This window comes from Ostrea edulis, chromosome 3 (assembly GCF_947568905.1).
Source record: "Ostrea edulis chromosome 3, xbOstEdul1.1, whole genome shotgun sequence".
In the NCBI taxonomy this organism is placed as follows: Eukaryota; Metazoa; Mollusca; class Bivalvia; order Ostreida; family Ostreidae; genus Ostrea; species Ostrea edulis.
Window position 1 is genome coordinate 17,630,506 of NC_079166.1, and position 144,179 is coordinate 17,774,684.

Sequence of the window (144,179 nt, forward strand, 5' to 3'; positions counted from 1 at the left end):
TCCAGCCTACAATAGCAACAGGAAATTGTGCTTAAATTGTCCAATCTTCAAAACCTTAAATTGTGTACATGTATGTGGTGGCGGTGGTGGTTTTCATCCACTCAAACTGTCCCAATCCCCCTCCCAAATTCAATTTCTTTAAGTGTGCAGTGGATAGATCGCCACATGGACCCATCCAAGTCTACTGTAAGGATGTTTTAAAATATCGGTTTCAAATGCAATTAGTTCACACACAAATATATATAGACAACATTATTTGACGATTTGCATTTTAGTTGCTTCTATTCATACACGCTATACAACAGTACTGAATCTATAACTGAGAGAGAGAGAGAGAGAGAGAGAGAGAGAGAGAGAGAGAGTACCAGTAATTGTATACAGGTACGGGAAGTTTAATCAAATCTTAAATGTACAATATTATTCTTATTAATTAACCATTCCACTTCATTCTGATATATTTAATTTCTCTTTTTTCCATGTTAAATTATTCGGCTGGCGCGAGTTAGGACTGCCCCCCCCCCCCCCCCTCCTCCCTTTTTTAAACCGATGTTACGTGCCTAGCTATCTAACGCCCTCTCAGTCAAAAATGAAATAAATATAAAATCTATATTACTACAACTTCATTGGATTTACTAGACTTTTTTTACCACCGTAATACATGTTTATGCAAGCGGACAATTTAGGCATTTTGAAGAAAATTTCAATCTTCGATAGCAAAATGTGTTCAGCCCACGAAGAGCAGAATCGACCCAAAACCCATGGCAAGCGAAGATGATTTTTGCCCCCGTTTTCGGGTGTTATAACTGATATAAAAAAAAAAATAGCATGTTCTATAACTTTCATTCAAAAGACGGGTAAGTTCGTGAGTCACTGAATAAACAAAAAATTGTCCGCATTCTTATTTCAATCGCGTTGTCAACTGTACACTTTTTGATATTTCTACACTACCTGTAAACATGTAGACAGCGGATCTAAATCATCTAATATTCTTAATTACAATGAAAATTATACATTAAAATACATGTGGTGCACTAATATAAATGTCAATCTTTTAAAATAATCGCACAAATAAACCAATGCTTTTACTTGTCATTTTATGGCCCACATTTCTTTGAGCTGATATAATTCATGCTATTTAACAAATTGAAATCAATGCCAATTTATACCATGTGATATTCGTTTGTTCATTTTCAAAGTCAAATGATCCTTCTCTTGGTGAACTCGTGCTGCTCGTGCTGTGAAACAATGTGCGACTAACACGTACAGGTGTTTGTGTACGGGATGTCGAGAATTTGGGCGTTTCATAAAGGTGTGAACGTCTGCAGGGAAGTCTGCATACGGATATATATCAATATCTTGATATATCTATATACAAGAAATAATCCCGATTTACAAACATGTTGAGGTTTCTACTTAGAGATAATTAAAATCCATTTAGTGACACTGTCCACTCTATATCTGCTTCAAACATATAAACGTGGAAAGTTAACACAGAACGGACGTCATAAGTTAAGGGTAATTAAGATGAATTGTTTCGAATAGCAAACTCCAACATGTAAGCAATTTAAGTAAGTTATCAAATCAGTATGGTAATTCTTTAAAGATAGACAGTGAAGGTACATTTTTAAAAATTAAATTACTATTTTAAATTTACAATAATATATATCATTAAATGATATGAATATATACAAGTCGCCGTTTTATACGTTTTAATTTTCACCCACTAATATTTCGCTTAGTATTTTTTTTTATCACACGAAGGTGCACGGTGGCACAAAGGAGGCACAGATGTCAGATCTCCGTGGACTTAAATGTCTACCTCGCTCAGAAAATTAAGACTTCAGAGGTGCCGACAATTTTCAAGGTCCACCGTGTTTTATTTTTAAAAAAATAGTTTTAAAACTCCATTTTTGTAATTAGTTACTATAATAACTCAAGTTTAATCAAAATTATACAGTTGTCTCTCTTTTTTTTTTTATCCTCAATTATATCAATTTTAATGGAAGTTGATACAAATAGATATATGCAACTTGAAAATATAAACTCGTCTTTGAGATAGACGGTAAAACAATACTGTTTGTTGTGGTCCTTTCACTGCAAGGAATTTTAATTTTTGATCACGATTTTTCAATTATGTCCAATACAGCGGGGAAAAAATTGTAGTGTTATGTAGTGGGAAGGGGGGGGGGGGATATATCACAAATTTGAACATCGTGATAGAAAATATACAAGTTCCTAGTATTTTAACAGTTGTGATTTACAATCAGAATAAGCCCAAAAAATATATATTAACCTATGCGTCCATTATTTGTGTATTACACTGTGATTCTCATAACGTCAACATCATGACGTTATATAGTTTTTCTGTTGAAAAACAACACAAAGTTTAAACGACTGTAAATCGAAAACTAGAAAAGATATTGTTATAAAATAAATTGTTCTATGACCTATAAATCCTAGAGCATCAACTGTGAAAGTCTCATTTATTTTGGTGAAAGGGCCAATTTTAGTACTTTGTGGCTCTGGTCCTTTGATTATATTCTAATATGATATCGGGGTTTGAGATTGGAAGATGTTGGTCGTTTTTAATTATCATTATTATTATCATAATCATTATGCACACCACGCTTCTTGATGGCTGGACATGTGCTTCTTGATGACATATTTGTTTAATCTTATAACATAAAGTTTTCATTCTTTTTATCAATTACCCAAAGAAATAATACTATTTGATTTTTTTGATCGGATTTGGATCTGAACACATGGAAGGGGCTTGATGAAATATATTGTTTAGATAAAGTCACACCTTTTGAAAAACGAATATTATGTGAAGCATGGCCAATTGCAATCTGAGTAAAGTACAGACCTATATTATATCAAAAATATATAGGTATATGATTCTGACTAAAGTACAAACCTACATGTATATTGTATATATATATATATATATATATATATATATATATATATATATATGTGTGTGTGTGTGTGTGTGTGTGTGTGTGTGTGTGTGTGTGTGTGTGTAATATAATATAACTCTGTACTTTAATCAGATTGTGTCAATTGTGCTTTCATGGTTCTTTCGTATTTCCATAAAACATTATAAACCAAACCGTGAAGTGCTCTAAAGGTTTTTAATCATATTTGTCTTTCCACAACCGCTTGGCCAGTTATAATAAAATTACGGTCTTTTTGGTCAGGTCAAAACGCCTTTATGTGGTCTTTGTCCATATGTATAATTTAACGATATTCTCGTACCTTTTTTCGTGAAGCTAATTGTTGATGGTATTTGCATGAAAGACCTCGTTTTGGGATAAATAGTTGACTGCGAGAATACATTTTCATCTATTCAATTCACAGAAAAAATCCAGTTTGTATTTTAAGATGTGATAAGTGAATGACTTTATAACAAAACAAAACTTCAGTAAATGATACATACAGCTATAAAACTTTTTCATATCATTCAACATGATGAACAGAATATCAAGAAATTCATTTGTTTTATTCCCTCTTTTTATTGAGCGATTCTAACTTTTAAAAAATAATGGGTTCAACTTTGTGTATAAATAATGAAGATTACGTGAATCGACAGAAAAGTGCATATAGAATGTGAGTGTGATTGATTCTGTACAATTAGTAATGTAAAAGTCTAATTGAATATTAATTAATCAAATATTATCGAGCGGTATTTCACCATTATGATTCTAAAAGGCAATACAATCATTTAAGAACTTAACCGCGGCCCACGGGAAAATATGTACAAGTATTTTTTAAATGGAAAGTTTTTCCACTATGATTATGAATCTAAATGGCAATATATAATTTGATCTCTCTATTTAACAAAGGAAAACTAAACTGACATTTTATTCATTACATGTACCTATTTTCTAATTTCTATTGTTACACACGATGTCTGTCAAACAGCTGAAGCTTGCTGCTTAAGAACTTGGTCGCGACCCATGGCAAAATAAGTATGAAATGGGTATTCAAAGTAATTCCCCCTCCTGTGATGTCATCAGATTTTGCAAAATCGATGATTCATTTAGATTTATGCATGATAGGAACATAAATTGTGTTGGAATCTTTTCCTATAATTATTGTAAAAAATCTTGTAAAAAATAAAATATTTCAAAAGTCTAAGTTATAAATGAATAATCAATGATACGTTTCAAAATATTGAATCCAAGGGCAAGAACTCTGTTTCTATTGATTTCTTTATCAAGTCTATTATGCGATGATTTCCTTTATTTTTTACGGACATTTTGTATATTTTTGTGAAGATACAGTTTCATGAAATTGTTATGAATGCTACTATATCGTCATAACCAGTGTGTATCGAATTTTGATAACGCTGTTTAAGGAAAATTGCAATTTTCTGACGGTGATATATTATTCTGGTTATGTATGTCTCACATGTAAAAAAAGTGTGATGACCTATGTATTTTATTTGATAATTTGTTAGTTTTAACTCTAAGGAATGGAAATCAATACACATTTTAAATTTGTATCAGGTAAAACTGCGAGTATTGAGTTACCTTAAAAACTCTGAAATTTTAAAGACCGTGAGCACCGAGTATAGACGTACATTTTGCAGCCCTTCATCGGCAATGGTGACGTCTCCATATGAGCGAAAAATTCTCGAGCGGGACGTTAAACAATATACAACCAACCAACCTACTTACTAGCAGTTCTCAGTGTATTGAAATCCTGCTCCAGTGTCAGTTTTCTGTGGGGGGAAATCCTACCACAGAATGAGTCTTTCTTGAGAAAATCCTACTTCAGAGTCAATTTTCTGTGGGGGAAATCCTACCCTAGTATCAGTTTTCCGGTGGGAAATCCTACTTCAAAGTCAGTTTTCCATGGGGGGAAATGCTACGAAAGTCAATTGCCTGTGGAAAAATCATATCATATCATTTTCGTGGGAGAAAACGGGAATATATTTCTAGAGAGAATGCTTGTCTAAAAACGAGATACATGTTAATTATTTGTTTTAACTGTATCCAAAACGTGTCGTTTTACTTAATCTAATATCTGTCCTGAAAGTATACTGAACGAGGCTATGAATTGTCATACGATGATTATGATGATGACGATGAAGACGACGATGTATACAAGACAATAGCTCTTGAATACAATATGCGTAGGAAAAGTCTGTTACAAATCTAGAAAGAATGTTACCTAGGTAATACCGTTCACTTAATTTTCTAAGGAAATTTTTATGGCATTTTAGAAGGACCGTATATATTTCCATGAAATAGCCTTTTTGCATTATTCACAAATCTTTACTTGAAACTTCAATGGCAAAATAATGCAAAAATTAAATTCATTAGAAATATTTTCTTAATAGTGTATTTCTTTTGATTATTCTATTTCATGTAGAAATGACCGATTTACATTGTTGTTTAATCAAATAATAAAAATTTCACGTAAAAACATGAAAATCCTTTGCTTTGTTTAATGAATTCTCAATGTTGGGTATTAAATACGACCTTACATTAAAGTGCCTTGGCTTTCCAGACAAACAACTAAAGCGCGTCAGGATCCTACACATAATCACTGTACGTCTGAAAACAGCCAACATGAAGCTGTAGTTTTTCAACCAGGAGATCGGACGAGGTATCCTCAAACTTTTTTTTTTGAAATTACTATGTGTAGTAACTTGTAAATCTACCCATTTTTGCTTTCTCACATACGTTTTTATCCAGTGATTGTGCCTCATGTCTTGCTTAATAAAAACAAATGAAGGAAATTTTCAAGTGCTGCAGATGTATGTATAAACATGTCAGCCATACAGTAAAACACGGCTACAGCGAATTCAACCATACAGTAAAACACGGCTACAGCGAATTCTTGGGATCCCGCGTGTTTATGTACTTCCATATATTCATTTAACCATCGAGCACATATCTCTGCTGATGGACAGTCTGTCCCCAATGATACTTTTCGCTCGATATATGTTCTTTCAAAAATATAACCTTTCCCCTTTCATGTATCAAAATGTCTTTTCTACAGTAAGACACGGCTAAAACGAATTCTTGGGGTCTCGCGTGTTTATGTTCATCGCGAATTCCATACATTTTCTATATTTGTATTTGTCAAATCCAAGTTTTTGAATAAACAAATATGACGATTGTTGCTGAGAATTAACTACTTCGTTGTATCCATTATTTCCCTGTATTCATGATCTCACTAGACCAGATCTGTTGTATATAAAACAAATCTATGGCGTTATCATTACCACAAATTACAGGTACATTGTTTATTTTCTAGTGTTTTTAAATGAAGTGGATTTCAAAAAATTCAAATAGTTTCAACCAAGGTATAAACATTCATGTAAATGAAGACTAGATAATAATTCTGTTTATTTTTTAACAACGAAAACCTTTCATATCGAATGTTCAGATGACTTTAACAGGCAAATTATTTAAGGAATGAAGCTAATTTTGATCTATGTTATACGATACAATGTAACTTGGTGCAGTTTACGCTCTATAATCCGCGAAACATCGAAAAAAAAATGAAACAAAGGTTGTTGTTTTTTTTTTTTTTTTATTCTGCACGGTTTGCTCTGTTAATTTTCTATTTCATAGAAGGCCTACAACTTAACGGTGCTACAATGTAAATGTTTAAATAAAAGTAGCACCCTTTTGTGTCGTGAAGGGGACGCGTCCCCATACCAAGTTACACAATGCACATCAACTATATTTTTCAGTGTGTTCAGCCAATCCAGTTGCGCTACAAGTAAACTTCAAGTACATGGATTTATTCAGACAATTGTGCATAACAAAACAAATCATAAATCTTTGGTTTTGATCAGATAATTTTGCAGATAAAAAAGTTTTGTTTGGATAATGAAACAAATTCACAATTGAGGTAGCTTCTGGGGAAAATAAACGTTTGTTTTGAGTTCTCAGACAATTTTACAGATACAATCTTTTGATTTATTCAAACAATTTCATAGAGTGTTTGATTTTGTTTATACGATTTCACAGAATGTTTGATTTTCTTCATACGATTTCACAGATAAATCCGTAGAGGTTGCCACAGCATTCATCTCCCCAATTCCCACTTTTTCTGGTGGTGCCGCAATCAGCTTCTGATGCACATGTGTTGTCATAATTATTCGGCTGACCGTCGCCCCAGTTGGTGAAGTTAAGAGAATGTCCGTTCATCCCAATGAATACTCCTTCATTCTCTCGATCATTTATTCCAATCCAGAATTTGAATATGCTATGTCCTAGTGAAGCTGAAAGAAATTCGGAGTTAATTTTCAGGTTTTAAATTCTACCTTGAATACATTAATTTATCCTACTATTTTCTTTTAGGAGCTCTCCATTTCATTAACACAGAAAAATTTCCTTTTTTGGAAAGCCCCTGAATTCTGAAACGAATTTAAGCGATAACAAAATTCTATTTCCACTTTGAATCGATTGACTAAACAAAGATAATGTGGATTAGTATTTGTCTGAAATATTTATGAAAATGTTTGAATTTTTTCTGAGCCATTTTGACCAGTGCCACTAACTACCCAAATTAACTTCATTATTATAAGTCGTCAAACATATGTGTACATATGGTTTTGATAAAAATAGATATAATAAGAGCTGCTTATCTTTATAAATACTTGTTATTAGCATAATTTATGTACTATAATGATTTATTACCGATCAAAATATATTTTTGAGTCTCTAAATCGCTATGGTTCTATCCTTCATTTTGGATAACTATGGTTCCTTCCATCATTTTTGGGTAAGTAGTGGCACTAATCAAAATGTCTGTCATAAGTGAAAGTGCAGACGGTCTTACAATGTTCAGTCACTTGGAGCTCTTACGAGCCTCATGTTATGAATTTTGGGTAATAAATTCAACTGAAAATCATATTTCATATTCCACATTCTATTAAACTGCTTGTTGCAATGCACAGCCATTATGTTTAGTGCTAATGAGCCATGACCCATCTTAATGTCGACCAAAATAATCTAAAGGCAATTTTTTGAATTTATTTTTGCATGTCTTGGGAAGTATACAGAATTTTGAGATGAACTTTAGTAGCCGGAATACAGGCTAGAATTTTATATCATTTTCTTTATTGGTTTTTTTTTCATCCACAACCTTGATAGTCTATCTTTAGAGTTCTATACCTTTAATCTTTGTTAGTAAATTTGAACCCAACCGATATAATGTCCTGTGTTTAGGCCAATCAAATGCATTAAGTTGTTTTTACTCATTCCGATGCCTTTAGTATATGGATGTAGGAAGAAACTTTCATTAGGTCATCTTCTGCGATGTAACATGATAATGTATAGTTTACACATCTTAAGATCCTTATTTCTAAATATTCCATGTTTTGTATTAGTAATATCCGGTCTTAATCACCATTACACACATCTATCCCTGACAACAGAATACACCTGTTCTTCAGTATTTCCCTGACAACATAACTCTTTCTGAAAAAAGTTTTTTTTATGGAGAAATACAGCAATGTTCGCTTGACATGCTTTTATTCGTGACATATGCACTATGTACAGTACTTGAGTAACACAGCATAAATGATTAGTATGAAAGGTGAAGATAACGAACAGTGAACAATCTCCTAACACCTATAAGCAATACAAAATGGAGAGTTGTGAAAACACGAACCCCTGGACACACCAGAGGTGGGATAAGGTGTCTAGGAGAAGTAAGTATCCCGTGTCGACCCGTCACACCTGCTGTGAATCCTATATCTTGATCAGGTAAACGAAGTTATCCGTATTCAAAATCAGTGTGCCAAGAACGGCCTAACGATGGATATGAAACACGTCAGACTGCATTTGAATCAGTGATAGGTTGTATTGGCAAACTAGATCGTTATAACGACCAAAGAATTTGCGAAATTCATACTTTAAACGAGACTGTTGAAACCCCTGTCCTCGGAACAAGGTCTGCTACCTCCATAGTTCCTCTTTATTGCGTTTGTGTACAGGAAATTTACAATTTGCTTTCACTTAATAAATACATTTTATTTGAAGAATAAACATGTATTTTAATTGAATTATCGAACGAAAATGCATGTATACACAAATATGAAAAGTGTTAAAACGGCAAAATGAAAAAATGTAAGAGTGCGTCGTGAAGTGGATTCGAACCATGAAAAAAAGGGTTTCCGTCGTAAATGATAAATTTTCTGTTAAAATTGTAGATTTGAAAAAATTCAACATATATCGACCAAAAAACCTCTTAAAGTTGACATAGCTTGTGACTTTTCCGAAAAACTGATATCTTCACGATTCATTTAGGATAATTTGAACATTGAAAACAATGGTTCAAATTCTTGGGAGGAGTTGTGCTCTAGAGTAGGATTTTCCATTCGAACAACTGACTCTAGAATACAATTTCCATGGGAAAATTCTACTCTAGGGCAAGTTTTTATTTAGAAAAGACTACCCTATAGTAAGTTTTGTTTGGGGAAAACCCTATTCAGGAGTCAATTTCCGAGGGAATATCCTACTCAGGGTTCAAATTTCAGTTATTGAAATTCTACTAGCAATCTTCAATGGGTTGAAATTTTACTTTAAGGTCAGTTTTCCGTGGGAGAAATCATACCTTTCCGTGAAGAAATCCTATTCTAGAGCAAGTTTTCCTTGGGAGAAATTCAGCCATAAAGTCAGTATCCTACCCTATAGTCAGTTTTCTGTAGGGGAAATCCTACCATATAGTCAGTTTTTCGTGAGGGAAATCCTACTCTAGGTTCAGTTTTCCGTGAGGAAAATTCCTACCCTCGTGTCAGTTTCCCATGGGGGAAATGTTACCACAGAGTCAGTTTTTCATGAGGGAAGTTTTACCCCTTGGGTCAGTTTCCATAAGTGCAATCCTACTCTAGAGTAAGTTTTCCGTAAGAAAAATCCTACTCTGGAGTCTATTTTCCAAGGGAGAAATTATCCTACAGAGTCAGTTTTCCGGTGGGGAGATCCTACTGAAGAGTCAGTTGTCCTTTGGGGAAATCCTACCATAGAGTCAGTTTTCCTTCGGGGAAATCCTATCCTAGAGTTCGTTTTCTGTTGGGGGTAATCCTTCCCTAGTATCAGTTTTCCGTTGGGATAATCCAACTCTATAGTTTGGTTCTCAGGGATATATTTCTAGACAGAAATGCTTCCCTAAAACACCGGAGGAAACAAGATGAAAATTGTTTAACTGTATCAAAAACGTGTTGTTTTCCTTTTTAATCTAATATATGTCGTGGAAAGACATATATATTTAATGAGTCTATCAGATGTCATACAATGATGATGATAATGACGATGACGACGGCAATGGTGATGATGACAATGAGTATCCAAGGCAATGATTAGCTCTTGAATACAACATGCGGAGGAAAAGTCTGTTACAAATCTAGAAAGAATGTTACGTAGGTAACACCATCCCATTATTTTTTTAAAGAATTCTTTTATGACATTTTAACAGTATTGCATCTCCTTATCAGGGAGGGGAAAGTATGACAGTATACGTTACCCCCAACCCCTCTCCCCCTGGAAGTTTTGCCTGACAATCACTGTAAATAAATACAATATACTTACATAATATTTGTAATTGCTGAGAAATGAAGGTATTTTTGTTTGCTGTATCCACATTTATCAGGTGCCCCCTGTCTCTTTGACAAAAGTTCTCCGCATCGGTCCAGTTTAGAAAGGTTTTGTAGACGACTCTGAAACACATTTTTGTTTCCTCCTCATATGAATACATCCCGTGTGAACACCCTGCAAAATAATTTCATGTAATTTAACCTTTTAACGTTATTTCTGATGCGCAGGTAAGGAAATCTGGGTTATAAAAGCAAACTAGATCAATTCAAGGAAAAGTCAAAGCGAGTAAAATTGTTATCAAATGAAATCATTCAGATAATCAATAAATCAATTACGTTATTTGTATATGTATGTAGCGTAATAATTCAACAATTGTTTGAAATGATATTGAATGAATTAATGAAAAATTAGCGTAAGTATCACTATTCACATGGAAATACACAGAAATGTGTAATAATAAAAACAAAAACAAAAAAACCCCAACTTTTTAACTTATACTAACTGGATTTGATACAGGTTTTCGCGTTTTTTAAATTGACGCAAGATTCTTGTAAACCACAGCTGTTTTGAGCGCAATTCTTCATCAAATTCTGAAAATGAACAAAATAAATTTTTATCTAGTATCCGTAATGGGCCATCTTCCATCCGAATGGATAGCAAATATCTTTAATTGGACATGTAATTTCTTTGGCCCGTTGAAACTTCATTTATAGATTGCTTTTCCTTGCCCAAATTTTGTGACAAAATTTCTACTTTTAAGGAGGAATAACACACCAAAGAAATCTGATATGGATGACAAAGGGAGGATTATGTATAATAATATTTCGAATCCAAGAGGAATTAAAACCCTTGCAAGATTTCAACCCACAATGTATAGATCAGCAGTTGATGCGTTAATCTACGGAGCTACATGTACCCGGATATGCAATTAAACTTGAAAGGAATTTACAAGTATTGCTGATATTTACATTTTCGTTCATGTTTCGAAAGAGAGGTCAGCCATTATGACCATATATTATTCTTCCTTAAAGTACAATACTTCATATCTAGTTTCACTTCAGAACATTCTATAAAATCAGAAAATTCACAGGCCTATAATTGCACCTTCCATTAGGAAAATTTCACGCGGATAGACCAATATTCGGTCATGTCCTTTATTTATACTCCGCGTTACCTCCATGTTTAATTTTTTTAAAATGATAAACTGGTTTAAACTGCAGACCTGTGTTCCTGTGATATTGTTGACAAAGTGGCAGCAGTCGTCGCTGACCAGAGCTTCCGGTTGGATGTCCTCTTCGTGGAGGTGACAAGTCAGCTGTATCTTGTTATAGCTCACAGATTTACACGGTCTGTTAAGGTAACACATTCGAACACACTGCTGGAGACCAATAGGACTCTCTTTCAAATACTCTAAATTACCATCAGCTTTCTTTCCGTAAAATACATTCCCCGGCAATTTACAATTGCTAAAAAAAGTAACAAATCCTAATAATATCGTTAAAATTAAATCAAATTTCTGCATCGTTTCCTTTCTCAGAAGGCCAGGACAGTAGTGAAATTCACGAACCAATATTACCATTGATATATATGATTGGTCTGTAACTGAAAAATGGTTCATTAAATTCCACAAGTCACTTAGAAGTTTTCTTTTCGGCTAATGATTTAAACAAGGGTAAATATTTTATTTGTTCTATGCTTGGAAAAGCGGATATGTCTCGGCTTTTGAACATAAAGCTTTGCAATTTGAAACTAATGGATGCTATTAAAGCTCGGGGCAAATGAAGAAGCTAAAATGAAATTTTAAAACATTAATAGCTTGTTAGTTCAAAACACTAGAATGGAAGGTTGTTACTTAAGAGCAATTCTATGTAATGATCAAAGAATTACTAAGGTATTGAGAAATGGTATGTCAAAAAATATCCTCATTCTTTCTTTACATGTTTCTTATTAAATACTTTACGGAAACGTAAATATCAATATTAAAAAAAAAAAAAACAATAAAAAATAACCCTGGTGCCATGGCAACAAAAAGTCATTTCTCACCATATTTGTCATTTGGATAGCATTAAAAACCCAATTTTTGTGAAATTTGAACATTTTATTGCTTTTAACATACAAAATATATCATTAAAGTAACTTGTTTAATTAAATTATATTTGTTTCTACATTCAAAACAATAAAAAGCAGATTGATAGTAAGTACAGAAAGTATTATGTCTAGCAGTCTAAGATAAGTGGTTTCTTCAAATTTCAAATTTTGGGGGATTTGTCAGGTCTTTCTTCCTAAAAAATGAAGCATCGGAATTTTTAAATACTATGACCAAAAGTTTGAATAGGTTTATAGCAGAAAATATTAAAAAAAACTCAAAGCGGGTATTTTTTTCAATACAAAGTAACGATTTCTCAAAGTCAGGCTATTTTTAGAATTACCCCAAAATACAAGACAATTATATTCCATGAATGACACAATGTTAAATCTGAAACAAATATTTTAACCATTCAACATCAAGAGGAATATCATTTTTATAAATCAAACATCTATAGCTGACGTGGGTACCGATTAAGACCTGGTCTTCGTCCCGGTCTTCGGTCCTGGTCCCAGACTTCTTTATTCGATAAAAAAAGATTTATCAGAATATTTGAGCCTCATTTCTTGTTAATTCATAGATGGTATCTCATGCCTGGATTCTGATAGTTGATTGATCATACTATTTTCTTCTTTCATAAAATGATATGTGAAAACTTCAGGATCGGTAGGACCGACAAATGAAAGGCGAAGATAACGAACAGTAAAGATCGCATACTAAAGGCCGGTTCGGGTTTCAGTCACGGGACCGATATCGAAGACCGGGATTTAGTCAGTACCACGTTGACGAATACATTCTCTGGGTTTTATTCTTTTCTTATATATCTCAACTGATTCCATATGCAAGAGCTTGTTCTGCGAATAGTCAGTTTTTAATACGATGTATGCTACTGACAAACAAGTTGATGGTACAGAGATTTCAACAGTCTCGATTGAAGTCAGCATTTCGCAAATTCTATAGTCGTTATAACGATCTAGTTCGTCCATACAACCTCGCATTGGGTCAAATGCTGCCTGACGTGTTTCATACAGATTGTTAAGCCGTTCTTGGCACACTGATATTGACTGCGGATAACTCCGTTTACCTAATCAAGATATAGGGCTCGCAGCGGGTGTGACCGGTCAACAGGGGATGCTTGCTCCTCTTGGGCACCTGGTCCCATCTCTGGTGTGTCAAGGGGTCCGTGTTTGCCCAACTATCTATTTTGTATTGCTTATAGGAGTTATGAGGTTGATCTCTGTTCGTTATCGTCACCTTGCATCAAGAGCATTTTCAGTTTATATCAAATATACCTAAGTAACAATGCTTGGATATCGACATAAGCAAAACGGTCGACTCAGATGAGGATCTGCACTACAAATTTTATTATTATCATTATGATTTTTGTAAATAAAGATAAATACATTACAAACATCTTTTTTTTATCATTTCTCAGATCTGAGTATATTGTAATTACATTGAGCATCGCTGCAAGGAGATGAGTTTCAACCTGCGTTTCTGTCATAGACTGGCAAAAACTGAATCGGTGTTTACGAATAGAAAATACAAATGCAAGTTCTTGGTAATGTAAGATATTTACATTTTCAACTGTTTTCTCCTCTATAACACTATTACGAGCAATACGTTTTTATCACTGTATAAATCCACTACGGGGTCAATGGAGGTCACGGCTATGCGTACGAATATTTGTTGAAAGTAGGTAACAGGTACTACTTTTACTAAGGCAATACAGATCTAGTAATCGCTCTCGCTTACTACAGAAGTCTATCAATAGATGAAATCAATATCACAAAATGTATTTTTGATTTTATCTGTATTCCAAGCAGTGGATTTCATCAATAATTGATAAAAACATTTCTGTAAAACAATGTCTCACTAATGTATGTCTAAAATTTCGTCTGCTACAATTACACCCTGGTGGTCGGTGAAGCGGAATTGTACCTACTTCTAGACGGTGACATTAGGCTTTAGCAAAAAGTCATTCGCATGAGTTAGGGTCGATAAGTCGTAAAAGTGCATTAAGACCTACACATCGCACAACCTCCGTGACACGGCCACAGCAGCCACGAGGTGATGTTGGTTTCCAAGTTTATGTCGGGACATCGAAGCGAGGCGTCGTTGAAAACCTATCACAGAAATTTATCGAGTCAACAAAAGCGTTCAGTGAGCTCATGATTGTCAACAATTGCAAATCCAAATCAAACCGTCCCTTACCTTCGTGCACTTCCACATCCTCTGCGATTTGCTGTTCTTTCCGTAGATTCACCTGAGTTGCGGCCTCTCTCCTATGTATAAATGATTTGCCTACACCTGACTACTGCCGCCCTGTTCTTCATGTTCCTCCACCTCAGTCTTCTTTTTACTCCGTAATGTCCACAGAATATCTTTCAAAGCCGGTCTTCAACAACTGCTTCTTCAACTTTCAAAAGTGAAAGCGCATCACAACTTTTAAGTGTAACCTTGCACCTCCTCCTTTTAAATCATCAGTCCCCCCCCCCCCCTGCAATTAGACATAAGGAAGAGATTTCCATTATATACTCCTGAGTTGATGTATATGTTGATATGCTTGCTTTTTAGCGTCTTAATAATTAAAACAGTTTTTCATATTTGATGGAACTTCGTTTTCTGTTTTCGTCATTTTGAACGAAGCGTTATGTAGGTCAACAATGCGAAATGTATGGAAACGTGTTGTTAACACAATTCAACAATGTTATCGATCAAAACTGTAAATATAAGTAACAAGACAAAGTAAGTAAAATATTTATCAAGTTATAAATATGGGTTGGTACGTGTTCAATCTTTTTTTTTACGTCACTTTGAATTTAATGACGTGACCAACCCGTATTTATATCCCAATAACTATTTTAAAATGATACCTTACTTCTTAAATATTTTAATGGAATTGTTATTTTAAGAGAGTATAGCATTAAAAAAAAAGATAGGAGGAATATTAAATTTTAATAGGGATTTTTCTTTTTCAAACAGACATCTCATGCAAACAATGCTTCTATTGAAAAACCACAAATATTCTCCCAAATGATAGACTTGGAGAATCACTGAGGGTTGGGGGTAGACTAAAAAAGAAATTAATGATTTAAAAAAAATCAACATATCTTTTTAGAAGTATTAGATGGCAGGAATGTTAAGATGAAGTGGTGAATTGAACACAATGGCATGTAGTTAATACCCCCCTCACGATTTAAGATTTCGAAGATTGAGAGAAAAACATGTAAGAAAATGTGTTTCGTTTGTCTCTTAACCTCTCCCTTCCGACCTATTTTGAAGATGGTGCAAATCAGGTTTAAGCTTTGGGTTTTCATTTTTTGGAGGGTGGGGGTTGCTCCCTCCCCCTTCTTGAAAATTCTGGAATTATTCGATGCTGTTTGCGATAACCATCTCCCCTTTGTTGTTCTGTAGTGTGAAAGAAAATCCCCTATCCATCTGAATAGGTCAATATTGGTGTTACGCATCACATACTGCATCCAACTGTCATTAGTCACACTAAATTACTATATTTACATGAGAACTATTTCATCTCTATATAGCATAAAAATAAAAATTTACATCGGCAATCCTAATGCTGATAAAATTCAGAGGAAAAGTGTATATGAACAGCTAGTTGAACTCGAATACAACTTCATCTCAATTTTCTTCCATAGGCTTGTTACTCGCATAATTAAGTAAGCTTGATGTAAAACTTCACTCCATTACAAAATAAAATTCTTCCGTCAGAAATTAACACGAATACAAAAAAGCACATAATTACTTTGTGTTGACACTGCCATCAAATCAAGTAAAGCTCAGCACACAATTAAAACACACTGCATATATACATCAAATAACATTAAAATATCTTCATCTTTCACAACTACCGTATCTAAAATTAATCAAAGCAACGCAAGCTATAACTGCATAACGGTAATTTAAGTAGGCCCCAATTAAAACTTATAGGTATAACTAATATAATCCCCAAACTCAGAAGAAAAATTCAGCAAAATACTCGTATACAAGGGAATTATATTGCTTGAGAGCATACGTACAATGGGCGTTTCGTATAAACCGCCGTAGCCTTGGACACAATCATCGTATATTCCGACATGGCAACTATGAATGCCGAACACAATCGTGTTGCTGAGATCTTGGTCATACAAAGAGGGAAACTGTCGTGAGTAACTACACGTTTCGTTTCTTTTAAAATATTACATTGTGTCATGGAAGACTTTAAATGCAAAGTGAAGATAATGAACAGTGATTAATCCCAAAACTCCTACAAGCAATACAAAATAGATAGTTGGACAAACACGTACCCCTGGACACACCAGAGGTGGGATCAGGTGCCTAGGAGGAGTAAGCATCCCCTGATGACCGGTCACACCCGCCGTGAGCCCCATATCCTGATCAGGTAAACGGAGTTATCCGCAGTCAAATCAGTGTGCCAAGAACGGCTTAACAATCGGTATGAAACACGTCAGACAGCATTTGACCTAATGCGAGGTTCTATTGACGAACTAGATCGTTATAACGACCATAGAATTTGCGAAATGCTGACTTCAATCAAGACTGTTGAAATCCCTGTACCATCAACTTGTTTGTCAGTAGCTTACCTCGATTTAAAAACTGACTATACCCAGAACAAGCTCTTGCATATCGAATCAGTTGAGATATATAAACACCATATGCAGGTGATAATGGAATATTGCTACATAAATGTGGGAAGTTGACGATGGAGAAGCTGAAATCATCTCGTTTGTCATACAGTTAAGTTGTCAGTTTGCCGTTAATGTCTACTTTCAATAAAATATCTAAGTATGAAGCAGAAGTGGACAACTCTGTGGTGTCCTTTATTTCGAGCTCACAGGGATATATCAAATCGACATATGAATGAAAGTTATCATTGTTAATAGACAAAACGTCATCGATATATCTAAAAGTCGAATTGAAGGTCACAGCGAGAGATTTTTTCTTCTCACGTAGAAGTTTTTGAATAAATTCTGCTTCATTTGAATATAAAAACAGGTCAGCTAACAAAGGAGCACAATTCGTGCCCATGGGAATTCCAACAGACTGTTGGAAGACCTGATCACCAAAGACCACGAAGATATTGTCATTGAGGAACTCTAGCATATTTTTTATTTCAGCTTCAGAGTACTTGTGCATGGAGTCAGAGTGGTGTTTAACAAAGTAAGTTTTTGAATGACTGATCACTAGATATAAATAGTATACGTGTAAGAAAGTAATGATTACGCAAAAGTGACACTAAAATAACATTTTGATATTGAATTTGCTATAAAATTGGCATATGAAATTGTTTACAAATTTTTCAGTGCCTCCCTTCCACATTTTTCCGAACTGGTGATCTTCGAGGTCAATGTACATCGGAGATTACGAGCAGCGATCATTGTCACCCTGACAATGATTCATAAATCGACATTTTCGTCTGATATGAGGGTTTATTGCTTCAGATCCACCCTGAATCAATGAGATCATCTATATTCAATTACAAATATGTTATTCTATTTGTTCGTTTATTTTTCAATTTATTTCCCATCAGTTACAGCTTGTATTGCTTTAAAGGGCAGCACATAAGCAATTTTTAACACACTGTATATACATCAAAGTGCATTTAAATATCTTCATCTTTCACAACTACATAATGAAAAGACAACTGCAAAACAAAATCATTAAAATTAAGAAAGTTAAGCACAAAACTAAAGCATCAAATAGCATTTAAATATCTTCATCTCTCAAAACTATCGAATGTAAAGAAAACGGCACATTATGTCAATCCTTATTACCTTATTTAAGTACTTCGTTACTAGCTTGAAAATACGGATGTATATTTAATTGCTGTTATAAAATTTAGAAATTCATTTCAAAATTAAGGATTATCTCCCTCATGCATAGCTCTTATCCTTGGACGAATCTGGCTCCACTTGTTTGGCACGCTGTTTTTGGGTATATTTAGATCTAAAACTTCATAGTTATTTCGGATTTCAAACATTTCGGTTGAGCATCACTGAAGAGACATTATTTGTCGAAATGCGCATCTGGTGCATCAAAATTGGTACCGTATAAGTTTTACGCAATGATTTCAAAGATCATTACAATAATTGAAAAAAAATATGTCCATGCGGTGTAGATTGAAATACAGTGCCATTTAATAATTTCATTTTTGACAAGAAATGTTTGAACAACAATAGTACATTGCGTAATTGCAAAACAATATTTCCAAGGTTTGGCAATGAAAGTCATTGTAATAATACAAAGAATCACAAAGTTGCTGGTGTCGAAGTGTTAATTATGCAAACAATATCTAAAAATTGTTCATTTTAAACCACTACATAATGTAAATTTCAGATCAAATTATGACAATGCAAAATGAGATTTTGAAAGTTCGAGTATTGATGTCATTAAGCAATATCAACTGATTAAATCATCCCAGTACACACTCAAAATGCAGACTATTCTTTTTAAAAAATTCATTCTAGAGATAAGGTTCTTAAAATGTGTCGGATTCACAAGAATTTAGATCACGGATTTTTTCAAGGTGGCTGGGGACGGTTTGTTTGGGTTCTGAGACTTGTGGGATGGAGTTGTACATCAATGTCAGATTATGACAAACTAATCAAAAATCACATTTCCTTTTTATGTCGATATTTGTATTTCATATCAGTGTAGTTTATGAATGATGACCCTAAATTACATGTACAGGTAATCTATACATACTGGTGCTGGTGCACAAAACAAGTGACCCTTTCTCGCTTCTCATTTGGGCTAATCCGCATCACCCCCACACCATCAAAGTACCGAATTAGGGGATTTACACACTATGCACAATCAAGAACCCTGTCTGCCATTCTTTAAAAAAATAACATTTCATAAGGAGCCATCCACCTTCCCTCTCAGTTACAAACCTTTTGCTGGACCATGCAGGTTTTCACTGGAATTTCTGCAGCAGCTGACCACGTGTCGAGATCTTAGTTTTGTATCTGCACTCATTTATATGCTAGGAATCATGGTGACACCTACATGTTGCATATCAACATTTTCATTAAGCACTCAGCTTTTGAGATGTATCCTAAAATTATTGTATACATTTTAACACATGTAATAACACTTCAAATATGAGGTATTTCCATTTTAAACCGAAGAAAGTTGACCAAGTATAAAGTGCGAAACTGTCCCCTGCTACCTAAGTAATAAAGATTTTGTTTAACAACGTTGTTCTTCGTATTTGGTAATCCAATTATGATTAAAGTCATGCCTATTCTTTCCAGTGTCAGATCCAGGACTTGTTTGACAGGAAGGGGGGGTAGACTGGGGTCTGGGGACTTTAGGATTTTGATGTTTTTAGGTAACTTTTATGGGTTATTCTTACTAAGATTTATACATATCAAATTCAATAAATAACAACAAACACTGGTGTAATCGGTTTGCTTATCTTTATGTACCTGTTTATGTGTGTACTGTCAAATCTAGACTTGTACTGTTGTTTTACCTACTTTTTGGTCACAAAAAAGGGGAAGGGGGTCATGACCTTCCTCTAAATCCGCCACTGCATTCATTACAAATTGTTGAATTGTATTTTTTAGCTTAGATATCATATACCTCCATCAAACTAGTTTTCTTTGGACAATATTGATTTTCTAATATGCTTTTTAACAAAGCAATCATCTCTCTTATTTTAAATATGTCTACCGCCATGAAAATTTACACATAATTCTTTCTTTCAATGTTATTTCCAAGAAATGCAAAATTCCAAGATGAAGATTTTTAAAATGTCCAGTTCAAAGAAAATTATACCTCAGTTCTCTAAATATGTTCTACTCTAAGATAACTCCAAGAAAAATGTTCCAGTACATGAACTTTCCATTTCATGAAGAAATATTTCATCGGTAACAAAACTGTCTTTAAAGTAGTAAATTAGAAAAGAACTTACCATCATGAATTCTTCTTTCTTCTCTATTTTCTTCTATCAACTGGTCACATCCACCGTGAACCCTATATCTTGAACAGGTAAACAGAGTAATCAGTATTCAAAATCAGTGTGTCAAGAACAGTCGGTATAAAACACGTCAGACAGCATTTCAACCAATGATAGGTTATATGTGAACTAGATCGTTATAATAACCATAGAATTTGAGAAATGCTGAATTTAAATGAGACTGTTGAAACCCCTCACCATCAACTTGTTTGGCAGTAGGCTGCATCTATTTAAAACCTGATCATACGCAGAACAAGCTCTTGACTGGGATATCAAGTGGTTTGCAAATACAATCTATCATTAAGTCGTTTTCATACCAATTGTTAGTCCGTTCTTTACACACTGATTTTGAATACGGATAACCCCGTGTACCTGTTAAAGATATAGGGTTCAAGATGTGTCCACGGGTCTGTGTTTGCCCTACTCTTTATTCTGTGTCAGTTGTGGGAATTATGAGATTGATCACTGTCCGTATTATTCAGATTTTCATGTTTGCTTATCAAGTACAAAACAAACACAATAGCTTCATGTGTTTAGTAAAGTCATCTACCGATTCCTAAAAGCTTCAGAATGTAGTAAAATATAAGTACTTCAAAAGTTTAGAATGCCTTAATATCGATTTGAATAAATATCCATGATGTAACAAAATGAAGAAATCACGAAACTTGTCATTTCGAATTGATTTAAATAAACAAAACGTTGACTATTTGGCTTCAGATGAAGATTGGTTCTGAATCTTTATTTCAAGGAACTAAATACGAGTAAAACAATCGTATACCTCTCTGCGACTGAGTTTATATGACACGACGTTTGATAGTCTAATTTTAGCCATGCAGATGTCGTCTTTTATACACCAAAAATAACTCTATGTGCACATTGTCGTAATTTGTTATTTATATGCATGGTAGTTTGAGTTACTCTTGACCTGACTTTATGTGAAAAAGAAGCAACTTCGAGAACCATTATTTCTATTTAAGATCATCACGGCACATGCTTTGGTTTCATCGGATTTGTTGAACGCTAGTTGGTGTTGTTTTCGTAGTAGTATCGAACCACAAAATCAAGCGACTAAAGATTTATAAATATTTCTCAGGAAGGAAGAAATTACATCCGTGTCAACGAAACAAATGCACAAAATTTTATACCCGTGGCAATTGATAAAGCTACGTACAGTGTAAGCCTAACATAAAATGCTACATAAAACTATGTATGAAACTCAAACGTTAGCTTATTATTTAGACCAGGTTGTGTCCTCTTTAGAATTTGATTTTTAAGGTCCAAATCAAAAGCACGGATGGCGTTTCATTCTGAGGTTACAGGTCAAAACTAAAAAACTTTCATGTCCATTAGGCCTTTATACATCATTACAGCATTAATATATAGACTTTTAATGAACTTCTTTAGTATTTGCATATTTGAAGATTTTAAAAAAAATCTGTTTTAAAACACATTTTTATTTCAACCTATAATATTAAATCTCTCTTAGAAACATATGCCTAGTGTTCACGTACTGCAGTTCTATTTTAAAGGACAGCAATTTTTTTCCTCAGTTGTGCTACTTATATTAAGGCTGTCCATTGGTGTGCCTAGAGCAGGGACGTTGCTTTCATGTTTTACAGATAGATTTTTCAGCAAAACCCGACTAAAATAGTGAAGCTGTCATAAATAAACACATCACATCATGTACTTGGAGTTGGCAAAATGAAAGGCAATCCAACTTCATCAGAAAATTATCGTCCCATTACTTTGTTAAGCTGTCTATGCAAGCTTTTCTCGTGTATTCTAAATAGCCATCTTGACGCTGACGCTGAAAAGTTGATTTCATTTAGGAAAACCAACCTGATTTTAGGAAAGATTATTCAACATTAGACAATGTTTTGACATAACACAATTTGTCACAAATTTTCATGAACATAAAAAGGGAAATATTTTGTGTATTTGAAGATTTTAAACAGGCCTTCAACACTGTGTGGAGAAAAACGGTCCTTGGAACAAGTTAGTATTGAATGGTATTAAATGGAAATGTTTTACTTATATAAAAATATATACATGCGGATAAAATCAATTATTAAGATGGTATCACTGATTTTGTCACATACAATGTTGGAGTAGGACAAGGAAATAATTTATGTCGCCCTTTGTTCTCATTTTACAGTAATGATCTTGGTATGTATTTACATGAGAAAGGAATAGCGATGTGATATTTTACTGTTTATATTCATTTGTACACAGACATTGGAATTATTCCTTATTGGGCCAAGTTATCGCCCAGCCACGAACACAAGGGCAAATTAAAAAACCCATGGTTTGAATGTATTCATAGAATTCTGAACATACTTGTATGTTTGGTATAACAAATTTAATGTGAATGAAAAATGGAAAACAAACGCTGTAAAGAAATATTAACTAAGGATAAATTTTTCAGACTTGATCAAGCGATGTTTTAGGTCTTCCGAAGGTACAGAATTTTTAAAACAAATTTTGGTCTGGAAACCTGTCTTGAAAATCTACCTTAGAAACTCAGCAGCATCTTTTTGAAATTTTGTACCACGAACCATCTCCTCCCAGTTGAGACTGAGCGATAGTTTAGTATACCACAAAACGAAAGATTGTGTTTTATGTAATGAAATAAAAATTGCAGATGAATACCATTTTGTATTAGAGTGCAGTATGCTGTCCAATATACGAGGGTGAGTCAATAGGTAACCAGAATACTCCATTTCCTATTGACCAAGGCGGTCACGATTGTCATACCTTGGTCCAACACATATTTTATACCTGGGTACAAAATTGCACGCGTATCGAGATATTGAATGTCAAACATGGCTAGTCATGTAAGGCATGATTTTCATTTAAAGTTGAGTACCGTGCTATAATTCGGTACTTGCATTTAAAAGGTAAAGCAGGCAGTGAAATACACGGCGAGTTAGCCGATGTTTATGGGTCTTCCACACCATCTTATGCTCAGGTTAAATTCTGGGTTGGGGAATTCAAGCACAGTAGAACGTCTTTAGAAGATGAAGCTAGGTCTGGACGCCGACTGGATGCCACCGCCGAAGAAATGTGTAAAAAAAGTTCGGAATCTGGTATACTCTGTTCGAATTCCCAGCCGTTAAAAAGACGTACCATATCTGATAAAGATTCATACGCGCATTATGTACAACCACAGCGTATTCATGAAGAAATATCATTACAATTTGTAGAGGTATATCAAAGGCAAAAACCTTGGAAATGTGAACATTTTTAAAATATAAAAAAAGAGATTCCCCCGTGATTGAAAATGACAATCATTTCCTATTTATTGATACATTTGTTCGCATTGTTCCAATTAAAATAAGCTTGCGTAATGATATATCAAGTGCACCATGCATTGTATTACCTATAAGGCGATCACATATTATATGGTGTACACAATAACAATATACTCTTCTAGGTAAAAATCATTGTACATTCACGATGGATAGAAATCAAATTAAAAGAGCTAATGTCTAAACACGCGACCCTTTTAAGGAAGACTGTCCAACGTCCGCTTTGGTGGGATCCCTGTTTTTACTTCCTCCGCATGACCCAGATGTTCGAAAAACAAAATTCTGAAAGAGAGTAGTAAAAGAACTAGTGTTACTACTAATATCCGAAAATCTAGCTGATCTGTCAACAGGCGTCGTACAACAATAGGCGGTGTGTATCATTAAATGGGGGAGGGCGCGGAAGAAACATTGGGAAATTGGCTTCTCAAAATCTCTTGACAAGCAAAAACCATAAAAGAAGGCTTCCCCGATATTGTTCAAAATCCTCATCCAGGGAAGGGGTGAGGTGGGGGGGGGGGGGGGGGGTCACCTACTTGGACTGCCTATGACTCAAAAACAAATTTTCTCAATAATTTCTTTTACCCAATCTTCATGTTCTTAATTTGTGGGGGTGGGTTGGACCTTCGAGTCTTTTACTGGTACATGTATATCTGATTCAGAATTTTCAAGCTGAAATACACACTACTATTAAAATAGTGGGTTGAGGCACTCACCCAATATAGAGTTGACATCATTACAAAATAACAAATAATGGTCATTGTCGAAAGAGCGCCCCCTCTGATTCTCATGCCTGCACACTTCTGTGTCAACAAAAAGGGGCATCTACGACATGGAATAATGAGAGAGAGAGAGAGAGAGAGAGAGAGAGAGAGAGAGAGAGAGAGAGAAAGAGAGAGAGAGAGTTTTCAGGTTCTAGTTCTACCATCCGCCGCAGTCAAAAAATGCATCGACAGCGTACGGTAGACAAATACTTCCGGTCAATCAGTAAACCCACTACGTACAGTTTCAGGATGGTGCTCTTGCCACCTAGCATCATCAGGACGAACTCATGGTAACTGATTGTCTCAGATCCGGTGGTGTCCACCTCTTTAATCATCTTCTGGATCTCCAGGTGAGTCTTAGCTTGTCCCAACTTCTCCATCATTCGCTTCATGGACATGATGTCTGAAACGAGTCGACAGCTCTCGTACAGTAACGCTGTTCAAGACTTACCGTGAACTGACGTACATCTGTTCCACTCTCCAAAATTTATTCTATAAGGATTACCTATTTCTAGATTCTGGTCCAAATCAAAGTCCATAAACTTTTCTGAAATAAAAATAAATTGTTGTGGTAATAAATGATAACATACAAGAGTCATCGTCCTTCACTCGGATCTGCTCGGGTACCTACCTTTATACTGTGCCAGCTTTTCTGCCAAGTTTTCAACTTCCGAGTATGTAGTGTCGGTCAGGAATTTCTGTTTAAGACAAGAGTAAAAATCAGAAACCAAAAGATTATATACACAGGTGATTGATATCACAGGGAATGAAGAAATCACGTTTGGTAAGAAGGGGTTATATTTGGGTTAATGTTAGTCAGAATCATTCATAAAACAATCAAAATATAAATTTTTATATCTGATGAATTTCGCCTCTTTCATCAATCGGAACCCTTCGCCCTTTAATCACATGATCTGACACAATCGGAACCCTTCGCCCTTTAATCATGTGATCTGACACAATCGGATCACATTCGTCCCTTTCCGGACTCGAACGTGGATCGAGCGCAAATATTGCATCAAATCAATACATTTTGTCGCTGAATGTGCGCATGTGGACGAGGTTAAAAGGTTAGAACCGAATCCCTGTATAATGTGTTATTTCTAAGATTAATATTCCCAACAGAATTGGTTGTTTGGTATCCTTCTATATAGTCTTATTCATTATAATTATCTATAATAAATAAACATATAAGGTAGATGTAAATGGTAATTGATAGTGGTAGAATACCTTAGATATGTATGATCAATAGACTGGGGGATCCAGATTTTTTTTAAAGGCGTTTTAGATATAACAGCTACACTTTATATATAATAGAATTAATAAATATATCATAATATAATTGATTTGATTATCTATATGCAATTGTTTGTATAATATCAATTTTTAAATACTTTACTGTTCTACTAATTTTTCTTAATTTTTGGCCACTAAAAGAGGGTGAGGGGTGGGGCCTGCCCCCTAGCTGGTACCTTCTAAATTCGCCACGGAAAAGACTTATTTACAATAAAAGACTGGACACTCGTACAGTATAACTATGACCGGAAGTTTCAGCGTCACAAGCAAACAGAAGTTAATGTGATTTTAACATCATACAAGGAGCTATTCTGAGCAGGAAAATAAATCGGTCATGGATACAATGTTTACCTGACGTGGAATTCTCCAACACGAAATAACAAGTGAAAAATTGTTGATTGATTTTGGTTCTTTCCTTTTTTTTTGTCTTTCTTACTTCCCCTTAATCACTCCCTATTTTTATTTTATTTTCCATTTTTCTTGGGGGGGGGGGGGGGGGTAGTTTATTATGCATATGAAGTATTCATACCCTATATAATTATCATCATTACACTTTGTATGATATATTATCTTTTTACTTTATACATATGCAAATATTATCAATGATCATAAACGTTGTAATCTCTCAGCTTATGCGGACAATACACGTACCTTGTACCTTTAAGGAGAAGGGCTATATATAGGCTCTGCCTGCTTCCTAATCCTATTATATTATACATTATGAAATACTGTTTAAATTGAAGTTAATGTGGCTTTAACACCATAAAGGAGCTATTCTGAGCATGAAAATAAATCGGTTATAAATACAACGTTTACATCCGGGGATCAATATTGCTCATACATCGTACCTCATTGATGTCAGCAAGTTTCTTGTCCAACATCTCCAAGCGTTCGCCATGCGCTTTTCCTCCTAAAGAGAGACCAAAAAAAGACAATTGAAAAGATGTGTATCATTCTGATGAATACGTAGAGGTGATGCGTAACAATTTTGTACCAATAACAAAAGCTACTAATAAAAGTCTTTACTTAGTAGGGACCAGTGGAGAATGTAAAAGGTTAGTACATATGATATATTGGACAAGGTCCCATCAAATGAACTCCCAATAAAGAAGTAATGAACTTCTCTAAACAAATACTGGATAACTATCGAACTTTCAGTTAGAGTAACCCAATCTAATCAAAATTAGATCTTCCATCCGCTACCCAGTTTTCGATACGTTGCGTGGAAGATTGGGGTAACCCGTGATGTGAATTATTTAGCTATAGTAATCCGTTATGTGAATTATTTATCTAGAGTAATCCGTTATGTGAATTATTTAGCTAGAGTAATCCGTTATGTGAATTATTTAGCTAGAGTAACCCGTTATGTGAATTATTTAGCTAGAATAATCCGTTATGTGAATTACTTAGCTAGAATAATCCGTAATGTGAATTACTTAGCTAGAATAATCCGTTATGTGAATTATTTAGCTAGAGTAATCCGTTATGTGAATTATTTATCTAGAGTAATCCGTTATGTGAATTATTTAGCTAGAGTAATCCGTTATGTGAATTATTTATCTAGAGTAATCCGTTATGTGAATTATTTAGTTAGAGTAACCCGTTATGTGAATTATTCAGCTAGAGTAACCCGTTATGTGAATTATTTAGCTAGAATAATCCGGATCCGTTATGTGAAGTTTAGGATTTAGCTAGAGTAATCCATGGTGTGGCTTGTAGGAATGAAGTTTATCTTCTTTATTTATCAGAGAAGTTTACTGAGCTGAATTTTCTATGATTTAAATGTGATATACATGTACATGTACTTCTACACGGAAATTGATGTGAAGATCGTGTGAAGATTATACATGTAAAGATCATATGACGCTTTATAATTTGCAGTTTAGTTTAAGGAATACTGGGTCTTGTTTAGGTTGATTAAGTTTGTATGATAGCACTGTAATTATCATCATATAAACCAAATAACAAAACACGAAACATCCCCAGCCATTTAAAGTCAAAATCTGTCTACTGGTCTGGAATTACCTAACAGTCACACATACCCATATAAAAATTGTTCTGGAAAAATATCTGCCTTGCAGAGTACTGTTCAATACAGATATTTCAAATTTTTTTAATAAGCATCTATTTTGATTTAAGTCTAAATCTGTTTCACGATTCTGTGTTCTGATTCTGCACCAAACAAACGCCACATGCGGACAGAATATATATCATGTATCATGTAGCTTGATTTTGAAGAATTTGTCTTACTGTCACATATCTAATGTTGAAACAAATAACTGATATTTCAGATCCACCCTGGTATTCGCTTTTTATAATATCAAATTCTAAGAACGTACTAAATGGTATTTCTTTTTAAAAAAAAAAATGCAAATGAACAGGACCGAACGACGGATAATCGGTACTTTGATTTCCTAGTCTTAGACGAAGCGAAATCACGGGACAGTGACATAATGATAATAAATATCTACAATGTATGTCCATCAGCAAATAATATGTAGTTCATTTCTGTTGACTTTCTTGTTAACTATACGTGTTATCATACATATGATGTATATCAAAATATTGGCCTGAACTAAACTTTAGTCTTTCCTTTTCAATTTGTAGGAAGAAAAAAGATGTATGATCAAATATTTGGAATCATTGCTCTCTCTTTTTTTTTTTTTATATATATACACAATACTACACTATCTTGTAAAGCAGTGGAGACTTGATGTAGATTTCTCAGTGTTAATTGCTTACCCTGATAATCCAGTTTTTTCTCTGCCATGTTTCCTTGTATCGCGGTATCTGTGAAATAAGCTGAGCGACATTCACGCGCGGATGTGAAATTAACAAGCTCCAAACTTCCTTGTTTTATTTTGGTTTCCGTTCCACAGTCTAATAACGGAAAATATAAAACAAACCATTAAAACATGTAGCCAGTATTCTTATATCACTAGATAATGGCCACTTGGATTTTGAATTACCAGCAGGAAATCGAGCTCGAGTGTTTGATACAAATGCATATATGGTCTATAATAAGAAACTGCATGTTGGTTTATGTAATACTAAATGTAAAGAGGTTTTGAACAACTCCTCAACACCATGTGACGGTCACATCTGAGCGTACGAGTTTATTGTTTCTCAATGTATTATTGATTGATATTATTATATTTACTGTACTCGCGTTTTCTGATAAATCATATGCTTTTTGTCATACAGAAATTACTTTACATACATGTAGATACATTGTAAATGGTAGATATCGAGGGTATGAATCGATTGGAGGATGCTTCTCCCCCATTTGTTTTTTGTTGTTGTTGTTGTTGTTGTTGTTTTTTGTTGGTTGGTTGGTTTTTTTTTTTTGGGGGGGGGGGGGGGGGGGGTTGCTGAAAGACGACAACACGACGTCTTACACGTGCGCTGTAATTTGCTATTCAGTATCGTGGTTTGTAATTGCATTTTAGCATAATATCATCATTGTGATGTCATCTGACACTTCTATTTGTTAATGAATTAGATTATTATGTAATTATTGACTAGAATGATTGATTTTAACATTGTTGAGTATAGAGTCACTATAGTATAGAGAACCGATAACACGAGATTTATTTCTCACCCCAGAACTACGAGATTTGTGTGTAAATTTTGTTTTTGGAAAGTTGTTTTTAAACGTAAAATCACGTGGGCTCGTCACACAAGAAATAGTACCGCTTGTGTTCAGTAATACATAGAACTCTCTCTCTCCTCTCTCTCTCTCTCTCTCTCTCTCTCTCTCTCTCTCTCTCTCTCAAAGAAACCAACCTGTATAACCGTATCCAAACGATATAATTCGTATCTAAGCGATATAATTGCCGGCGGCCTTACTGACGTTGTTTTTTCTCTCTATCCATTCTTTTAACAAATAAGTTTCGACCTTACACTACGAATGTACGAATAAGAAGGGAAAAAAATCTACACAGAAAAGAACGAAATTTTGATGCAAGGTTCTTGATCGATACGTTCCTCCACGGACTGACTGTTTCTATCACCCACGGGCAATGACCCCATAGAGCGAATATTTCATAAAACGATATAAACTTTCTAAAATGAAACCCTACCTCACTAGGTCAGGTTCCTATCACACATTCATGGCATGTTATAAAACTGTTAAAATGTTACATCAAGCTCCTAATCGTGGGGAAATGCAGACGCATTTATTATTCGTTTTGGGGTCAGATAACTTTCGTGCATGTGTGCGATAGTGAAAGAGATTTATTTGTTGTGTAATAGAATTATGTGTGCCCACAAACCAGAGAGATAAAGAAAGAGAGAAATTTATCTATCGTGTGTATAGAATTCTGTTTGCCCACAAACCAGAGAGAGAGAGAGAGAGAGAGAGAGAGAGAGAGAGAGAGAGAGAGAGAGATTTATCGTGTTAATGGAATTCTGTGTGCCCACAAACCAGAGAGAGAGAGAGAGAGAGAGAGAGAGAGAGAGAGAGTAAAACATGTAAAGTAAGGACAATGTAACATGATTCGATATTTAACCATCAGATCTGTGTTTTGAGGACAAAGGTGCAGTATGAAGACAAAAACTATGTTCTGATAAAGAATTGAACTAATTTTATTGGTCTTGTGTTCTCACAAAAGTATTGTGAGGCGTACGTCTTTAGTACCCCCCCCCCCCACACACACACCCACCCACCCACCCACCCACACACACAAGTGTACATATACATAAATACATTTATCATAAAATAAAGACCATACTTGCTGCATACAGAATGTATATAGATCGATCGATCGATCGATCTATCTATCTATCTATCCATCTATCTATCTCTCTCTCTCTCTATCTATCTATCTATCTATCTATCTATCTGAAAGGTGAAGATAACGAACAGTGATCAATCTCATAACTCCTATAAATGATACAAAATAGATAGTTGGGCAAACACAGACCCCTGGACACACCAGAGGTGGGATCAGATGCCTAGGAGGAGCAAGCATCTGTTGACCGGTCACACCCTCCGTGAGCCCTATATCTTGATCAGGTAAACGGAGTTATCCGTAGTTAAAATCAGTGTGCCAAGAACGACCTAACAATTGGTATGAAACACGTCAGACAGCATTTGACCCAATGATAGGTTGTATTGACGAACTAGATTGTTATAACGACCATAAAATTTATACATGTTCAAGACCGAGTGTAATGTCGATATCGACGACATCGACAATTAATGTCGTGTCGATATCGTTTCGATATCATCCATATGGAGTTTTTGTAATTGACTGAGATTTGTGAAATAATTAATATTGAAAATTTACCACAGACTAACTATCATGTCGATATCGACGATATCGGTAATATCAGTTCGATATCATATCGATATCGATAGTTGTATGGATTTTGTTGTTGAAGTCAATCATCATAAATGACGCTGGGTGCTTTGTTGATATCGTCGATATCGACAAAACTGTTCCGATATTGTATCGATATCGATCGTGTTTCGGGAATTTATTAAGAACTATGCCCGGGGTTCATGCAGATTTTTAGATTTAACTCCAAACAATGTATTCATCGACAATAAGGAAAACTTGGGCAATGCGATATTCTAATCATAAGCACAAGTTAGGGTTAGGGTCGTCGATATCGACAACAAGGGAATCTCAGTCAGTGTTAAATTTATAAACAGACAAACAACAATGAAGAAATATAGTTGGTAGAATGTCACAACAAAATCTTGAAACGGTAACGATTCGATATCGATACGATATCGACAGTAAGGGGAACTCATTTAGTGCAACATAGCGAAATTTATACACAAGCGTAAAGAAATGTAGCTAGGACAGTCATAACGAATTGTTTAACAATATTGATTCGATATCGATACGATATCATCGATGTCGTCGATATCAACAGCAAGGTAAAATAAGTACACAAATGATAATTTAATCGACCATATGCGCGACCCTATGCTATGTCGAAAAGAATATGAATATTTAGATAAACTGAGATGTCATCAAAGGTCATATAGGTTTGAATTACGGGAAAATGTTTGCAACGGATACGTCAGTAAATCTTATATAATCTGGCTACGTGCTATTGTATTCAATTCTATAACCATGCACCCGTCACACACAACGGAATCAGAGACTTCATGGCCAGGGCAGGGACTAATCTTGGGACGTGTAAAGGACTCAAGATCATTTATTCACTGTTTCTCTCAGTCATTGTTGATAATTTGAAAATATTCATTAAAATATAATTATCAAACTTCTAAAAATTCGCTACTCAGATATGTTATTCTTAGAATAATAAAAATTTTAAAAAAAGAATACAAAGCAGTGTGCCGTGTACTACACTGTACGTGTATGTTGAGTCCTCGTGTCTCTTCTTGAAATTCGCGAGTTTTCTAATCTATCATTGATAATGTAAAAACAAAATATATGTATATATGATTGCTTTCCGCTTGAACGGTATCAATTAAAGGATTGGCGATATTGAATAAATAATGATAAATGTCCCACAAAGCTGGAGATTAGCCCGAGACTGGGTCGATTCTACTACACCTGTACTTTGATCAGTAGCTTGTCGAGGACGGATTCCTTGAAAATATCGACAGCTAATTTAACTGCTCTTAATTTAATTACTGGGATTTTCCCCCGAGACACTATAATTTAACTTCTTGGTATTCAATCAAGGCTTATATTATGCCATGGGGTCACCCAGAGCGGAATGCACCAATTTTATTTGGGTAGATCTTCAAATGGAAGAGACGTTGCGTTGACAAACAGATGGTTTATTCTGATTTAAACCAATGTACAAAAAGTATAGAGAAAAACAAATACTACAGTATACAATACACAAAGTCAGTATCCAGAGTAGAACAAAGGGTATAGAGAAATACAAATACTACAGTATACAATACACACTGTCAGTATCCAGAGTAGAACAAAAGATATAGAGAAGTACAAATACTACAGTATACAATACACAAAGTCAGTATCCAGAGTAGAACAAAAGATATAGAGAAATACAAATACTACAGTATACAATACACAAAGTCAGTATCCAGAGTAGAACAAAAGATATAGAGAAATACAAATACTACAGTATACAATACACAAAGTCAGTATCCAGAGTATAACAAAAGATATAGAGAAATACAAATACTCCAGTATACAATACACAAAGTCAGTATCCAGAGTATAACAAAAGATATAGAGAAATACAAATACTCCAGTATACAATACACAAAGTCAGTATCCAGAGTATACACTAAGCGCACGGTACTGGTGTCACTTTACGTTACGCTTATAACGTCATAAATTGTGGCAAAATATAATCACGAAAGCAACGTCACATTTTAAACAAATTCATTATCTCCAAGCTGTGATATCATAACTAAAGCACATGCATGATTTAATGTTTAAAAATTGAAAATAAATCTGTGTACGTGTATAGTGTACATTCATAAAAATTATGAATTAGAAATACTCCAAAGTATACGTACTGTATTCATTTCACCGTGCCTACAACAGCAGGCATGTCGTATGAAATAAGGGTACCCGTTTCGGTAGGTTTCGTTTTGCTTCGGTAGATTTCGTTTCCTTTCGATTTCGTTTCGCCTTTTACAGGTAACCATCCCATGAAATAAGGCTTGCAATTCTTATGAATATGACCTCTGAGAAATTTGAACACAGTAAAAAAAAAAAATCAGTTTTGGGTTTTTCTAGGATATATATAGACTTGCTCAAGTCTCTATGTTTAATAATCATTGCTCTCTTTAATACTTTTTATTAATGCCAAACACGGAAGGGGGGAGGTTTTTTTTTTAAAAACTCCCGTACGTTTCTGTCATCGATTTACATCGATCACGCTCTAGTGGAAAAAAAAACCAACAACCAGCGCATAGAAAGTATATGTAGTTTTGCGCTTTATAAATGAATAATAATAATAACCACGGTGAGTTGAAGTGAGAGTTAAAAACTTCAAAATAATATTACATTTTAACGTTTTAATGTTCACTTTCATTTGTGAATAAACAGTAGAAAAGGTATACAGAGTGTTATTTATACTCGTATGTTTTACTTGCGAATCAGTTAGTTTCAATATATATCATATTTAGTTTTGAAGGGGTGGTCTCGTGAAAACCGTGTGACTTTAGATTTTTTTGTCAGATGTTGAACTTTTGATCTAATGATATTGTTATACATATGCGGAAATCTTGATTTGTATTCGATAATCTTGATATCTATATGCGGACGGAAATTTTGATTTATATGTGAGAAATCTTGATATTCATATGCGAATTTTTTTTATTTTACTCTACGAGAGAGAGAGAGAGAGAGAGAGAGAGAGAGGCTTCCTCTACTCCGCATGTGGGCGAAATATTCCAGGGGCAATCGCTCACACCCGCAAGAGATCACCTGGGTCCTAAATACAACAGTGAGGTTGTTCAACACGTCACTGATACTCTAACAAGATTTTGACATTCAATTCATTTAATATGTGACTTATGTATATATCTTTCATTCATTGGAAGGGGGGGGGGTACATAAGATCTAACACGCTATATATATCCACCGTTCTGGTGTCTGTGCTCACATCCACCTCCTAGGGAATGCTACAGGCTGGTGCATGTTGGAAACTGTAGGAGGGTCCACAGTTTGCTCTGTACTTGCTCTTTAAACCAGGTAGCACGCAGGAGACAGGTGAGATGCGCAGAAATCTCTTCCCCCTTAGAACGTGACCACCCGTTCAGGTCCAGGCACCTATGTCCATATAGGGCCCCCTGTGTTGCCCCTACGTTGGTAGTCAAACTGGCCGCCTCCCCAGTTCCCCACAAAAAATTGCACGCGACCCTTTCCGCCATATATGTAAATTTGCACCCTGTTTCTGATTACGATTGATAAATATTCAAATTTGTATCACTCTTGTTAATCCAGCTAGCTAAGCAGCCTATGGGGGATTACAGGGCAGCCACCCAAGCTTCGACATAGCTACTGGGTTTATTCAGCATATTAGGGCAAGGTCAACTATTCAATTCAGGCCAAATGTCTCACGGCTGGTAGTGCTGTATATTTATTAAAGTTTAATTTTAGCAGAGTAGCTCTTCTAGTTAAATTTAAGACATCCGAAGTCAGGTCATGGTCAATGAAGCTAATTCTTTTATCAATTTTTGAAATTATGCATTTCACCTACAATCAATAATGACTAAATCCATGCGTACATCTAGCAATTGTACATCAACATTATCAAATACGAATCAAATATTATGGAATATAAATCGAGATTTATATAATTATCGAATATAAATAACAAGGTTACCAAATGTAAATAAATAACAAGATTATCGAATATAAATAAAAATTTTCGCATATAAATATTAAGATTATCGAATATAATTAAAATTTTCTCGTATATGAATAACAAGATTATCGAATATGATTAAAGAGTTTCGTATATAAATCAAGATTTGTATAATATTGCAACGTTTTACACACCGTAAGTGTATCTGTTCAATGCTGAATTTTTATATGCATACATACAGTACATCGTCGCAAACCACGGGTTATTGTTTCATTCTATTTCACAAACGTTTGTGAAATAGAATGAAACGATAACCCGTGATTTGCGACGATGACATACAGTAGTACATGCAACAAAATGTAGTCTGTACAATTGTCATTTGATAAAGTCAATTAAAGTATATGTACCAGATCTAGAGCAAAACATATCTATGAGATACACATGCTATATAGCTTAAATACCTTGTATACTATTTTTAAAAATCATTTTTAATTTAGATCATTCAAAAATAATAAAAGCAACATTTTACGTTTTAGCTAGACGTAGGTTGTGTACATTGACGTCGCGTCATTGCGCGACAAAATCACATGGGACATTTAAATTATTTGGACATTAAGTATCTTTTCGTTTTCCTAAATGGACGCGGGATAAAATGAAATGTTGTATATTCTATATAGTAAATTTTATGTACTTTCTGTAAGTTATATTCATTAAAATATTCGCGTTGGAATAATGCTTAGAAATAAGACATAAAATGGTAGAATTGTTTAAAAAGCGCGGTATTTGTACAATAAGGACATTTCACTGGACACCGATAAAATCAATCTACTTCATGGATATACTCAGAATTTTATAATACTGGTATACATTGTGCTCTACGATACATGTCATTATAAATGTAACAAGGATAGTCAACTTCCCCCTGTATTAGGCGTGCTACTGGTCATGATGATTTGCATTTGCAGTCTATCTACAAACACGGGACACCACTGACAGGCACTGTCTTTGCCATTTTTAAGGTCGCTATATAAATTTTATGAACTAAATGTTTAAAGTAATTGGTTTATGGTTTTTAGATAAGGACATCACAATCATACACCAATTCTTACGTTATTTGAGACAAAATCAATCATTTTATTAATCTGTGGATAAAGCGTATGCGTATTTCATGTAACGCGGGACAACGAAAAATGACGACATCTGCGTGTATTTATTGCTAATGAAATGCGTGTAAATTATATTTTATATAAGCTATTATCATTATTTATATATTTTCCTTGCCATTGATGTATAAGACTTTAATAATCCACAAAATATACAACTGTGTAAACATAGCGGAAACATTTTCTAATGCACGTATGAAAGTAACACCAGTACCGTGCACGACGTCATAGCAAAAGAGAAAATGAAGAAAGAAAAAACAAAACATATACATACACACATATTTACGTACACTTATGCATATACCGTACGTAAAGATCATGTACATGATGCAATGTACATATTCTGGAGGACTAGCGTATGAGAGTTATAGTAAACAAAGTGTTAGTATAAGTAATTTTACATATTTTTCTCTCAAAGTGATAATATTTTTAGATTGGAACGGCTTTTTGTATTTAATAATATTAACATTTGTTCTCTTTTCCAAATTAATAAAACGATTTCTGTACAAACGTAAGTGTGAACAAAGTAAAATATAATGAAATTCATCTCCTAAGTGATTTTTGTCACAAAAATACATTTCCTTTCAACATTTTGCCATCTACCAATTACTATCACTAAATGACAGATGGGCCTGGGCTTAAATGACTCCATTCCGGTAAAAACAAAACACTATATATTTAAAAAAAAAACAACCAAAAAAAAAAAAAAAAAAACCAAAAAAAAACATAAAAACAAAAGTACTTTGTTCCCACCACAATTCTTTAAAGAGGAGTTCATTAGAAAATCGCATACAAATTGGAAAGTTTCGGAGTCAAAAATTTCAGGAGCAGGTGGAAATTATGAAAGGGACATCCCATGATTCAGTTACCCCCCGGTTATCTGTGGCGATTCAGTAAATCTTATTCCTGGAGTATACTATATCTATCCGCCGTTGGCTGACTGGTTTACCTCCCCCCCCCTCCCCCCCCCCCCCCCCCCACGGTTATCTGTGATGATTCAGTCAATCTTATTCCTGGAGTATACTATATCTATCCGCCGTTGGCTGACTGGTTTACCCCCCCCCCCCCCCCTGGACATCTGTAGTAAATACAACGTCTGGAAAACCCTAACATCTGTAGAATTTTAGACGAATTTAAATTTCACGAGAGTGGACGAAAATAACTCGGGTCGAAAATATCCCCTTTTAGATTCTAATACAAAATATAAATGATAGTAGAAGACGGATGGCAAATAAACGAATTTTTCCATGGGTGGGACATCAACATGGTAAGACCGACAGTTCAATGTCTGACAAAAAACTAAATTCATAGAGATTTTATTTAAAAACCACCCACCCCATAGATATGACGAATGCTGAGCCAACTAGAATAGTAGATTATCAAGTACAAGTATTGTCTACAAAATGACGCTCTATGTCTTTTTCTTGATATTTATTCACAAATGAAAAGATATATATGTACATGCAATTTTAAGGACGAGAGAAACTTATAGCAGTATTTTGAAAATCCCAATCCCCCAACTACATGAATTTGGATTCTATCCGACATTGATCTTTTGAATTTAATTTCACTCCTAATGATGCCGTTCTAAGCAGACGCTTGATAGTTTGAAAATAAATGTAGATTGGGCTACACATAATTTTCATGTGTGTTCCTTTTTGTTTGAAAATCATGCAAATATCAAGTGAAAATCACACATGTAAATATCATGTACATTCATTTGCGTAATATGTTTGCGGGAGTTATTTCTGTAAATAAGTTATATCGACGATATATGAAGTCTGTTAGCTGCAGAACTGTAGCTCTCTGGAAAAAAATATTCAAAATATTTTTTTTCAGAGAGCTACAGTTCTTCAGCTAGAAGTATGTAGCCTATATCGACAATACTACTAAAATAATAATATGCATACAGCATAAAGTTTACATTAAAATTCATCAAAATTCACAATTCACGAGAATGACTGCAGCCACTTTTCTTGTGTATTATATCTCTGATTAGATTACGCCAACCTGGAATAAAAAGAATATTTTGCCAAAGAAACTTTTTGTTTGAAACTTTTTTTTATTTCACTAAGAGGCTCCACATGGAGCTTATTGGCTCTAGTGAAAAATATATATTCAGTATATAATAAACAATGTCCAAACACATTGAATGAACACATCAGGAAGGTAATATCGTTTGAATATTGACAGATACTATCTTCAAAAGAGAAGGCATTTACCAATCTCTGCCCAGAGATTGGGCATTTACATGACACTGTTAAAGAGTTGCTTCCCTTTCAGTTTACTCTTCAGTTTTGGGAGATACAGAAAGTGTTGTTTATATTTCGAAAGGAGAGGAAAAGACTTGTCACTTGACATATTTCACAAATATGTCGCTAACTGCCCTGCCAGCGAAGTTGAAATCCATCGGACATTATATAAAGACGGCGACGGAACACGACAAGCGAGACCCGGTGGTGGCGTATTACTGTACGTAGATAATGTAGGCCTGTACACACAGTATACGTGCACTCTAAACTTGGAAAACAATCATCATTACAATGCATGGCAATGATGTCATAATCACGTTTAGCGGATATCATATATTTCTTGATCAAGAGATCTAAATTGTATGCGTGTGCCAAGGTATCTGGATAGGAATTTCTGTATTAGATTTGTCACATTTGGGGAAGGGGGAGGGGGTTCCTATGGGTGATGTATGAGTTGAACAGTGACAATGATTTTCAATGTTACCCCCAACAACATGCACTATTTCATTTATTGTACTGAGTATCATTTATTTATCAGATGGGTAACAAAATAGAAAATCTCAGCTGCATTTATTTGTAGCTAGATTTTGTTGTAAACAAGTAATGAGAAAATTCAACATGGTGAAATTCATTCAAAATTAATGAGTTCAGAATGTTACTTTTCTGCGATAGTTACACGGTGCATGTAGTTACACGTTAGACAGCATGTTATACCTGCCAAGCTGCCGATTATTGTTTATTTCTGTTAATCAATCAATTTTAAAATGTCGCTTTAACACTTACACACAGGTCCAGTCCAAAGACTATTTCTACCTACGTAGCTACTTATAGCTACCTAGGTATTTAAACCTACTCCAGGTAGCTATTTTTACCTACTTTTTCCTTTACTTGCATTTCTTGGCCAAACGCAGGAACGGCGCAATATGGTGTGTACCAAATTTCTTGATTCACTTACACTGACAATGAATACCACAAAAATATTGGATAAAAAACGATTACTTTCTAACCTTTCAAATTTGCATCAATAACTGCACCCAGTTCCATTTTCTAGGAGCTTAGGATCAAAGCTACATGATAAGAAGTCTAGAATGTCTTACAAATCTGTATTATTTTTAAAGTTTAATTTCATGCATTTTTACGTTAAAGGTTTTTGGATTGATTTTTCATGCATTTCCTCTACATTCTCCACCCTCGTAAAGTATTCAAATTCATATAACTATACACTCCAAATTTTGGCGTGCACATGCACAACATGATACATAAAATGACTGACCTGTTTAAAAGATGCGCCTTAATCATTATTTATTGATATTTTTTAAAAACAGGCAAAAGTAGGTAGAAGTAGTGTTGAATAATCGGAAAAATTTCATAATCGACAATGGGTCAATATCGGAAGAAATAGATCGATCAATGATCGATATAATAGGTATTTACACATAGTTAATAAATGATTATTATTTTTGGGTTATTTCCTTTTAGTTTTATGGATATGTGCAATATACACTGTCACACTTGTTAGCTTATTTACGAGGAATGAAATTTCTTTTTCTAGCCATGACATCCAGATTGGCTTTAGTTTAGTTTTAAGAAACCTTAAAGTTTTCAGAAGTCCGACTTTGGTTTCCATGGGTAAGAATATATATCAAGTTATCAACTAATCTGAGATTCCTCCGACTCTTACCCCCGCTTTTATATCGTGACATGTGCGGGAGAGAGTCAGAGCGGACTCTATAATGAAAAGTGGGAATTCAGCGACACCGGTTAGTGTGGCTGCATTGCCTACCTTTTACAACTATATTTCGCGGATTTACCATCCAAGACGCAAGAATTCGGTTATCGGATGATTATTCCACAAGTTAACCATGACTAAATTGATGCTAGTGCCGTGTAAAGAGCTCTAACACTGACAAAAGAAGCATCACTTTGACTCTGGTCGCCTCCTCGCCATTCAAGTTCTTTGCGCATGACGTCAGCACACAAATACACAAAATTTCAATCGGCGTCAAAGTAGCTATGATTAACCTGAGGAATATTCATCCAATAACTGAATCCTATCTAGATCAGCGAAAGAAAGATGTAAACGGTAGGCACAGCAGCGACACTAGCTGGTGTCGCTGAATTCCCACAAGTCTTTTCATTATGGAGTCCACCCGACTCTCCCTCGCACACGTCGTAATATATAAGCGGGGATAAGAGTCAGAGGAATCTCGGATTAGTTATCAACTTCATTATTATTGAGTTGATTTCAATATCAATGATGATGATGATGATGATATATTTAAAGCCTTCTTCCTTTTCAAATGTGTTGATTGATATATACATAGTTTATTTGTTTATATTGTATTTGGGCGACAATTGATTATGAAAAATGGAATCGATAATCGGAATCGACAAGCCAAAAACGATCGACAATCGATTGTCGGCGACAATCATTTCATCACTAGGTAGAAGTAGCTACTTTAAGTAGGTTTAAATACCTAGGTAGCTATTAATAGCTACGTTGGTAGAAATAGTCGTTGGACTGGACCTGACACACTGCAGACTGCATTTATTTCAAATGTGCAAACAACATTTTTCTAAAATCTATAGCAAACCATATGTGTATCAATTTTTGATAATTTTTATGATATCACAGGTTGTCAATTAATACTTCCCGTTGCTAGGTAACTCACTTGGAGGTGTGGCTTTTACTCCTATAAGGAAGCTTGTTTTTTCAACTGTTTTTCAGCCAGATTCAAGAAGTTTACATGAAAGTATAATAATAATTTCTACCATGGATAATGCACACAATCGCTGTTACTCACTTTTCTCGATATCTTAATGTTTTCTACCTGTAAACCTCACTAAAAACTTGCTATTCAATATTGGTTTATTTTGTTGGGTGCAAAAACTAATCATGGTAACGGGAAGAGAAGCCTTGATTGGATTGGGGGTCAGAGACTTTACCTTATGAACTCCCCTGGGACATACAGGTGCTCTTCAAACTGACGTATTGGGCTAATGTTCCCAGTTCTTCTATCAGATCATTAGTTCATGAAGCCTTACATGTTTTATTATAATATGTAGATGTATGCTATGCTCTTTTGTGGGCCTGGCTGAATAAAGTTTTCTATTCTGTATTTGTGTGTTGTAGGCAGATTTTATGCAGTTAAGAAAGGGATAGAAATCGACAGTTCATCAGCAGAATGCAAAAGCTATTTACTTGGACTGATGGATTTTTTGGAGAAGGTAATTTATTTTTATGTATTGTAAATTTATGAAACATTATGATTAAGCTAAGTAATTATGATAAAATGAAAATAAATTCTCATGCAACATATATCAATATTTTATAATTTGTTGGTCTCATAAAGCTTTAAGATATACAATGCCATTTACAATCAGTGACAATATCATATGCATGTCATAGTGTTTACAGGATTTTTATTTTAAAACTAGAGATGATGTGTTCTTTCAATGTGATGGGTGCACATGTCAGTTAAATGTAGCTCGATTTGTACACCTAGAGCACCTGACTTAGAGCACCTGACCTAGAGCACCTTAGAACACCTGGCCTAGAACACCTGACCTAGAGCACCTGACCTAGGACACCTGACTTGGAGAATCTGACCTAGAGTACCTTTCTTAAAGCTCCTGACCTAGAACACCTGACCTAGAACACCTGACTTAGAGCACCTGACCTAGAGTACCTTTCTTAGAGCACCTGACATAGAACACCTGACTAGTGACATAGAGTGCCTGTATTTAAATCACAGTCTGTTCTCATCATTTGTCATTTTTAACTAATGTTTACTGGTACTTCCTTTTGAATTAAATTTTGGGGATCTCTCTTGTTTGAGAATTGGAAAAGGAGCCCCGGTCTTTAGTTTAAGGTGTGAATACAATTTAAGGAGGGATGGGGGGGGGGGTTAAGGTCATCACAGTTGAATTGCCTGTGGCTGTATAGGTAAGGTTAGAACACTACTCTAGCCAGTTAGAGGTTCAGCGTCAACACTCTTATTCTATGCTATCGTGGACATATACTTTTGTTTTTATTTTTGTCATGTTTTATTTTCATCCTATATCATTTTATTTCAAAATTTTTTTTATTACCGCATAACTTGAGACACATTCATTGAGGTTCTTAATTGAAGAAGTATCTAGGTCACCTGCCTAGACAGTTAGGGGGCACAGTTCATATCTTGGTCTGGATTGTCATACATAAAGTATTTTTGTTTTCCTTTTACTCTTTTTATTTGTTGCAAATAAACTAATTTCTGATGTGTCTTTGTAGCAAAAACAAGCTTGTCCAGAGGATTCACCAATCAGAAATGAGGTCATAGGTCAAGCCCACGTGGAGAACTATGCCCTGAAAGTGTTCCTGTATGCAGACAATGAAGATAGAGCTGGCAGATTTAACAAGTATAATAAAGATCTAGTTTTTGTTCACATATGCAATTTAAAAAAATGTCAGGGTTTTTCATAATGGCTGATACAGAAGTCTACAGTCTTAAGGAATAAGCAGATGTAATATAGATGTTATTGTACTGATAAAGTCAAAACTAGGGCTGTGGACTTTCACAGATACAATTTATTTATCATGTTCATTATATATTTTATTTTATATTTGATTTTTCTTGCAATTCATTTGTTTCTGAAAATGAAATAGTTAAATAGACCAAAGGAATGTTTGTGATAAGCAGTTCACATGGATTTATCATTCTACCCCCCCCCCCCCCCCCCACTCTGTCTCTACTCTTTCCCATCTTAGACTATTATGAATATTGACTCTTTAAAATTGTAGTTCGTGGAAGTCATGTTAAGAAAATGAATTATTTAAAAAAAAAAGTTGAGTAGATTTGTTTTGATAATTATTTGAGAGATTCACTTATATGTGACCCATTCATAGTCTACCATGGAAGAGTTCATGATGTATTAGATTTATATTGTAAAATGATATAGAATATTTTAGACCTGTAAGATGATATAGAATATTTTAGACCTGTAAGATGATACAGTATATATTAGACCTGTAAGATGATACAGTATATATTAGACCTGTAAGATGATACAGTATATATTAGACCTGTAAGATGATACAGTATATATCAGACCTGTAAGATGATACAGTATGTTAGACCTGTAAGATGATACAGTATATATCAGACCTGTAAGATGATACAGTATATATCAGACCTGTAAGATGATACAGTATATGTTAGACCTGTAAGATGATACAGTATATATCAGACCTGTAAGATGATACAGTATATATCAGACCTGTAAGATGACACAGTATATATTAGACCTGTAAGATGATACAGTATATTTTAGACCTGTAAGATGATACAGTATATATCAGACCTGTAAGATGATACAGTATATAATAGACCTGTAAGATGACACAGTATATGTTAGACCTGTAAGATGATACAGTATATGTTAGACCTGTAAGATGATACAGTATATAATAGACCTGTAAGATGATACAGTATATATCAGACCTGTAAGATGATACAGTATATATTAGACCTGTAAGATGATACAGTATATATCAGACCTGTACTAAGATGATACAGTATACACAGGTGACTCTCGATGGCTTGAACTTTGATCTCTCGAAGTTCTCGGTCTCTCGAAGTGAAATCATGGTTCCGATTTTTTTCTCTATATAACAAAGCAAATTTACTATCGATCTCTTGAATGTTCGATCTCTCGAAGTTCTCGATCTCTCGAAGTGAAGTTGGGTCCCATAAAACACATTTCATTGTTTTTCACTCTCGATGTTTCGAAGTGGTGATAGCGTATACCGTTACCCAAGCGTTTAATAATTTCCACTTAGACCTTACCTGAATTTTGTTGAATGCTGGAGGGGTAATTAGGTGTTTACATAGTTGAAACATCGCCTGTGCTTCTTTGTGGAGGTGACACACTTGAGTATATAATTGGCTATTTGGTCTGTTTACACCATGCACTGGGGTTTTGTGTCGTGATGATTAAAATTATATATAATCCGTCTATGAATAAAATCTATAATTTGTTTTGACATGACAACGGGAGAGTAAGTTTTATACATAATTTAGAGATTTACAGACTGTTAAGTTCCCCGAGTTTGTTCTTTGTGTAAAGTTACTCTAAAACATCATTTTACTCAGTCGTTAGAGTTTTTGCTTTGGGTAAAGCGACATAACATAGTGCTCTATTTAGTTTGGGATATAGTAAAGCTTCATCGGAACTTGGTTGTGTATGCCTATCTAAGCATGATTAAAGAACAAATAAATACATAAACTTTGAAATGTTTTATTAATGCAAAATAAGTTTTTTTATTTTGATATCAAATTAACTACCTGACGAATATGAAGGAAAACATGTCAAAATGATATCATATGATCTTGTCGGTAAACATTTCCGGTTACTGTAAAATCTGAACCATACCGGTGGACCTTTAATTTCCGAATTTTGATCTCTCAAACTCTCAATTTCTCGAAGTTTTATCAAGGTTCCTTGAACTTCGAGTTATCGAGAGTCACCTGTATTAGACCTGTAAGATAATACAGTGTATATTAGACCTGTAAGATGAATTTAGATGATACAGTATATATTAGACGTGTAAGATGATATAGTATATATTAGACCTGTAAGATGATAGAGTATATATTAGACCTGTAAGGTGATACAGTATATATTAGACCTGTAAGATGAATTTAGATGATACAGTATATATTAGACCTGTAAGATGATACAGTATATATTAGACCTGTAAGATGATGCAGTTTATATTAGACATGTAAGATGATACAGTATATGTTAGACCTGTAAGATGATACAGTATGTTAGACCTGTAAGATGATAGAGTATATATTAGACCTGTAAGGTGATACAGTATATATTAGACCTGTAAGATGAATTTAGATGATACAGTATATATTAGACCTGTAAGATGATACAGTATATATTAGACCTGTAAGATGATACAGTTTCTATTAGACCTGTAAGATGATGCAGTTTATATTAGACCTGTAAGATGATACAGTATATATTAGACCTGTAAGATGATACAGTTTATATTAGACCTGTAAGATGAATTTAGATGATACAGTATATATTAGACCTGTAAGATGATACAGTATATATTAGACCTGTAAGATGATACAGTATATATTAGACCTGTAAGATGACACAGTATATATTAGACCTGTAAGATGATACAGTATATATTAGACCTGTAAGATGATACAGTATATATTAGACCTGTAAGATGACACAGTATATATTAGACCTGTAAGATGATACAGTATATATTAGACCTGTAAGATGATACAGTTTATATTAGACCTGTAAGATAATACAGTATGTTAGACCTGTAAGATGATACAGTGTATATTAGACCTGTAAGATGATACAGTATATTTTAGACATGTAAGATGATACAGTTTTTTGATGAGATCCTCGTGGCGTCTGAGATTGCATTAATATGCATTCCATTGTTTTCTTCAGGAATGTGGTGAAATCTTTTTACACCGCTGGGATGCTGTTTGATGTTTTGTCTGTCTTTGATCTTGTCAGTGAAGATGTAAGTACCTATATATACTCTGCTTAAAGCAATATTAGCTGTCATTTTGCTGTCAGAAATTTTTGTTGTAAAATTCTGATTCTCTATTTCAATGACAGAAGAAAATAAAATTTATAAACTTTTGTTATTAATATTTGTGTTTAAAAACCTATTCAAAGGCTCTGAGTGAAGCAATATTATATTATTGTCTTCCCATACAAGAATTGATTTCTATATAATGCTATGTATTGTGACTGGTCGACAGGGGGTACTTACTCCCCATAGGCACCTCATCCCACCTCTGGTGTGTCCCGGGGTCCGTGTTTGCCCAACTATCTATTTTGTATTGCTTGTGGGAAATTGATCACTGTTTGTTATCTTTGTCTTTCATTCAATAGAGCCAAAATCTTATTTTGATAAAATCTTAAACTTAATTATTAAACTGGCAACTCTCGGTACACCACCACCGAGAATAATGGGGCGGGACTTAATTAAATGTCACTGATAAGACTGAGCAATGCATTATTTTTAGAGAGTGCAGTGTTCCATTTTCACACACACAGAAATCCCCTAACACAGCTACAGTGTATAGGGCTATAACAGATAATGTGCAGATGTGTAACAATCCCAACACAAAAATGGTACAATCACATTATAAACAAACCGGACAAAGGAGTATTTTGATGTAAGATATGATTAGTCTTCAATAGTCACTCATAAGTTTCTTATGTATGTTACTGGTTGTTGTAAATTTGTGAAATCCACGAGGAAAATATTTTTGTTTTGAAGTCGTGTGTTTTGGGTTTTCTGACAGGAATTCCAGTTTGACGTCTAGGGTTAGCAGCATCTTCTAGATATTTTATTGAAGTTGAAGGTCGATCCACATTTTCATTCCAGTCTAAGAGTGACAAATTTATTCTGAGCTGATAGGTATTTTTTCCAAAGACAATTCTTTTGTCATGGTATTGCAAAAGAAAATTGTTAAAAGATTCAACATAGTGAGTGTCCGAACAAAATCGAAATTCCTTTGCTTTCTTGTAAACAGTTAGGCTCTTCAAAAATTTGATCAAAATTTGTTCAGCTTCCTTTTCAGTAATCAAATATTTGGAAGGCTCATATGGACTTAAATCTTCTCGAACTTGTCTGCATCTTGCATTTTCAAAACAAGAGGTGTGGTCTCCTTGATAGTGCTTGACTAAATTCAAAATGCTTTTTCTTAGTTTGGTGGTATTTCCTTGGCAATTCTTCATACACCAAAAAACATGGGTTTTTATTGACCCTGCTTTGTCAGACAGCTCTGGATGCCAAGTTTTTCCCATTTCTAATTTTTTGCCTTTTGTAATTTTTTTGGCTTGTTTTGTTAAACTTTTTGTCATATGCCATGTATCCAAAGCATTTTCTGTAGGTTTCCGTTCTTCATTAACAAATTTTGATACGGAATTATTCCTGTCATGTGCGTGGTATTTGATAGGGCAGTCTTGGTCATCAAAGTACTCGTAAACCTTTTTAACACCAATTAGCTCATGTCGCTGTGATGAGGGGTCATCCATTTTACTAATAGTTTGAATACTTAGTACTTTATGTGTTCTGTCTCCCAGGCATACAACATCAGAAAAACGAGCATTTTTCCTCCAACAGTGCCTAGCATCAGTCACAATACCAATGCCATCATGTATTTCTTCCTCTGTTTCTACTGTGGCTGCAGTGGCTGCTATTTCTTCCAGAAGTGCTTCCTCAATAGATTTTTTGGCCTCCACATCTACAATATTGCTGTATTCCTCCTGGAGAGTTTTAAGATATTTTTCCCCAAGTTCACCAAAATTAGCTGCATCACAAAACTTTTGGTACTGGTTCGGAAGTATTCCACATGAAAAATAACCATGACTGAGTCGAATATTTGCTAGAAATTTTCCATTGTTGAGATGTGGCGATGACACCCACGTTAATTCATGTGGAGTATTCTCACATGCGCATTTCAAAGTTCCTTGACAAAAATGCTGCAACATATTATCAAATGCAAAGGTAATTGGTTCTCTGCATTTGTCATGATGAGATTGAACTAAGTCAATCAGGTTTTGGATGGAAGATTCTGCACATACACACAATTTTTCCTGTTGTGCACTGTCTTGGTTGATGTACTGATATGAAGATGGCTTAGGTCTGCCTTCATTCTGTTTATCTCCATTATTTTCACCTGGCATACATGATGAAATGAAATAATCCATGACTCTGTGAAGTAATTCAAATGATGACACTTTGTTATAATTTCCCTCCCCCATATATGATTTGATTGAGTCCATTTTGTTCTAAAAGGATATTTTGTCATCTTCATCTTTGTAATAATATTCTATTCTCCCTCGTTTGAGTTCAGTCCGTTGTTTCTTTTTTTGATTTCTTTCTCTCTGCTTTTCTGGATCGTCAGATGGATATTTTCTCCTCTGAGGTTGTATAGGTTGTCTTATTCTCTCCATGATTTTCACTAAAGTAATGTGTATTTGTGGGTTTATGTGTTACTAGCAAAACAATGAAAATGGTACATAAATTTGGGCTCATTTCCTCTACAAGTTATCTAAGTGCTGATTGATTAATAGTATCGCTGACATTTTAATTAGGACATTGAAATGAAACAGGACTGTGGAATGCTGTGTCAGCAACAGTGTCTGAGCGCTGCTTAAAATTGATAGGTCACACTTTTCAGGACTTTCCCCCGCATTCTTCAAAAAGGAGGGAAAATGGCGACAGCAGAAATTAAACAGCAAGTTACTTTAGAGCTAACAGAGGAGCAACGGTCAGCTATTGAAGCACTGTTTGCTTTTAATAATTGGGAATTGATTGTTGTTTCTGAAAAAACAATTCCTGTCCCCATCACAAAATTGAGGACGTCGGAAACAGCAAGTACAAGCAGTTCCAGAATGGAATGTGGTACCTGTATTGGACAGACAGGGAGACAAGAGGACAGTGACAGTAGTGATGGACATAATGATGGTGGTGATGGAGATGGACATAATGATGGTGGTGATGGAGATGGACATAATGATGGTGGTGATGGAGACGGAGATAGTGAGCAGGAACTTGGAGAAGAACAGTGCAAATTTTGCCTGTGTAGCCCATGTATTACACAAAACAGACAGGCCTGGCTTGGACATGGCCAGAATGCCAGACCTGGAAATAATTTAATTAGAAAGGAGAAATACAAAAAAATTTGGAAACTACTGGACACTAGAGGCACATGGCAGCATCCAATATACATCCGACGTAAACGCCATGCCTTATCAAGGCACAATGAACATGATGTGTGGACACTTCGTGAAATCATGCCATCCTGTGTCCTTGACCTTGTTCGGTCCCTTTATCCAAATCCAGAGGGAGTACCTTATATGGGACACAAATGGAATTAATCAATATGATTAAAATATTTTTTTTAAAAATGATCATAAGTGCTCAATAATGCATTGCACTGTGATGCACTCTGAGAAACTTCAGACTTGTGTGTAATGCATGATGTGTTATCATGACCAGCTGGACATCAAATCTTAATTAACAATTTTCAATTTGTCTGGAAGTGATTTATTTTTAATTCATTAAATGGAAAAGGGTTTAAACTCGGTTCAAATTATAAAGTAAGTTTTGACATTATCATTTTGCAATTCTGTTGTTGTAAATATACAATCATATATTTTAGAGTATTTTCTAAAAATATCAATGACATTAAAACATTAATTAAATGAAAGAAAACTAAGTTATCTTTGGGTTTTCAATTATATGAAATGCTATGCTAATACAAATGTGTATATTTGAATCAAGGGGATTTCCAACTTCTGTTTACCTTGATCAGATGAACTTTGACATGTCAATCAAATCTGAATTTGAATTCGCCTCAGATTTTTCACAGCAATAAATGCTGTTAATTGGGCATTTTATTGGCCAAAGGATGCATCAATTTATTCACAGTTGTTGTCTCCAACAGCTGGACAAAATTAGTCAGGATACATTAGCAATAAACTATGCAATTCACAGAAATGTGTCCCTCGGGATTCTATGACCGAATTCAAAATTCCCACTTCCATTGTGGGAGATCTCGCAGGTTCTCGCTATTTATATGAGAGTTGCCAGTTTAATGATTATATTTAAAATTACACCCAAAACTATCATAAAGGCACATTTTACAACAAAATGAGATTTTCAGATCCAGTGCTAGTATTGCTTTGAACTCGATGTATATCAGTTCTGGGATACACTGTACTGATATCAGATAAATCTAGAAATGGCAGAAGAGTGATCATTGAGTTAGTATATCAGGTCATTTTTAGACCATTTCGAAATATCAGATTGATAAATTAAGAAGTGATGATGATAGTGTTTATTCGATCTCCCAGCAACCTGTCAAAGTTCTGGAACCAGTCAGTAATAAACTTAATAAGTAATATATAAAGCTTTCAAACAAAATGAAGAGGACTGCAGTGCAAGTAAACACAAGTTGAACCGTAATTAAGCATCTGTAATTTTGAACCAGAGGTTTTTTAGTTTGCAGGTTTGATCGCAAAATACATCTATTCATTTTAAATTATATTAGATAAGATATGATGTTAACAATTATGAAATTCATCATTTATCATGGATGTGGAGATTCAGTGTATTATATGTCCAGGTTTATTCTATGCTGATGTATATTATGTGTATTCCATACAGATAGAAAAGAACAAAAAATACGCCAAATGGAAGGCAGCCTACATTCACAAGTGTCTGCAGACTGGTGAGACCCCCGTAGCTGGGCCTCTACCAGAAGAGGGTGACGAAGGTAAATATTAAGCAAGCAGTGCCCTTTTAAAATGATGATTGTGTAATACAATGTTTGACTGGTTTACATATTTGGCTGTATGTGGTATTTGGCTGTATGTGGTATGGAGTGTTTCTCTACATTTACTGTATGTTTGCAGATGCACCACAGCCCTCCACCTTTAGTGGTGCCACAGCAGGGCCATCATCTTACAGCAACCAGCCACCAAGTCAGCCTTCACCCCCCTATCCACCCCCAGGGAATCAGTTACCAGGTGGCGCTCAGAGCTGGCCTCAGGAACAACCGCAGGCCTCCTACCAACCACCACCACCACAACCCCAGTACTCCGCACCGCAGGAGACGTGGAAACCGCCCTCCAATCCCAGTGAGTCTATTCTAAGTACTGCTGTTCACTTGAGAAGGGGGGGGGGGGTTGAAGAACGATTTTATTTCAAATATTTCATTCCACATTGGAAGTCCTGATGATTACATGTAGGTGTAGTGAAGGATTCTGGAAGGCACAGCTTTTAATAAATTTCTGCTCATCAACCTCTCAGCAGCTTTAAATGATAGATTACAGATCAAGATTTGTACACATTAATTTATAGATGACGAGGTGAGCCTTTATTGATCTGCAGTCTATCTTGTTATCATGAAACTTTTATAAATGTAATCTCACCAAACTCGCAACTGACAAAACACAGGGGGAAAAACATGGGGTTGAAAATTTTACTTCTAAATATGATCATACATCACTTGTTACATATGGTCATATTTAGATGTAAAATTTTCAACCACATTTTTTTGTGTGTGTTTTATTGTCAATTGCAAGTTTCTTATATTATGGATAATCTTAATTTTTAACAAAAATGACTGCCTATAGTGATAAATTTTTCATGTTGCTAATTTTCTACCATTTTGGCAACAGGTCCAAAGTCCAGTATTTTGTGTAGATTTTTACAGGTAGTGTTAAATGAAAGTCCAAGATTTTGTGTGGATTTTTACAGGTGGTGTCAAATTAAATTCTGAGGACTACCAGCGAGCCATGAAGCTTTGTAAATTTGCCAGTAGTGCACTACAGTATGAAGATCCTACCACAGCCATAGACAATCTAACTAAAGCTCTCACACTTTTAACTACGGGCAAGGAGAAATAGTTCGTGGGGCATATGTGAGCCGAGGACAATCTGTTATCATACAACAGATAGATATCTGAGAGAAAATTCTCTAATGTAGATTTAATATTAAAGACAAGTTCTTTTTCTTCTATGTACTACAGTTTGAGAGTGGATATACGTAGGCTTTGAATTTTTCTTTATAAAATTTAAAAGACCAGACAAACATTATTAAGTGATACAGTATCTAGCTATTAGATATATCATGCAATATTTATTGAAATAAATCTTTTTTTTTATGATTATGATATATATAGTTTAAATTTACAATGTAATACCAGTAAAACAGGTATAATGTTACACTGTTTTGTTGATTTCAATATGTAACCTGTGCATTTTACAGCAATTAATGATTAATATGAAAACTGCTTATGGTTATGAAAAAATAGGATCATATCAAACACGAAAGTTATGAAAGGTGAATATCATGAGTTACAAAGGGTGCCTGCAGGTCTTGGAAATTTTAGGCCATTAATTTGTAGATGATTCATGATATCAATTGTGATTATATAAATTCTTTTATTTATTGTATTAATTGTTTATCAGAAATGGTTTTTCAGTGCTTGATTTGGAGAAAAACCAATTAATTTGAATTTGACAGGAAGTCTACTTCATCTGCAGATCACCCATGCTCGTCCTAGATGGGTTTTTTTTGTTTTTGTTTTTCGTCCTAGATGTTACAAAATGTATAATTTTGTGTTTTATGATGTCGTGTGACCTGACTCTTATAATGGCATGTGACCTGACTCTTACAAATACACTGTAATTGTGTCGGTGATATGCAGCTTGTAAAATGTGACGAATTGCAGTGTAATACCATACTCTTCTCTATAACGTTGCACAGTATGAATGCCATAGCTTATGGTTCTTTCCTCCAGACATTTTGGTTAGAATTTATTAAGCGAGCACATTTATATATGACCATCACATGCCTTACTATGTATTATTATTCAGAAACATGTGCTGTTAGGTAATACATGTACCTATTTATATTTGTGATTTTTCATGGTTAGTTTTTCATTGTTTGTTGAATATTTTCGTGCATACTTCATGTACAGTGGACTTGATGTACAGGCAAGTGAAACACCTTTCAGTCCAAGTAAGATAAGATACTTTGATCCGCTCACTTAGATCATTCAATATTGTGAAGCATAATTAGATTGGTTGCTTTTATATATTTTATTTATTTCATGTACACAAATAATAGGTTTTGATTTCAAATGACTTAACACTCTCTTAACCGATGATTCACATAGTGTAAAAATGTCTTGATAAAAGGGTTCTAGATTTTATCTTTCACATTTTGTATACAGTGTGTACCTTTTTCACCATTGGTTGGATCTTTGTCATATTTCTTACCAAAATACATTAACAATGTTAGAAAGAAATAGGAATAATTACATACAAAGTGAAATCAAAATATTTTTCTGTTGGAAGATTTTCTTTATGAGACCATTAGGAAATATACATAGTGCATTAATAGATGAATTACAACCGCATGCGATGAAGTTTGATTTCTCATATTTAAACAAAGTTACTGTACAATAAAAGTGAAGATAACGAACAGTGATCATTCTCATAACTCTTATAAAGAATACAAAATAAAGAGTCGGGCAAACACGGACCCCTGGATACACCAGAGGTGAGATAAGATGCACAGGAGGAGTAAGCATCCCCAGTTGACCGGTCACCCGCCGTAAGTCCTATATCCTGATCAGGTAAACGTTATAATTCGTCGTTAAAATTAGTATGTAAACAAAAGCCTTAACAATTGGTATGAAACGCGTCAGACATGGGATTGATCTTGGTTTCCCGTATTTTAAGAAAGAGTGCGGTCGTGATCATCGTTGCCGTTGTTCTCGTGCTCCGTTCTTAATGAGTCGCGGACAACAAGAACGTGAGCACGAATGTGTTCTTTGTTATTCGACCACACTACCTACAGAGGTGGTTGAGTTCTTGAAACCGTTCTAAGGTTGCGTACTCGGTGTTCGGGATTGACAGAATATTTATACTCGTGCGAAGGACGGTTATCTCGAACACACCCAAAGTTACTGTACAGTGTTGTATAAAACAAGCTTAAATCAAATTGACACGATGATTGGAAAGTTTGTGCTGTGCTCCACCCTGTCATTTAAAGCCTTGGATGCCACAAATTTGCTATTTTCTCAAAGAAAATGGATGACAGAACTTTAAAAACATCCAATAACACATAACATTTCATTTGGAATGGAATCCAGGCCAGCGAGTTATGGCTTTTAAGAGCAGGTTCCATTCCTTTCATAATTTCAAGGAACACATTGCCCTGCCAGTTGAAGGCCTGTAATCTACTAGACCTCCCCCTGGTCATTTGTGAAATCTCGGCAGTGTGAGAGCAAAATCTGTTGAGCCACAAATTCACAATTTTTATATTTTGTCTTAAACCAGCATGGTCGTCCTCTGTTGCCATGCTCCGTATTTGGTTGAAAACTTTCAGGAGAAAAATCATCTCGTACTTGACAAGGTACTGATAACAAGGACTAACCGTCCAGATGTTCAATGAGGAGTTGAAGTAGCCTGGAAGTTTTTGGCTATATGCGCTATTTCTCAACACCTCCAAAACTTTTAGCAGTCCATCATCCAGTGAAATGACGCTGTCGGGCCCGGAATTTGAGCTACAGTACAATACTGCTGTTTTAACCTTGTAAGTGTCAACCTCTAGAACGCCCGTATAATGGAACATCCATTTCAGAACCTTGTAGACGACCTTCCATCTAACATTGATTTTCTTCATGCATTCCTGCTCCGTCTTGGTGTAAGAAATCAATCGGCATTGTCTATCATTCTCCTTGCATCCCCCAGACTCACATGACTTCAGGACGATGTGGCAGCCATTTTTCTCCAGGAATTGGTTTTCTAACGACTTTTCTGGGAGAATGTTGCCAAATGCAGACAATGGTAAATAGCAGCAGGACATGAGGTCCACGCAGATCTCCAGACCTTCTTGTGAATTTTCGCGTTGATACAGTACTTCCATATTTGTGGATGGCGTTTTCCTTGAATGTCCGGGTTTTCCAGGAGTGAAAGAATTCCATATCAGTGTCAGAGTTTGAACGTGGGAGAAAGCTTTGTATGGTTTCCCACGAACTGTAATATCTTTCATGCTGAGCTGTCCAAACCTGCCCGTCAGAGGTTCTGTTAAAGCTAGTTTCAAAGTCTCCCGTACGTACATGTTGAACTGCAGCAAAGCGAGCTCAAACCTTCGCTCCGGACCATCGTCTGCTGTAGCCCTATCCCACAATTCCGGATTGATCACTCCGACCCGCGCGTATCCCTCCCTACATCCCTTCATTACAGTGATAGCTTCCTCACTTGACAGCTGTTCCACAACTAACATGAAGTCGAACTCGTTCGGTAGTTCTATTTTTGTTTGTTCGAAGTAGCTTCCGGCATCTATCACTTCCGCCACAGAGTAACGACACCCGGGATAATGTCTGAGCAGTTCCGGAAGCAGAACTCTCACTAGATTAACCACCATGTCTTCTATGTCTTTGACTACGTTATCAGAAAGCCGGAATTTGCAATGCTCCTTATGAATCCAACTAACTAGTCTATCTAGGGACGCCATTTTAACCTGCCAAGTACAATTATTTCAAAATCATACATATATGATATAAAATCCAGGAATAAGTATAGAAAAATCTGCATAAGTAGTAGTATAATACAAATATAACAAAGCCGACGATTCACTATATACTCAACTACATTTCTTTCGTCGAAGATAGCCAATCGGCTAGGATGTAAGTAATTGAGAGTAATTAATCACACTGGTTAAAATCAATGAAATTGCTATTACATATAATGGACAGAATCATTAACGTAATTAAAAGGATTTCAGTACATTTTTAATGTAATTAACCCCATCCCTATTGCGTTCAGACGCGGCATTTATCTCAAAGCAGTTACATTTATAGACACACTCAACTATTGAAGACTCCATGCATTTGATAGACTACTCATGCCTGAATCACGTGCATTAGGAACTTACAACAATTGAGAGTTACAGAGACCGATTTAAGGATTTTATGAAAACACGTTTTATCGTCCTTAAATTCTATATAATATCTATCCAGTAAACAAAAGCATTAAATGTAACAAGGATAATCAGGTGATTCATTGTGCCCCACCCCCAAATGGATGAAAAAAAAAATTCTGAAAAATTGCTACTATGCGTTTCTTTTTGATCACATTTTTCTTTCCTTTATGATAGAATTCCCTGCCGTTGTTCTAACGTACTATATTTATCAAGATTCATACGCGTATTGTTCACAACTACATCGCATTCATGAGGAAATGGCTATCAAAGATATCGAAGGCAAAAACATTAAAAATGTTAATACATGTACTCAGAGCAAGAGCTGACGTAGCCTTATTTAATTAAATCAAGAATGCGTTGCCATAGATTAATTTTCTATCGCGAGAATATCGTTACTTTCAGTTTGAAACAGAACAAAATAAATAGGTACATTCCATGTAAATGATTTCTTTTCACTTAAAACTGAGCAAGAGTTAATATAGTCTTCTTTAAATCAAGAATAAGTTGCCATAGATTAATATTCTATCGCGAGAATATCGTTACTTTCAGTTTGAAACAGAACAAAATAAATAGGTACATTCCATGTAAACGATTTCTTTTCACTTAAAACTGAGCAAGAGTTAATATAGTCTTCTTTAAATCTAGAATAAGTTGCCATAGATTAATATTCTATCGCGAGAATATCGTTACTTTCAGTTTGAAACCAGAACAAAATAATTAGATACATTCCATGTAAACGATTTGTTTTTACTAAAAATTATTCAGAAATATTGTTTAGTGATGTTTCACGCAAGATTGTTTCAATACAGTACCTGCAATGATGGAAGATTTTATGACGGATTAAACGTTTCCTCGATGTGTTTTGTTACTAAGGTGGACAGTTAAGGATAAAATGATGAAAATGTTCTGGCTTTCCTCACAGTGCGCATGTCGATTCATTGACAACAAGGTTTTCATGTCAGAAGGGCAAGGTCATTTGGAATTTGTCGTGTGCTATATGAAAGTAAATAAAATATCGACTTATCTAGAAATCATGAGCCACACGCATCCACTAAAATTATGCATCAATGAGGTTTAAAAATTAACATGGGGTAATTTTGCTATTTCAGACAATTTATTGAATTTGAATGGCAAGATGCCCAGAGGATTTGCGAGGCAACCAAGATCTATTGAATATCTAGACAGGTGGAAAGCTACAGAACTGCATCAATTTCTATTGTATACTGAAAACTGTTGTCTCGGGAATTTTTTTAATAAACATTTCCTGTCCTTTATGATCACATGTCAATTCCGTTTGAAAACTATACATGCGATAGTTAAAGAAGAGAGTCCTATTGCTCAAATTCCAACAAAAGGATAACAGAAATGGAGAAAACAAAATGTCAAAGAAGATCAAGAGAAACCCATCTACAGGTAGCCACTAGGAAGAAGAATAGCTGTTGTATGTTGAAAAACGATAGGATTGTCATTGTAAGAGAAAAAAGATATGACCAAATAAGTAGAGGAAGCCTGTCCAACTTTGATTTGCAAATGTTCCGGGTAGTCAACACATTGGAAAATACATTTCTTCTATATGCATGCAAGTCTAATTATTTGTAAACTAGGATTGTTTAATTTAGTACTTCAATATATGATTTTAAAAATGTGCATTGATATTGTTTTTAATGCAGATTTGTCAAGTAATTTAATGTGCGTGAGCCTTGTTCATTAGTAACAAAGTGTCTGTGAATTGTTCTTCCAGAATGGCAAAGATTTGGAGTAGAGCAGTTTGGAAAGAGGATAATCATGAAGAGGAGCGTATTATCCCAACAGTTTGGGTGAAAGATGAATACGTCATGTGGCCTAAGGGAATAAATGCCCTGAAAGTCATAAGGGAAGATGTCCCGAAGACAACTGGCTGAAGTTTGACCTTGTCAAGCTGAAGTTCCCCTCAGGTATGAAATATCAATACAATATATCTATTTTGATTTCAAATCTCAGTGGTGGCCACATGACATATAGAATCAGAGAACATTCAGCGGAAAAAATAACATTGCTAAATATCTACATTTTATGATTCACATTCTTTTGATTGTAAAATTACTTTCGGTTGTATTTTCTTAAACTTATTCAGCTGTTTGTGTGTCTGTCCACAAGGCAGTGTTCTGATTTTGTCCCGGTAATAAAGCTTCCAATTTGGGAATCTAGTCTCTGGGATTGACCGTCACATTTACCTGTGTACTATTTTAATTTTTATGTATAGTTATCCTTTCCAGGGCCTCTTCTTTCAGTTGATATCTTTAACCTGTATGGTACCCCGTTTACCTGTGTCTGATATAACTTCAGTTCTGGGTTTAGCCATTCATTCTACCGTGTAACGTCCCTCATGCTGCATGGCATTCTTGTGATTGGTTTGAGAACATTTGAGTTATAAATTTTGTAAACTTATCCAATTATACAGACACTACAAGGCTTTCTGAGGAGAGTAACTTTTCTATAAATATTACTGTAATGTTATGTTTTTTTATTTCTGTAATGATATGTTTTCTATTTCTTACGTTTTGTTAATTTTATGGTCCTGGAATAACTTTGCTCAAATTTGTGTTTTCTATCGTGTTCAAATTCTAAAGTTTATTTTTTGTTTTATGTGTTATTTTATGTGTTTATTTAACCGATGTGTGTTTCCTTGATGTGCAATCGCGTGTCCGTATATCATAATTATGTTCAGTACTTGTAACGTATGAAGGAATGTATTATAAAGTGTGTTTCATTTAGTTAAATAACATTAAATTCAAGTGTAAACGTAGCGCTACAAGTGGAAATATGTGATTATTGGCTTGTTAACTTAATGTGTGTATTTTCTGGTTTCCGTGTAGGTCCCAAAATATTCCAGTGACATAAGTCGAAGTATGTAAGGGACTGAGTGTCCTTGAACTGTATGTCCCGGACCTGGGGCCCGTTTTACAAAACAACTTACGACGAAGTCGAAAGTCTTAAATTGTATTACACTGTTTATTACTTTGAGTGAGTGAAGTAAAACTTTTCTGAGGCTTAGTTTTCAATATTAAAAAACAAATATTTTGCATTTGGAATGAATGATCTTACAATAAACTAGAAAATTCCAGTATGTAAACTTGGTCGTAAGTCCTAAGTTCTTTTGTAAAACGCGCCCCTGGGCTACTTGTATATACTGTTATCATTGTATCTGCAACGCGTTGCGTATACGTCTTGGGGTAATAAAATTCCCGAGTATATATTACGATACCAAAATATACATCGGCTTCGTATTCTCTATAAGAGATTAAACTGACGAGAAAAATTTCTATGAATATCAAAGAAATTGCATAAGAAATAGAAATATTTATGAAGAATATCGTATGCTTCAAGCGGCTTATTCCGTTATACCATTTCTCTTTTAATTCATTTGTTCCTCTTTCATATGTATATGTCTATATCAACATTTTAACAAAACATGTGCCCTAATTATCATAAATATTATTTACGAAATCAAAATATTACCATCATGCTATTATAGCATCTAACATCAAGACGTTGCAGGCAACGCTCCACAATAAAATGACAAATTTTCTCGTAGAGCGTTGCAAATAACAGGGGTATATATATATAGGGTGACGGTTCTTATTTCCTTCGTTAGGAATCAATATAAAACGTACATAAAGGGGAAGCTTCCCCGGGAAGAGGGTTTTCTGGGGGGGGGGGGGGGGGGGGGGTACCATATCAGAGAAAACGGGGTTTGGTTTCTTTTGGTGGGATCAAGCTAAATAAGTTTATTAGACGGAAAAAAGCCCTTCTCTATAACTCACGCGTTGCATGCGTTGATTTTCATAAATCGGGGATTTTACTGTGGAGCGTTGGATTTGGTTATGCCTATCTCTTACTCCTTTTACTGTTGTAAACTCTTTCCCCTGAATTTTCCAACTTTCTGTACAAGTTTATTTCATTGGTTGATTTATACCCAAGAAGGCGGATCTGCTAAAGTTGAGACATGTGTGAGTTTGGATGAGTTTTCTACCTAAAATCTTTGTAAAATTAAATTTGTTAACTTTACTGTTTGAGAACCTTTCTATTTTGATCTTTGTAAATTCAAATATAATAAAACACGTCCTTGTGAAATTCATGTTTATCAATTTTAATATGTTGTTAGTCGGACTTGAATACATTTTGGAACTTTAAATAATAGCTTTGTTTCTACATAAAGTTACGCACGTGCACATTATTACAATAGATCAATAAATTTAAATTAAGCAAATTTTTAAATCGTTACATTGGATACAGAAGAATCACCAAACATCAATGAACTACGGATTAATGCTGGGTATATTGATAAACAAACATGATCACAACACAATCATGTTTCTATCAGTAATTTACTATTAACTTATGTGTTACTTTAAATCTATAGACTTCATGCTGTTTAATGCTTCTCTACTTATTCTTTATCAACTCGGTATTACTGCTATCTAGTTCAATTCCGTCCAGCTTCCTCCTGCTATGTATACTTATAAATTGTGTAAACAATCGCACAAAATACGGGCATGGACTAAACACTAATGACGAAAACGGATTTATCAAATTACTCTATATAATAGATTAAATGAAATCGATGATAAATCAGAATAACTAGAAATGATGGAAATAATTGCAAATATTGTATAATTGAAGATTCGTAACAAAGCAAGACTTTAAAGGTAACATGTATGTGAAAGGAAAAAGTCAAAATCGGCAAAAAGAGAGATAAGCTCTACAATCGTTAATGTTTTGAGCAGTATGGGCGCCGCCATTTATTTTGTTCATTAGTTGCTTCAACAGTTATTGCCACAATTTGTTAAAAGTGAAGGGTGTAATTAATATTTTAACAGTTTTTAGCAAACCATTAAAAATAGTAATACCACCAATAGATTAACGAGTTCGTGAGCTTTTTTTTTAAAATTATGATATACGATATTTTAGACGCTTAGTGTTTTACAAATATAAATTTGTTGATTAATTATCGTTAGTATTAAATAACAAACGGGATATATTGTTGTTTGATTTGACAGAAAACACAACGAAGCTAAGTCTGACTCCACAATACACTGTTTACGTCGACTGCATTCTCTCACCAGAGGGCGCATTACACAAGTTTCACTTACACTTCTGACAACGATTGGAATCAGTTGACAAATGAAATGTTAAAAACAGATATTCCTGTTTCCTTTCCCTTTAAAACTTCTGGTAACAGGTAATACATCAGGATCTTTTAATAACCCCTTGGCACTTTGATAAGTACAATTTGACCATTTAGCTGTTTGTCTCTTATTGTACAAGTTTTATCGCATCTTTTTAGCCTTTCTTACTTTTGATTCCATGTTTACATTAAATCGCCATCGCGTAAATGGTCTACATTCTATAACACAATTGACATAACCATATGGATGTACGTATACATATACATGCATATATATATTTTCTCATTGTTTTTATGATTGCTATCATTGTCCCTAAAATCATGACATATGTGAACAAGGCATAATGATCCTTATACGTCCTTGAGAATCTGTTTGGTTCTCACAGACTTTGTAAAGTAATTAACTCCTAAACTCAAAGCTAATAGAGCGTAATGGTTTAAAAAAAAATATTTGTGTGTGATCTTTTTTCACAAGCTAATGTAGGTTGAGATTTATGTACAGCATTATGAAGCCTGATCAATTTGGCATACTTTCATACTAATTGTTAGTTCGTTTTTTACACACTGATTTTGACAACATATTACGCCGTTTATCCGTTCCAGATAAAGCGCTCACGACGGGTGTCCAGGGATCAGTGCTTTCCCTGAATTTTGTATTCTTGAAAGGAGTTATGAGGTCGATCACTGGTCGTTATCTTAACCTATTTCATTGGTGTGGATGAATGACCCACATGAAAGGTGAAAATAACGAACAGTGATCAATTATATATATTTCGTAATGTAAAACTTATACGGTACCAATTTTGATGCACCAGATGCGTATTTCCACAAATAATGTGTAATCGAAGACAATACAAGCACATATGGTAAATATATTCTACATGTTTTGTTTTTTCAAATTATGTTGAATTGCTCTACGCATAAATCATCTGAATAAAACCTCACTCAAAAGATCTTTATTGCAGGCCGCAATTTATCTTCAAACGTAATCTTTTCTTTTTTATACTATTGCTGCATGTTTTAATCTTTAAACCTAACATTTATTGTTATTATAAAAATGAGACGAAGTTTGATCTATCAAAGACTAACAAAGTCATTATTTGTCAGCATATATTGCAGCTGGGAATATATTTTAATGAAAGGAGCGTATCTACTGGTTGCGAATACAGGCATGGCATTACAGTTGCGAATCGTACAGGCAATTATTCTATATTTCCTAATAAGGAGGTCTATTGTTAGAATGCATAAAACCCATACCGAATTTGCACTCACATTTCTGTTGCTGTAAGACTTTGTCAATTCATTACAATTCACGGCTTTTGACAGAATGGTTTTAATATCAACCATGTATGTTTTAGACTAAACGTTTAGTCATATCATGAAATTTCGTCATCAGATGATATAAAGTAGTGAAATACTAAGGGTTAGTTGTTAGTGTAAATTGTACCCCTGGAATATACTGTAGTCATAAGCACATTTCCCCTGGAAAAGTTTCACAACTCGCCCATATAGGATGTTGCTGTGTTTTCCCTATCGATAGCTTTTATTACTTCGACATATTGTGGCATAAAATAACGTATACATTATCCAATTAAACGTTTTTATACCCGCACTTTCTAAAGAAAGTTCGGGTATATTGTTGTTACCCTGGTCCGTCCGTCCGTCCGTCCGTCTGTCACACTTTCCTCTTCCTCAAACTGCTCTTTTATTTCAAGTGGTAACCAATTGATCTTTTGGAATATGATAGATGGTGTACTGTAGATATATGATAAGGTTTTAGAATATTCAATTTTACCCTGGGGGCAAAACGGGGGTAAAAAAATAACGTTTTTTCAACAAAAACCTGGTTCCCAGAACTCCTCCTACATTTCATGCAATAGCCCAATCATCTTTTGGAAGATGATTGGTTGGGTCCTGTAGATGTGCAATAAGGTTTCGGAATTTTCATTTTCACCCTGGGGGCCAAATGGGGGTCGAAAATGATGCTTTTTAACACAACCCTGGTTCCCGGAACTCCTCTTACAATTTACACAGTAGCCTAATAATCTTTTGGAAAATGATTGCTGGTGTCCTGTAGATGTGCAATAAGGTTTTGGAATGTTCATTTTCACCCTAGGGATCAAATAAGGGTCGAAAAATGACGATTTTGTACAAAGAAACCCTGGTTCCCAGAACTCCTCTTACATTTTACACAGTAGCCTAATAATCTTTTGGAAGATGGTTGCTGGTGTCCTGTAGATGTGCAATAAGGTTTTGGAATTTTCATGTTGGCCCCAGGGGGCAAATAGGGGCCGAAAAATGACGTTTTCTATCATAAAGCTCCATCTACATCTTTAGGAGTAGTCACATGATATTCTAGGATTGTTGACCATGAATGACCTTGAAAGTGGGTCAAGGTCAAAAGTCAAGGTCACTTTACAAGATGTGGGTCTCCACAAGCGACGCAACGTTGAGTATGTACGTCATTCCAAAGGAAGTTTATATCCCCTTCCTTCACGGGATTCAGAATGATAGCTGTCTGTACCAAGTATCATTCAAACTCCATTATTTCTTCTCTTTGAAACATCTAGTATTTTAAACCCTGGTCACATTACCTTCGTAAATATTTCGCTCACTAAAACGTCATGCCGGGTCAAATGATGACGATAGCTGATCATCAACTTTTATCACATTTGTTTGAACATGTAATTCAATAAAAATTAAACTTGTCGTAAAAATACACACTGAAGTAACTACGAGGAATTACAGGAAACCTGGATACCAATTAGGGTATCATTCTATCTCTGTAATTTGAGCTTGTGAAGTAGATCTTACAGAAGTGGATGCAGTAATTTTTTAAGTGGGGGGGGGGGGGGGGGGTCTGCACTTGATCTTTAAGATACTTTTCACACATCCGTTATCTGTTTCTGATATCGCAAAGAAATGAGAGAAGGGGGGGGGGAGGGGGGGTTACCCCAGAAGCTGTAAGGTGAATGGTGCAACTCCTGCATTCTGTCCTGCATTCTGAACATTTCCTGGCACTTCCTTTTCACTTTCAAATTGTCTGCTTCTTAAACAATTTTTTTTTATGTTACATATACTTTTTAAGAATTCTTTTTAAAAGTGATATTTGCATCTGACGAAAATATCGTAAATATATTATCAGTGTGTCGTCTTATTTATCCTAGAATTAAATGCTAATTATACTGGTGTTAAAGAACCCTCATCTAGCTCAATAGTTGTAAGCGCCTAAATTTGAATGAAGCAATTAGTAGTACAAATACATGCAAGTTTCTACTACCTTTCATATCATTTGGACTCAATATAAAAATAAATATATGAGTGTGTATCATCCAGTGCTAGTTAATCTTTTATTTAACTTGTACATTAAAAATAATTGCCTACAAATATTAGCAGTATCATATTAAAAAAAAAAACTACAAAGATGTCCCACAGAAAGGGGGGTTGTCAATCCCAGAATTCACCTCTGGATCCGCCATTTGGACGGAGAGTATATTTAAAGGCAAACACTTACGTGCGGGTATTACTGTCTCATGACATCATCTAGTTTTACATTGTGAAAACTCTCTTCAGGTTCAGTCTTTAGGGCAGGGCTCTGATGGGTATAAAGTAAATTGAATTGGGTTATATGATCTCTGAAAATCGTCTTTTTACCCTGTACATTTCATGCAACATCTTTAGTAGGTAATTGTCAAACTAAGCCTCATCTTTTTCTTCTGTGTTTTGATTTTATGAATGGGTGATATTGGTGTCTATGTAGCTATAAAGATGTTCACGTTTTAATCTAATTTAATACTTTATTTATTTATCCATTGAGGATTGCAAACAGCCTTAGGGCTAGACATATCTTCTCCTTAATTCAATTTCTCTTATTTTAAAGAGATTTACAATGTTTACTAAAGATGTATGTCACAATGTGCAAACAGTGAATGATGGTAACTGACTGGGCATGTCTAAAAAGAAATTAATAAAGGTATTGATTTCTGCCCCCCTTTCGTCATAAAAATCTGAATACAAAATGCTATGAAGATGAACTTACTACTGTATATGATTGAAAAACTGTTTTGGCTATGTTGAATAAAACGGAAAATATTTTGTACCTATTAGAATAAAATAAGTAAACGGAGATCCCTACATAGGTTAACCCGTTTAGAATTGTATTATGTGAATTGGTTTTAATTTGCCACACCGCATTATGAAAGTAATTTGTAGTGGTCTAAATGAATCTTTCACTAGAATTGTATTGAACAGTAATGAAATGAATGCTGGGAGATTATACGATTGCAAAATGAAGGTTATGCGAATATACCGTAGGCAAACAATAACAGGAAAATATCTAGACGGTCATTTCTGTGTAAGAAGAGAAGAACAAACTGCTTAATGAAAGAAATCATACATCAATATACCACAACTGAACAATTAATGGAAATGACAAGAATATACTCTGAAATATCCACTAAATGGTCACTAAAACTAATTGAAATGTTAAACTTGTATGGCTTAATAGTCACTGAAATATGACAAATGGCTCATTGAATATTCATTGAATTGTCACTGAAAAATAAATGGGTCACAGAAACCTGACAGAATGATCACTGAAGATTAACTAAATTATCACCGAAGATTGACTGAATGGCCACTGATATATGACTGAATGGCCACTGATCTATGACTGAATGGTAACTGAAACTTTGACTGAATAATCACTGATACTTGACAGAATGGTCACCAAAATTTGACTGAATGGTCACCGAAAGGTTCAGTAGGTAGTAGTAACTGTATGATAACGAAATGGTAAGAGAAAGATGGGTGAAAAATACTTCATCAATGATTATAAAATCATCATTCAATTACCATTTAGTCAACTTTCAGTTCACTGAAAGGTATTTGTAGAATTCATTGTTTGCAGAATGTCTTTTTTACTGTTAAATTTATTGTAAAAATAAAAATAAAAATGCGTGGTTAATGCTGCTGCTCTGTGGTATTTCATGGATCACTTCTTTTGTGAACGTAATTGTTCTTCCTATTTAGAAGAATCCAATCAAATTCATACACGCGGATTTATCTTCATGACGTAGATCAGCTATAATGGTATAAAATGGGAAGGATGAATGTACTTGCCATTTTCCAGCTTATCAGCTACCCTATCCAATAAGACTGCAACCAAAATGGTAAGGTTATATTCCATAGATTAGTATTTATTGCTGCAAATGTTGCGATGCATCAAAACAATTTTACTTTTATTAAAAAAAAATACATTCACATATGAATGACGAGAATACAGATTCGGAATGGAGGATTCTGAATGAGTGTTCTTAAGTGCTTTTGTTCATGTGAAAAGCACTGTTAATCATGTGTTTATAAATCACATTAGTTGGTGATTGCTTTTGTGTGATTTGGATATCGTATTTCTTTGACGAAGACATTTTTCAGCGTTAATAGTATACCGCATACATAGAAAACAACCTAGACCATAAATTGTACACTCTTATGAGTTCTACGAAAAGGCAACGAAAGCGATCAGTGATCATTCTCATAACTCCTATAAGGAACTATTGACACCCATGTCAGAAAATAAAACCATAAAGACACTGTAATAAGAAAGTGCGGAAGCAAATTATAGACCTCCACAACGAAAGATTAAGGTTTGAATCATTTCATTATTTAGTCCCACATCTACATGAATGTCATTTTGTTTCCAGAACATGTTCCGTGTGATCGTCTGCGCCTATCTTGTTGCTAACATAATGGTATCCTCCTGCGTGAACGCCCAGTCAGATTTGTCCAAACTCACCTCAGATTATGCAAGTGGTAGTGATGATGGTGGAAAACAAAAATTACCCAGTGATAACGTCGCCCCCGGGCGGGACAGCAAATCTACCAGGGAAAGCAGATCAACTGATCAAGGTTTTGTTAGGCACAATTACGCCCCAATGATGCCATGGTAGAAAATAATGCAGGGGCCAGTGGAAATGTGGCGGGTTGAACTTTGCAGGGATCTTGAATAAGATCTGATTTGAATAAAGTCAATATCTGTACAGAAGTATCTTTGTAGTTTATTTATGTAATAAGGAAACAAGGATACAATGGACATCCCCTGTGCTTGCTTTTTTACGTGTTTAAGAAACAAAACAAGCATAATCTTATAAAAACAAACTGCTTATGTCATTTGTCATCATAGGAGTTTAAGATGTGAGATTAATCACTGTTCGTTATCTTCACCTTTTCATATAAGCTGTGCACTTCAAACGCGAATCTCTACTAAACCTAATTAATTTCTTTTTATTAAAAATCACTGTTCAGAGCATGTAGTTTATCAGTTTACCAGGAAAGACAGAGAGTTTTCGAAGATTGAACGTATCGAACCCAAAAGTAAATGTAACATAGAAAGTTATATTAAAAATCATGTAGTTCTATGATTTTGTAGTACTGTATAAAAACATAAAAGGAATATGAAAATACTTTATTAAACACATACACACATAAGTGCTTATCATTTATCCTTCTGAGTTTTGTAAACCAAACGCGATGAAAGAATTCGGTAGGTTACATGTGGAATGTGTGTTGGTTCCGGCTGACAAAGCTTGTAACAACATTGGCGTTGTTTGTAAGGCGCATTATTATAACTGAATTGTAAAGGAAGTTGGTTATAATTTATACATTTGGTAATTCAGTTCAAACTCCAAATTCCCTTTCTAGAGAAGAAATTCTTCAGAATGATGTTTCAAAGTTTAATTAGGAGAAATACATTACAGGGCATTAACTGAAGTGTAGAAACTTCAATGGCCACTTCTTTTTTTATTTCTGCATTAGATTTATTTTTTTGAAGAATTTTTCTCTTTGAAAATACTTAAAATTTATGTGGAGCTCTTATGGGCCGAAGGCAAGGCTTAAAATGCAATATATATGTATGTGAAAGGTTAAATTCAAAATCGGCAAAGGGAAGATGTATTATCTGCATACGTTCACTGGATATTTCGTTAGCCGTATGGGTGCCTTAATTTTATAGTTCAATAGTTGCTTCAACAGTGGTTCGAGTTTAAATTTCACTACCATAAACACAAGATAGATTCTGGTGTGGAATTTGTCATTTAAACACCCAATTTCTTTAAATTGAATGGTATAGTTATTTTATTATTAGTTGTTAGCAAATTGGCAAATGAAAAACAACAACCCAGTAATAACACTCAGTAGATGATAAACATATGCAATATTATATACGCTTACATCTTACTAATTCAAATTTGCTGGTGAATTTTGTATATTCATATCTGTTTTTACTTGCAAAGGAGAGGTAAAGTTGTTTAATAATGGTTTGGTTTGAAAAAATACCAACGAAGCTAAATGTGGCATCACAATGAACTGTCACGTCCACTACATTCTCTCACCAGAGGTCACGTTACGCAAACTTCACCTTTATCTCCGAAACCTCTTGGAATCACGTGGCCATATGATGAAATGCTATAAACAGTCATTCTCGTTTCCTTTCCATTTAAAAGTTTTGACAACGTGTAACACATAAAAGGGGAGGATAACAAATGGTGTTCAATCTCATAACTCCTATAAGCAATACAAAATGGAGAGTTTGGCAAAAAAAGACCCCTGGATGCAAGGTGAAGATAACGAACAGTGATCAATCTCATAACTCCTACAAGCAATACGAAATGGATATATCAGAGGTGGGATCAGGTGCCTAAGAGGAGTACGCATCTCCTGTCGATCAGTCACATCCGCCATGAGCCCTATTTTATAAGCACCAGGCTCTTTTAGTAGCCCAATGTCACTTTGATAAGTACAATTTTACCATTTAACTATTTGTCTCTTATTCAATAGGTTTTATAATATTTTTGCAACCTTTTTTAAATTTGATTCCATATTTACATTAAATCTCCACCACATGAATGTCCTACATTCATACGCATATCAAGTAATTCGAAATTCATGATCAGAAAACAGCGATTTTTAAACAATTCACAGTAAGCATTAATTTAAGTGCACCAAAAGCATTTCATAATGTGACTAAATACAAAGTGTAAAGAATAAATGGTAGATTTAAAATAAAAACTTGTACAAGATTTCTGTAAAAAGCTGTAGAGAGCGGTGTAGTGCTCATATCGTACGGAATTCTGGGTAGAAAGTGACGTCGGATGACTTTCAAACTCTACCCATAATAACCGTTCTTTACACCTACTTTAGTAATGTCATTCAGCATGTACCCTCCTCAGAAATCCATTTTGTTATGGCTAGTAAATATAAAACTACGAAGTAGCTATATAGTTGATGAAATATTGATTTATTTCCGTATATATTGACAACTAAAGTTGAAACCATATTTCCTTATTTTAGCAATTTTACCGTTTAACAACAATCTTGAAAAGACGCTGATAGAGGTATATATATATATATATATTCTTGTGTAATATATCAAAACTAGAGAGGAAAATAGTTTAAGGCATGCTGACAACAAATAAAATTATACATTCAACATCCAGGCAGAGAACTTAGCATCTGCGTAAAGGCATGTAGACATTTATCCCGATGGTCTCTTCAGCCCAGTAGCTAAGTACTTCGTTACTTGCTTGAAAATACGGATGTATATTTAATTGTTGTGATAAAAGTTAAAAATTCATTCAAAATTAAGGATTTTCTCCTTCATGCATAGCTCTTATCCTTAGACGAATTTGACTCCACTTTTGGCACTATGTTTCCCCTAAAATAGCTCTAGCAAGTTTATTGTTATTTCGGATTTCAAACATTTCGGTTGAGCATCACTGAAGTCATTATTTGTCGAAATACACATTTGGTGCATCAAAATTGGTACCGTATAAGTTTTACATCACTATAGTTTTTGCAATGAATACACTATGATTATTTTATTTCTACTGCAAACATATATCAGCGGTTTTGATTTTCTTGTTGGTCAATTTTTAGAAATTCTGTGATAATTTCCTACATTAATTTCCTACTCAAAATTGTAACTCCTTAACTCTCAAGATAAAGGGCTGACTACGGGTATAGCCGGTGGACAGGAGATCCTTATTTCTCCTGGACACCTGATCCTATATCATAAGATTTGGTTACATATAACTGAGTGAATCTTCTTGGTATACACATATTATAAGATAATTGTTTCAATCTTCAACAGCCATGCATTGGACACTGCTTCCATCAGTGTCCATAGACTTGGTTTGTCTATTGTAAAGACCAGGTTGCCAGGCATGACTCTCGGTGTATCTACTTTTTAACCCCAATTAACAGAGTATGTTTCAAAATCTGTCCTGGAATGGATTGTGCTAGCAATGCGTTTAATCCATTATCAATTTTCACAATCCAATGAACCAGGAAATGGTCAATTATCTTTCGATATAAACTGAAATAAAAAAAATACTGTAAATAAGAAAGGAGCATTGTGTATAAGGAAATAATCAAAGCATTATTTAAATGCAAATGCAGAATTCAGATGAATATATGTAAATGAGGAATTATATATTTTTCTGTATCAACATAAGACATAAATCAATACAACAGAAAGTGTATTTGGTACATTGGTATTTAAATATCATAAATAAATAAAAGTTAATCACAGTGCTTCATGTGTATATGATTATAGTACTTTACAAAATAATTTGGATAACCATTTATCAAATTCAGTTTCATTGTGAGGAGCACTCCCGTCGACCGGTCACTCCTGCCGTAAACTCTATATCTCAATCAGGTAAACAAAGTAATTCGTAATCAAAATCAGAGTACCAAGAATGGCCCAACAGTTGGTATGAAACATGTCAGTCGTCACTTGACCAATGACAGGTTATTGATGGCAAACTAGATCATTATAACTGCCAGAGAATTTGCGAAATGCTGTCTTTAAACGAGACTGTTGAAACCCTTGTAATATCCACTTGTTTGTCAGTAGACTGCATCGATTAAAAACCATACACCAAACAAGCTCTTGCGTATCGAATCAGTTGAGAGATATGCTGGTTAATTTTCTTAAATTAGCATCAATTTAATTGCACCAAATATTTTATAATATGACTAACCATTTGGTCCAAAACATACACGGTTGATATTAAAACATTTCTGTCAAAAGCCGTGAATTGTAATGTATTGACAAAGCCTTACAGCAACAGAAATGTTAGTGCAAATTTGGTATGGGTTCTATGCATTCTAACAATAGACCTCCTTATTAGGAAATATAGAATGATTACCTGTAAGATTCGCAACTGCATTGCCATGCCTGTATTCGCAACCAGTAGATACGCTCCTTTCATTAAAATATACCCCCAGCTGCAATATATGCTGACAAATAATGATTTTGTTGGTCTTTGATAGATCAAACTTCGTGTCCTTTTTATGATAACAATAAATGCAATCGTAAGCAGAACGTTCTCTTGCGTATCGAATATGATATATGTATAAACAGCATATGCACGTCATAATGGAATATTGCTACATAAATATGGGAAGTTGACGATGAAGAAGCTGAAATCAAACCTTCTATCATAACGTTCAGTTGTTTGTTTGCCGTTGATATTTATTTCCAATGAGATATCTAGGTAGATATTTTAAGTCCCATTGAGACATATGTAAAAGGGCCATTTTGTCTGCCAAATCTGGAGTTTTAATCTATATATGCAGGTAATCCATGGTAGGTTTGTGACAAAAGAGAGGTGTCCCTCAAAATCCACTGATGCATAGCATTAAAAGGATTTTGTATCTTTTACACCGTCCTTTAAGGCAATTGCTTCTGTCGTCTGTAGAAGTTAATGCTATGGGGAGACTAAAATAAGTTATGATCGCTTCTTGTTTATCGAATCCGTCAATTCACTCTCTAATGTAATCTCATCGAGATTCGATGAGGGTGGATATATGGATTCACGCCTCTTTAGAAGAGGCGTCAGTCCAAATATCCAACCTCGACGAATCACGATGAAATTAAGTCTATTGATATGCTGAGAAAAGTGAAATTGCGGGAGACTGTGTGTTCCTATCTCTAGAGTGTCCAGGGGTCCGTGCTTGCCCTGCTTTTAATTCTCTATTCTTTATAGGAGATATGAGATTGATTACTGTTAGTTACCTTAACCTATTTTACTGATGTGGATGAATGACCTACATGTTTCATAACTGAAAAAAAAATACAAACACACATGGTTGATATATTATGTCTGTTTTGCTTTATGATTCTGTTAAAATGCGCATCTGGTGCATCATAATTGGTACCGTATAAGTTTTACATTAAATTGCTCAACGCATAAAACGTCTGGGTATAAAAACTTCACTCAAAATCTTTTTATTGCACGCAGCAATTTATCTTCAAACATCGTATTTTCTTTGTTATACAATACATCATTTTTTAAAAATCTTTCAACCTATCATTTATTGACACATTAAGTTTGATCTATCAAAGACCAGCGAAGTCCTTATTTTCAATATTAATTGCAAATACAGTCATTGTATTGCACTTACAAATCTTTATCTCCTAACAAGGCAGTCTATTCTTAGAATGCATAAAACTATACCACATTTGTACAAATATTTCTGATGCTGCTAGACTTTGTCAAAAAATACTCAGGTTATAATTCACCGCTTTTGACAGAAAACGTTTGATATCAACCATTTATGTTTATCCCATGGGCACGAATTTTTTATAGCTGATCTGTGTTTATATTCGTTTGAGACAGAATGTATTCAAAAGCTACATGAGAAGAAAAATCTTTTGTTGTGACCTTTGACTCACATTTAGATATATTGACAATGTTTCATCTATTAACAATAATCATTTCCAGTCATATATGTCCATTCGATATATTCAAGTGAACTCGAAATAAAAGACACATCTGCTTCATACTTAGACATTGTATTGAAAATAGATATTAATGGTAAACTACCGAAACAACGTTATGACAAACTGGATGATTTCAGCTTCTCCATCGCTAACTTCCAATATCTATGTAGCAGTATCCCATTATCACTGCATATGGTATTTATATCTCTCAACTGATTTGATACGCAAGGATCAAGACCTTGTTTTGTGTATGAAATTAGATGACAGTAAACATAAGATCAGTAAAATTAACAAAATAAAACACTTTGATTAAGATCGATAGCTGAAGGAGTTTTGAACGTTTACATCAATTTCCAGTAAATACATTCAACTGCAAAACATATGTAGTGAATCCTTTGGTGCCTTTGATTTCCAGTTCACTGTTATGCATGAAACTAAGAAATCAATGGTAATGAATATTGTTAACAAACAAATAAAACGTCTTTAATGTATTCAGATTTGCAACAGAAGGTCTAAGGGAAATATTTTTTCTCCTGTACAAACTTTTTAAACAATTCTACCATGGAAGAATATAAGGACATTTCAGCTGATAAAGGAGCAAACTATGTGCTCATGGTAGTTGCAACTAACTGTCGGAGTGCTGATTCCTAGATACTACGTATGTTGTCAGCATGGAACTCAGTATTTTGAAAACATAAATTTCAAAGTAAGTGATGCTTTAACAAACTATATCTGGAGACTGGTCACAATATATCAACACCTATTTCTATTTTTATTATAAGAGACAGCTGTCTGTGTTATCGAAAAAGTCATGTTTTATGCTGCTGATTTTGGACAAGTAATGTGAATTAGAAATTTCTAAACAACTCTGTTTTTTTTTTTTTTAGAATTCACATTTGATTTACATCACATCACTTATAGTTTTTGAAACAATACGTCGGAAATTTCTCATTTATGGCAGTCAATATTTTCGGGAAAAGTAAATACTGACGATTTCTTAATATCCTATTGTAATAGACAACCCTTTGACAATTAGCGACATGGTTAAGAATTCTATTTTTTGCTTCATATATCACCTGAAATCTTTTAAAAGAAAGGTGAAGATAACGAACAGTGATCAATCTCATTACTCTTATAAGTAATACAATAGAGAGTTAGGCAAACACGGACCCCCTGGATATACCAGAGGTGGTATCAAGTGCCTAGGAGGAGTATGTATCCCCTGTCGACCGGCCACACCCGCCGTGAGCCCTATACAGTCCACTCCACTTATATTGAAGTCGGTTATATTGAAATATCTGTTATATTGAAGTTAAAATAAATCCCCTAGTAGCAATATTTGTGTAGTTCACTATTGGTTATATTGAACTTTGGATATAATGAACAATTCAGGTCCGTCCCCTGGATTTCATTATATCTGAAGTAAACTGTATCTTGATGTCCACATATGACAAGATATGTATATGCATGGAATTGTTTTGATTTATTTCATAAAACATAGTTAGAAAGTGGCATATTCTGCGCTTGTACATTTGTAAAACACGTAAGTATATCTAAAATAGTTTTATTTGTGCATGGTAGGTTCTATGATGACTGCATACGTTGAGTGGTCGACACACACAAATATAATTGCTGCAAAATTTTTTTCTGGAACACAGAAATATGAAGTCACACACATACATACCTACAAAAGGCACACGGTACACGGAATCTACAGCAGTTGACAGCAAGCCCCATCTTATAGAAATTTGGTTTGTGTCCATCTGAACATTGGCGGAAGTTTGCAGCTGATACATGTAGTAATTTCGTTTCTCAGTTGTTCACGCATAGGCAATACGTTTGGACAATTTCAGAGACAATTTTCAAATGAGTATGTTCAAATCATTATCGCAATTACCTATGCTTACCTACTTTCATGAAACGTACTAAATTTAGTTTCGCTACGGTTCACTGGACAAACCAGTTATGTATAATTAGGGGTTCTGACCCCTGGTCATTGACATTGTTATCGGGGATTATATAAAGGGAATGTGAAAGGTGAAGATAACGAACAGTGATCAAACTCCTACAAGCAATACAAAATAGATAGTTGGGCAAACTCGGACCCCTGGACACACCAGAGGTGGGATCAGGTTCCAAGGAGGAGTAATCATCTCCTGTCAACCGGTCACACCCATCGTGAGCCCTATATCCTGATCAGGTAAACGGAGCTATCTGCAGTCAAAATCAGTGTGCCAAGAAAAGCCTAACAATCGGTATGAAACACGTCAGACAACATTTGACCAAATGATATGTTTTGTTGTCAAACTAGATTGTTATAACTACCATAGAATTTGCGAAATGCTGACTTCAATCGAGACTGTTGAACCCCCTGTACCATGAATTTATTTGTCAGAACTTTGCCTCGATTTAAAAACTGACTATACGCAGAACAAGCTCTTGCATATCAAATCAGTTGAGATATATAAAAACCATATGCAGCTGAGAATGGAATATTGCTACAAAAATATGGGAAGCTGACGATGGAGAAGTTGGAATGATCCCGTTTGTCATACAGTTGAGTTGTGAGTTTGGCGTTAATGTCTACTTTCAATAGAATATCTAATTATGAAGCGGAAGTGGACGACTCTGTGGTGTCTTTTATTTCGAGCTCACATATGTAAAACTATTGAGTTTAGCAAAAATATGTGCATTGTAAAATTTGAAATATGGTCGTTATGACGATCTAGTTTGCCAATACAACCTATCATTAAGTCAAATGCTCTCTGGCGTGTTTCATACCGTTCTTGGCAAATTGGTTTTGACTACGGATAACTCCGTTTACCTGATCAAGATATAGGGCTCACAGCGGATGTGACGGGTCGTCATGAAATTCTTACTTTTCCTAGGCACCTGATCCCATCTTTGGTGCATCCAGGGGTCTGCGTTTGCTCAACCCTCTATTTTGTATTGCTGATAGGAATTATGAGATTGATCGCTATTCGTTATCTTCATCTTTCATAGTTTACCAGAATCTGAATAGTCTATATTTTTATGAATGCTTTATATGAATGATTATTTCTGATATCAACTGTAATTTCTGAAGGATATCTTTATTGTGAAAGTTGAAATTTAGCTATATATAATGTGCTGCTTAACTTACAAATGTAATGTATGTTTGACGTCATTCGTGAATGTGATGAAAGGTGAAGATAACGAACAGTGATCAATCTCATAACTCCTATAAGCAATACAAAAGTAGATAGTTGGGCAAACATGTGATGTGATAAACATGTGATGTGATAAATTTATTGATGTAGTGATTGGTATATATCATTACCAAGGTTCCTTTTACTACCGGTACCCCTTTTACACGTAAAACATTCCCCCTTCAATTGAAGAAATCTCCAGAATTGGAGAAGCTCCCTACAACAGGATTGTGAACTCTACAATTGGCAATTAAAGATCATACATGCATTATCACATTATTTTCTCACCATTTAGGATTCACTCTGTGGTTTTTTTCTCTAGAATTATTTATATATTGTAATGTGTTATATATCATCTTTTTCCTCTTTTCCCCAAATTATGTGTCGCAGGATTTCTCTCTGGAAAGTAATACATGTACCACTCAATCTACCCTACCTTTACTCAAGGATCACATTCTGATTGGGAACTTAGAAATGGGACTGACTGTGTTTGTTATTATTTGATATGTTCTAAACTGATTGTGGTATGGTCTCACCTTTTAAAAGTTGACTATCCATTGACGAATTGCATATTTGATTTCACTAGTCAATATTTAAGATCAATGTCATTTATAACTTTGAAATATGTTGAAAAAAATAGAAAAATAATTATAGTCAATAAATTTCTGTGTATTCAATAATTTTGAAGAGTTAAAAAAATCTATGTATGATTTGAGTTTTAAATAGCAAAACTTATAAAAGTACTTTTTGAAAAAATATTATTAACCAGCTTGCAATCGAATCCCCCTTTTAATTCGATTTAACGCTTAATTTATGTAATGAGGATTGCAAACAACCCAGCTCTCCTTAAATTACTTTTTCTTCTTCGTTAAGAAATCTGCAACGCTTTAGATGACGGTGTAAAAATTGAATGATGGTATCTTTCTGGGCATGTCCAAAAACAAATTTATGGAGGTATTGATTTCTGCCTAACTTTAGTCAGCGGAGTCTGAATACAAAATGCGATGAAGATGAACTTACTAATGTAATTGATTATGGTGACGATTGACTCACAATGATGTACTATATTGGCTATGTATAATAAAAGGAACAACTATTTTGCACCGATAAAAAAATTAAATAAATATTTTCTTGAAATTTTGTTCTGTGTATTGGTTTTAATTTGCGTCCAGCGTTATGAAGACATTTGTATGAGCAGTGGTATGAAAAAATCGTTCATTGCAATTTTATTGGACAGTAATGAAATGAATGCTGAGATAATATATGAGTGAGAATTGAAGGTTACTCGAATATAGGTAAAAAAATTACAGATGGGTGGTCATTTCTAGAGAAGAAACTGTTTAATGAATGGAAGGAAGCATGTAACACTGACACAACCGAAGAACTGGTGAAAGAGACAACAATATATTCTGAAACATCCACACAATAGTCACTAAAATGAATTGTTCTAATTTTATTTTTTAATGGTTACTGAAATATGACAGATTTGGTAATTGAATGTTCAGTGAATAGTCACTAAAACTTATCGGAATGGTCGCTGAAATGTAACTCAGTGGTTATTAAAACTTGATAGAATGGACACAGAAACTGGACAAACTGGTCACTAAAACTTGACTGAATGGTCACTGAATCTTGACAGAATGGTCACTGACACTTGACGAAATGGTCACTGAATCTTGACAGAATGGTAACTGAATCTTGATTGAATGATCACTGTCATTTGACTGAATGGTCACTGACACTTGAGTCAGTGGTCATTGAAACTTAAATCAATGGTCACGGGAAGATTCCTGACATTCAGTGGACTGAATGATAACGAAATGATAACTAAAAGGTGACTGAAAAGTACTTATCAGTGATTATTAAGTTATCATTCAGTTACTTTACCGTTTCAGTTCACTGACTGGTAAGATTTCATCTTGTAAAAGTAATTGTTTTCAGAATGTCTTTTTGTCTGTTTTTTTTTTAGTGTAAAAATATGTCGTTAAATGATGCTGCTCTGTCGTATTCCATGGATCATTTTACTTGTGAACGTAATTGTTCTTCCTATTTAGAAGAATCCAATCAAATACGTACACGCGGATTTATCTTCATGACGTAGATATTCTTTAATAGCATAAAATGGGAAGCATCATTATACCTGTCACGTTCAGCACATCTACTTCCCAACCCAATAAGACTGAAATCAAAATGGTAAGGTTATATTTCATTGTTTAGTATTTATTTCCGCAGATGTTGCGATGTATTCAAACAAATTTACTTTTATGAAATAATACATGTTGACTTATGAATGACGATCATGAACTCTCTAGTATACATACAGAATGGAGGATTCTCAGTGAGTGGTCCCAATTGTTTTTGTTCATGTCAGAAACATTGTTATTCATGTTTTGATAATCATATTGGTTTGGGATTAGTTCGAGATATTTGTATATCGTATTTATTTGATTGAGATATCCTCGCAGTGTTCCTCGTATACTGCATACATATATAACACTTTAGACCATAAATCGTACACGCCATGAGTTGTATGAAAAGGGACGATAGCAAACAGTGATCATTCTCATAACCTATATAAGTAACCATTGACATTCATTTCAGAAAGTATATTTGGTACGTATATATATGCGCATCTGGTGCATCAAATTTGGTACCGTACAAGTTTTACAATATGACCCCTGGGTCGAGAACTCTGCTGGTGGACTGTTAGTCCCCGAGGGTCTCTACAGCCCAGTAGTTAAGTACTGCGTTACTAGCTTGAAAATACGGATGTATATTTAATTGCTGTTATAAATTTTAGAAATTCATTTCAAAATTAAGGATTATCTCCCTCATGCATAGCTCTTATCCTTAAACGAATTTTACTGCACTTTTTAGGCACGCTGTTTTTGGCTATAATAGCTCTAAAACTTCATTGTTATTTCGGATTTCAAACATTTCGGTTGAGCATCACTGAAGAGACATTATTTGTCGAAATGTGCATCTGGTGCATTAAAATTGGTACCGGATAAGTTTTATATAATAATAAAGAAAAGCAAATAAAAACCTACAAGTTTTGAAGCAAATTATAGAAAGCAACAAAGCAATATTGAGGCATGGTCATATTGAATCATTCCATACAATTACTCAATACCACCTATGCATGAATTTCATTTTCTTTCCAGAACATGTTGCGTGTGATCGTCTGTGTCTGCCTTTTTACTGACATAATGGTATCCTCCTACATTCAAACCAAACTTGATTTGTCCAAAATTACCTCGGTGGATCAAAGTGGTACCGCTGAGGGTAGAAGACACATATTACCTAATGATAATGTCGCTCCCGGGTGTGACAGCAAATCTATCACAGAACGAACATCAGATGTCATAATGCGCCAGAACAGTTCACCTGATTTGTGGCCAGCTGTATGGTCGTAAAATACTGCGGGTTGTACTTTGTAGGGATCTTGAGTAGGATCTGAATTGAATAAAGTTAATATCTGTATAGAAGTTTCTTGATAGTGTGTTTATGTAATAAGGAAAACTGAATTAATTGATCATCAGCTGTGCTTACCTTTCTACGTGTTCATATTTATGAAACAATACAACTCCATCTAATGTAAAACAAACGACTCATGTTACTTAATTTGTCAATGTCGGAGTAATGGGATTGATAACTATTCGTCGTCTTCACATTTGCCTTAAAGTTGTGCAATTTAAACACCAATATCAACAGAATCTACCAAATCGCCTTCATTATCAAATCCCTGTTCAGAGCACGCAGTTCTCCAATTGACCAGGAAAATAATTTCTTGAAATATATGGAGTTTTCAAAGATGGAATATATGGAACTCCAAAAATAGGTACATGTAATACAGAAAGTTATATTAAAAGTCATGTATTAAAACATCAGAGGAAAAATAAAATATCGAATTAGACTTGATGTGAATGAAGAAAATGCAAACATATATGGTAAATATATTCTACCTATTCTGCTTCAGGATTAAGTTAGTATGTCATAACGATCTAATCTACCAATATAACCTGTCATTGGATCAAATGCCATTTGATTTCACTGGATATGAGGTGTGAGATTGATCAATGCTCGTTGCTTCATAACTGATAAAATCACATACACACATGGGAGACATATTCTAATTTGTTATGCTTTATGTTTCTGTCAAATTACTAAATGTATAAAATGTCTAGGTAACACATCACTCGAAACTTTTCATTGCAGTCAGCAATTTGTCTACAAACATCGTATTTTCATGCTATAGAATTTTTATCTTTTACCTCAACACTTATTGGTATTATAAACAAAATAGTAAATGTTTCAACATAAATTGCATCCGGGGATATTTTAACGAATGAAATATACCTATTCGTCGTGAATATAGTCATGGCATTGCTGTTGAAAATATTATAAAAAATCGATATATATTTCCCACAGGTCAGTTTATTGTTAGAATGCATAAACTACAAACCACATTTGCACTAACATTTCTGTCGCTGTTGGACTTTACTACCAATCCATTAAATATTTGAAATTACAATTCTCTACAACCCAGTAGCTAAGTACTTCGTTACTAGCTTGAAAATACGGATGCAGATTTAATTGCTGGACTAAAATTTAGAAATTCATTTCAAAATCAAGGATTATATCTCCCGCATGCAAAGCTCTGATTCTTGGAAGAATTTGACTACATTTTTTGGCACTCTAGTCGTACAAGTTTATTGTTATTTCGAATTTCCAAAATTTTGGCTTTAGTATCACTGGAGAGACGTTATTTGTCGAAATGCGCATCTGGTGCATCAAAATTTGTACCTTATAAGTTTTACATGAGGTATAAGTTCAATGCTGAAAAAAATAACCGAGCTTTTTTCTTATTCTCATGCAATAAGGAAACTCTAGTGTTCGTTAATTTTGCATGTCATTTAAAGCAAAAATTGTACAAAAGCCTCAACACGAGTGAAAGAAATATCTTGGTGTGGCCTTCAACTCAACAATCAGATATATCGACATTTTATCGATTAAAATCTTTATTTTCATTCATATGTCGATTCAATATATCGCAGTGAACTCGATAGGAAAGACACCACAGAAACCTCCATGTCTGCTTCAAATAAGATTAAACTTGAGATGTTGAAGGGTATGAAGTCCCCATTGTTTAGTTGGAATCTGGTGTTTGTTACTAAGAATGGTTCGATCCGCTTGTGCATAGTTTACATGTTAATTCTCTTTAAGGTAACTCCATACTCACAGTTTTATCTGATACAAGTTTAAAAAGTGTATTTATTTCCATTTACTAGAGTTCAAACCAACAAATTATCAAATAAAATATATAGGTCATCAAACTTTTTAAGATGCAAGGCATACCTAAATAGAATCGTATGTCACTGTCAGAAAATTGCGATTTTGCATAAACAGCGTTATCAAAATTTAATAAAAACTGGTTATGACGATATAATAGCTTTCTTCACAAAAATATACAAAATGTCTGTAAGAGATAAAGGAAATCTATTACATAATAGACTTGATAGAGAAATCAATAAAACGGAGTTATTGCCCTTGGATTCAATGTTTTGAAACTTATCATTGGTTATTTATCTATAACTTAGACTTTGGAAATATTTTATTTTTAACAAGATTTTTTACAATAACTATTGACAAAGACTCCAACAAAATGTACGTTCCTCTCATGAATAAATCTAAATAAATCATTGTTTTTGCAACATCTGATCATATCACAGGAGGGTGGGATTCCTTTATGTCGGTATTTTGCAAATATGAGGTAGTTACATGATCTTACTTGTCATTATGTGGGATGCTTTCTGACGTGTTTTATTCCAATTGCTAAAAAAAATTGTACATGAAAAAGTGAAGATAACGAACAATGATCGGTGACAAATCTCATAAAACCCATAAGAATACAAATATTAAAGGCACGGAAAACACAGATCCCTGGATACATGGGAAGTGGCATCGGATGTCTAGGAGTAAATACTGACTTTGTCAACGGATTATTTTGTTTACCTCATCAAACAGGTGGTTGCCTACTCAAATGAAGTTTCTAGAAGTAACAGGTTTCACCTATACCGTTTCCAGAGATCTCTGCTTATTATGTTCGCGGTTTTGTAGTATTTCAATGAGTCATTGTGGAAACCTGGGTTTCAGTTTTCATTCGTCTTATTTGCATATATCGTGTAGCTAAATTTCAGCCCATGGTAACCGTTTTATTTTCGTCCTTTTCGCCCTAGTTGTCAGTGGGTGGATTTTAGACTGGGTGACATTGTTTTTTCCCTCATAGCTTTCTTTAACACAACTGTGTCTGGGCGAATTTAAATCTTAGCGAAACAGTCAGCAATTGCAGGAAGGCGAAAATAACACGGTTCGAAAATAACACTGTGTACTGAATTTAGATAATAATAATAATAATAATAATAATAAATGGTTTGATATAGCGCCTTTTCCAGCGCATGCTGCTCAAAGCGCTTTACAATAATCAATGTACATTATTACTCCGGCAGACCTTATATCAATCTAGAACTTTCTCAGCATCCTAGGAAACTTATAGTGCAAGCTGCCATTACAAGCGCTAGAGCACTAACATTATAACAATATCTTTCACTGTCTATAGCCAGGTACCCCTTTTACACTTGGGTGGAGTGGGGAAATTCATGTAAAATGCCTTTCCCAAGGACACAACGTCAGCCCTGCCGCGGTCAGGACTCGAACCCACGACCTTTCGGTCGAGAGTTTGACGGCCTAACCACTAGGCCACCGACGCCACAAAATGATGACAAAATCATATTAATTACGGTCCACCAAGGAACGGGTCATTATTTGATATACATTGAAAGATTTTAGCTGTACTTCTGCGGGATGAAAATGTTCACAGGAGTTATAGTATTGTTATTTTCACCTTTAATGTTAGGATAAGTATTATTATTCAGTATCATCAGACTATTATGGTTTTATACTATATTATCATTAGGGACAGTAATCATACGTATTGTAGTATAATTACACGACTAAGTACGAGATCTATCGTATCATTGAAGTAGTGTGCTTGTAAAGATTCGTTATCTCTGCACTAAATACAGGATTTTGTGTCATATGCCTAAAGTTGAACCACAGATAAGACATTTCACTCGATAGAAAGGATTTAAACAGGGAGGAAAATGTTGACTTACATATTACTGTGTGCTCTGATCCTACCCCATTTCGTTGCGGTGTATTCATCCGCAGGGTTTGGAGAATCCGACCCGAACTTGACAAACGTTGTTTTGTCCTTAATCAAGACTATATAAATCGCATCGAAAAACTGCAGAACGAGTTCGAACACAAATCTAAGATTCAGAATGATCGAATAAACTCTCTTGAAGTTGAGTTGGCCAATCAAAAGGAATAATATAATAATAATAATAAGACCTTTATTTAACCAGGATTACATATTTAGCGATAACGCTAGTTTTCAATATGGTCCTGCATATAACATACATACAGACATATATTAGTAAAATAAACACAGATTAAAAGAAGTAGAATACATATAAACTTAAGAAATAATTATGAATGTAAGATAAATAGAATACAAAATGAAGCTTAAAAAGTATGGTGATAATCTCTAAGATAATTTCTCTTAAAACACGCAACACTCGTTGAGTTTCTTATGTTTTGATTCAAGGCATTCCACACTGTGCTCCCTGAAATGCTGAAAGATCTTCTATAATATTCTGTTTTTGCCCTGGGTATATACAAAATATTTGAATAAGAATTTCTAGTTTGCCTCTGACTGACTTCTGATACATATTTAAAAACATTTAAATAATCTGGCATTAAACCATGTAAAACTTTATACACTAAAATGACTTTTCTATAGACAAAGTAATCTGATAGAGGCAACCAGTTAAGTTCTGTAAACATGACATTAGATGGTGTTTCAAAATTTCTGATGTTAAGAATTACCCTTGCAGCTCGTTTTTGCAATATAAAAAGCTTATTCACATTTTCAGCATTTCTTGGATTGCTCCATATAGTACAACAATATGTAAAATGTGGAAAAATCATAGTATTAAAAATCTTCAGCAGCGCATCGTTTGACATAAAATATCTTATTCTTCTTAAAATGCCAATTCTCTTGGAAATCTTGTTCATAAGTGATTCTATATGACTTTTCCAGGACAAAGTTTCATCAATAATAATACCAAGTAATTTTGACTCCTGAACACATTCTATGACATGGTTATTTATCACTAAATTTAATTTTCGATACTTTGATAATTTTTGTGCCGATCCAATAAGCAAGGAATGCGTGACAAGACTGACTAAACAACTGTCCTTTGGTGATAGAAAAATAGAACAGTTACAAAGGCATGTCCGAAGACTAGAAGAAAACATAAAAGTTGACCAAAATCCCAATCACGATGCACAGAGCAGCTCTGGAATGGATAGCCACGCCGACAAGACTAAAGGAAACGGGAATATGACTCTTAGTAGGACACGGAGTTTGGACCCCACAAACCGGAAATACGAAACCCATCGTAAAGGTATAGGTCCACATCAGCAAATTATAAATCAATCAAACTGGAAATACGAAACCCATCTTAAAGATATAAATCAGCCTTTCTGTTTTTGGGTCAGTCTGTAACATTTTCGATTATCAAAACATTTATTGTATGGCTATGACCTCAGTGCATACACTATGCATGATTTAACGACTGGTTCAAGATGTGACAATATATCACTAATTGCATCATGATATTTTGTTTGTATTAACAACCTTTGCTATACACAAAAAAGGCGTAAAACTTCTTTGATATCGTAAAAGGAGAAATAAATCGTTCGAAGTATTTTTACTGTTGCCTTGAAATTGAATCTCTCTGTCAATCATTCCTAAAATCATATGAAATCGTCTTATCAAACAACTTCAAAAATGCAGAGGGTAAAATATCAAGTATACTTGCATCTACGTAAACATTTTTAACTTAAATTATTTACACCCGTAATGTTTGTCAAATTCAAATTCTAGTTTACTTTTGTTTGCTAGATAACAATCCAATTTTTCATACAAAGATCTATAGAATTATTTTAGATAGTATTTTTATGCAGAGCCAGAGATCAAGTGTAGAACGGGAAAATCTCCAGCTGTGTTTTCATTCAGATTGGTAAAGTTCACTTATACACACTCAAATTGAAGAGAAAGCATGGTAGGGTAATAACACAGCTTTGCACATATTCGCACCCCTCCATCCCTATTTGACATTTGGTGTTTATTTTTTAGTGAGAGCGATAAATCATAAGTCGATCGGGCTGTTTTGTTTTATCTTTTTTTATGTATTCAATTAAGTGATTCTTTTCATTTTCAAATCATTCTACAGGTCGGTTGCTCACTTCACAAAGTCCTTCAGTTAGTGACGTCACGACGATTGCGTTTTATGCCTATATGTCTAATACACTCCCATCAGCTGAAGCTACTGTACACCACGTGCTTATATTCGATGTGGTAAAAACAAACGTCGGTAATGCCTACAATCCATTTTCGGGAATATTTATCGCTCCTGAGACAGGGGTTTACGTGTTTTCATGGGGATTTTTAAATGGTGAAGGATCTCATCATTCCGTACAGCTGATGGTGAATGCCGATGAGATGGGAGTGGTTCATAGCCACACTGTCGGGATTCGTAACTATGCACAGTCTACTGGAGTGGTGACATGCCTAGTTAACAAAGTAGACGACGTGTTTCTGAGATTAAACGATGCTAACGGACCAATTGTTAGTAACATACATGGTAAAACATTCTTTACTGGATGGAAACTAAATTGAAATAAATTAAACAAGTACGCATTGAATCATTCATTTATGAAATATAAAGGTGAAGATAACGAACAGTGATAATTAATTCCACATTGGCTTATCTTACTTACACTCCAACTGCCCTTTGAAAACAATAAAATTCTTCAAAATCATTCTTCAATGTTGGACACATTTAATATCCCAGTCAATGGTTCATTGGAAAGACATTATGTGATTGATCACTGTTCGTCATCTTCGCCTTTCATGATTAGGAGTTACCTTGTCTACACTGGATTCTTCAACTTCACAAAAACTTTTGCATAGAAAGATACATTGGTGGATCCAGTAAATGTTCTACCAACCCCTATCTTTGTTCCTCGTAAAAATATTAACAGAAGTCAAGAAGAGAAACTTCAAACTTACTGTGCTACAACATATGCCAAGCAAATGTGGATTCTAAAATATTCTGCAGAACATTAAGTACATTTAAAACCAACAACATCAAAATGTATAACTTTTCAATATTTTGCACGACCATTCCTCGCGATAAATTAAATACTAGACTTTTTGATATCATAGACATTTGCTTTGACAACAAAAACGGAAAACGGAAATAGTTTTATCTAGTGATCAGTCATTTAAATCTTTACTGTGTTAAACACCACTATTATTCTATGCACAATCACCCTGAAGTTGATAGCAAAAAGATGCTGTCCGTTTCTCATTTACAATATCTTCGTAGTCTTTGGTGATCAGGTCTTCCAACAGTCTGTTGGATTTCCCGTGGCTATGAATTGAGTTTCATCTATAAGCATTAATCATTTTCATTCATATGTCGATTTAATATATCCCCTTGAACTCGACTAATATTTCACTGAATAAAAGACACCACAGAGTCTTACATAGCAGCTTCGTACTTAGAAATTTTATTGAACAAAGATCTCAAGATAAACTAACAACCCGTCTTTATGACAAACAGGAGGACTTCATTTTCTCCATCGTCAACTTTCCATATTCATGTAGAAATATTCCATCATCATATGGCTATCAAGCAAATATTTTCAATATCTTTCCATGTCCAGAGTAGATTGACCCTTGACCTTGTGACCTAAAGAGTGCTCTACTCTTTAGAGTCAACCACGCTAACAAGTTTGATATCTATCAAGGAAAATGTTCTTACATATTCAGAGGATATAACTTGGTCTATCGACCGACCAACATGCACAAACCAATGTGCCCTCCTTTTTTCAGGAGTGGTCATACGATAAATGAAGAATGTGATGATAGGTCAATTGAAACAAAGGTGCGTTGATTTAGATAATTTGATGATATGTGTGTATGAATGATTGAAATTAAATCAAAATGATACGAGTATGGTGATATATTTATCATGTACGGTGTGTGATACAAAGGCTGATCGACCTTCCTTCTTTCTACGACAATAAGGATACAGTAGTTCAGGTGCATATGTCTAAAGTTTAGCAGATAGTAATTGTGAAAGTACTGCTAGAGTAACGTGTTTAGTGAAATTTACTAAATATCTCTAGAATATCAGTAACGTGTAAACATTGAAAGGTATTTCCCAACATGATACAATGCTACCACAGGCACTCGAACTTTTAAACACATATATATCTATAAAAATGGCTTCCTTTAAACAAAATATTCTTTGATAACCCAGTAAAATTAACACGTCTTCCCACGTCGGCCGGAAAACTTTTGATATGGATTGAAAATTTACGACAGAACTCACTTTATTCTTAGTTTCATTCTGGGCGACGATGGAGGGAGGGTCAAAATATCAATTGAAAGATGCTAATAAAATCGCCATCGTGATGGAATTTGTGGTAATCAAATGCACACTTTGTGGCAGTTGAAGAGGAAACGAGAATCATTTGCGTAGCAAATATATTGGCAAATGACATATGCTCAAACAGTTATTCATTTGAAGAGTTGAGCAAAAAAATTAAAAGATTAAAATCAAAAATAATAAAAATCCGGATAAATTTAAGACAAGCTTCCAGACCTGATGCCGTTTTTATTGTTACATGTATTGCTAGGGTTAAGATACGACAAACCAAAGCTTCTTGAGAATTCATTGAACATACCAGGTAAACTATATTTATATAGTTTATATGATAATGGATGATTTTTTTTTTTAAATTTCCCGTGGGGATCCGGGTTAGGATAGTTCCCCAGTACCTTAAACAACTAACTAACAAACAAACAAAACCCCAAGAGAGCTCGTGTAGCTACAAAATGTAATATGAGGATTAATATATATTTCTTTACTTCCATTTGGCCTAGACGAAATTGAAAATGTGTTACTCATTATTAAAATCAGATTTTAGACGGTGGCTATTTATAGCCACTGTCTTATGCTGCCGCTGCAGTGGACGTTCTTGTATATACACAGGGATCCTAGTGGCGGAAATATGGAGACAGAAAATCAAGAACATTGAGTTGTTTTATTATCAAAATTAAGTGTGTATGATTAAAAATAGTTTTGAAGCCTTCTCAATATCATTTTATACAACGGTAAACTGACAACTCAACTGTATGACAAACGGGATGATTTCAGCTTCTCCATCGTCAACTTCCCACATTTATGTAGCAATATTCCATTATCACCTGCATATGGTGTTTATATATCTCAACTGATTCGATATGCAAGAGCTTGCTCTGCGTAAAGTCAGTTTTTAAATCGAGGTAAGCTACTGACAAACAAGTTGATGGTACAGGGATTTCAACAGTCTCGAATGAAGTCAGCATTTCGCAAATTCTATGGTCGTCATAACGATCTACTTCGTCAGTACAATCTTGCATTGGATCAAATGCTGTCTGACTTGTTTCATACTGATTGTTAGGCCGTTTTTGGCACACTGATTTTGACTGCGGATAACTCCGTTTACCTGATCGGGATATAGGGCTCACGACGGGTGTGACCGGTCAACAGTGGATGCTTACTCCTCCTAAGCACCTGATCCCACCTCTGGTGTGTCCAGGGGTCCGTGTTTGCCCAACTCTCTATTTTGTTTTGCTTATAGGAGTTATGAGATTGATCACTGTTCGATATCTTCACCTTACATGTAGGGGAAGATAAGTTGCTATTCGTGATAAGTTACATTTTTTGATTCATACATATTCATACGATAACGGCGTTGTCATCAACACTTGCATTGGATAATTCATCCAGATTGATATTGCATTTTAGTTGGTTAGATTTGCATTTTTCTGCCAATGACGAATGCAGTATTCAATGTGATTTCGTTAGTGAAACTGAGTAAATAATTTTTTTTAAATTTTTTTTAAAATAATTTATTATTTTTCCATATTCACATAATCATCAGTAATAGTAATGAAGATACATATTAATCATTTTATACATTCTCACACTCTTTCACACTACTAGTTCAGCATTATTGGTTGAATACTTCTTATTCTAGGTTACAGATCAAAAATAATTTTCCAGTTTTCCCACAGTCTGTCAAATTTCAAAACTTCACATGATTTAATTGCTACAAATTTTTCAACTTTGTATTTGAAAGAAAGATAATGTATCAGCCCAGTAATATGAGAAATTTTGTTTTGTTTTGAACAATTGAAAACATATTGTTTGGTATACAGAATTATGAAATTAACAACTTTATTACACAAACTGAGAGGCGTTTCACCAAAAATAACATTACTAACATTAAAACCAATTCTTTTTTATGTTTTTCTGAAAATATGTATATATATATGTGTGTGTGTGTATATATTTTTTTATTATTACAAGATTTTTCACAAAAATTTAGACTAGCAAATGTATGTACAATGCAATACAACAGTATTACCAGTACTATATCTAAGTTTTTAAATACTTTGTTAAGAGATCAGATGTTAAAAAATAATTGTACACCATTTATTCCTTTTTACTTTGAATTCATACTGTTGAATGATAAATGTTCCAAAGTGTTGTATGATATGATAAATAGTAATGATCCCATACCCAAATCAATTCAAAAATGGAACACTGAATTATCTGTACATTTAGAAGGCAATGTTTCTGTCAAAGAGCTGTTTAAAGTTTGTTTTAAAACAAGTATTGATACCCAAGTTCAGTGGTTGCAGTACCGAATTCTTTACAAGCTTCTTCCTACGAAATATTACCTCAAGAGAATCAGTATAATTTCAGATGACTGTTGTTCGTTTTGTAAAGAAAATGTAGAAACAATGCACCATATGTTTATGTCTTGTTCTTATACTTTAGCACTTTGGAATAATCTTAGCATACATATTTTCAGAGTAAATAACATTTTATTATCTGAGATTTATAAGAAATTGAGAACTATTTCAAACATATAAGGCATATCTGATAAATCTTTCATAGGGGCATTAGTTGTGAAAGTGATGACAACCAATTTCTTCCAAAATTTCTCAATAGCATACGAATATAAATGACTAACAAAAACATTTTTGTACAAAAACAAGAGAAACCTAATAAAACTACGTTAGATAACTGCTTTTAGTGTAAAGAAATATATAACGAAAAATTGTTGTTTTACAAAACAATAATTATTTAAGCAACAAAATTACATATTCATGTGCATGTTTTGAGGTTAAAAGGTGTTTGAAATAATCAAACATTGGTGTTATTATTGAAATAAATTGATATTGAACAATTTTCATAGAATTGATATTTTGATGATAAAATGACAGCTACATGTAATGATCCTTTACCAATCTATCTGAAAATTAAAAATCCATATGAGAATATTTCAATCACACGATGAATGACTCACTTGAAATATCTTTTGAAAAACAGTATATGAATATTATAGCATATTGCCAATACATACACACACTGTACATGTACCGTTACTCAATAAAATCTTACTTATCATTAGGTAGGCGTAACGTGAAATTGAAGAAAAGTCATTATCTGAACTCAGTTTAATATTTATTCTTTTTTTCCCCATAACACAACATGCTAGAACATTATGACTATTTCGAAATAGATACATCACAGACTTTAATGAAAAGGTGAAAATAATGAACAGTGATCAATCTCATAACTCCTATTAGATATATTAATTATGAGTTGGAGTTGAATAAGCACAGATCCCTGGATATACCAGATGTGGCCAGGAAAAGCAAGCATCCCCTGTTGACCGGTTACATCTACAGTGAGTCCTATAACTTGATCAGGTAAACGTAGTAATCCGCAGTAAAAATTGAGTGTGTAAAGAACGGCTTCACAATTATTATGGAATACGCAAGGCAACAGTTGACCTATTGACAGGTTGTATAATATGTAAAACTAATACGGTACGATTTTGATGCACCAGATGCGCATTTCAACCGAAATGTTTGAAATCCGAAATAACACTGAAGTTTTAGAGCTATTTCAGGGGAAAAGAGTGTGTCAAAACATTGGAGTCAAATTCGTCTAAGGTTAAGATCTATGTGTGAGGGAGATAGTACTTCATTTTGAAATGAATTTTTAAATTTTGTAACAGCAATTAAATATATATCCGTCTAGTGTGTCCAGGGGTCCGTGTTTGCCCAACTCTCTATTTTGTATTGCTTATAGGAGTTATGAGATTGATCACTGTTCGTTATCCTCGCCTTTCATCAAGAGGAAACCAGTGCATGAGTTTAAGTTTCATGTTCGTTTTATTCTCTCATGAGAAAACAAATTGCTCAATTACAAGGCATGACCTTAATTCAATTTTGGGAACTACATTTTTAAACTATATATACATGTTTAATCTTTGAAATTCAATAAATCCTCTATGTCGGACATAGATTTGGCGCAGATCATAAAGAAGTACAGGAGGTGATATTGTGCTAATATTCATTAATATTTAAAAGATAAGATGACGTCTAGCATAATAGAGAATTTCTATAATAGTGCATATCTGTAAAAAACACAACACCTTTACGCGGTAATGCCTTTTTCAGATTGTGACACTCTGCAGCACGTGGCTGACGTTGTCTCCAAGTCCTCCAAAAGTAAGAAAGCTGTGATAATAGAGGATGGGGATGAGAAATACTATGTATGGAAAGAGTATATAAAAACTGCTTTTCAGCCCTTGAATGGGATACACAAGTTTCATCACGTCACCTTTTCAGCACTGCTGCCTGGAGTTGTTTTATGGAGCGTTGATGCAGATGGCGACAAGGTCCCAGTGATCCTCAGCAATCACGACCAAATCAGTGTAATCTACCACCAGAAATAACGCCAGGCGTACTCAGTAGAGAACGACAGGAATAGCCGTACAGATATATCAGATATCATGTCCAAGAGTGTTTCAGGAACACGACATGTCCAAGATTTTACGAAGAATAAGTGAAAGTTGCAATTGTTTTCGAGAACGATTAGCGTCATTTTAATGTCTTTTTTGTAACGTCAAAAAATATTATCTTGACCTTTGATTGCCTATATCTCAGTAAATATGCTGAATATTTGAACCAAACTTCACATGTGTCTTTTTAATGTTGTTTTCTATCATATTCCATTAAAAGTTAATTTTGATAATTTGTACCATAAGGACCCTTTTTGCATTGGACGGCTTATTTATTATTTTAAGAGAAAAAATTACTTTCAGCCACTCATCCTTATTACTATTTCCATACAACTAAGGAATAAGAACTAGCTCCGAAAATGAAATTTAAAAAAATGGAATATACAGGGTGTCCCAAAACATGCGTTACACATTTAATCACCTATAACTTTATGAAAACAAAAGCAAGTACAAAGATATTTTGTCAACATCTAGTGTATTAATATAAATTTTATTTGACAAAATTTCGGGAAATTCTGTTAAATAGTCAGTTAATTATGACGTCATAATGACGTCATCACATTTTCAAGATGGAACCTTCATGTGAACAGCTGGCAGAAATTGTCAAACTTTACTATGATTGTAAATCTGCTACTTTAGTCATTAGAACCATGAGAAAACAACATCCTGGAATGAAAGTACTCAACAGAATGCTAATTTACAGACTTGTGAGGAAGTTTGAAGTTAAAGGCACCACAAATGACACAAGACGCAATTCTGGTATTGGGAGACCAGGGAGTGCCCGTACCAAAGAGAACATTGATGTCATTGATAGAGTTATTACTGAAACTCCACAAAAATCAGTTAGACGGGTATTGCATGAACTGAATGGAACCGTTAGCAAATCTAGTATCATAGAATGCTCAAATTTGATTTAAAATTGATTTCATACAAGATAAGTGTGATGCAGCATTTAAAAGAGACAGACATTAAAAGTCGTTTAGAGTTTGCCCATTGGATTTTAAGTAGACCCGACTCTGAAAATTTTACAGATGCCATTATTATGGTTTTCCGATGAGGCCCACTTCCATCTTAATAATGTTGTCAATAAACAGAATTTTAGATTCTGGGGTTCGGCGAAACCCAATTTTTATGTGGAAAAACCTCTTCACTGTGAGAAAGTTACTGTATGGGCAGCATTAAATTCAAGCGGAATAATTGGCCCTTTTTTCTTCGAAGACACCGAAGGCGATGTAGTGACGGTAAATTCTGAACGATACTTAAAGTTAATGAAATCAAAATTTCTACCAGCTCTTAGACGAAAAGTTGTAAATTTCGATAATATGTGGTTTCAACAGGACGGTGCTACGCCACACACTACAGGTCGTGTTCTTCAGTGGCTTGACACCACGTTTGGTGATCAATACATTTGTTATCGTACCGCAAATGTTTGGCCACCGCACTTCCCCAATCTGAACCCCCTTGATTTCTTCTTATGGGGTTATCTAAAAGACAGAGTGTAGTCTCCTTCCCCACAAACAACAGAAGACTTAAAAACAGCAATTACACGAGAAATACGATCAATATCTGTTGATACATGTAAAGCTGTGGTAAAAAACTTCAAAAATCGTGTTCAAATAATATTAAATACAAAGGGACGTCATTTGGAACATATGTTGTAAAATGACATATATTATTCCGAATAAAGTTTTTTGGTGATTAATAAGGAAGCTGTGATAAATGTATGCATTGACAAAAAAATTAAACCCTTTTTGTTATATGTTGTAAATTTCATAATTGTAACTTAAGGTAATACAATTTTATAACAGTTTAAAAGTATAACATATGTTTTGGATCACCCTGTAGATATGGATTGTCAATGAATATGCAGACATATACGAATATTTCTTTCAAATTATAAACACACAATTTCCCACATATTCAAGCAAATAATTTGGATTGAGTACGAGGACTTTAACAGACAACAAAATATTTGAGAAAGTCAGGTAGATATATTTAAACTTCTTATATATTATAAGTGAATTACTTTTGATAATACAAATGTAACATTTGTAAAAGAGATTTAATGGCTAAAGCTGTCAGTTTTCTACATTTCGTGGATTCATCATTGACAAGAGCTGCTGACATTGGAATGAAGAACATTCCTGTATGATCATTCAAGATATTCTGAAAGAATCAGATTGAAATGACAAATATGTATATTTTCACATTTTACAAATAAAACATGTAATAAATAGAGTAAATATTTAACAAATAAATGTGTAATAAATAGTGTAAATGTCGTTTAACAAATAAAACGTGTAATAAATAGTGTAAATGTTGTTTAACAAATAAAGCGTGTTATGAATAGTGTAAATGTTGTTTAACAAATAAAGCGTGTTATAAATAGTGTAAATGTCGTTTAACAAATAAAGCGTGTTATAAATAGTGTAAATGTCGTTTAAAAAATAAAGCGTGTTACAGATAGTGTAAATGTCACTTAACAAACAAAACGTGTAATGAATACCACGTATAATGTAATTATTTCAATAAAATAAGTTAACCATCATTTCGATAAGATGCTGTACGTGTGGAAACGAAGAAAATATCATGGCCGACATCTCTAGGGCTGACTTGCGTTCATTCTCCATTTCATAGGACAATTGTGTGACGTAGAACTCCAGGTATTTGTTGAGAAGTTTCCGCAGGGGATATTCCAAACTCTACTGCAGTGCTATCTGTTTCAATAATAGTATTCAGTGGTATACAATCTGTGTAGAACTAGCAAGATAAACCGGTATGAATATAATACCTGTGTAGAACTTTAATAATGAGTTTGTAAATGCATTGCCGAATACTGTATAAGATTAATGTCAATAAGATCGGCTGGAGACAAGGAGACAGGGAAAGAAAAAGGAAAAATGAGGCAAAAGAGGGAGGATGTAAATTGAAACCCTAAATTTGACTTCCCTCCCTCCTCCCAATATGTTTTTCCCGGATTATAATTTTTTTTTTTACACAGACTCACTCTGATGTGTTTAGAATACAGACAGTCTGACAGGAGAAAAATAAGTGGATCCACCAATCGACAGTGAAGCTCCTTAGTGACCACCAGGCGGTTCCTCTTCAGACACAGCAGTTGGAAATCAAACTCGACCAAGCCATGAATATTGGTCTTCTTACTAAGACTCGGCTTCTTTCCCCCACGTTTGGGCTCAATTGGTAAGATAAGACAACTTGGAGGTCGAAATGATTGGCTTTCTTTAGCTTCTACTTTGGGTTGCTCGCTGAAAACAAAATGTTAACGAAAACCAATCCTACCCAACCCTCAATATGTTTTACAGTGCTTACTTTGATCTTTGACCTACATCCCTTACCAAAATTTGCTGTATTAGAATTCTTACCTATCTTTTGTCTTATTGAAATTCGTACCTCTGTTTACCTGATAGTTGTGGAAAGGATTCGGTAATCAGATCATGAATAAATATCATCAAGGCCTCCGCATCCAGGCCTGCATTATACAATAATCTTGTCATTGCTTTCTATAACTTCTTACAACTTCCTTGCAATATAGTATAACTATGTGTAGAGACCAAAACCACTGGCAATTGTATCGCTTGGGTTCGAATTCATTATTTAAGAGTAACAATGGCGAAACACAGAAATACTCGGTAATATACTAGTTTTATATTGTCTAATACATTTTAGGAATCAGTATTTTATATTTTAATACTCAATGCATTTAAATCAATTAGTTATCAATTTCCCTAGACTTGATAATACAAGGATACAGTTGTTCAATCTATTTATAGAGTGACCTTGCAACAGTTTTCCTCGGTACACCATCGAGTGTTATTGTTCCTCCGACGACTTAAATGTAATTTGGCAGAGTAGTTTATATAAGTTAAATGTTTTTGAGGCGAATTAGATTTTGAAAAATAAATTGTATTATGTCGATTGTTTTTATTTTGTTTCGCTTTTGATTTATCAACATGTTATTTTCTGTGTTGATTTAAATTTTGCGTTGTTTCAACAGTGACTGGGAGTATGTTCTATGTTTTGTCACGTAAATGTAATTTAGAGGCTGTGTGGTCAACATCCGGCTGAAACGCGATGACAATACCCGGCAAATTGTTCTTCGAGCAATGACCCCAGCTAAAAAGAACATTAGAAACGATAATAATCTAATTCATGAAAAACTCTACATTAAATTGTTTTCTATTGTAAACAAAATATATTATGGACCCCAACATTCTGTTTAAATTCAAATGTTCTGTAGGAAGACAGATACATGCACCTGTGTAAGGAAAATCAATATATACACAAAACGTACTACTGACACTGACAGGTAAGATTTTTAACATCTTTATTAAGGAGGTTATTTAAATTCTCTAGAGAGTACTTTACCTTCTGAATGCATGATATACATCGCTGCACAGTAATGTCATTTTCTGATATCTATTTTTATATTCATATGAAGCAGAATTTATTCAAAAACTTCTACGTGAGAAGAAAAAGTCTCTCGCTGTGACCTTCAATTCGACTTTAAGATATATCGATGACGTTTTGTCTATTAACAATGATAGCTTTCATTCATATGTCGATTTGATATATCCATGTGAGCTCGAAATAAAGGACACCACAGAGTCGTCCACTTCTGCTTCATACTTAGATATTTTATTGAAAGTAGACATTAACGGCAAACTGACAACTCAACTGTATGACAAACGGGATGATTTCAGCTTCTCCATCGTCAACTTCCCACATTTATGTAGCAATATTCCATTATCACCTGCATATGGTGTTTATATATCTCAACTGATTCGATATGCAAGAGCTTGTTCTGCGTATAGTCAGTTTTTAAATCGAGGTAAGCTACTGACAAACAAGTTGATGGTACAGGGATTTCAACAGTCTCGATTGAAGTCAGCATTTGGCAAATTCTATGGTCGTTATAACGATCTAGTTCGTCAATACAACCTCGCATTGGGTCAAATGCTGTCTGACGTGTTTCATACCGATTGTTAAGCCGTTCTTGGCACACTTATTTTGACTGCGGATAACTCCGTTTACCTGATCATGATATGGGGCTCACGGCGGGTGTGACCGGTCAACAGGGGATGCTTACTCCTCCTAGGCACCTGATCCCACCTCTGGTGTGTCCAGGGGTCCGTGTTTGCCCAACTATCTAATTTGTATTGCTTGTAGGAGTTATGAAATTGATCACTGTTCGTTATCTTCACCTTGCATCTTGCAGTGCGAACTTGCCGCCATCATTAAAACAGCAAACTAACAAGGTAAGAGAACATCAAAACGTTACTTTAATCTGAAGTCGAATGGCTAAAAAAAGAATTCATCTCCAAATCTCTCCTAATCGTGTATGATATGTATCATTGTTTAGCCAATGTTTTTTCCCTTCAATTCTACATTATCTACCCTTATCTACATGTTAAATCAGGAAAATAATTCACCATTCTAATTCAATTCTGTCAAAGAGGTTTGCAATGACAACATCAGATCCATTTGCCAGAACACAAGATGTCAAACGCTGTCAGTTATGCCCCTGCAAAGACAGGAAGTCTACAGCAGAGATCGTGTGTAACACCTGTCATGTCAGGACTGTGTAGGCCATCACATGACCTCAAATCCCACCATACGCCATGATGTTGTCACTTTTCAATTCAAAATCTTAGAAATCATTCCACCCCAGTGTAAACTACACCAAGAGCAGAAATGTGAAATGTTCTGTGAAAAATGTGCTTCCCCAATTTGTCAGAAATGTCTTGCCTCTGGATCTCATGAAAACCACGATATGTCACAGATTTCAGAAATTCACAGTTTTAAAAAACAGCTGATAGAAAAAGACACAGAAGAAATTAAAAGTAAGATTGCACCTGTGTTCGAATCCATTCTTTCTGAAATAGAGGAAATGTTGTCAAATGTTCTCGCAAAACATGGCAAAAAATAACAAGCCATTACTGAATTTGGCAAAAGATGTCATACACTTGTAGACATTGTTATCAATAGATATCTGAGTGAATCGAAGAAGATAGCCAAATAAGATGGTGACTCAATTCAAACTTTGAAAACTGAGTTCGGGAAAATACAATCATCAATACAATCAGCTATACATGAACACCATTCTATCCAGGCTTCCAACGATTTATCCAAATTTACCAGTTATGTTTCAAGGAATGAGGAATTAAGGAATATTCCCACTAGATTTGAATTAACAGTCCCACCTTTGGATCTCAGAGAACTAACAGAAGAGAGACTGTGTCAGATTATTAGAGTCATTCCTCCCTCAATGAAATCAATCATTCCAGGGCATATCCTGCAAGTCAGTCATCCAGTCTCCAGTTTCAATGAACCAAACAGAAAAGTATTAGAGAAGCCTGAAGTATTAGCAGTTCTCAATACTGGCTATAGAAAGACTTACAGAGTATGCTGTATTCCTAATACAAATCAGTTCTATGTCTGTGGTGACACTAAGACCATCAGACACATGAACACCGAGGGGTCAATAATGGAGGAGATTATCACTAAGTCAGGATATACTCCATATGATCTGACAGTCACCAGAGAGGGACATCTGGTGTACACTGACTTGAAAAATAGAAGTATCAACAGACAGAAGAATGGCAAAATAGAATGTCTGCTCAGACTAGAGGGCTGGATACCACGGGCCATCTGTCGCATCTCCACACACGACGTACTAGTTATCATGACGACTGATGATTGCAAACGAAGTGAAATTGTCCGTTACTGCACATCTACAACCACACGGACACAATACAATGACAACGGCAAACCTATATATTTTGATCCAGACTTTGTCACCGAAAATAAGAACCTTGATTTTGTTGTGAGTAATTCTAATACAAAGACAGTAATGGTGGTAGACAAGGAAGGCAAGTTCAGGTTCAACTATAATGGAAATTTAAAGAAATCATTTAGTCCACGTGGTGTGGCCACAGAGAATATGTGCAACATCCTGATTGCTGACCGTGATAACCACGTTATACACATCATTGATCAGAATGGACAGTTCCTCCGGTACATAGACACCTGTAACTTACACAAACCATATGATCTCAGTACTGACAGTAGTGACATGTTGTTTGTTACTGAATGTGATTCCGGCATTGTGAAACAAATTAAGTATTTAGAATAAAAACTGACTGTTAAAATAATCTCATAAAATAATTAAATATCCAATGTAAATTGTGCTACAATACTATGAATGGCTGTCTGCCAAGTGAAAGTACCATTCAAGGGATTGTAAATAAAGATTTAAAATTCATGTTGTTGCAACGTGATTTATAAATAAATCCTTAACACAAACAATGCGTCAATTAATGTCTTCCCTCGTCTTCAGAATATAACATGGATATTACCCTGAAGTACCCCAAGTTGTTACGAGATATCGACAATGACTCGAAAGAATAACAGAAAAATTGAAATAAGTTTCAAACTAAGAATTATGTATGACCAAAACAAGAAACTAACCATGATAATAGGAGGCAATGCATCGGATAATCAAACGGTTTATGAGTTGTTAATAGAATTCTTATGCAAAGTTGAAAATTTTGTCTGGTTACAAGAATCGTGACCAGCTGCGACAAGCCAGGTTGATAGACAATGGCCGGTGCTAGACTAAAATCCAACGGTTGTCAAAGACGTTCCGCGCACCAAGAAAGATAACTCTAATAATGCACGGGTTTCATCCCCCTTCTTGAGATCTTAGGTAGGACATAAGTCTACAACGCTACTGAGTTGAAAAACAAACAAAACAAATACAACTTAATAGATAAACTCTAAAACTGATTATCATTTAATACTATACATCTCATTATATTGAATGTTAGAGCCTTCTATGTTAATTAGTGCATGTACATTTTCAGCATCTTTTTACTGATTATATTATCAAAATACGGCACTGCTAAAGTTTAACAAGCAATGTCCTACACAAGGAACGACGTATTCGATCACGAATAAATACTGCATGAATACTTATCATTTCCATTAGTGGAACTCTTCAAATTAAAGGCGCGTAAAGTCGTGCCACCGGGACAACATACGTAAACATCACTTAGGCCCACGTAATATAAATTATGGTATCGAATACATATTATAACCGACTGCAAACCACGACACTGATTAAAATTCTAAAGGCAAATTTAGCAATTGATTAATCTTACAAGAAAACAGACGAACTTATTAAACTATGTGAAGGAGTGCAGGTACTAAATCTGCCAAATCTGACCGATATAAAGCATCAATCGCAAGAACTGTGAATGGAAAAACCAATATGCACATCCGACACAATAACCTTTCTTCTAATTGATGGGATTCATATGTTATTAAAATCATTATGTCAGATTATAAAGACATTCTATTGTATCATACAATTTGGACAGGTTCATATGGCATGGACTTTGTAATCGTTAATGTAACTCTCTCTCTCTCTCTCTCTCTCTCTCTCTCTCTCTCTCTCTCTCTCTCTCTCTCTCTCTCTCTCTCTCTCTCGCTCGCGCGCTCGCGCTCTCTCTCATTTTCAAATACTTTAGAATAAGTTATATATTTGCCAAACTGCATTTTTTAGACGTTTATAACACTAATTAACTTAACAAATGCGTTTCTAAACTGCATATAAGCTAACTTGAAAATTACAAAATATTGCTTGACTTAGGAGAGAGAACATCGTTGTTTGGAATTTTTATAATAGGTGTAGTAGAGTTTAAAAAACATGTAACATTCTTGATAAACTAGTGTTAGAATATTTTAAAAATGCAGTTTGACCAATGGCTATTTTATTTAAATATACACCATGTACTTTAACTTAAAAAAATGGGGGGGGGGCTATGAACGTTTATGTTCCAGTAATCTCGCACTTGCTCACGAGACTTGTGCATTTTCTTACCAATGACGCACAAGAGTCATTAAAGCGCGATAACTCTAATGGGCTGGTAATGAGAAGTATTATTAATTCACAACGGAATGGAGTCCAACTGCACGCCACACGGTGACGGTAAGTTTGTGCTATTAAAGTGCTGAAACGTGTATACACATGTAAATACGATGATAACAATGTTAAAATGTACAGTTACGTGTATGAACAAGGAGAATGCATGTCAAGACCAGTGTATAAATATAATATCAGTAAAATCTTAACTCTTCTTACAGGTGTAAGTACAGGATGAGATGAAAAATAATGAGACAGAGTAAAACGAAAAGACAAGATGTTGTGAGCAGCAGATGAGTATGCATACACAAAATGCACTATGTCTTTACAAATTGTGTAGAATTACAAAATTCACTCTTCTGAATAAATCTGAAATATACTGAGTTTTACTTTCTTTTCTTTCACTCAAACTTGTACTATGAAAGGTGTAGATAACGAACAGTGATCAATCTCATAACTCCTATAAGCAATACAAAATAGATTGTTGGGAAAATACGGACCCCTTGTGCCTAGAAGGAGCAGGCATTTATCTATCTCTTCTAAAACATTCCAATTCCCCATCTACTCTTTCACACATTTCAAACCTCTCATCGCATGAAAAAATATTTCTCACCCTCGCTCCTTGCATGTTTTAAGTCTTTCTAGCTCTCTCTTTAACCCCCGGTTCTCCCTCTCTAGCTTGCGTCTCAACGCTCTCCCTTTTCCCATTCAAACGTCTCACAGCCAATTCTCTCACACTTTCTAATTCCGAAATATATTGTTCAATGGTAGAAATAAAATCTAAAAAAAATTTCTTATCTGTAGAAGCAGAAGATTCATGGATCGAACTTAAATGATTCACCTGGGTCTGCACATCACTGGATGTCTATGAATGAAGAGTCGCTGATGATGATGGGGGAGGAAAGATGAAAGTACTGATGACGATGACAACGGAACGGAAGTTTACGACAAGGGCAGTTGTGATGAAGAAACTGGGTCACAGGCCACATAGTTGATAGGGAATATGAACGGAGCCGGAAGGAAATTAACAAATTTGTAGCTGCCTGGATCGATGAAATTCGGATTGGCCTGGATTTTTTGTCTGCATCTAACAAGGACGCCCTCTACCGAATCGGTCTGAAAATGATGCAAAACACGTAGGTGATATATAAGTATGGCATGACATGAGAGGAGAGTGAAAGATGACATTCTGAGGATTATGTTTGGTGTCCCAGTGACGTTGGTAAGATTTCGTGGATGCAAAAGTAGATACAACACAGGCTTTTATGGAACAGGACATGCCTGGAGTGAATACAATAGGACTCACCACAGCATTCAACAAGGAATCTGCAAACACCCTCTTCAAACATAACCTCTAGAACATCCATAGCTATCAACAACATTATTGAATTCTTAATGAATGACCAACAAATCAAGTGTTCTGACAAAGGGATGCATGTATCAATTGTGCAATTAGAATTCAAACACCAAGCACTTGCTTTATTCATGATTATAACGACAAGCCTTAACTATGCAATTCGGTTTACAATAACCTGTCAGTGTAACAATCACATGTGTATCAGGCTAGCTTCATGGTCCTTTAAATTTCAATTCATCAGCATTATCTATAATTCTGTTAAAACGCGGTCAATAAGACGCATTGATAATGAGCTATTCCCGTGTGTGCTGTCATGGAACGAAGCACTTTTTTTTTTTTTTTGCATCAAGTTTGAGGCTGCTTTTTTGGTAGTGCTACTGGACTATCTCATAACTCGGGCAGGAAAAAAGACCATGGTGAATATATTTAGTATATTTTATCATATTAGTCTGCTTATTTCTTTAAAAGGTCTTATTCTATAGTTGACCTATACCAGAATATTACCTTGGCTAACATTCACCTGTGTGAGGTCAGACAGGTGTGATAGTAGTGGACTTTTGCGAGAAGGGCTGACTTTTACAATCAACGGCTGACTTTGACACAAGCTTAATATACGGATACCATTTCGTGATATATCTGTACATACATGAATAAGTGATGAACCGATGCAATGTACAGAAGAATTAGTTGTCCAAAGAGTATCGAGTTCTTCCGGTTCATTTCCATACTCGGATTATTTCTGTAACAGTAAAGTCTATATGACCTAATATCCCCATATATTCCTCCTGTACCCCCACTCCCATGAGGATCCGGGTTAGAATAGGCCCTCAGTTCCACTTGCTTGTCGTAGAAGGCGATTGAATAGGGCAGTCCTTCGGATGAGACCGCAAAATACGAGGCCCCATGTCACAGCAGGTGTGGCACGAGAAATATCCGTCCTTGCCCAAAAGCCATAAGCGCTGAGCATAGGCCAAAATTTCGCAGCCCTTCACCAGTAATGGTGACGTCTTCTCTTGGGGGGCGTTAAACAATATTCAATCAACCAATCAATCAATCCTACACCCCCAGAGCCTTAATGATGAGTCAAAAATTGATCAATGTTAAAGCATCTTCCTTACAACCTCACATGTGTAATAAAGATATAGGCCTCTACCGAAATTGTAGATTGAAAATGATCTCCGATCTAAACGTACTGACTCCAGGGCAAGGCCAAACTTGGTATATATAATGTTTATGTGTAAACCATTTTTAAATGTCTTTCAAAACGTTATTGATAGCATAAATCGTCTTTAATGCTATGCTGTTGGCGTCTTGTTAGTTAAATATTTTAGATGAAATAATTATAATTCCATCCCCGCTAAGTTCTGTTTTTATATGTCAGTATTGAAAAAAAATCATCAGGGACGGGGACCAGACTGATGGTTTTCATAACGTACTAGGATTACTTTGCAATATTTACATCCAATATTCGTGTTTATTATCAATGAAAACCGAATACGTACTGATGCTTACTCCTCCTAGGCACCTGATCCCACCTCTGGTGTGTCCAGGGGTCCGTGTTTGCCCAACTATCTATTTTGTATTGCTTGTAGGAGTTATGAGATTGATCACTGTTCGTTATCTTCACCTTGCATAGAATGAATAGATATAAAAACCAACGGGGTTCGAATTGACTGCTACGTAACATGGCTATCTTTAAAAACGAAATCATCTGAAGTTGCGAGTTTTCGGTTCACCTGGGGATTTGATAAATGTTTGGACAAAAATGTACTAGGAAAATATGCTAGGAATTTTTTAATAGTATGATGCCAGAATACAAAGACCTGCGCCGTAAATCGGAAGGTTTTTATAAGGGGTGGATATGTAGCTCTCTGGTATGACCAACTATTTTCCAAGAGAGCTACAGATCTGTATTAGTGTAGATGCACATGTAATTCCAAATTGTCGGTACTCTTAGCACGCAGTGTTGTATCTGTGTGTTTGATTGAATAAACCTGTATAACAATTTCACATTTTATGATAAAAGAAAACGCAAACCTCCTGCATAATAAACTTACATGTACATTCGATTTATCATGTTGCGATGACCTTTTTGTAAAGTTTGAACATGAATCAATGTATCTGTGCGAGTTAAGATTTTACATCTACAATGTATGTATGCATGCAAAAATGAAATGAATTGTTTTTATTTTTTAATAATTGTCAGATAAATGAAAAAAGTTCATGTAGTTTAAAGCCTAATAGTCGAACTATAATATTGTAACGTACAGTGATCAGAACACCCTCACCATTGCTTAGAAAATTACTACCATACCAGTAGAAACGCTACATGTAAAACTTATACGGTACCAATTTTGATGCACCAGATGCGCATTTCGACAAATAATGTCTCTTCAGTGATGCTCAACGGAAATGTTTGAAATCCGAAATAACTATGAAGTTTTGGAGCTAAATATTGCCAAAAACAGCGTGCCAAAAAAGTGGAACCAAATTCGTCCAAGGATAAGAGCTATGTAGCTCTCTAGCGAAGCAGTAGAAATTCCCTACATACTGTTCGCTACACTTCCTGCGCTCAGGGAAGTTTCGTTCCGAAGCTTAGCATGTATCTTCTCTGATTGTTTGGCACCTCTTCGGCAAAGGCATCCACCGTTCACGACGACAACCGCCGTGGTCCCGGGGCAAAACCCCATCCGTACATGGACACAAAGTCCAAGAGATACTTTATCTGAAACAGGCCTCCCACAAAACATCAGTCACTACCCTGCCATGATTTTGTAACGTGCAGCGGTTTGAACACGCTCGACTTTGCTTTTGCGTGATCAAGAAAAATCACCCAAAAAAGGTAGTTCAAGAGCGAAGCAGTAGAAGTTCCCTGTATAAATGCCAGCAAGTCGATATTACATATATTTATCGATATCGTGCTTTCATACCATACGCAGGTTTAAATGTCCAAGTCGGTCGTTGATTGTGAAAGTCAGCCCTTCTCGCAAAAGTCCAGTGAGAGCACTAAATAACTATTTTCTATCGATAGCATATAATTTCTATTGTGTTATTTATATAGCCTATTTTAAGCGTGTTTGCTTGGCACTTTGAACTTTTTTGTAAAATCATTTAAATGTCTTGAGCGGAAGTTAATATCAGGAAGTTGAGCGCCATATTGGTTTTGTTATTGTTTACATGTTACCATGTAAGTCAACTTTGATTTTATATAGAGAGACACTTTTTAATTATTATTTATTAAAACGTTATAGACATATATTCATGTTGCCTATTCATATTGCCTATACACTCATGTTGTCAGTAGAGATCATTTTATTAGTTGAAAATTGTTGCGCTATGACTTGAGTCATGTGATGCCGGTGGCGGATCCACGAGGGAAGGAAGGATCCACGAGGGACTGTGTGATGCCATCCATTGACAAAGTCCAGGATCACAGCCCCGGAAAAACTCCGTGGTGGATCAGTGCAATAGGACAGTCCAGGAAATAAGGAGTTCATTGAGGGAGCTAAGGGGATGAACACTCCGATTATTGAGCGTACATTAGGAACACTGAACTGTTCACATAAGTTAAGCAACAAGTCAGTATACATTCATAGAAATATGTCTGCCTTAATGTTATAACTGTTGGATTTTTGTGTGGAAAATATATAAGTAGATGGGGTTGTTTTTTGAATTTGAATTGAATGAAAGTGAGTGTGAGAGGGAGTGTATGGGAGTGAGTTGTTGTAAATATATACCTAATTTCTGTTTGTGTAGATAAATTCATAAATTGAAACAGTCTTGAGTGTTATTTGGAGAGGCCCTGACTCATCCACGCTACAGTCAGTATAATCAGTAAATAACATTCCTTGTAATTACAATTCCTTAATAATCTAATAACCATAATCGATACTAATATACTATGCTTCAACTCCTTAAAGGTAAACTTTATTCAAGAGCACCATTGTAGTGAATAATTTACTATTCATATGTACACGAGTACTCAGGGGACAATAACTCATATATATTAATGTAACAAATCCCTGGTCTATATTAGAATAGCCATATTGTCTAGGTATCCCTATATATAGTGTCAATAAGAACTAATTACACTTTCACAATAGTACACGTATATATGAACTACACATATTAGTTAAGGTCAATGATCATTTTGAGAAGAAATGTAATGAAAATGAGTGAGGATAGCTAGTGATGATGACATAATGACATGAAGTAGATGGAATGATGTATTAATTCATGATGAAAATATCATAGGTGGTTTTACAATTCTTCCGTGTCTAGTAACCATAGTATATTTAGGAGAGTCCGTATTTTCGTCTTGCGATGCCACAAGGCTGCTTTCTTAGACATTCAGGGATTCGGGACATTCATTTTATTCATAAAATTGATCTGGTTCAAACTGACCTTCTCTACGAGAACTTGCTGGAGGTTCATCCCAGTAGAACTTTAAGTGATCTACGTGGACAACTATCTGAGTTTGTTTTGACAGCATTCTACCAAATAAATGACTGTACCTATTTGTTTTACGTCTTTGTAAGGATCACGCCAACCAGGACCTATTTTTTGTTTAGCCTAAGGAGGATTCCACCTTCAAAATAAATCATTAATATCTTCTAGGTTTCAAGTTTTCATCATGAATTTTTTTCTGCCTCCTGAATGCAGCATTCAATTTTTGACCTGTATGCTCAAAAGCAGACGTTAAAACTTCTTGAACAAATTCCACATATCATGAGATTGATCACTGTTCGTTATCTTCACCTTGCATTCAGGATCACGAGGTGTTCTCTCATAATTTGGCGGGCTACCAATGAGAATATATATAAGAAAGTCACTTCACGACCTAACATTAGTAAATGAGGTGAGGATTTGGTGCTATCGTGATCCGCAGTCCTATATGTCATTATGACATAGGGAAGATGATCGTTCCAGTCGCTCCTTTGCTTATTTACGAAGAGAGATAGCATTTGTTGGAGAGTGCGATTAAATCTCTCTACCAGCCCATCGGATCAGGGTCTATATGGTGTGGTGTGTGTCTTGGTTATAGCAAGCTTACGACACAATTCTGAAAATAAATGTGATTCAAATTTGTGACCCTGATATGTGTGAATGCAACGCAGTTTGTCAAAGCGACAAATACATTCATTAATCAGTACCTCGTCAACAGTTTGAGTGGTGTTATCATGTATAGCATATTCTTCTTTCCATTTGATAAAATAGTTACCAATGACTATGATATATTCATTCTGATGTGCATGGGTAATGGTCCCATAATGTAGATCACAACGCATTCTAAGGGTTGATATGTAGGGCAATGCTGAATAGGCGACTTGCCTAAGCCAGGGCCAGCTTTCCGTCGTGCACACACAGTGAAACATTTACACAATCTTTCTACATCTGATGTCATACCTGGCCAGTAAAACCTTCTGCAAATTGAATTCAATGTTTTAGCTCGACCGAAATGTCCTGCAGTGGGTATGATGTGCAACTGATACATATCTTTGCGCATCGATTTAGGTGCAATGAGAAGCAATGTACTGGTAGGATTGGATGTATAAACCCATTCTCGATACAAGACATTGTTCTTCATTAATAGGTTTTCCTTTTGACTCCATAGTTGACGTATATCAATACTGGTTCAATATTTTTAGGTAGTTTTTTTTTTTTACTTTGTTCCTTATTAGGTTAATTACTACTTTGATACAAGGATCTTTTGCTTGAAGTTTAGTTTCTTCTCAATCACCCCATGGATTTAACCAATTTACATTTAGTATGGAAGGAATTGATTGATTATTCGATTGACTTTGTATTATGGTGGATATTTTACACTCGCATTCTTCCCGACAACATTTACGTCTGGGTTTCCGTGACAGAACGTCTGTATTAACATGCAACGAACCCTTTCGATGTTGTATTTCAAAGTCGTAGATGTCTAGAGTAGAAATCCATCCAGCGACCATACCCTCTGGTTCTTTACAATTTCGTGGCAATTTCAAGGAGAATGGTAAATATGAAGTGTAAACTTCCCCATAGGTAGTGCCTAAATTGTTTGACAAACACGACGACAGCTAAAAGCTCGTGATGTGTAGTACAATACTGACGCTGAGTTTTAGAAAACGTTTTACTTCTAATTTTCTTCGCCCTTTTGTATTTGCCATAAAACGCTCCCATGCCGTAATTTGAGGCATCAGTATTAGGTATGACTGCATCATTCTGTTTCGGATAAGCCAAAATTGGCGCAGAAAATAATAGTTTCTTGAGCGTACTAAACGCCGTTTCGCATTTATCGTCCCAAACAAATGTTACGTTTTCTGTAGTAAGTTTATGCAGTGGAGATTTCACCGTCGCAAAGTCTGGAATAGAATAATAAACATGTCCAAGAAATGAAATTTCATCTGGAAATAAAATGCATTTTTAGGTTTTAGCTTACAATTGGCTTCCCTAAACCGACTGAAGACCGTAATTAAATCGAACAATGTTTCATCAAACGTTCTACCAAAGACTATCACGTCGGCTAGATAAACTAGACAGCATTCTCATTGTAAATTTTGAAGGATTACCCCTATTAACCGTTCGAAAGTAGCTGGACTGTTTATCAGGCCAAAAGGCATTACCTTGAATTAATGAAGTCCCTTGTGAGTGGCAAATGCGGTTTTAGGTTTATCATATTCAGTCATTGCTACTTGCCAATACCCACTAGCCATGCCAAGTGTACAAAAAAAATTAGCCAATGCGTATAGCTTGCAATAATCAATGCAAACACGAGTGCTACCATCTTTCTGCTTTATTAGTACTGTGGAAGATGCCCAAAGAGAGCAAGTTTGTTCAATTACGTCTTGATCTAGCATGGTTTTCATTTCTTTCCTTTTTTTGGCAATTTCTTTTTGAACTATAGGAAGTCTTCTGGGCGGTAATTCTATTAGTTTGTGATTACCGGTATCTATAGTGTGACTAACGTTTTTCGTACGTCCCAACTTGCCATCTGAACTCACAAATATATCAAAATATTGATACAAGCACGATACTAACTTAGTTTTCTGTTCCTCAGAGAGTTCTGATGAGATGTTGTCTACCATCATATTCAAATGATCAGGTAACGAGTTACCTAAGTCACAATCGGATTCAATGTCAACTATTCGCATTAAAAACTGAAGTGGACAAAACACCTTGAAACGTACCGGTAGCTATGTGAGAATCTTTCCGTACTTTTACAGGGTTTAAAATGGAGAATAGAACTCCGTCGTTCTGAACATCTACAAGAGAATTTGGAACATCAGCTCAACGATACCTTCGTTACTTGTAGAACTCAAGTTTACTACTGAACCCTTTAAAACATTTCCGTCTAACCCGCTATAGTAATATCATCTTCAAGATATACTCTTGCGCAGCTTAAATTTTCTTCACTCCCAAGGGTTAATTGAAAGGCGAGGGATATACGAACTCCATCTCTTAAATCAAACAGCATCTTTTTTTGAGCTAAGAAATGAATGCCCATTATATCCGAGAGTCCCCCTAATTCAGATATTTTCACTAGAATCGACAATAATTGATTTTCAAGCGACAAAGCTACTTGGGTCTTTCCATACACATGTAACGATTCACCATCCGCGGTTTTCAGTTGTAAAGTCACTCTCTCCAACGATTGATCACAAAGATAGAGTTAAAAATTTCTGTTGATGCAAGGTGAAGATAACGAACAGTGATCAATCTCATAACTCCTACAAGCAATACAAAATAGACAGTTGGGCAAACACGAAATAAAGGACACCACAGAGTCGTCCACTTCTGCTTCATACTTAGATATTTTATTGAAAGTAGACATTAACGGCAAACTAACAACTCAACTGTATGACAAACGGGATGATTTCAGCTTCTCCATCGTCAACTTCCCACATTTATGTAGCAATATTCCATTATCACCTGAATATGGTGTTTATATATCTCAACTGATTCGACATGCAAGAGCTTGTTCTGCGTATAGTCAGTTTTTAAATCGAGGTAAGCTACTGACAAACAAGTTGATGGTACAGGGATTTCAACAATCTCGATTGAAGTCAGCAATTTGCAAATTATATGTTATACCGATCTACTTCGTCAGTACAACCTCGCATTGGGTCAAATGCTGTCTGACGTGTTTCATACCAATTGTTAAGCCGTTCTTGGCACACTGATTTTGACTGCGGATAACTCCGTTTACCTGATCAGGATATAGGGCTCACGGCGGGTGTGACCTGTCAACAGGGGATGCTTAATCCTCCTAGGCACCTAATCCCACCTCTGGTGTGTCCAGGGGTCCGTGTTTGCCCAACTATCTATTTTGTATTGCTTATAGGAGTTATGAGATTGATCACTGTTGGTTATCTTCACCTTGCATGGAAAGTTAACGATGGATAATCTGAAATCATCCCGTTTGTCATAAAGCTGAGTTGTTAGTTTGCCATTAATATCTATTTTTAATAAAATATCTAACCGTCAGAGCAGTAGACGACTTTGTGGTGTCTTTTAATTCGAGTTCACTGGGATATATTTAATCGACATATGAATGTTAATTATTATTTTCAATAAATTATATATCGTTGATATATGTAAATGTCGAATCGAAGGCCATAGCAAGAGATTTTTTCTTCTCACGTCGAAGTTTCTGAATAAATTCTGCTTCTTACGAATATAAAAACAGGTCAACTAATAAGGAGCACAATTCGTGTTCATGAAAAATCCGACAGACTGTTGGAAGACTTCATAATCAAGACCACGGAAATATCGTCAATGAAGAACTGTAGCAGTTTCTAAATTTCAACTTCAGAACACTTGTGCGTGGAATCAGAGTGGTGTTTAACAAAGTCATTGAATGACTGATCACTAGATATGAATATTTTCGGTTTCCGTTTTTGTTGAAGAAGTAACTGTCTATGATATCTTTAAGTCTAGTCTGTAATTCATTGTGAGGAATTGTCGTGTAAAGGGTTGAAAAGTCATGTTTTGATGTTGTTGATCTGAGAAAAGATTATCGATTTCAAGTTTACTACAGGTCTTTAGAGTTGTTTGGAATTTAGATTTATATCACTTCTGGCATACGTAGTTCCACAGTAAGTTTGAAGTTTCTCCTTCACAGCTGTTAATATTTTCGTGAGGATCAAAGATAGGGGCTTCGTAGAGCACTTATTGGATCCAGCGATGTATCTTTGTAAGAGTTTTAAGTAGTTTAGGAATCCAGTACTGGCACGGTAACTCATATTCATTCAAACCACCAACTGATATAGCATATTTAATTGTTTGATCTCTTCTGGTTTACGAAACACGGAAGGGTAGATAGTACTTACATTTGTTTTGATATGTCTAATGCGGTATTTTAATATTTCTCTTATACCTTTAATCCATTCTGACAATGTATTAAGCTCTTCTTTCTCATAATCAGCCCATCGTCTGGCATAATATTCGACAGAATTCATAGTAGAGATCACGTTCAGTCGCCAATTATTATAAGACCGAGATTATATGCATTTAGGACCTTTTAGAATTAGTGATTTGATGTCCTCATTTTCAACTATATTCAGGATATGGGGCTCACGGCGGGTGTGACCGGTCAACAGGGGATGGTTACTCCTCCTAGGCACCTGATCCCACCTCTGGTGTGTCCAGGAGTCCGTGTTTGCCCAACTATCTATTTTGTATTGCTTGTAGGAGTTATGAGATTGATCACTGTTCGTTATCTTCACCTTGCATATCAATATCACCAATAATGACATGGCCACCTGGACTATAATTGAAAGAAGATGAAAAACAAGGTGGACTAGTATAAAATGATCTATATACATGTATAGGCACTGCAAAGGTTGTTTATAATTAAAACGTTTGGATGCAACAGTAGAAGTATACTTGTAGGAAATACGGATGTGGACTTGAACTTGAAATAAGTTGGAATACACGAGTGAACTTTTTTATGACGGAGAATGTTGCTTATTTTTACGGCATATATTCCTTTATTTGTAAAATTCAGTTTAAGGAACTAGCGGCATGATTTGGAAGGAATATCATCCATGACCCGTGGTGGTTTAAAGAGCCTGTGATTAACAATATCAGTCAGGTGTTCAAAAATTCAAGTATAGACTAGCTCTGGCTATTACAAATAATGTATGTAAACCTCTCAATGGAACAGAGTAAAGTTTTGTACGAATATAACATGAACCTAATTGTCTGTTGACGTAAGGTAAAAGTGAATCAAACGTGACATCGTTTATATTTGGCCTTTTATATGAACAATGTCCATGGCCACAATTAAACAAGGACTTCACTTATGTTTTAATTTGTGTCCAGGGGTTCGTGTTTGCCCAACAATCTATTTTGTATTGCTTGTAGGAGTTATGAGATTGATCACTGTTTTTTATCTTCACCTTGTATACAGACTTAATTCAATGCGTTAATTACAATCATATGAAGACGTGACTTAGAACCAATTCAATACACGTTTACGCTGAAGATGATATGGACTTTCTATTTTTATATGGAATTTCGTACATTTGAAAAAATCTATTTTGTACGTAACATCAAAATAATGATACATTCCAGAATTCACCAGCTACTTTTGACGCTATGTGATGTTATGTTGATGAGCACAGCACCTGTTGAGGGAGGAGAAAAGGAGAGGTAAATGAGAGGAATAGAACGACAGGCACAGACAGACAGAGAAAGACAGACAGAGAGACACGGACAGGAAGAGAAAGAGAATAAGAGAAGGGGTAAGAGAGGGAGGTGTAAATATGAAACCCCTATGTAGAAGTTCCCTCTATACTCCCTATATTTCGGTCAAGGATTATGAATTCTTTTTCACACAGACTTACCCTGATGTGTTTCGAATACAGACAGTCTGACAGGAGAGGAATAAATGGATCCATCAATCGACAGTGGAGGTATTTCGTGGCCAACAGGCGGCCCCTCCTCAGACACAGACACAAAAGTTGGAGACCAAACTCCACCAGGACATGAATATTGGTCTTCTTACTCAGTCTGGGCTTCTCTCCTCCATGTTATGGTTCAACTGGCAACATAAGACAACTTGGAGGTTGAAAAAACTGTCCTTTTTTTTAGGTTCTCCTTTGGACTTCTCACTGAAAACCAAATGTGTTGATGAAAATCAATCCTTATGCTTTACAGAGACTACTTTGATCTTTGACCTACATCACCGGCAAAAATGAGCTATATCAGAATTATTATCTTTCTTTTGTGTTATTGAAATTGGAGATGTACCTCTGTTTATCTGATAGTTGTGGAAAGGATTCAGTAACCAGACCGTGAGTAAATATCATCAAGGCCTCCGTTTCCAGCTCGGTATTGTCCAGTAATCTTGTCACGACTTTCTATAGAACGTCTTGTAAATTTCTTGCTATAGTATGACTGTGTGTAGAGACCAAAACCTCGAAAGAAAATTTTGTTTCCTTCAGATTTTATTCATGACAAATTCATCTACAGTTACATCAGCGATACAAGCATAACAGATACAACAGGATGTGTTTGTGAAGCACCAATCCCCCTTAACCACAAGGTCAAAGTCACAAGGGCAAAAACCTTGGTACCCAAATAAAGGTCTTGTCACAAGGACTGCACGTGTGAAATCTGAATGCCCTATTCAAATGTCATGCATAATTTTAGCAAACTTGAATCAACACTGCATAAGGAAGATTTCATTCAAATGTAGACTTTTAAGGACCATTGATTCTTCAAAAGAAGACTTTTAATGATTTTCTCTATATATTTGTATGTAAAACTTTAATCCCCTATTGTAGGCCCATCCTACCATCAGGGGTCATGTTTTTTTTTCAAACTTCAATCTCCACCATATCATAAAGCTTTTTAAAGTAAATATCGGCCCAGTGGTGGTAATTGAGGAGATTTTTAAAAGATCTCACCCTATTTTGTATTTTTGTGATGTAATTATCTCCCCTTTGAAGGGGATATGACCCATCAAACTTGACACCCTTCACCCAAGGATGCTTTTTGCCAAGTGTGGTTAAAATTGGCCCAGTGGATCTGGAGAAGATGTCGAAAATGTAAAAAGTTTACGAACAGACGGACAGACGACGGACCACAGGAAATCAAAGAAGCTCACTTGAACTTTCAGGTCAGATGAGCTAAAAACTATATGCCCCCAAATCTTCAATTACTGGGGCATACATTTTTCCAAAAACAAATTTAAACAAAAGGCCCACAGGCCTTATCGGACACCTGAGTTCTAGTGAAAAATTATTACTACTCCCAAGGGCTATGGAATTTAGAAAAAGAAATCCTGTAATAAATATCTAAGCTAAATTCTAATGTTCAGCAACATCATAAAACAAGACGTGTTCTTAGAACTTTAATGCCCGCAAAACTGCATACACTGATATAAGGCTTTACATAATGTAAAACTTATACGGTACCAATTTTGATGCACCAGATGAGCATTTCGACAAATAATGTCTCTTCAGTGATGCTCAACCGAAATATTTGAAATCCGAAATAACAATGAAGTTTTAAAGCTATTATAGCCAAAAACAGTATAATAGGAATATTAATTAACATTAAAACATTGAAAGATATGATTAATTGGGACCCATCCTAGAGTCAAAACCCTAGGTTGTGAAATTCACCATTTTTGTACATCATTTTCTGTTATTCCTAAGTATGCATAAATTTAGATTTTATACAGTATCAAAAAACTTAAACATCAATACTATACACTAAGTTTGGCCCCACACTGGGGTTAGAACCCGTACCCCGGGGATTATCAAATTTACAATTTTGTTAAAGGACCACCTGCTCTTTTTAAATATATATTTACTTTCAATCAAGTATCAATAGCGCCAAAGAAGACGTTATTTAAGTGGTTTACAGATAAACATTATATAATAAATTTGGCACCACCCTGCAGAAGTTAGAACCTCTACCCCGGGGGTCGCGAAATTTATAATTTTGGTAGAGGCTTTCATGCTCTACATTACTATGCATTTAGTTTTTCTTACATGTGTGCGGTTCTTGAGAAGATTTTTGAAAATTAGTCAATTTTTCAGTTTTCGCCCCACCCTTAGGGCCCCAGGGGTGCAGGAATCCTGAAATTTACAATGTTTGTGCCTCTTGTCCTAAAGATGTTTCATACCAAATGTTCAATTGTTAACGCACGACGCATAACGACAACCAATTTCAAGAGTAAACTCGGATAACCTAAAAAATTATTGTACTTGTTTCACATGAGTGAAAAATTCTCGAGTGAGATGTTAAGCAAGATACAATCAATCAATACTTGTTTATCTTTATAAGATTCAACTATTCTTCACTACACAATATAAATTAGTGTGGAAACTCAATGACAAGTATCTCAATTCTGTTCAACAGAATAGCAGTTTTAAGAAAAACTCGTACATTTCAGAAAGATATAAATCTTTCAAAATGTAATAATTTAGCATAGATTGTTTTGCATTGTATATTAAACATATCATGGACCCCAACACACTGTTTAAATCCAAATGTCCTGTAGGAAGACAGATAAATGCACCTGTATAGAGAAATCGTTATCTTGACACAATGTACAGCTAACACAGTAGGTAGGGTATTTAAATTCTTTATTAAGGAGTGTTGTATCTTTTGAATGCTTGATATACATCGCTGCACAGTAATGCCATTTTCTGATATCTTAAAGTACAAACTCGCCAACATAATTAAAACAGCAAATTAACAAGGTAAGAGAATATTGAAACATTATCTTAACTCAACAAGTTGAATGGTGAAAACATAAATTCCTCTCTAAATTTTTCATGATATTATTCATTATTATATAGCAAATGTTTTTAATTCTCCACTGTGTATATCTTTATTTACATCGTAAATCAGAATAATAATTAACCATTGTAATTCTTTCATTGTCTTACACAAAGCAGTTTGCAATGGCAACATCAGATCCATTTGCCAGAGCACAAGATGTCAAACGCTGTCAGTTATGTCCCGGCAAACAGAGAAAGTCTGCAGCAGAAATCGTGTGTAACACCTGCCACGTCAACCTCTGTAAACACTGTGTAGGACATCACATGATCACAAATCCCAACATACGCCACGATGTTATCACTTTTCATTTCAAAATCTTAGAAATCATTCCACCCCAGTGTAAATTACACCAAGAACAGAACTGCGAAATGTTCAGTGAAAAATGTGATTCCCCAATTTGTCAGAAATGTCTTGCCTCTGGATCTCATGAAAACCACGATATGTCAAAGACTTCAGAAATTCACAGTTTTAAAAAACAGCTGATAGAAAAAGACACAAACGAACTTAGAAGTAAGATTGCACCTGTGTTCGAATCCATTCTCTCTGAAATAGAGGAAATGTTGTCAAATGTTCTCCAAAAACATGGAGAAAGACAAAAATTCATTACTGAATTCGGCAAAAGATGTCATACACTTATAGACATTGTTATCAACAGATATTTATGTGATTCAAAGAAGACAGCAAAACAAGATGATGACGCCATTCAAACTTTGCAATCCGAGTTCGAAAAATTACAATCAACAATACAATCAGCTATACATGAAAACCATTCTATCCAGGCTTCCAACGATTTAGCCAAATTTACCAGTTATGCTTCAAGAAACAAGGAATTAAGGAATATTCCCCCTAGATTTGAATTAACAGTCCCACCATTGGATCTCAGAGAACTAACAGAAGAGGCACTGTGTCAGATTATTGGAGCCATTGCTCCCTCAATAAAGTCGATCATTCCAGGGCATATCCTGCAAGTCATTCCCCCAGTCTCCAGTTTCAATGAACCAAACAGAAAAGTATTAGAGAAGCCTCAAGTATTAACAGCTCTCAATACTGGTTATAGAAAGACTTACAAAGTATGCTGTATTCCTAACACAGATGAGTTCTATGTCTGTGGTGACAATAACATCATCAGACTCATGAACACCAAGGGGACAACAATGGAGGAGATCGTCACCGAGTCAGGAAATACTCCATATGATCTGACGGTCACCAGAGAGGGACATTTGGTGTACTCTGACTTGAAGGATAGAAGTATCAACAGACAGAAGAATGGCAAGATAGAATGTCTGATAAAACGAGAGGGCTGGATACCACGAGCCATCTGTCGCATCTCCACACACGACGTACTAGTTATCATGACGACTGATGATCGCAAAGAAAGTGAAATAGTCCGTTACTGTACTTCTACAACTACAAGGACACAATACAACGACAACGGCAAACCTGTATATTTTGATCCAGACTATGTTACCGAGAACAAGAACCTTGATTTTGTTGTCAGTAATTATAATACAAAGACAGTAATGGCAGTAGATAAGAAAGGCAAATTCAGGTTCAGCTATAATGGAAATTTAAAGAAATCATTTACTCCACGTGGTGTGACCACAGACAACATGTGCAACATCCTGATTGCTGACCGTGATAACCATGTTATACATATCATTGATCAGAACGGACAGTTCCTCCGGTACATAGACAACTGTAACTTACACCGACCATATGATCTCAGTACCGACAGCAATGACATGTTGTTTGTTACTGAAAGTGAATCTGGCATTGTGAAACAAATTAGGTATTTAGAATAAAAATTCAATTTTAAACTAATCTCATAGAAGAATAGAATATCCAATGTAAATTGTGCTATAATACTATAAATCACTGTGTGTCAATTGAAACTATCATTCAAGGGATTGTAAATAAAGATTTAAATTTGATGTTGTTGCAATGCTATCTATTATCTACTCCTTAGCACAAACAATGCATCAATTAATGTTTTTCCTCGTCTTCAGAATATATAACAGGGATATTACCCTGAAGTACCCCAAGTTGTTACGATATATTGACCATGACTCGAATAAATAACAGAAAAATCGGAATAATTTCCATAATAAGAAAATAACCATGATAATAGTAAGGAAGGTAGCGGAGAATTTATGACTTGTTAATATAATTCTTATGCAAAGTTGAAAATTGTGTCTCGTTGCAAATACCGTGACCGGCTGCAAGAAGCCAGATAGATAGACAACGGCCGGTGCAAGACAAAACTCCAAAGGTTGTCAAAGACAACCATGCGACGTTCCGCGCACCAAGAAAGATAACTCTGATAATGCGCGAAATTCTCCGCTATACTCCCCCTTCCGAAGGTCTTATGTCGAAGACATAAGTCTACAACACTGAATACTATAGTATATTTAATATTTCATATTGAACATATTATTCTAATTGAGATGAAAAACAAACAAAACAAATACAACTCAATATATAAACTCTAAAACTGATTATTATTTTATACTATACTAATACAAAGACAGTAATGATGACAGATAAGAAAGGCAAATTCAGGTTCAGCTATAATGGAAATTTAAAGAAATCATTTCGTTCACGTGGTGTGACCACAGACAGCATGTGCCACATCCTAATTCCTGACTGTGATAACCACGTTATACATATCATTGATCAGAACGGACAGTTCCTCCGATACATAGACAATTGTAACTTACACCGACCATATGCTCTCAGTACGGACAGCAATGACATGTTGTTTGTTACTGAATATGAATCTGGTATTGTGAAACAAATTAAGTATTTAGAATAAGAATGCAATTTTAAACTAATCTCATAGAATACTAACATATCCAATGTAAATTGTGCTACAATACTATAAATGGCAGTGTGTCAAGTGAAAGTACCATTCAAGGGATTGTAAATAAAGATTTAAAATTCATGTTGTTGCAATGGTATCTATAAACAACTCCTTAACATAAACAATGCATCAATTAATGTTTTCCCTCGTCTTCAGAATATAACAGGGATATTACCCTGAAGTACCCCAAGTTCTTACGAGATATCGACCACGACTCGAAAGAATAACAGAAAAATCGGAATAAGTTCCATAATAAGAAAATAACCATGATAATAGAAAGGAATGCAGCGGCGAATCAAACGGTTTACCTGAATTTATGAGTTGTTAATGGAATTCTTATGCAAAGTTGAAAATTGTTTCTCGTGACTGGCTGCGACAAGCCAGATAGATAGACAACGGCCGGTGCCAGACGAAACTCCACCAGCTATCAAAGACAACCGCGCGAAGTTTCGCGCACCAAGAAAGATAACTCTAATTATGCGCGAGATTCTCCATTACACTCCCCCTTCTTAAGGTCTTATGTCGAAGACATAAGTCTACAACACTATAGAATATAAATATATTTAACTATTTCATATTGAACATATTATTTTGATTGAGTTGAAAAAGAAACAAAACACATACAACTCAACAGATAAACTCTAAAACTGCCTGTTTAAGTAGCAGCTCATGTAAGAATCATGCAGAAGGTGGCACACTGATAATCTTGGATTTTCATGAAACTCTCCATAAGTCTTCATAATAATGATATATGAAGACATGTAGAATAGTAAAATTGTGTATCACTGGTTGCTATGGAAATCGAAGTATTTGTTTTTCCATAGCAGCCAGTGTATTGGGTTTTTAAAGTGCAGAAATACATACTTCTTAAAATTTGTATAAAAATGAAAATAATTTTTTAAACATAATGATAATTTTTTTAGGTGAAGTAAAGGTTACTTCAATATAAAAATGTACAATACTTATGGAATACTATAATATGGTATCTGTAGAGGACTTAATGTTGATAAATTTTCTGTAAATTCGACAATTCTAAGGTATTTTAAATACATATTACTTTAGTTATCCGAAAAGTGCCAAATTTTGATGCACATTTTCTATACAATCAATACTAAGTGTACTCAAAATAAAAATCACATAGTAACGGTTGCTAGGTAACACTTTCAGGCCCATTTTCAATACAATAAAACAAGAATATCTGCATTATAAGCATTAAAATGATTATATCAACTGATAATAAATACAAATAATCAGGTTCATTTTAATTTACTGACTTCAGACCAATTGGAGACATCAGACTTAAACCATATCACCATAGCAACTGATTCTCCTTAGCAACGCATATAAAATTTCAAGTTGTATGATTAGATTGTACTGGAATGAGAACCTAATGCATATATACCAATATATGATTTTCTACTGATATGGTGAATCCAATGATGACATCATGTTTAACTATATCATCATAGCAACCAATTTTCCCAAGCAAGAAGTAAAAATTCCAAAAAATTCAGTTGCATTCAAATGAGAAAGAATACCATACAAATATGTCAAAATATAATTCTTTACTGGCATGTCGGACCCATAAAAGACAATAAGTTTACACATATCACCATAGCAACCACTTTCCCTAGCAACACTTAGAATATTTATTTGTACAATGTCATTGCACTGAAATGAGAATATAATTGAAATATATCACCATATCGACCATGATTCTCTACTGACATGCCAGATCCATTGAAGACATTGAGTTTAAATATATCACCATGCAAGGTGAATATAACGAACAGTGATGAAACTCATAACTCCTATAAGCAATACAAAATAGATAGTTGGGCAAATAAGGACCCCTGGACACACCAGAGGTGGGATCAGGTGTCTAGGAGGAGTAAGCACCCCCTATTGACCGGTCACAACCGCCGTAAGCCCTATATCCTGATCAGGTAAACGGAGTTATTCGCAGTAAAAATTAGTGTGCCCAGAACGGCTTAACAATCGGTATGAAACACGTCAGACAGCATTTGACGCAATGATAGGTTGTATTGACGAACTAGATCGTTATGACGACTATAGAATTTGCGAAATGCTGACTTCAATCAAGACTGTTGAAACCCCTGTACCATCAACTTGTTTGTCAGTAGCTTACCTCAATTTAAAAACTGACTACACAGAACAAGCTCTTGCATATCGAATCAGTTGAGATATATACACACCATATTCAGGTGATAGTGGAATATTGCTACATAAATATGGGAAGTTGACGATGGAGAAGCTGAAATCATCCCGTTTGTCGTACAGTTGAGTTGTCAGTGTGCCGTTAATGTCTACTTTCAATAAAATATCTAAGTATGAAGCAGAAGTGGACGACTCTGTGTTGTCCTTTATTTCGAGCTCACAGGGATATATCAAATCGACATATGAATTAAAGTTATTATTGTTAATAGACAAGACGTCATTGATATATCGAAATGTCGAATTGAAGGCCACAGCGAACGATTTTTTCTTCTCACATAGAAGTTTGTGAATAAATTCTGCTTCATATGAATATAGAAACAGGTCAGCTAACAAACGAGCACAATTAGTGCCCATGGGAATCGCAACAGACTGTTGGAAGACCTGATCACCAAAGACCACGAAGTTATTGTCAATGAGGAACTCTAGCATATTTTTTATTACAACTTCAGAGTACTTGTGCGTGGAATCAGAGTGGTGTTTAACAAAGTAAGTTTTTGAATGACTGATCACTAGATACGAACATTTCCGTTTTCCATTTTTGTTGAAGAACAAATGTCTATGATATCAAAAAGTCTAGTTTTTCATTTATCGTGGGGAATAGTCGTGTATAGTGTTGAAAAGTCATAGGTTTTAGTGTTATTGATTTGGGGAAAATTCTGCGATTTCAAATTTACTAAAAGTTCTTTAGAAGTTTTTAAAATCCATATTTGATTAACACCACTTCTGGCATATGTAGTCGTACAGTAAGTTTCTCTTTCACAGCTGTTAATATTTTCGTGAGGAACAAAGATAGGGACTTGGTAGAGCACTTACTGGATCCACCAACGTATCTTTGTTTGTAAGGGGTTTTATGTTGTTTAGGAATCCAGTATAGGTACGGTAACTCATAGTCATTCGACCCATTCACTGGAATATGAAATGCGTCTAAAACTGAAGCATCGATTTTGAAGAATTTCATCTTTTGAAAGGGCAGTTGGAGTATAAGTATGGTTACCAAAAGTGGAATTAATGCCAAGTTCTCTGAAAATACAGTTGTAATAATGAGCCTTACAAACAAATACAATGTTGTTACTAGCTTTGCCAGCTGGAACCAAAACATATTCCTCATGTAACCTAGCTATTTCTTTTATCACTTCTGGTTTACTAAACACAGAAGGATAGATGGTACGTACTTTTGTTTTCATATGTCGAATGCGGGATTTTAATGTTCCTCCTATGCTTTTAACCCATTCTGACAATGTATCAAGTTCTTCTTTCTCATATTTAGCCCATCGTCTGGCATACTCTTCGACAGAATACATAATAGAGATGAAGTTCTGTCGCCAATTAAAAGACCGAGGTTCTCTGCATTTAGGACCTTTTAGAATTAGTGATTCGAGGTCCTCAGTTTTATCTATATCAACATCACCAGTAATAATATGTCCACCATGACTATAGTTGAAAGAAGATGAAGAGCAAGAACACGTTGGTGGATTATGTATAAGATGGTCTATATGTAGGCACTGCAAAGTTTGTTTATAATTAAAAAGTTTGGATGCAATAGTAGAAGTACAGGGTGGAGACTTGAAATAAGTTGGAACACACGACTGAACCCTTTTATGGCGAAGAAGGTTGCTTATGTTCACGGCATTTATTCCTTTGTTTGTAAATTGGAGCTTAAGGAACTGGCGGCATGATTTGGAAGGAATATCGTCCATGGTCCGTGCTGGTTTAAAGACCCTGTGATGGGCAACATCCATAATCATAGAGATCAGTCTATATTCGGGTTTTGAGAAATCCAAGTATAGACTAGCCATGGCTTCTTCAAATAAATGTGTAAAAGTGTATAAAACTCTCAATGAAACAGAGTAAAGTTTTATTACGAATATGATGTAGACCTAATTGTCTTTTGAGTTAGGCAAAAGTGAATCAAACGTGACACATTCATGCTTGGTCTTTTATATGAACGATGTCCATGACTGCATTTCCGGGGTTTTTTGGTTGTTTTTTTTTGGGGGGGGGGGTTTATTGGGAAAGAGTCCCATCACATTCACGTTATTTCCTTGTGGACTAGTCACATTTCCCACATCATACACATTATCATTGCATCCATATGGAAATACAGTGCCTGGGGTCCTGATCCAGTCATATTCTCGTTGTCTACGAAAAGGGGTGCTTAATGTTGGATTGTTTGTGTTATATGCAAGGTGAAGATAACGAACAGTGATCAATCTCATAACTCTTACAAACAATACAAAATAGATAGTTGGGCAAACACGGATCCCTGGACACACACGAGGTGGGATCAGGTGTCTAGGAGGAGTAAGCATCCCCTGTTGATCGGTCACACCCGCCGTGAGCCCTATATCCTGATCAGGTAAACGGGGTTATCCGCAGTCAAAATCAATGTGCCAAGAACGGCTTCACAATCGGTTTGAAACACGTCAGAGCCATAGAAACAAAAACTACTACTGCAAGTATAACATATCTGATAAAGAAAATGTCTGCCAATTTTAAACAGAGGAAGCATCGGAAAAATTAAGAATATTGGATCCAAATTTAAAGCAAAATAAGATAACATTGACACATTCTCAAATCATTGCTTCCCATACAAGTAAAACAGGAATGAGATGGGACAAGGATGTCATTTGCATACTAGTAGTTTTAAGTCTGTACAACAGAAATCCAGTACCATACAGAAATTTAACACAAAATAATTGGTTACACTTGCTATGTGAATCGTTACAAGATACCAAAAAAATGCAGTTCATAAAAAACATGGGATATCCTTTGACATTATGTCATGGATGAATAATAAAGCCAAATCTCAAAACTTAACAGTAAAGGGATACTATGGGGGTTTGATATTAGATGAGATGGCAATACAAGATCTATAAATTGTCAACCCCAAAAATGAAACAAAGTTTATAGGTCTTTCAGACAGTGGGACTCATGTCAAACAAATGCAAGTGTTAAATACAGGAAAGGCTGGATGTGAATTAGCCAATCATGTTTTACAGTTCGTTTTACTGGTCTCATAGGTTTCAGATGGCCTTTTGCCAATTTTCCTAACAATGAGGCACCGCCTGCTGACATTTTTCTTACATTCTGGATCTTTGTTGATGCTTTGCATACATGGGGATTCCAGCCTATTTACTCTAGCCTAGATGGTTCTGCTACATGTAATAGCAGGGCATTTGTCAAAATGTACTTCCCTGACAGCAATCCAGCTGGGCATAAAATGATAGCAAAATGTAACAAGAACCCTACCAGAACAATGTTCTTCCTGATGGACCCATCTCATTTGATTAAAAAAATAAGGAACAGTGTTTTAAGCAGTGTTTTTATTTCTTGTCCAGTCATCAAAGACTTCTCATAGTAAATGGCCATTATATAACTTGGAAAATGTGGGTAGATGCATATCAGTGGGACTGCACAGACGGTTTTAGAATTCACCATAAACGGGGTGATGGACATATTTTCCCCAACAATGCCCAGAAGATGTGGAATAAGTTAGCCTTTGAGACACTTCATTTAGATATGGTGAATTTAATTACTTGCTACAGTCAAACACTGAATGCTGCTGGACAGGCAGATATGACAAGTGCTCTTCAATTTCTGAAGTATGCAAGCTCCATGATGTCTTTACTTACTGATTAAAGACCAAACAAAAGACATCAATGATGCAAGACTTAAATCATTTACTGAGGTTCACAACTACTTTAAGGCTTGGGAAAGTAAACACTTACAAGATGATAAAAAAATAAAAGACACAAGTCCCTAATTACAAGAAGACATTGATTTCACATACCATGGGTTCATATTACTTGTAAAAAAGAGTTTCCTTGAGTTGAAAATTGCTCTGAGTCGAATTAATAGTGACATAATTGAGAACATTGTCTGTCAGCAGCGTGCTTTATCATGGTGCAAATACTAACCCCAACTACAATGGGTACAGGACCGGAATAAATAGTATCATTATTGGTCAGACAACAACCTCAACAAAATCAAATTCTGGTAAACATTCTGCAAAACCTTTGCTCTTTCACTCCCTCCAAAGAGACCAAAGACAGAAACATAATTGACATTTTCCTAGCATTTCATAGCATCAATGTACTCAATATGACTACATTAATATGAAACATGTATATGCAATGCAATGTAAATTCTCAATAAAATTCTCTGAAGGTGACTAAGAAGTATGCAATTTTGGTTAATTGATTACTGTTAAGTGAAGTCAGTTCATGGAGAAATTTGACTTTGTTATTTCAAACAAAGAGGGCAATTCAAGTCTTCCTATTCAATTCCTATCCATTGATAATCCAAAATGTTAAGACACTGGCGATTGTACCAAGTGTCACACAAATCACACGCTACCCGGTCCTCCCCATCTTCACATTTCTTTTCACAAAAAGGACATTGTAATTTACATTTATCTGCTTGTTTACATTTCGTCTTTGTAAACCTAAATTTTGTAGGCTTTCCTTTTCTTGATTTTATGTTTTTCTTTGGGTTTCCAGAAATACATGTACTAGTACAAGGGGATGATTCTGAATATGTTGATGATGAGGCCGGCTCACTCTGAGAAAATGTAAATATGGCAGGTTCCGAGGCAGAGGTCGATGTTTGATGGGGGAGCTTTTCTATAGTATCACATTCATTCAAGTACAGTGGATGTGTAATCTCATCTGAAGAAGCCACTATTGAACAAAGCATTTCTTTGATTTTATCATTTTTATCATTTTTGCTGGGAAGGAAATTTAAATACCATATGCAGAGCATAATTTTAATAAGTCTTTTTTTTTTGTACAATTTTGCAAACATGATTTGCCACTATCAAAAATAAGTGATTGAAGTTTCAAATGAGAGCTGCACTTGCACTCAGATTTGTCTGCAAGTAAACTGTTCATTTTAAAAGCGTACATGATGCACTCTGCTTTAAATCAACTCTCCTCCTTAGTCGTTCAGGGTTTTTTTTTGGGGGGGGGGGGGGGGTTAGGACATGAAGCATTTTTTTCCTAAACTCATTATCTGCAATTTTGCAGAATCTTTCAATAATGTCTTTGAACAATTCAAGCAGACACTCATTAGCATATTCAATGTTAAACTTAAACATAGGGGCTTTTAAGTTCATAATCAGAAAACAACCTCTCCAAAAGTCAAAATTACTTAGGTATTCGAGTATAATTCGAGTATAATTCAGCAAATCTGCGCCCAGTGCTGAAAAAGACTCTTCATGTTTTAAAGACCTTTTATTTTCTGCTTTCATGATAAACTCAAATGATTGATCTTTTATGTTTGTCAATCCATTTGTCGAGTTTTGTTTTATCTCTGTTTGAAATAGTGTTTCTTTATACTTTCAAGAATTTTCAAGAAAATGCGTACGTTTCAGTAAGAGGGTAAAACATTTTAACATTCAAAAATAAATTTTGAGTTTTGATTTCAATGTGTTGATTTATACACACTGTTCATAGATGGTTTCATGTAATGAAAACGACGTTTTGCGAGGCACCTCCCAACTATATACCTAAGCTTGCCTCTTTATTGGGGAGGGAGAGGGATTACTCTGTAAGGTGAAGATAACGAACAGTGATCAATCTCATAACTCCTATAAGCAATACAAAATAGATAGTTGGGCAAACACGGACCCCTGGACACACCAGAAGTGGGATCAGGTGCCTAGGAGAAGTAATACTAAGATAACTTTGCATTTTTAGAACTTCAGATGTGACTCTATCAAAGATTTTGCTACACATTTCAAAGTGCTGACTTGAAGGCTCACATTGAAAAGACCGTTGGCAAGGGAAACATAGGTCTCTGAAACAGAAAAATGATATACAGCTGAATAATATTTTGTCAAAATGTTTGCTTCAGTGGGTTTCTGTGACACATCATCACAGTTTTGCACAAATAAATCTTTAATTTCAGAAAAAAGTTTATTGACAAAATACTTCAACTCTTTGGGTTGTTTTTGTAAGATGTTTTAAAAAATATTACTCAATTTTTTATTTGAAGGTGCCAACTGACTTTCAGATTAGAAGAGAGCAAAAATTTGTGCATTGTCTATGCTATCTTCGATTGGTCCATGGTGTGTTGGTTCCACAGCATCAGAATCAGGAGACAATACGAAGTGAATTTCACTCATCTCATTGTCACTGAAATCTGATAATTCATCGTGACCAATTTCATCCTCAGAAATATTGTGCCCCCCTGTGGTATCTGAATATGAATACATACCCCTGCAACAACCAAGATTTCCTTGAGTATCAAATTTGGGGATACCAGTGTTTTCATAGAACTGGTATAAATTAGGATCATATTTGATTACAGATGAGTCATTAAAATTTAAAACTCTCAACCCTTTTTTCAGTAGCTTTACCAATTACAACATCAACTTGGCCTGCTGCAAAAATATTGCTAGCATCTTCTTCCACTCGTTGCAAGGTCAAACTCTGAGATTTGTGTATGGTGATACTGTATGCAAGACACAGGGGGTGCTGTTGTCTTGACGCAACAACCTTGCCATCAGTACAACTGTATAACAAATATGTTTCTGGCTTCAAATTTGTTATCACATTTTCAGAATTAGGCCCCCACCCCCGAAAAATTTACAGTTACATTGTTGTTGACAGCCCCGTAACAGTTCCCCTTAATCCATTAACAAGTTTAACACTAAGATTTTTCAGCAACATAACAGGGTAACCAATTTTCAGATATAATTTCTTTGGAACAGAAAGTTTTTCAAGTTTAGACATATCACCTTCATCAACTGAATTGTAAACAATTGCGTCCCCCTCTAAATCGATCAAATTCATGGCATTGTACATGAAACAATAAAACTTTCTGGCATACAAACGAATAGGCTCAGGACCTGGTGGTAGGGGACGGCTAAGTCTGTGTAACAAATCATGTGTTTCATTTGGTAAATCCCCCCAGAAACGTCATTTATTGCTTTAATAAAAGCAGGCTGATGTTGGCGCAGAACTTCACTCAGAATAAATTGATGACAAAATTTTGTAGTGAAGGCTTCGGATTTAAAACAATAGTCACCGCTGCCATTTTAAAAAAATGTCTGGCACTGGAAGAAGCTGAAAAAAATCCCCACACAGCAATAACCTGCATTACTCCAAATACAATATCATTTTTCAACATGATATTATTGTCTTGAATACTGAATCAGACGACGGTAACTCAACGCACGAAATACGCATGCTTTTCATGTGATGCACTGTTGAAATCTAGAAGTTATACAGTTGGTTAAATAAACACAGACACCTGAAGTATGGACACTACTTACCCCCCCCCCCCCCCCCCGATATTATTTTTTTGCACGATGATTTCTCTTAAATGTGTGGATTCCCTGTCTATCTCACCCGGATATTGATTTATGTACAATAGTTTCACTTTTTTGTAAGCTTCAGAGATTTATCATCTACTGATATAATAAACTAACAATCTCTAAATATTACAAAAATGTGAAACGAATACATAAATAGAATTTAGGATGAAATAGCACCGGCACTTGTTTCTGTAAATAACTTATGACCTCTGTATATCAATAATAACACGTGTTATTATTAGTATAGAGAGGTCGTAAGTTATTTACAAGTGCCGGTGTGAAATGGACAGTGAATCCACAAATTTCGGGAAATTGTCCCCACAAAAAAAATCAGTGAGTCATATCCTTACTTCAGGTGCCTCTGTAAATAAACCAAAACGAGTAACACTGGCATTTAAAAAAGAGGATTTAGAAACACTACCTAAATGCGTTACTTCAAAAATATGCAAGAATCCTTGATCCGTTAAGCGAAAATCCCTCTCAAGAAACTTTACGACCGAAACGTCAACGAATCGAATTTCCTATATTTTTACAGTTACTGTCCTTTCACAGGAAATCGAGGGCTTGTTTAAGCGGTCCTAAGCTTCAGATAAAATAGTATTAACAAAGCTTAGTGGTACCAAAATCTTTATTATGCTGAGGTTTAATAGGTTGTATCATACACTGCATCTCTAAAAATAACAAGGTTTAGTTTCTTCGCTGTTATGGAGAACACTGTTCAGAAAGTACATTTCATCAAATTGAATGAATGGAGGGAGAGGGGTCAATCGTATCTAATTTTAATTTTGTTACTCGTAGCAACACAGCCAAGCTTGTCAACGAGTTATGAAATATATAGACCACAATTACGGATCCAAGAGCTTTTTTCATCTAGGTCATCTTTCCTAAAGGAAAATGGATTCCTTTCAAATAAAGAAATCGAAACATTGCTTATTTCCATTCCAAGGGAAAGTAACTGTCCTCGGCTTTCTCCGTCTTTAATGTAGAAGCCACAACATTTTCCGACATGTGTTGACAGAGAAGCGAATGTCTTCTGATGATTCCACCAGATCAAAGGCAGCACTTCCTGAGTTATTCCACTACTTTATCTTGTGTGATCGAGGCCGGCTACTGTCAAATAAGTTCATGTTACAGGGGACTCAAAAGTCTCGTTTAAAGTACAATCTAATTTACAAATACAACCTCTCATTCAGTGGAATGTTGTCTGCTGTTTTTCATACGAACTGTTGGACCGTACTTTACATACTGATTTTGACAATCGATTACTTTGATTGATCACGGTCTCACCCCGATCAATATACAGTGCATACGCGGGTTCTAATCCCGCTTGCGCCGGTAAGTGAGACAGTTTCCCAGTTTACTTGCGGAAGGTCTGTGGTCTCTTCCGAGGTGCATTGTATCTGGATTATCTCTTCCACCAATAAAAAACTGGACGCCACCAGATAACTGAAAAATTGTTGAGTGTGTCGGAGAACAGCAAAACAATCAATGAACAATCTTAATTTTGTATTCTTTTTAGGATTTCTGGGATTGATCGCTGCTCGTTATCTATATTTTGACAAATTAATATATTGAAGTCACTATGCTTTGATGGCACAACAATATTCAAAGATATACTTAAAAGAACATGCTTTTTCACTTCGATCATAAATGTTTGAAAATAAGATACTGTAGACGCATTTAATTATATGGAGTCATACATGTATTTTGTGGGGATTATCATTTATTGCGTTGTCAGCGGGTATAAAATTTAGTTGAGTTTCATGTGGCTTATAAGAACTTTGTTTACATACATTAATCCGCTGGTTTGAAATTGCACGGAGTTTTTATGACCCGGACTTAGCGGAAATAAGTACCGTGCGTAATACGTACATCTAAAGTACATATAAATGTTTGCAGACTTTGTAATTTGAGCATCCATCTGAAATATTAACATTGCTGATGCTTTTGTGTTCATATCTTTAACAGTTTAAATGATAATAATTTCGTTATAAATGTACTAAGGTTATACACACTGCAGTAATAATACAGAACTACTTGATGATAGTACGGGTACTTTAATGGCTTGGAATTCAGACATAAATGAAAGTAGAGTACAGATATAACGCACGTCATCAAGTGGCATCACAGTTCATACCCTCATATACAGTGCTCCCTCGATATACCCCCCGTTATAATGCCATCCCCGCTTAGTCGGAAAATCCTAAAGAACAGATTTCTCCCCATGTTAACACACACACACACCCATTATAATGCCAATCCTGCACAATGCCATATGCCACCGATTTTCACAAACAAATGGTCAAATTTTATAGGGTTTTCCCTTGATAATAATGCCAGTTACCTAACACTCATCAGTATTCACACCTGTACTTCGAGGGAAGTGTTGTAAAGTGGGACAATCTGGACAAGATATTCAGGTTAATTACAAATAATTACTGAATTGAACTCATCTAATTATTCATACAGAATAGAGCACCAATTTTACAGAATTGTCATTGCTCAGTGACTTGTCTGTAATGGTGAATTTGTTATATTTCCACCTCAGCTTTATTTCCCAAATCGGTCTTGAACAAAAGTTGGCAATATAACGAGGGAACACTATTTTTATTTATGATTTTAATTTTCTTAATACAATTCATTTCCAATTTTAAAATAGGTAAAAACATTCTTGAGTAACAGAGGAAATCAAAACAAAATTGTATTATTTTATTTTCATATCATACATAATATCAAACTTCAAAAATTTGCATCATGTGATATAATGTATCACAATTCATCAAATTGTAAACAAACATAAAAGTCTTCCCGCAGATATCACAATGTCTTTATCAGGAAGTAATCGCCATGTCTTTAACTTTCCGTCTCTTTATTTTCTTTGACGCTCGGAATTCCTCTACTTTTCTCTTTTTTGCCTCTCGTTTTGCCAAATTCTTCTTCATTTTCTTTTTTGCAGCATTCTGAGGATTGGATACAGCCTACAAAACAAATTTCAAAATTATTTATGTGCACTACCTATTTCTCCACAATTTAATAGGGTTTTTTTAAATCGTGCAATATTAAATCCACATATTGTATTATAATTGCACAGAAACCTTCTGGTCCAAAATGCAATGAATGAATTAACTCTTCCTCCAAATACCATGTTTTATATCTTATCACATGACATGAAAGAGTTCAATGAGTAAATTTTCTAAAGATAGTGTAGAAAATCCATTTACTTTATTGTAACAAAAGTTTATTTATGAGAACTTCAAATCGTCATTTACCAGAGATAAACAGTTTTGCAGCTACCAATTCTTGCAACCAAGATACGCTTAGACAAATAAAAGAGACATAAAAAAAACTGGTACGTGGTGAAAAATATTCTTCACAACGAGGTCGTTGCAGTCTTCATGAAAATTTCTTGTACACGAATACAAATTGGTTTACATTAATTCAGAACATAACAATTGGAGATCATACCTCAACAGCCTCTTTCCTTTTTCTTGTTTCCTTTCTGTTGAACTGCTCCTTGTGTGTTTTGGCGAACAGCTGGGTGTATGTTTCAATTCCTAGCATTTTCTTCAATATATCAAGTACTTCTTGGGCAAGTCCCTTAAGTGCTGACTCTAAAAATTTCAAGAACAGCATATTTCTAGCTAACCACATCAAACATAAAAATGTTCATCTTAGGTTTATTCTGCTAATTAAAGCAAGCATTATTTTCACACAGTGTTTTAGATATACTTAAGTGGTCAAGATGTAAATAAACTTTAATATTCAATGCATAAGCAAGTTTTCATACAAATTTTTGCTATCCTTCCTCACAAAGTTTTTAAGATGAAATTCAAAATAAATTGGTCAATTTAACTATTTCTCAATTATCTCCCCTTTAAATTGAGCAGGGAACTTTATTTGGTTTTAAAATACACTCTTAAGATACAAGATGCCTGAAATGGTATGAAGATTTTTTTTAAAAAGTGAGTTAAGCATACCAGTATTTGGATTATTCTCATTTGTCTCCCTTTGTAGAGCTGGCATCATGATAGGAACCACAGACGGCAGCACTGTAGAGCCTAGGTCCATACTGACAGCAGCCACCCATTTAAACACACTACATCTCTGTAAAAGACAACTCAATAACTGAATCACAAATCAACATCTGATACAGGTAAAAGACAACTCAATAACTGAATCACAAATCAACATCTGATACAGGTAAAAGACAACTCAATAACTGAATCACAAATCAACATCTGATACAGGTAACTCACAACTCAATAACTGGATCACAAATCAACATCTGATACAGGTAAAAGACAACTCTATAACTGAATCACAAATCAACATCTGATACAGGTAACTCACAACTCAATAACTGGATCACAAATCAACATCTGATACAGGTAAAAGATAATTCAATAACTGAATCACAAATCAACATCTGATAAAGGTAACACACAACTCTATAACTGAATCACAAATCAACATCTGATACATTTAACGTATTTATATCATAGACAACTCACACATTAAATACAATCTTAAGGAAACATTTTCTTTTATAAATACACATGTGATAAGCCACATACAGATTACACATCTAGCAGAATGTTACCTTTATTGTAGATTTTGGCTGATTCACCGCCTCATGATTTGCTTCTCTGATCATTTTCTTGATCAACCATCGCAATGAAAGACACTTCTGGTTCTTTAAATCAGAGTTAGCTGCCTCAGCAGAGTCCTTAGAACTCTCTTTGTCAGAGAGAAGCTTGGCAACTTTAGCAATAAACACCATGTTTTTGATGATTTGATTGGCTAAATCTTCTGTAAGAAACCTCGACTGTAACTGTGTTATCAGATCCAACGCCAAACTCTCCAACTGCAAACATATTGTTATTCTACATTAGAATGATCAAAATTATTGATTTCCCTTCTTTTATGAACTTCACTAACTAAATACACTCATCTGCATCTAGAAGAGAAAAGCGATTAATTTCCTTATGATATTTGCATGAATTTCACAAAATGCTTCAACGAAGATGAAAATGTCACGAAGATTGAGTAAAAGGAAAATATTGTGAATTCTATACAAAAAGGAATTGTATTAACATTTCATGAACACTGTCAGATTATATTCACAATGTAATTTTTCACTTTATTATCACCCAAATCACAAGAAAATATCGTAAGGAGATTTACTCTCCGATACAACAGATAATAAATTAAAACCTTGCGAATGGAATCCATTTGGATGAAATCATGTAGAGTAGAACCAGAATGAGGCTGAATAATTTCTTCTGGAGTCCAAGCGGCAAACAACAGACCAATCAGCTGACAGGATGCCAACTGTACCCACATGTGTTCATATCCTAGATGACTCACAACATTGTCTGAAACGACATTTAAATCGGTATGTATCAGTTAATGATCCTAAGGTTTTACTGTTAATGATAGCCTTTCAGTTTGTTACATATTTTGTTCAAATGAAACCACATTTAATTTACTAGAACCATTATTTGTATATTAGTAACACATAGTCCAATAATGTCACTAGGAATAATATACAGTAGGTGATTGGTAACACTAACCCCAGATAATGTTCATTTCTTCCCTCCATTTAACATCTCTGATGATGTCACATTCTCTCAGTAATTTAAGGAGTGTGTTCATACAGTGATAAAGCAGTCTGTCTTTTTCTGTTTCTCCAGTGGAACTTTGATGCTACAAATATAGAATTTCACTTTGTTATTTTACAGGAAGAAAGAATACATATCATTTATATAAATATAAGATTGCAATTGAATTATGGCAAAAATTGTAATATTGGCCCCCATAAGGACAATTAAATTTTTTTTCTTACAATTTTTTATTGACAAGTCAATCAAATTCTTTATGATACTAATGAAAGGTGAAAATAACGAACTATGATCAGTCTCATAACTTCTATAAGCAATGCAAATCAGAGAGTTGGGCAAACAAGGACCCCTGGATATACCAGAGGTGGGATCAGGTGCCGAGGAGGAGTAAGCATCCCCTGTCGACCTGTCACACCTGCCGTGAAACTATATCTCTTGATCAGGTAAACGGAGTTATCTGTAGTCAAAATCAGTGTACCAAGAACGGCCTAACAATCAATAAGAAACACGCCCGACAGCATTTGACCCAATGATAGGTCGCAGTGGCAAATTAGATAATTATAACACCATAGAATTTGCGAAATGTTGACTTTAAATGATACTGTTGAAACCCCTGCATCCTTCATTAATATGAGTGTGGGATAGGGAAATTCCACCGTGGGGACAAGATTCGCAGTCTAGGACGAGGCTTTGCCGAGTCCTAGACAGTGAATATTGTGCCAGAGGTGGAATTTCCCAATCCCATATGAGTAAATAATGAAGGATTGTTTTCCTCACAGTTTAGTGCATAAATTCAAGAGCTTCAAGAAAATTAAAAATTATCGAAATCCTCATTTAAACTTCAATCAAAAAATAATTAGACAGCCAGAAAGAGCAATCCTGAAAACGCAGGGTTGTCAACCAGAAAGCTATATCAAAATGAAATTTAAAGAAACAATACTAATAGAATCCTTCATTATTACGAGTGTGAGATAGGGAAATTCCACCGAGGGGACAAGATTCGCAGTCTAGGACGAGGCTTTGCCGAGTCCTAGACAGCGAATCTTGTTCCAGAGGTGGAATTTCCCTATCTCACAAGAGTAAATAATGAAGGATTATTTTTCTCACATTTTACCTACAGTTTAGTGCATAAATTTAGGAGCTTTGATAAAATTCTAAATTATCAAAAACCTCATTTGAACTTTGATGCAAAAACTAATTAGATAGGCAGAAAGAGCATACCCGAAAATGGTTTACACTGCAAGTAAAAAACCCAAGGTTGTCCAACAGAAAGCTATATACATTAAAATTTAAAGATAATATTGCAAAATATTTTTGATTCATTGTGTAATGTAAATCTTCACCGTGCATCATAAATCATAGAAAATATATGACGTCACAATCAAATGACGTCGCAGCAGTGTGAGACAGAAAAATCTCACATGGCTGTCTCACATGGGTAAAGTCAATCTCACACTGGTGATAATGTAAGAAAAATTATGCCATTCCTATGTTTTAGATATATTTTTGCAAACCACTGAAGCTACATCAAGATTTATTTCTACTAGTAAAGTGTATTTTCTCCAGCATTTGATAACATCGGACTAATCAGATTTTGAAAACAATAAGTAAACTGTAATGAAAAACATCAACAAAATTAATATATTTATTATCTATCATAAAAATTTGCAGTGTCAAGAGAGCATCAAAGCTGAGCAGATTTGCTATAAACATCTTCACTATAGATCATAAATCGGCCAAGTTTTATAACATTTAGCATTCAAGTATAATCTGTCTTTTTATCTATAACATCCCATGTTAGATTTTCAAACTCACGATTCACCATTAAATATAAACATGCTAACGTACAGTCTCTTGATATCTTCCTGGGTCTATTTGCTGATGAATTATGGGTAATATCACAGACAGATGGTGTGCAAATTTTGTGGATTCTACTTCTATAAATAGACCAGTCAGTTGGGCTGCCAGGATCCGATGGTTTATCTAAGAATATTGATAAAAGTTTGTTATAATTACGGGACAATACAGACACAAGGATATCAGTCATACTCGTAAGGTATCCCTGTATGTCTGATAAACTCAGAGAAACTTTATAATGTCATTATGATAAACTCAGAGAAGCTTTATAATGTCATTATGATAAACTCAGAGAAACTTTATAATGTCATTATGATAAACTCGGAGAAACTTTATAATGTCATTAGGATAAACTCAGAGAAACTTTATAATGTCATTATGATGAACTTGGAGAATCTTTATAATGTCATTATGATAAACTCAGAGAAACTTTATAATGTCATTATGATAAACTCAGAGAAACTTTATAATGTCATTAGGATAAACTCAGAGAAACTGTATGTCATTATGACAAACTCGGAGAAACTTTATAATGTTATTATGATAAACTCGGAGAACCTATACAATGTCACTATGATAAACTCGGAGAATCTTTATAATGTCATTATGATGAACTTGGAGGAGCTTTATAATGTAAAACTTATACGGTACCAATTTTGATGCACCTGATGCGCATTTCGACAAATAATGTATCTTCACTCTCGTGTGTCATACCTTGTCATCTGTGAACCATTTCTGAGTAATGCTGAATAGTTCCTTTCTCGTGTTGTGGTCGACCTAAATAATTTGGATGGTCAGTGAGTATGCAGATATTAACAAATATTTATTTCAAATCCATACACCTTATTTCCTAAATATGCAAACAATTTTGATTGCCATTGTGTATGTAAAATACTGTACAAACAATTTAGACTGAGTATGAAGACCTTAAAAGACATCAAAATGTTTAAGAATATCAAGTATGTATATTTAAACTTCTTATATTATAAATTTACCTTTTGTAAAAGAGATTTAATGGCTAAAGCTGTCAGTTTTCTACATTTCGTGGATTCATCATTGACAAGAGCTGCTGACATTGGAATGAAGAACATTCCTGCATGTTCATTCAAGATATTCTGAAAGAATTAACATTCAATTGACAGATGTGGATATTTTCATATTTAACAAATAAACCATGGAATCAATAGCGTATAACAAATAAAACATGTAATAAATAGCGTAAATGTTGTTTAACAAATAAAACATGTAATAAATAGCGTAAATGTTGTTTAACAAATAAAACATGTAATAAATAGCGTAAATATTTAACAAATAAAACATGTAATAAATAGCGTAAATGTTGTTTAACAAATAAAACATGTAATAAATAGCACAAATATTTAACAAATAAAACATGTAATAAATAGCGTAAATGTTGTTTAACAAATAAAACATGTAATAAATAGCGTAAATGTTGTTTAATAAGAAATAAAACATGTACTAAATAGCGTAAATGTTGTTTAACAAATAAAACATGTACTAAATAGCGTAAATGTTGTTTTAATAACAAATAAAACATAAAATAAATAGTGTAAATATTCAACAAATAAAACATGTAATAAATAGCATAAATGTTGTTTAACAAATAAAACATGTAATAAATAGCGTAAATGTTGTTTAACAAATAAAACACTTAATAAATAGCGCAAATGTTGTTTTAATAACAAATAAAACATAAAATAAATAGCATAAATATTTAACAAATAAAATGTAATAAATAGCTTAAATGTCATTTAACAAATAAAGCGTGTAATAAATACTATGTATAATATAATTACTTCAATAAAATAAGTTAACCATCATTTCTATAAGATGCTGTACCTGTGGAAACGACGAAAATATCGTGGCCAACATCTCTAGGGCCGACTCACGACCATTCTCCATTTCATAGGACAATTGTGTGACGTAAAACTCCAGGTGTTTGTTGAGAAGTTTCCCCAGGGGATATTCCAAGATGTACTGCAGTGTTATCTGTTTCATTCAATGATAGTATTCAGTGGTATAAAATGTGTATAGAACTAACAACATCAACTGGTATAGAAATATTGTATCAAACAAACAAAATATCCAAGTATAGCACTTGTGTAGGACTTTAATGATGAGTTTCTAAATGCAGTATTAAATACTGTATTTGATTGTCATAGGATCGAGTTTCCATGGATGGCGTAGTGGTTATGGTTGTGACCAATGAAAAAACACAAGTGGTATTCGCAAACCTTCACAAGTGGTAAACATTGACTCTGTTCCTTTACATACATTTCTTTCAATAATATATACATCCTTTTAACATGATAGAATTATATTTTTAGTTTGATTCAAATAATATTGACAGTCATGCTTTTGATTGAAATGTCCTTTCTACAAGAACGATGATGTACCGACATGTACTGACATGACAGAAGCATTCACAGTATTCATTCTAGAAAAAAAATAAACATGTTGTGCAAGCTTAGACAAACTTCGAAGTCATAGATTTGTCTCTCTAGTCCCCCAAAATTGACAGATAAAATTTCTTTATCCAAATCTGCACTGGGAACATCCACTAAATTACCATGGTTACTAAAGTCTAGAAAAATTGAGTCATATATTTTATATGAAGCTGTATTGACCACAATTTTTAAAGGGGACAAACAGGACAATAATCCTCTCTAGTCCTTTAAAAAGCTGGTTCACTGCCCCGGTGTCTTACCTGTCTGCACTCCCTCCTGACGTGGGGAGAGTCCGCCGTGATAGACATATCCTCCACCTTCTTTATCAACTCAAACACTTCAGGCACATTCAACTTGCGGGTCAATATGGCCTGAAATTATAGTATGTTTCATTACAAAATCCCCTTTCATTTTAGTTTGATGAAATGCTCTGAGATTTTTAAGTATGTATAGAAGGCCTATGATAAAAGATATCCTGTGAATCAAAATGTATGATATTTTGGATCTTTCCTCAGATTTGTTTGCTGATTTAAGACATCTGCAACATATTTATTTGCTACAAAAACTTGTTTCGATTCCCTCTCTTTGGAACCCTTCGTGTGACTGTAAATTTCCTGGCTATTAAACCATATAACCTGTACTTCAAATGCTTACCTTTAATAGTGAGAAAGCCGTGCTCTGTCTGTTATAATCATATAAATCTTCCTCACAGAATGTTAACAGCACCTGTAGTTGTGTCTGATCTAGTTTGTAAATCTTTACGTCTCTCACCAACACTGTCACTGCCTACAACGAAATCATCATCATCATTTGTAAAATATATTAAATCTAGAACATGGAGAATACTTACTAATGTACTGAACAAGAAAGTTACCAAGTCACCTTAAATGTCATAGAGATGAGTTCCAAGTTGTCTCCCTTTGAAGCACCTGCTGATGCATAGTTTTTTAAGATGATGAACATCCCATTGGCCAACTTCCTGATGTTTTTATTCACAGAGGGTAATTTGAATTTGAGCAGCCAGCACAGACATCTCAAGCTCAGTGTGTTAATCTACAATCACACACAGACTTAATTTACAATTACACACAGACTTAATTTAATGTGTTAATTACAATTATTTGCGGACTTAACTTAGAACCAATTCTATACAAGTTTACGTTAAAGATGATTTTCTACACAAAAATATGTATTTTACATTTCTATATGGAATTTCATACATTTGACAAATTTCAATTTGTACGAAACATCAAAATAATGATACATCCGAGAATTCATCAGCTTCTTTTGATGTTATGTAGATGGCAGCACCTGTTGAGGGAGGAGGAAAGGAGAGAGAGAGGGGGGAGGCAGACAGACAGACAGAGAAAGAGAGAGGGAGACAAGAGAAAGAGGAGGTAAGAAAGGGAGGTGTAAATATGAAACCCCTATGTAGAAGTTCCCTCTCTCATTCCTATATTTTTATCGCGGATTATGAATTGTTTTTCACACAGACTCACCCTGATATGCTTAGAATACAGACAGTCTGATAGGAGAGATATAAATGGATCCACCAGTCGACAGTGGAGCTCCTCCGTGGCCACCAGGCGGCCCCTCTTCAGACACAGACACAAAAGTTGGAGACCAAACTCCACCAGGACATGAATATTGGTCTTTTTACTCAGTCTGGGCTTCTCTCCTCCACGTTTCGGCTCCACCGGTAACAGAAGACAACTTGGAGGGCGAAATGACAGGTTTTCTTTAGCTTCTGCTTTGGACTTCTCTCTGAAAACAAAATGTGCTGAAGAAAAACAATCGTACCCAACCCACATTACATGACTGTATGTTTTACAGAGGATACTTTGATCTTTGACCTATATCGCTGACAAAAATTAGCTATATCAGAATTCTTATCTTTCTTTTGTGCTATTGAAATTGGAGACTTACCTCTGTTTATCTGATAGTTGTGGAAAGGATTCAGTAATCAGGCCGTGAGTAAATATCATCAAGGCCTCCGTTTCCAGGCCGGTATTGTCCAATAATCCTGTCACGACTTTCTTTAGAACTTCTTGTAATTTCCTTGCTATAGTATGACTGTGTGTAGAGACCAAAACCTAGAAAGAAAAGCAAGTTTCCTTCAGAACTTGGTTTATGAAAAATTCATATACAATTACATAAGCAAATGACAGATATGGGGAGCACACAAGGTCAAAGTCACAAGGGCAAACACCTTGGTACCCAAATAAAGGTCTTGTCACCAGGAACGCATATGCGAAAAACGAAAGCCCTATTACCAACTATTCAAATGTTATGGCCAAGGTCAAAGTTTTTGCAAACAAACATACAGAAAGACCAACAAGATGCCCATGGGCCATTTCACTCACCTGAGTCACCTTGGCCCATATCTAAAGACTTTCCTTACATATTTGCATGTAAAGCTTTGATCCCCTATTGTGGCCCCACCCTATTCCAGGGGGCATGATTTTAGTAAACATAAATCAACACTACGCCTGGAAGATTTCATTCAAATGTAAACTTTTCAGACCCAGTGATTCTTAAAAACAAAACATTTAATGATTTTCCCTATATATTTTTAAACCCCCGAGGGCCATGCTTTTAACACACTTGAATCTGCATTATGTCAGGAAGCTTTCATGTAAATGTCAGCTCTTCTGGTCTAGTGGTTCTGGAGATTTTTAAAGATTTTCTCTATATATTTGAATGTAAAACTTTGATCCCCTATTGTGCTCCCATCCTACCATCAGGGGTCATGATATTTTCAAACTTCAATCTCCACTATGTCAGGAAGCTAGCTTTCATGTAAATGTCAGTTCTTCTGGCCCAGTAGTTCTTGAGATTTTTAAATGACCCCACCCTATTTTTTGCATTTTTGTGATTATCTCCCCTTTGAAGGGGACATGGCCCTTCATTTGAACAAACTTGAAAACCTTTTACCCGAGGATGCTTTTGCCCAAATTGGGTTGAAATTGACTCAGTGGTTCTGGAGAAGGAGTCAAAAATGTGAAAAGTTTACAGACAAACGGACAGACAACGAACAATAGGCAATCAGAGAACTAACTTGAGCTTTCCTCAATTACTGGTGCATAAATTTTTCCCAAAACAAAATTAAACAAGAGGCCCATAGGCCTTATCGGTCACCTGAGTACTAGTGAAAAAGTATCACTACTCCCAAGGGCTATATAAAACAAGATGTGTTCTTAAAACTTTAATACACTGATATATTAAGGCTTTACATAATATAATAGGAGTATTAATTAACATTAAAAGATCAAAAGGTATGACTAATTTGGACCCTTCCTAGAGTCAAAACCCTGGGTTGGGAAATTCACCATTTTTTGTACATTCTTTCCTGCTATTCCTAAGTATGCATTTAGATTTTATACAGTATCAGCCTTCTTACACATAAATACAATATACTAAGTTTGGCCCCACCTTGGGGTCAGAATCCCCAATCCAGGGATCATCAAATTTACAACTTTAGTAAAGGACTACCTGCTCTTTTTAAATATTTATTTAGTTTCAATCAAGTATCAATAGCACTAAAGAAGATGTTAATTAAGTGTTTTACACTTAAACATTATATACTAAGTTAGGCCCTGCTTTGGGGTCAGAACCTCTACCCTGGGGATCATGAAATTTACAATTTTGGTAGAGGCCTTCCTGCTCTATATCACTATGTATTTAGTTTTTCTTACATGTGTGCGATTCTTGAGATTTTTGAAAATGAGTCAAATTTTCAGTTTTTGCCCCACCCTAAGGCCATTTAAATCCCTCTTGTTCCAAAGATGCTTCATACCAAATTTGAAAAAAAAAATTGGATTGAAGTTAAAAATTTTCAATTGTTAACACATATGACACATAACAACAACCCATTGCAATAAGTAACCTGAGTTTTATTGCACTTGCTTATGTTTATCAGATTCAGCTGTTCTTCACTACACAAGTTAAATTGGTGTAGAAACTCAATGACGAATATTTCAACTCCATTCAAAAGAGTAGCAATTTCTAGAAAAACTCATAAATTTAAGAAATTTCTAAATCTTTCAAAATCTAATAATTTAGCATAAATTGTTTTGCATTGTACCGTATATACTCGCCTATAAGTCGGTTTTTTGGGAGTCAATTTTTTGTCCAAAACTCTATGTCCGACTTATAGGCGCGTCCTAAGAAGAGTGGTGTTTTTCTGGGCGGCGTAATGTAGTGTTTTTTAAACAACTCCGACGATTATCATGGACTACCACACAAATGATTATTGTTCACAAATATCTAGACGTATTGTTTATGTATTTTAAAATCATGTATAAAGTACAAGTATTTACATATTTTTATCTAGTTTAAAATTATTTACATACCCGTAACTAATACTTTCAATTCAATTTCAATTCGTTTATCGGTAAAATTGAATTACGAAGCCGATTTAATATTGAAATATTCATATGTATACCGGCTGAAATATATTTCTTAAAAGATTGAATATTGTTAACAGATAATTTAGATCATCATTCTTGACTCTTAAAAACTCTATTGTTGATACAGTTTTCGCGAGGCGCGTGCCACTAAGTAAACACGGTGTCAGGTACTGGTCATTAGGAGACCATAATTGCTTAGGTAATCAAGGGATTATGGTCCATAATAGATCAAGGGATGCATTTAAACCCCAAACGGATATGGCTTGGATATTGAGCACCTCGTAATTATTAATTTCTCAAAATATTTTTTGAAACATAAGTAAAAACACTAGAGCATTGACTTGAAATTGTCAACCTATTGTGACAAAAATTTGTACCGACTTATAAGCGGGTCAATGACAAATTCCTACAAAATAACCTTAAAAAATACAACCGACTTATAGGCGGACCGACTTATAGGCGAGTATAAACGGTACACTAAACATTTCATGGACCCTAAAACACTGTTTAAATCCACATGTCCTGTAGGAAGACAGATCAATGCACCTGTGTAAAGAACATCAATATGTACACAAAACACACTGCTAACCCTGACAGGTAGGGTATTTAAATTCTTTATTACAGAGTGCTTTATTTTCTGAATGTTTGATATACACCGCTGCACAGTAATGTCATTTTCTGCTATTTTAAAGTGCAAACTTGCCGCCATCATTAAAACAGGAAACTGACAAGGTAAGAGAACACTGAAACATGACTTTAATTTACGAGGTTGAATGGTTAAATAAAGATTTCCTCTCCAAATCTTTCATGATATTGTTCATTGTTGTAAAGCAAATGTTTTTTAATTCTATACTGCATGTGTCCTT

General features: G+C 34.9%; 9 protein-coding genes and 1 pseudogene across 12 annotated transcripts in view; 5 read left to right on the top strand and 5 right to left on the bottom strand.

Annotated features, from left to right (window-relative positions):
• Positions 1-6,747: 6,747 nt before the first annotated feature.
• Positions 6,748-21,198, bottom strand: LOC125674480 (low affinity immunoglobulin epsilon Fc receptor-like). Its single transcript, XM_056160240.1, has 5 exons — positions 14,863-21,198; positions 11,785-14,774; positions 11,065-11,152; positions 10,557-10,736; positions 6,748-7,246 (listed from the first exon to the last, which is right to left on the bottom strand). The coding sequence occupies exons 2-5, from the start codon at positions 12,178-12,180 to the stop codon at positions 7,008-7,010; spliced, it is 903 nt and encodes a 300-aa protein (XP_056016215.1). The 5' UTR covers positions 12,181-14,774; positions 14,863-21,198; the 3' UTR covers positions 6,748-7,007.
• A 2,700-nt stretch (positions 21,199-23,898) lies between these two features.
• On the bottom strand, positions 23,899-30,190 carry LOC125674478 (allograft inflammatory factor 1-like). 4 transcript variants are annotated; one of them, XM_056160241.1, is made up of 7 exons: positions 30,080-30,190; positions 28,740-28,877; positions 26,846-26,907; positions 25,333-25,399; positions 25,207-25,248; positions 24,942-25,104; positions 23,899-24,222 (listed from the first exon to the last, which is right to left on the bottom strand). In XM_056160241.1, the coding sequence occupies exons 2-7, from the start codon at positions 28,765-28,767 to the stop codon at positions 24,138-24,140; spliced, it is 447 nt and encodes a 148-aa protein (XP_056016216.1). In that variant the 5' UTR covers positions 28,768-28,877; positions 30,080-30,190; the 3' UTR covers positions 23,899-24,137. The 4 variants fall into 4 exon arrangements, with proteins under 4 accessions (XP_056016216.1, XP_056016219.1, XP_056016218.1 ...); XM_056160244.1 differs by having other exon boundaries at positions 29,784-30,166; XM_056160243.1 differs by lacking the exon at positions 30,080-30,190 and adding an exon at positions 28,967-29,036.
• An 8,541-nt stretch (positions 30,191-38,731) lies between these two features.
• On the top strand, positions 38,732-53,737 carry LOC125674472 (vacuolar protein sorting-associated protein VTA1 homolog). Its single transcript, XM_048911618.2, has 7 exons — positions 38,732-38,911; positions 41,825-41,919; positions 42,965-43,092; positions 46,168-46,243; positions 50,912-51,020; positions 51,160-51,384; positions 52,007-53,737. Exons 1-7 carry the CDS (start codon positions 38,812-38,814, stop codon positions 52,153-52,155), a joined length of 882 nt encoding a protein of 293 aa, XP_048767575.1. The 5' UTR covers positions 38,732-38,811; the 3' UTR covers positions 52,156-53,737.
• On the bottom strand, positions 53,338-57,202 carry LOC125674467 (uncharacterized). Its single transcript, XM_048911613.2, has 2 exons — positions 57,058-57,202; positions 53,338-55,783 (listed from the first exon to the last, which is right to left on the bottom strand). Exon 2 carries the CDS (start codon positions 55,775-55,777, stop codon positions 54,305-54,307), a length of 1,473 nt encoding a protein of 490 aa, XP_048767570.2. The 5' UTR covers positions 55,778-55,783; positions 57,058-57,202; the 3' UTR covers positions 53,338-54,304.
• Positions 57,203-84,686: 27,484 nt separating this feature from the next.
• LOC130053290 (complement C1q-like protein 4) lies at positions 84,687-86,206 on the top strand. Its single transcript, XM_056160245.1, has 2 exons — positions 84,687-84,916; positions 85,748-86,206. Exons 1-2 carry the CDS (start codon positions 84,814-84,816, stop codon positions 86,191-86,193), a joined length of 549 nt encoding a protein of 182 aa, XP_056016220.1. The 5' UTR covers positions 84,687-84,813; the 3' UTR covers positions 86,194-86,206.
• Positions 86,207-92,096: 5,890 nt separating this feature from the next.
• LOC130053474 (uncharacterized) lies at positions 92,097-99,606 on the top strand. The gene is made up of 3 exons (XM_056160784.1): positions 92,097-92,215; positions 93,157-93,304; positions 98,584-99,606. The coding sequence occupies exons 1-3, from the start codon at positions 92,097-92,099 to the stop codon at positions 99,604-99,606; spliced, it is 1,290 nt and encodes a 429-aa protein (XP_056016759.1).
• Positions 99,607-116,375: 16,769 nt separating this feature from the next.
• LOC125674470 (uncharacterized) lies at positions 116,376-118,475 on the top strand. Its single transcript, XM_056160248.1, has 2 exons — positions 116,376-116,460; positions 116,659-118,475. The coding sequence occupies exon 2, from the start codon at positions 116,665-116,667 to the stop codon at positions 118,342-118,344; it is 1,680 nt and encodes a 559-aa protein (XP_056016223.1). The 5' UTR covers positions 116,376-116,460; positions 116,659-116,664; the 3' UTR covers positions 118,345-118,475.
• Positions 118,476-126,525: 8,050 nt separating this feature from the next.
• LOC130053475 (uncharacterized) lies at positions 126,526-128,771 on the bottom strand (annotated as a pseudogene).
• Positions 128,772-131,652: 2,881 nt separating this feature from the next.
• LOC125674481 (small subunit processome component 20 homolog) lies at positions 131,653-141,012 on the bottom strand. Its single transcript, XM_056160246.1, has 15 exons — positions 140,831-141,012; positions 140,404-140,668; positions 139,787-139,957; positions 139,559-139,690; positions 139,165-139,275; positions 138,297-138,446; positions 137,432-137,551; positions 137,151-137,213; positions 136,428-136,562; positions 134,532-134,664; positions 134,173-134,333; positions 133,559-133,822; positions 132,936-133,062; positions 132,424-132,569; positions 131,653-131,936 (listed from the first exon to the last, which is right to left on the bottom strand). Exons 1-15 carry the CDS (start codon positions 140,887-140,889, stop codon positions 131,790-131,792), a joined length of 2,184 nt encoding a protein of 727 aa, XP_056016221.1. The 5' UTR covers positions 140,890-141,012; the 3' UTR covers positions 131,653-131,789.
• Positions 141,013-143,896: 2,884 nt separating this feature from the next.
• The window catches only part of LOC130053291 (uncharacterized), a 2,163-nt gene continuing 1,880 nt past the window's right edge, over positions 143,897-144,179 (top strand). The window contains exons 1-2 of the mRNA XM_056160247.1: positions 143,897-143,910; positions 144,006-144,045. The gene's annotated coding sequence lies outside the window, so the exon portion shown is untranslated. The remainder of the gene's footprint in view (positions 143,911-144,005; positions 144,046-144,179) is intronic.

Bases quoted from the DNA above. Each gene is read 5' to 3' on its own strand.
- LOC125674470 (XM_056160248.1), top strand. From the start codon at position 116,665: ATGGCAACATCAGATCCATTTGCCAGAGCACAAGATGTCAAACGCTGT.
- LOC130053290 (XM_056160245.1), top strand. From the start codon at position 84,814: ATGGATAGCCACGCCGACAAGACTAAAGGAAACGGGAATATGACTCTT. The intron at 84,917-85,747 runs GTATAGGTCCAC...ATCATTCTACAG, and splicing joins ATACGAAACCCATCGTAAAG to GTCGGTTGCTCACTTCACAA.
- LOC125674467 (XM_048911613.2), bottom strand. From the start codon at position 55,777: ATGGCGTCCCTAGATAGACTAGTTAGTTGGATTCATAAGGAGCATTGC.
- LOC130053474 (XM_056160784.1), top strand. From the start codon at position 92,097: ATGCCTTTTTCAGATTGTGACACTCTGCAGCACGTGGCTGACGTTGTC. The intron at 92,216-93,156 runs GTATATAAAAAC...GCTAATTTACAG, and splicing joins AAATACTATGTATGGAAAGA to ACTTGTGAGGAAGTTTGAAG. The intron at 93,305-98,583 runs GTATTGCATGAA...CATTCTATCCAG, and splicing joins CACAAAAATCAGTTAGACGG to GCTTCCAACGATTTATCCAA.
- LOC125674478 (XM_056160241.1), bottom strand. From the start codon at position 28,767: ATGGCAGAGAAAAAACTGGATTATCAGG. The intron at 25,105-25,206 runs GTAATCCTTATA...GACTCGTTTCAG, and splicing joins GGACCAGAATCTAGAAATAG to ACATCATGTCCATGAAGCGA. The intron at 24,223-24,941 runs GTACGTAGTGGG...ACTCTCTTTCAG, and splicing joins AAGAGCACCATCCTGAAACT to AATTTTGTTTTTCGAACATC.
- LOC125674472 (XM_048911618.2), top strand. From the start codon at position 38,812: ATGTCGCTAACTGCCCTGCCAGCGAAGTTGAAATCCATCGGACATTAT. The intron at 46,244-50,911 runs GTAAGTACCTAT...TATTCCATACAG, and splicing joins TTGATCTTGTCAGTGAAGAT to ATAGAAAAGAACAAAAAATA. The intron at 51,385-52,006 runs GTGAGTCTATTC...GGATTTTTACAG, and splicing joins GAAACCGCCCTCCAATCCCA to GTGGTGTCAAATTAAATTCT.
- LOC125674480 (XM_056160240.1), bottom strand. From the start codon at position 12,180: ATGAACCATTTTTCAGTTACAGACCAATCATATATATCAATGGTAATA. The intron at 11,153-11,784 runs GTCTGCAGTTTA...GTTCATTTTCAG, and splicing joins ACAATATCACAGGAACACAG to AATTTGATGAAGAATTGCGC. The intron at 10,737-11,064 runs GTTAGTATAAGT...ATTATTTTGCAG, and splicing joins GAAAACCTGTATCAAATCCA to GGTGTTCACACGGGATGTAT.
- LOC125674481 (XM_056160246.1), bottom strand. From the start codon at position 140,889: ATGATATTTACTCACGGCCTGATTACTGAATCCTTTCCACAACTATCA. The intron at 139,276-139,558 runs GTAAGCATTTGA...CTATAATTTCAG, and splicing joins CGGCTTTCTCACTATTAAAG to GCCATATTGACCCGCAAGTT. The intron at 137,552-138,296 runs GTACAGCATCTT...TAATTCTTTCAG, and splicing joins TATTTTCGTCGTTTCCACAG to AATATCTTGAATGAACATGC.